This window comes from Heterodontus francisci, unplaced genomic scaffold (genome assembly GCF_036365525.1).
Source record: "Heterodontus francisci isolate sHetFra1 unplaced genomic scaffold, sHetFra1.hap1 HAP1_SCAFFOLD_58, whole genome shotgun sequence".
In the NCBI taxonomy this organism is placed as follows: domain Eukaryota; kingdom Metazoa; phylum Chordata; class Chondrichthyes; order Heterodontiformes; family Heterodontidae; genus Heterodontus; species Heterodontus francisci.
The window spans coordinates 1,903,387-2,047,565 of NW_027142006.1; the positions used below are offsets into that span (position 1 = coordinate 1,903,387).

The 144,179-nt window shown below is 45.6% G+C and overlaps 2 protein-coding genes and 1 non-coding gene across 3 annotated transcripts; 2 read left to right on the forward strand and 1 right to left on the reverse strand.

Moving 5' to 3' along the window:
* The first annotated feature begins 16,494 nt into the window (after nucleotides 1–16,494).
* Nucleotides 16,495–86,964, forward strand: LOC137365864 (histone H2B 1/2-like). The gene is made up of 2 exons (XM_068028107.1): nucleotides 16,495–16,641; nucleotides 86,620–86,964. Exons 1-2 carry the CDS (start codon nucleotides 16,495–16,497, stop codon nucleotides 86,962–86,964), a joined length of 492 nt encoding a protein of 163 aa, XP_067884208.1.
* Nucleotides 57,944–58,026, forward strand: trnal-uag (transfer RNA leucine (anticodon UAG)). The gene has a single exon. It is a non-coding gene; the product is annotated as a tRNA-Leu (tRNA).
* Nucleotides 86,965–87,827: 863 nt separating the features above from the next.
* LOC137365865 (histone H2B 5-like) lies at nucleotides 87,828–100,192 on the reverse strand. The gene is made up of 2 exons (XM_068028108.1): nucleotides 100,172–100,192; nucleotides 87,828–88,166 (listed from the first exon to the last, which is right to left on the reverse strand). Exons 1-2 carry the CDS (start codon nucleotides 100,190–100,192, stop codon nucleotides 87,828–87,830), a joined length of 360 nt encoding a protein of 119 aa, XP_067884209.1.
* Between the last annotated feature and the right edge of the window lie 43,987 nt (nucleotides 100,193–144,179).

The following is a 144,179-nucleotide window of genomic DNA, read 5'->3' on the forward strand; positions in this document are numbered from 1 at the left end:
TCTCGTAGAGATAGGGAATAAGCTAAATATAGAAGATATAAATATTTCCCATCCTTGGGTGAGGTGGAATTTTTTTATGCTGTGAGTGGTAATGTCCTGACCCACGAGTCTGGTGGAAGTAGAGACAATCAATGATTTGAAAAGGAAATTGGATGGATACTTCAAGCAAAGGAACTTGCAGGAGGAAAGGGATCGAGCAGGTGAGTGGAACTGAGTAGCTGGCTCCGATAATTGCTGCAGTCACTGCGATCCCCCTTAATTTTGTACAAGGTGACAATGTTTGCATCACGCATGTTTTGAGCCCTTGTTGAGCTCGACTATGGTGGGCTCACTATCCAGTTCCTCCATGACAGGGAAGTCTGGAATGGCACTGAGAGCTACTTCAATCACAATGTTCTCCGTTATGTAGAGTTCAAGGTAATGCTGCACTCAACTTTCCATTCGCTTGTTAGTTTCAGTGATGATCGTCCCTGTCTTTGTCTTCAAAAGGTGCTGATTTAGTTACTACTGGACCCATTGCTTTCTTAATTCCTTCATACATCCCTCTAGCAAACCCGGATTCAGCAGCAGAGTTTTAACCAGTATTAATTGGTGCAGTGCTGAGCAGTTTGCAGAGACTTGTTTCTGGCTGCTCTGAGAGCATCAAGATGTTGTTTGCTGCAGACTCGTTTGTAGTTCATGAGGGCTCTCCTCTTAGTTGCAGTAACTGACTCCATTTCAGTCCAATAAGCCTCAAACCAGTCAGCATTCCTCCCATCTCTTTTCCTATACACAGTGAGTGCAGAGTTATAGATGGTGGTGTGCAGATGATTCCACTTTGACACCGCACTGAGGCCTTGAGCATTGTTGTCTGAAAGAGCCTGATCGAGGATTTTGAGGAACTCCTGGGTCCTTTCTGGGTTAGTGGTTTGGCAACTGTTGATCAGAAGACGACCTTTCTTCATGGATGGATGAAGCTTCCTTGGCTGAAGCCTGACCTTGTTACACACCAGGGAGTGGTCAGTGTCACAGTCAGTGCTGTGATAGCTGTGAGTGATGAGGACACTGCTGAGGGTGGTATGTCTGGTGATAAGGTCTAGCTGGTGCCAATGGCATGATCTCGGATATCTCCAGGACACCTTGTGGCACAGCTTGACCTGGAAGTAGCCGTTCATCACACAGAATCCATGGTGACAGCATAGCTCCAGCAACCTCTGTCCATTTTCGTTCATCTTGCCAATCCCCTGGTACTCTATGCACATTTGCAAAGCTGTAGTCAGTCCCCAAGCTTGTGTTGAAGTCTCCGAGAATGTACAGTCCCTCAGTGCTGGGAATTCTACTGATGGCAGTGTCAAGTGTCACATAGAATTGATCCTTGACATCTGGGGTGGAGGTGAGTGTTGGGACATAGATGCACATGAGATTAACTGGGCCCGCGCTTGTTGACAAGTGAAGAGTAAGAAGTCTCTCTGAGCCTACTATGGGTGGTTCACTCATCTCAAGTGGCGTGTATTTTACTGTGAAACCCACTCCATGCTCACGAGTTGCCTCTTGGGCTTTCCCCTGCCAGAAGAAGGTGTCGTGTTTCTCTTTGAGGGATCCACTTTGAACGAGTATAGTTTCTTGTAGCACAGCAATGTCGACATTGAGCCTTGTGAGTTCCTTTTCCATCACAGCTGTCTTGTGTGTGTCATCAACCTGCAGAAGGGTGTCAGTAAGGCCAGGACACATGGTCCTCACATTCCAGCTTGCGATGTAAAGGACTGGTGTCTTCTTTGTTGAGCTTGTTTTTCTTGGTGCATTGATTATCGATCCGCCTGTTGAGAGATGACTCTCTAAGCTCCAAGCACCCATTGAAGCAAGCAGGTTGTGGCAGGACAGCACCTAACTGATTGGGGGCTGCCCAGCTTGGAGTGGGTGGCAGCTATCCAATGAGATGCGATGATCTCTTCAACTGTCAGAAGTAACCACTGGTGCTCATACTCTGCACCAATTGAGTGAGAGCTTATAATCGGTAACCGTTTCTTCCCGTGTTTTGCTCATGTTTAAGCACAAATAGTGTCCTCCACACGGCACATTAGTACTGAACACAAAATGGCTCCTTTGGTCATGTGTTAATTAGAAAATGGCTCTCTTGACCTTGTTAGTTATTACAATGGATACATTGTAAAAATGGTCAAATTAAACTAAGATCGAACTACCCAAGCTTACCTGCATCCTCCAGTCCTCTGGCATCATTCCCATATTCAAGGAGGATTGAAAGATTGTGGTTCGAGTCTCTGATATTTCCACCCTTACTTCCCTCAGCAACGCAGGATGCAGCCCATTCAAACTGGGTGACTTTTCTACTGTGAGTGCTGCCAACCTTGTAATTGTCTCCTCTTTATCTATTTTCATCCTGTCCAATTTCTTCACTTCCTCCTCCTTTACTGTGACATTTGCAGCATCCGCTTATTTTGTGATACTTAATTAGTGCCTCAGCAACACCCTCTGTCTCCACAGGATCTCTAATTGACCCACCCTTTCATTGACTGTCCATATGTTGGTAAAAGACTTCAGTGTTCCCAGTTATGTGACCCGCTAATGTTTTCTCATACACTCTCTTGCTGATCTCATTTCCTTTTTCAGCTCTCCTCTGTACTTTCTGTATTCTGCTTGTTTCTCTACTGCATATGAAACCTCACATGATTTCGATATTAATGGTTTTTGAACTATTTTGTAGAAGGATTTAGTTTTGTAAATTTCTCCCTAGCTCCCCTCATGGTCAGGCAGAAAGTTTAACTGCTGTGTTTTCAAACAGCAACAGCTTTATTTGAAAAGCCATTGGGACAGGATTCCGGGTTTTAATCCAGTCCCAAATCTGGTTCTGATGTCTTGTGGCTCCAGCTGTCACATGACCTGTCAGAGGATGACCTCATAATTGGCCCAGTCGTGGAGATGTGGGTTGATGTTTAAATTGTTGCAAAATAATTTTCCAGAAGGACAATTAAAATGAATCGATATATAAAAGGTAGATTTTGTGAATTTGTGCTCCCAGTGGAAATTCCTGCAGAGTCTGCTGGTTTTCATATCCCCAATTCCCCACAGGAAGCTCTGTGTCGGAATCTGTATTAATTATATCAATATTATACAGAATCATTTCATGGGAGACCCTAGTGTGAATTGTAGACAGGTGGTTCAGTTTTAACTTTCAAATTAACACAGAAGCAAAATACTGGAGATGCTGGAAATCTGAAATAAAAACAGAAAATGCTGGAAATACTCAGCACCTCTGGCAGCATCTGTGGACAGAGAAACAGAGTTAACGTTTGTTGTCTGTGACCTTTCATCAGAACTGGGCTGAAATTGTCTGAGGGCCAAGTGGCCTCTATCTGTGCCTTAAACTTTCTTTGAGTCTACGATTCTATGAGATTCTGGAATCAATTTCAGGGTCGATGACATTGCACTCTGTAAGGAGAGGAAGATGGAGATTATTAAGTACAGTGCAAGAATATAGATGCTTTTACATTATTTTTATCAAAATTGATTTAAACTTTGTGTTCACGCATCCGATCTTTTGATCACAATGACACTGATAACAAAGGAAAAAGCCAGACTTGCATTTCACGACCACAGGACGTTGCAAAGCCTTTTACAGCCAATGAAGGACTTTCCAAGTGTAGTCACTGTAGTCATGTAGGAAACATGGTGGCCAATGTGCGCACAGCAAGCTCCCAGAAACAACAATGTGATAAAAACGAGATAATCTGTTTTTAAGTGATGTTGATTCAGGGTTAAACAATGACCAGCATCCCAGAAATAATTCCCCTTCTATTCTCTGAAATAGTGCCATGGTACCTTTAACATCCACCTGAGAGGGCAGAGGGATCCTCAGTTTTCTGTCTCACCTGAAAAACAGCATTTCTGATAGTGCAGCAATGCCTTAGTACTGGACTGGAGTGTCAGCCATTTTTAAAGGGCTGTTAGTCCTACTGGAAAATATTTAAAGGAAGATTAAATGAAATGAAATAAATACATTGCTTTTGCCTCTCTCCCATCCCCCCAATAACAGTTAAATTAATTATTTGCCCTTTCCCTCCCAAAACCTACCTTTACCATCTGACCTTCCGCCCAAAACTGCACAAACTGTAAACTATAACCCTTCCCACCATCCCCTACACCCATGACATTGATTTGACTCCGTCCACCCTCCCCCACACTGAGAAACTTACCTTCTCCCCCCTCCCCACCAGTGTTGCACCTCATTTCCCCGGATGGGGCTCTGAAGGCACGGCAGTGCCGGTCACTGGGCTGAAGATCGCAGCGGGATATCAGAAAGTGATGGGATAATAATTAATGCAGGTTTGTGGTCCCGTTGCCGAGCGGTGGGGGTACCCCACAAGGCCTCGCTGTCGCCGGCAATATCGAGCCAGGCCCTGCCGGCATTGAGGTCCATGGCGCGCCTCATCCGGGGCCATATTCAGGCGGCCCCCACCCCACCCCCACCACAGATCTCGACGTTGAGGGCTCTATATAATCCAGCCCATTGTTTCTGTCAATCTCAACTCCACAAGGATTTGTCTGTTAATTGCAGAAAAATTAAAGCTCTATAATGTTTTGATAAAAGGGGGTTCAAATCCATTTCCAAACAAATGATAGTTCTCATTGTATCTAGAACATGTTTTCTTACATACAAACATACCAGTTAGGAGCAGGAGTAGACCACTCGGCCCCTCGAGTCTGCTCCACCATTCAATAAGATCATGGCTGATCTGATTTTAACCTCAACTCCACATTCCCACCTGCCCCCAATAACCTTTCACCCCCTTGTTTATCAAGAATCTATCTCCCTCTATCTTAAAATATTTAAGAATTTCTGTCGTTCAGCAACTCTCACCTGCTTTCTGGATTTCACCTAAAAAATGTATTTCCACACTTTGGATATCTTGTACTTCATTAATGTTTTTGCTCTCTGGGAATTTCCCTTTAATTATATTCAGTGCTGGTATTTTACTGCCACACACTGACTGAAAGTATCCCATCTTTCTGCAGGAAAAACACTCAGCTTCTTTGGCGGGACAGTTTTCCCACTTGTTTCTCTCTCGGCCACACCTACTGCAATTGGTTGCAGCTACCACTAGATGCTCTTCCCATCTTTCTTGTCTTTTCCCACTAATTTTTCCTTTTGTTTTCTTAACGAATTCAATTGAGTCTGATACTCTCGAGATCAGACTCTCCCTGTCCCCTCGAACAACGGATTGGTTAAACTTTCTAACCTCTGCTTGTCTGCTCAATTGAATCACTTTCGTTCATGTGAGATCAGCCCTGGACTGTAGATGATCTGAAAGGGTGTTGTCTAATACCCTGAACACAATCCTGTCTCCATTCAGCTCTTCTCTTAAGTTGCCGTATTCACAAACCTCCGTGAGTTTGTACAAGTCATTGATAAATGAGTGAATACTCTCCCCTTTCTGTTTTGGACGCTTATTAAATTCAAAGTGATTCCTGACAATGCAGCGGCCAGCCGACGTCATCAGAGCGCTCCAAGCTCGCACATGCACAAACAGTCTCCTGCGCTCTGAGATGCTGCGCATGCTCAGCCTACGTCTTCCAGGATTAACTGGCGCATGCGCGAGAAAACGCTCTCCCCCCTCGGCCACTCACTCCAGGCCACTCGCTGCCCGCTCCTTGCTACCCCGCTCCCCCGCCCTCCGGCCGCTCGCTACCCACATCCCCACACTGCCCTCTCTCCGTCCACTCATGCCGTACTTCTCCCCACGTCCCTCCAGACACTAGCTCTAGGCCATGCCGCTTCCCTCCTCTCGGCCACTCGCTCCAACATTTGATCATTCATCACCGCACCACCCGCAGAAGCAAAGCGAGCCTCGAAGGGTGATGGGGTAATGTTGGAGCGAGTGGCCGAGAGGAGGGAAGCGGCAGAGCCCATGGCCTTGAGTGTGAGCGGCCAGAGAGCAGGATGGGGGGAAGCGGGGAATGATCGTCCAGAGAATGGGATGGCACTGTTTAGAGGGGATTTGAGGAAAAAATGTTTCACCTTGAGGGTGGTTGGAATCTGGAACACATTGCCTGAAGGAGTGGTAGAGGCAGGAACCCTCACAACATTTAAGAAGTATCTGGATGAGCACTCAAAACGCCACAGAATACAAGGCTACGGCCATGTGCTGGAAAATGGAATTAGAATAGATAGGTACTTGATGGCCGGCAGGGACATGATGGTCGAAGGGCCTGTTTCTGTGCTGTCTAACTCTATGACTCTATGAAACTTCACTGAATTACAGAGGGTGTGCAGCACTGTCAGGGGTGCTGTCCTTCTGATGAGACTTCAAACAGCACAACGTTCTCCGAGTATCAACCAAAACATGTCCATTGTGTAGATATGTGCCATATTTGTTTCTGAAACGACTGTGACTGCTCCGAAAGTAATTCACTTTAGGTGAATTAAGATGACTTGGTACTATATAACTGGCGAATGCTCAGGAGGGAGCAGGGGATTGTTGGGGGTGGGATGGAGGCGGCGACGGCAACCTTTGAAAGTCTTTTTGGGTCGAAGTTGTTTTCTATGACACATTGAATTGCACCATCTTTAATCCTGGCAGCTGCCTGAATGTCACAGACAGTGATGTTTCAGTGGAAGAGGCTGCATTTGCGCATGTACAGCACCACCTGGTGGTTGCGTTGTCAGCAAATGCAGCGTTTTAAATTTGGCTCCACGATGACATTTTATTCCTGAATTAAACTAGGTCTTGAGTGCCTTAATAATTTCTTCACACGTAACCTTCTGTTCTTCATGAGGATGTTGCATCCACACTCCCTCCATTGCATACAATAGCGTACTGACCTGCTCCATGTCTGGCTTCTGCACGAGACCCGATGCAGTACGATCCCTTGCAAACCTCTGGAACCATCTCGGCCACTCCTCGGCTTGGTTCAGTCCAGTGACCTTTTCAAAGTTCTCCGGTAGAGGCAAAGATTTCTCCATCTTCACTTTGGTTTACTGTGGCCTCCATATAATATTCTGATATCTGTCAAGTCTGAGTACAGAATTTATAAGAGTCTGATGGTTAAAATAACCTGAGTTTACTCTACATTTCTTGCATGGAAGGTTTCATCGACAACTCTCCATGAGGTGCCGTACAGATTATATTACATCACTTCCTGTGATGATGTACACAGTCTATTTACATAATCTGCCCAGTAACAACCCAATGTCCACTCAATTATATTATTGTTCAGATGTGAGAAAAGCTGAGGATGGAAATGGAACGTCTGAATGAAGATTTCATGATGCTGATGATGTAAATGAGGATCTGTTACCCATTCCACAATCCCTCTTTATTTCTGTGCATGTTTCTCGTTGCTGTTTCAACCAAATTGAAAAAGAATCACAAATCCTGCTCTGGAGCCTCAGGTACTAATTACCCAGAGGCATGGTTGCCAATTGGTCAGGCGTCAGTTTCGTAAAGTGAAGATCACGGGTTCAATCTTCCTCCATGCCTTGTGATTAGTTTCTCATCTTCAATGTGATGTTTTCCTGAAGGATGCCCATTGCATTTGTTTTCCGCTGATTGTTTCAACCATCTGGAAATCAGTGTCCTGTTGCACTTCAACCTGGACACTGGGAAGAACATGAGGAGTAGCCACATGGTCCCTCGAGCCTTCTCTGCCATTAAAAGAGTGAAAATATCTGAGGTCCAAGCACTGAACCTTATTACTGTGCATATGCTGGATATTTAACAGAGCTATTCTATTAATCCCACATCCCGCACTCCTGTCCTTTCCCTCATTGCCCTGTTATATTTTCCATGTCAGGTATTTATCCAATTCCATTTAGAGTTTCCATTGAATCTGCTTCCACTGACCTTTCAGGATTGCATTCCAGACCAGAACAACACACTGCTGAAAAAAAATCTCCTCATCACAACACAGTGGTGCACAGAGGTGCAGTGCTTAGCACCGCAGCTTCACAGCTCTGGGGACCAGGGTTTGATTCTGGGTACTGTCTGTGCGCAGTTTGCAAGTTCTTCCTATGACCTTGTGGGTTTTCGCCGGGTGCTCTGGTTTCCTCCCACTGCCAAAAACTTGCAGGTGGTAGGTAAATTGGCTGTTGTAAATTGCCCCTAGTGTAGGTAGGTGGTAGGGAATATGGGATTACTGTAGGGTTATTATAAATGGGTGGTTGTTGGTCGGCACAGACTAGGTGGGCCGAAGGGCCTGTTCCAGTGCTGTATTTCTAAATAAATAAACTCTCATTATTTTGCCAATTACTTTAAATGTGTTTCCTCTGGTTACTGACCCTTCTGACACTGGCAACACTTTCTCCTTCTTCACTCTATCAAAACTCTTCAGGATTTGCATTTCCTGCTGCCTTTGCTGATATAACAAGGCTGCGCATACATCACCAAAAGGAATATGATTGGCTATGAATCACATTTATCCTTCCTGTCAATCTGATGTGGATCGTGTATTTTCCCGGAACCAAACAACCTGAGCAGCAAGTGTGGGTTCCAATGATTCCCACCGCTCTGAGAGAGAGAGGATGCGTTAATGAACCAGATGGAAGAAAGGAGTGAGATAGAGAGTAAAATAGCCCTGGTCTGTTCCTACTAACCCCCCAACACCCGACTTAAAATGGCATCATTTTCTCCTGCTTCTGCACATTCTAATCCATTGATGTTTGCAAACCTTTCATCTGTCCCTTCAATTCCTGTTTCCTAATCCATTGATGTTTCACAATATCCCAATCCATTGATATAACTCAGTCCATAGAATTTCCCAATCCAGATATTTTCCAGTCCATTGACTTTCCCAATCCATTAATGGTTCCTGTCCATTGACATTCCCAATCCATTTATATTGCCTGTGATTTCAAAGCAACTGTGGAATACAAATAGTATCAGCATTATCAGATACATCGAGACGAGGTGCAATAGCCAAGTGGACAGATGTTGGGTTTATAAAGAAAAAAGCACTGGCTCGATATTTGTCCAGTCTATCACTGGATCTGAACTCTCAATCTACTGTATCTCTGTGGGTCTGCTGACTTGTATATGTGAAGATCCATTGGATGTTTCTCAATCCTCTGACTTTTCTCATTCTTGTGCCATATTTGTTCCTTTGGGTTCACCAGTGAAGAAAATTATTTCCCATTACATTTGGTGAAGACTTTAATAACCTCACGTTCTTGTGTCTCACCATCTCAGGTCAAACTCCCTACAGAAACTTTAAACATTTAACTATTCTGCTGGAAACATTTTCAAGGGCGCAGCCATTCCGTCATTATGTTTCCTTCTTTGACATGTGATTCATAAATATGTGTGTAATGGAGAGAGAGAGTGAAAAAAAGAGAGGGAGAGAGAGTGCAATAGAAAGTTAGAGGACCAGCTAAAGACAGACAGAGAGAGAGAGGCAGAGAGAGGTAAAGCGTTGGACAGAGACAGAGAGAGAGAGAGAGAAGCAGAGAGAGTCATTGAGTCATGGAGTCATTTTGCCCATCAAGCCCATGTAAATCAATCCATTCAGTCCCATTCCCCCGCTCTATCCCCATAGCCCTGTAAGTTATCTAAATCTGTCATATTTATTATAATCTTGTACATGTCTATCAAATCTCCCCTCAATCTCCTTTGCTGCAAGGAGAACAAACCCAGCTTCTCCAACCTAACCTTACAACTAAAATCCCTCATGTCTGGAACCATTCTGGTAAATTTCCTCCACCCTCTCAAGGACACTCACATCGCTCCAAAAGTGTGGTGACTAGAACTGGATGCAATTCTCTGCTTGTGGCCAAACTAGAAATTTATACAGGTTCAGCATAACTTCCCTGCTTTTGTCCTCAATACCTCTATTTATGAAGCCCAAGATCCCATATGCTTTGCTAACTACTCTCTCAATGTGTCCTGCCACCTTCAAAGAACTATGCACATGAATTCCCAGGTTTTTATTCCTACAAATATACTTCATTCATATAAATCTGTAAAAAAATGCATTCTAAAACAGTTCAAAACAGCACAAGTTGACAGTCCAAAAAGTGCAAAGGTGCTATTGCACCTCGTCTCGATGCATCTGATAATACTGATACTATTTGTATTCCACAGTTGCTTTGAAATCACAGGCAATATAAATGGATTGGGAATGTCAATGGACAGGAACCATTAATGGATTGGGAAAGTCAATGGACTGGAAAATATCTGGATTGGGAAATTCTATGGACTGAGTTATATCAATGGATTGGGATATTGTGAAACATCAATGGATTAGGAAACAGGAATTAAAGGGACAGATGAAAGGTTTGCAAACATCAATGGATTAGAATGTGCAGAAGCAGGAGAAAATGATGCCATTTTAAGTCGGGTGTCGGGGGGTGAGGAGGAACAGACCAGGGCTATTTTACTCTCTATCTCACTCCTTTCTTCTATCTGGTTCATTAAGTTTTCTTCAATAGAGGGGTGAGTTGCCTCACAACCCTTCCATTCCATTTTACCTGCCATGTACATTTTACAGCAAAATCATATCTGGTGTATACAGCCCGAGGGGTTTCCCATGGGTCCAGTTCCTTAGTTCACTATGGCGGGAGGACCTTACACAGTGGTCTTTCCACATTGAGCCTTTGCAGTGGCTACCCCAAGCTTTAGTGTGTCCCTCAGCACGTAGTCCTGGACCTTGGAATGTGCCAGTCTGCAACACTCGGTCGTGAACAACTCTTTGCGCTGGAAGACCAGCAAGTTTAGGGCAGACCAAAGAGATTCTTTCACCAAATTGATGGTCCTCCAGCAGCAGTTGATGTTTATCTCGGTGTGCATCCCTGGGAACAGCCCGTAGAGCACAGACTCCTGTGTTACAGAGCTGCTTGGGATGAATCTCGACAAAAACCACTGCATCTCTTTCCACACCTGCTTTGCAAAGACACATTCCAGAAGGAGGTGGGCAACTGTTTCTTCCCCACCTACTCAGCAGAGATGACATCTGTTATTGAAGCAAAAAGCAGAACCGACCTGATGCACAACATGAAACCAGCAGCCAGAACATTATATGACTTGAAATTAGCCAAGGCAGTTGTGCAAAAGACAGTGAGACACTGCGCAAATAAACACTGGACAAAATCACAAATGTAACAATGCTTTCAAAAGCAAATCTCCCGAGTATGCTCACACTCGTCAAGCAGAGGTGACTTTGCTGGCTCAGGCACGTTCGCAGGATGGAAGATGACACATTCCCAAGGGTATTCTGTATGGGGAGGTCGCCGGAGACAGAAGACCAGTTGGATGCCCAAAGCCCCACTTCAAGGATGCCTGCAAGCAGGACATGAAGGCCCGAAACATCGATTTTCACACATGGGAGACACTGGCCAACAACAGAGGGAAATGGTGATATTACCCATGGACTGGTGTGTGCGTCACCATGACGATCAGTGACTACAGCAGCTTGACAGCAGGTGCCAAAATGGAAAGCAGCGACACCTGATAATCCCACCTCATATGTGTCACTTGTGGAAGAACCTGCCTCTCACAGATTGACCTCTTCAGCTATCGGACAAAGTGCACCATGGGAAACTATCCCATCGCCAATGGATTTGCTGCACGTCCATCATCTCATGTCGAAGGAAGGATGACGACGACATCTACAACCATGGCGGCCCATCGTGCCTGTGGCAGCTCTTTCATTTCCTTTCAACGATTTATCGAAATTCCCTTTTCAACCTTACGATTGAGTCTCCTTCCACCATCCTCTCAGGCAATACGTTCCAGACCAAAATCAACAACAACTTGTGTGTACATTTCTAGAGCACCTTTAACTTACGGGAGTGTCGGAAAGCGAAATTTGACCCCGAACCACATAAGACCATATTAGAGCAGATGGCCAAAAGCTTGGTCACAGAAGTAGCTTCCATGAGTGTTTTAAAGGAGGGAAGAGAGGTGGAGAGGCGGAGAGTTCAGGGAGGGAAATATCAGGCTTCGGGCCTGGACAGCTGATGGCACAGCCGCCAGCGGTGGAGCGATTAAAATCAGCGATGCTCAAAAGACCAGAATTGGAGCAGTGCAGGAATGTCGGGGGGAGTGAACCAAATAAAATCCGGCCCTTTGTATCCCCCTCACAGCTGACATTCCCACCTAGCTATTTATTATCAATCAATTTCGCTCTTGCAGTTCTATTTCACACCTCGAGATGTCAGTCTCATGCCATTTCACAGCAAGCTGCATACAAGCTTACTTGACTGCCAGTCGAATACTGTGTTGAGTGGACAAGGATCTTCTTCTCTTGCAGTTTCTCCAAATGATAGGTGTTCATTCTTGCCCCTGCACTTCAAAGAAACTGGGAAAAAAACATTCTTAACATTTTCTCACATTCACACACCCATTTACCCCAGTGATAATTCACAACATTTTCTTTGTACCATCGCCATCTACATAACTTAACATAGTTAAATTAAATTCGTGACAAAGCGCTGGCGATAACATTGTTCTTCCCCAAAATATGTACAATTTTCAAATGATCAGGCTGCAGCAACAAACTCCATCTAAATATTCTAGTATTTTGGTTTTTAAACTTATCCACAAACGTTAATGGGTTATTGTCAGTTTATATTAGTGTTTCTTTATAGTCCTGGCGGACATATACTTTGAAATGTTTGAGAGGCAGCAAAAGTCCGAAGGTTTCTTTTTCCACAGTGGAATACTTTTTTGATGCCAATTTAGTTTTCTTGAAAAGTACCCTACTGGCTTCTCTATGCCCGATTTGTCATCCTGCAATTGGACTGCACCAACCCCCAGGTCGCTAGAATCGATCGCTATTTTAAAGGGTTTCGCAAAAGTTGGAGCAGCCAACACTGGTTCATTAGGTAAGATTGCCTTTAGCGGCGAGAGGGAGAGCGAGGTGACAGCTGGGTAAGTGAGTTTACAACTTATATGAACTTATCTTTTTGTTTCGGAAGTTTCTTTTTGCAGCGGCGACAGGGAGAGCGAGGTGGCAGCTGGGTAAGTAAATCCTATATATTTGGGCAGCGGCTGAACCCGAGACCCTACACCTGTAGTGTCTCCCACCCGCCCTCCTCCTCTGACCAAAAAAAACGACTCGGTGGTGTGCAGATAAGGTAAGGCTTTTTCTATTTATTTTTTTTTCGTGTGATTGGTAAAAACTTTTCGTTCCTTTTTCATTTATCTAAGTTAAGACTAAGTTAAGCTTAAGATTAAAAATGGCAGGAGGTCTCAGACCCGTGTTATGCTCCTCTTGCTCAATGTGGGAGCTCAGGGACACGGCTGATGTCCCTGACTCCTTCACGTGTTGGAATTGTGTCCAGCTGCAGCTCTTGTTAGACCGCATGACGGCTCTGGAGCTGCGGATGGACTCACTTTGGAGCATCCGCGATGCTGAGGAGGTCGTGGATAGCACGTTTAGCGAATTGGTCACACCGCAGATTAGGATTGCTGAGGGAGAAAGGAAATGGGTGACCAAAAGGCAGAGAAAGAGCAGGAAGGCAGTGCAGGTGTCCCCTGCGGTCATCTCCCTCCAAAACAGGTATACTGTTTTGGATACTGTTGAGGGAGATGGCTCACCAGGGGAAGGCAGCAGTAGCCAGGTTCATGGCACCGTGGCTGGCTCTGCTGTTCAGAAGGGCGGGATAAAGAGTGGAAGGGCTATAGTCATAGGGGATTCAATTGTAAGGGGAGTAGATAGGCGGTTCTGTGGTCGAAAACGAGACTCCCGAATGGTATGTTGCCTCCCAGGTGCACGGGTCAGGGATATCTCAGATCGGCTGCAGAACATTCTGAAGGGGGAGGGTGAACAGCCAGTTGTCATTGTGCACATAGGAACCAATGATAGAGGTAAAAAACAGGATGAGGTCCTACAAGCAGAATTTAGGGAGATAGGAGCCAAGTTAAAAAGTAGGACCTCAGGGGTAGTAATCTCAGGATTGCTACCAGTGCCACATGCTAGTAAGAGTAGAAATGAAAGAATAGTCAGGATGAATGCGTGGCTTGAGAGATGGTGCAGGAGGGAGGGGTTCAGATTTTTGGGACATTGGGACCGGTTCTGGGGGAGGTGGGACTATTACAAATTGGACGGTCTACACCTGGGCTGGACTGGAACCAATGTTCTTGGGGGTGCTTTTGCTAACACTGTTGGGGAGGGTTTAAACTAATGTGGCAGGGGGATGGGAACCAAATGAGGAGGTCAGTGGACAGAAAGGAGGTAGTAACTAAAGCCTGTAAGGAACTAGATAATGAAGTCAGTGTGACTAAGGGAAAGAGTAGACAGGGAGCAGATGATGAACGCAAAGGGACTGGTGCATTTGTTTTAATGCAAGAAGTGTAGTAGGTAAGGCAGATGAACTTAGGGCTTGGATTAGTACCTGGGAGTATGATGTTATTGCTATTACTGAGACTTGGTTGAGGGAAGGGCATGATTGGCAACTAAATATCCCAGGATATCGGTGCTTCTGGCGGGATAGAGAGGGAGGTAAAAGGGGTGGAGGAGTTGCATTACTGGTCAAAGAGGATATCACAGCTGTGCTGAAGGAGGGCACTATGGAGGACTCGAGCAGTGAGGCAAGATGGGCAGAACTCAGAAATAGGAAGGGTGCGGTAACAATGTTGGGGCTGCACTACAGGCCTCCCAACAGCAAGCGTGAGATAGAGGTACAAATATGTAAACAGATTATGGAAAGATGTAGGAGCAACAGGGTGGTGGTGATAGGAGATTTTAATTTTCCCAACATTGACTGGGATTCACATAGTGTTAGAGGTCTAGATGGAACAGAATTTGTAAGGAGCATCCAGGAGGGTTTTCTAGAGCAGTATGTAAATAGTCCAACTCGGGAAGGGGCCATACTGGACCTGGTGTTGGGGAATGAGCCCGGCCAGGTGGTTGAAGTTTCAGTTGGGGACTACTTTGGGAATGGTGATCACAATTCCGTAAGATTTAGAATACTCATGGACAAAGACGAGAGTGGTCCTAAAGGAAGAGTGCTAAATTGGGGGAAGGCCAACTATACCAAAATTCGGCAGGAGCTGGGGAATGTAGATTGGGAGCAGCTGTTTGAAGGTAAATCCACATTTGATATGTGGGAGGCTTTTAAAGAGAGGTTGATTAGCGTGCAGGAGAGACATGTTCCTGTGAAAATGAGGGATAGAAATGGCAAGATTAGAGAACCACCGATGACAGGTGAAATTGTGAAACTAGCTAAGAGGAAAAAGGAAGCATACATAAGGTCTAGGAGGCTGAAGAAAGGCGAAGCTTTGAAAGAATATCGGGAATGTAGGACCAATCTGAAACGAGGAATTAAGAGGGCTAAAAGGGGTCATGAAATATCTTTAGCAAACAGGGTTAAGGAAAATCCCAAAGCCTTTTATTCATATATAAGGAGCAAGAGAAAGGATTGGCCCACTCAAGGACAAAGGAGGAAAGTTATGCGTGGAGTCAGAGAAAATGGGTGAGATTCTAAACGAGTACTTTGCATCGGTATTCACCGAGGAGAGGGACATGACGGATGTTGAGGTTAGGGACAGATGTTTGATTACTCTAGGTCAAGTCGGCATAAGGAGGGAGGAAGTGTTGGATATTCTAAAAGGCATTAAGGTGGACAAGTCCCCAGGTCCGGATGGGATCTATCCCAGGTTTCTGAGGGAAGCGAGAGAGGAAATAGCTGAGGCCTTAACAGATATCTTTGCAGCATCCTTAAACACGGGTGAGGTCCCGGAGGACTGGAGAATTGCTAATGTTGTCCCCTTGTTTAAGAAGGGTAGCAGGGAAAATCCAGGTAATTATAGACCGGTGAGCCTGACGTCAGTGGTAGGGAAGCTGCTGGAGAAGATACTGAGGGATAGGATCTATTCCCATTTGGAAGAAAATGGGCTTATCAGTGATAGGCAACATGGTTTTGTGCAGGGAAGGTCATGTCTTACCAACTTAATAGAATTCTTTGAGGAAGTGACAAAGTTGATTGATGTGGGAAGGGCTGCAGATGTCATATACATGGACTTCAGTAAGGCGTTTGATAAGGTTCCCCATGGTAGGCTGATGGAGAACGTGAAGTCGCATGGGGTCCAGGGTGTACTAGTTAGATGGATAAAGAACTGGCTGGGCAACAGGAGACAGAGAATAGCAGTAGAAGGGAGTTTCTCAAAATGGAGACGTGTGACCAGTGGTGTTCCACAGGGATCCATGCTGGGACCACTGTTGTTTGTGATATACATAAATGATTTGGAGGAAAGTATAGGTGGTCTGATCAGCAAGTTTGCAGACGACACTAAGATTGGTGGAGCTGCAGATAGTGAAGGGGACAGTCAGAGAATACAGCAGAATATAGATAGATTGGAGAGTTGGGCAGAGAAATGGCAGATGGAGTTCAATCAGGGCAAATGCGAGGTGATGCATTTTGGAAGATCCAATTCAAGAGTGAACTATGCAGTAAATGGAAAAGTCCTGGGGAAAATTGATGTACAGTGAGATTTGGGTGTTCAGGTCCATTGTTCCCTGAAGGTGGCAACGCAGGTCAATAGAGTGGTCAAGAATGCATACGGCATGCTTTCCTTCATCGGACGGGGTATTGAGTACAAGGGTTGGCAGGTCATGTTGCAGTTGTATAAGACTTTGTTTCGCCCACATTTGCAATACTGCGTGCAGTTCAGGTCGCCACATTACCAAAAGGATGTAGATGCTTTGGAGAGGGTGCAGAGGAGGTTCACCCAGGATGTTGCCTGGTATGGAGGGCGCTAGCTATGAAGAGAGGTTGAGTAGATTAGGATTATTTTCATTAGAAAGACGGAGGTTGAGGGGGGACCTGATTGAGGTGTACAAAATCATGAGAGGTATAGACAGGGTGGATAGCAAGAAGCTTTTTCCCAGAGTGGGGGATTCAATTACTAGTTGTCACGAGTTCAAAGTGAGAGGGGAAAAGTTTAGGGGGGATATGCATGGAAAGTTCTTTACGCAGAGGGTGGTGGGTGCCTGGAACGCATTGCCAGCGGAGGTGGTTGACGCGGGCATGATAGCGTCTTTTAAGATTTATCTGGACAGATTCATGAATGGGCAGGAAGCAAAGAGATACAGACCCTTAGAAAATAGGCGACATGTTTAGATAGAGGATCTGGATTGGCGCAGGCTTGGAGGGCCGAAGGGCCTGTTCCTGTGCTGTAATTTTCTTTGTTCTTTGTTCTTTGAGTGAACCTTTCAAAGTACAGAAGTGATGACGAGGTTAAAAAGGTCTGAACAGTTGAGGTGACTGAGCGGTTTCAGCTTCTCTGTTCAGGTTGCAACTTTCACTGGAGGCATGTGTTTAAATCCCACTTCTGACAACTTGATTTTCAGTTACTTTGCAGAGCTTCCTTGAAGGTTTGAGGCAGAGTAAATACTGAGGAACTGTTTCTAACTGCTGAACGGTCACTAACCGAAGGTTACAGATTTAATGTGACTCACAAAACTGGAAAGAACTTGAGGAAAAATTCCTTTCTGCAACGTGTGGTTAGGATTTCAGTTATGTGGATAGATTGGAGAAGCTGGGGTTGTTCTCCTTAGAGAGGAGATTTGATAGAGGTGTTCACAATCATGAGGGGTCGTGACAGACCCGATAGAGAGAAACTGTTGGTAGAAGGATTGAGACTCAGGTAAAAGCTGTGGCTCAGTTGGTCACACTCACCTCGAAATCACAAGCTTCTGGGTTCAGATTTCACAGCTGACACTCCAGTGCAGCACTGAGGGTGTTAAAGGTGCTGCCTTTCAGGTGTGATGTTAAACCAAGACCTGGTCTGCATGTTTGGGTGAATGTAAAAGATCCCATGCTGCAATTTCAAACAAGTGAAGAGCAATTCTCCCTGGTGTTGTGATCAATATTTGCCCCTCAATCAGATCAGTTGGTCATTATCACATTGCTGTTTGTGAATATCAGCTGCTGCATTTCTGACATTACAACAGTGATTACACTTCAAAAGTATTTCATTGTCTACAAAGTGCTTTGATATGTTCAGTGGTCTTGAAAGGTGCTATATAAATGCAAGTCTTTTCTTTCTTTATCACAACACATTGCTGTGTAAAAAATGGTTCTTCATGTCACCTCTGGTTCTTCTGCCAATCACCTGTTATCTGTGTCCTCTGCTTACTGACCCTTTTACCACTGGAAACAGTTTCTCCTTATTTAAACTATTGAAGAACTTCATGATTTTGAACAAATGTGTCAAATCTTTTCTGAATTTTCTCTGCCGCAAGGAGAACAACCCCAGCTTCTCCAATCTCTCCACATCACTGAAGTCCCTCACCCTGCTACCATTGTGGCAAATCTCTTTTTTATTCTTTCACGGAATGTGGGCATCGCTGGCAACGCCAGCATTTATTGCCCATTCCTAACTTCCCTTGAGAAGGTTGTGGTGAGCTGCCTTTTTGAGCTGTTGCAGTCCATGTGGTGTAGGTAAATCCACAGTGCTGTTCGGAAGGGAGTTCCAGGATTTTGATCCAGTAACAGTGAAGGAACGGTGATATAGTTCCCAGTCAGGATGGTGTGTAGCTTGGACGGGAACTGGCAGATGGTGGTGTTCCTATGCATCCAATGTCCTTCTAGGTGGTCGAGGTCATGGGTTTGGAAGGTGCTGTCGAAGGAGGCTTGGTAAGTTATTGCAGTGCATCTTCTAGATGGTACGCACTGCCACCACTGTTCACTGGTGGTGGAGGGAGTGAATATTTAAGGTGGTGGATGGGGTGCTGATCAAGCGAGCTGCTTTGTCCTGGATGATGTTGAGCTTCTTGAGTGTTGTTGGAGCTGCACTCATCCAGGCAAATGGGGAGTATTCCATCACGCTCCTGACTTGTGCCTTGTAGATGGTGGACAGGAGGTGAATGATTCACAGCAGAATTCCCAGCCTCTGACCTGCTCTTGTAGCTGCGGTATTTATATGGCTGATCCAATTCAGTTCCTGCTCAATGGTAACCCCCAGAATGTTGATAGTGAGGGATTCAGCAATGGTAATGCCATTGAATGTCAAGGGGAGATGGTTAGATTCTCTCTTGTTGGAGATATTCATTGCCTGGCACTTTTGTGGGTTGAATGTTCCTTGTCACTTATCAGCCCAAGCCCAATGTTGTCCAGGTCTCTCTACATGTGGACACGGACTGCTTCAGTAGCTGAGGAGTTGCTAATGCTACTGAACATTTTGGAATCATCAGCGAACATCCCCACTTCTGACCTTATGATAGAGGGAAGGTCATTGATGAAGCAACGGAAGATGGTTGGGGCCTAGGACACTACCCTGAGGAACTCCTGAGTGCTGTTCTGGGACTGAGATGATTGGCCACCCACAACTATCACCATATTCCTTTGCGCTAGGTATGACTCCAACTAAAGAACAAAGAACAAAAATTACAGCACAGGAACAGGCCCTTCGGCCCTCCAAGCCTGTGCCGATCCAGATCCTCTACCTAAACATGTCGCCTATTTTCTAAGGGTCTGCATCTCTTTGCTTCCTGCCCATTCATGGATCTGTCTAGATACATCTTAAAAGACGCTATCGTGCCCGCGTCTACCACCTCCGCTGGCAACGCGTTCCAGGCACCCACCACCCTCTGCGTAAAGATCTTTCCACGCATATCCCCCTAAACGTTTCCCCTCTCACTTTGAACTCGTGACCCCTAGTATTTGAATCCCCCACTCTGGGAAAAAGCTTCTTGCTATCCACCCTGTCTATAACTCTCATGATTTTGTACACCTCAATCAGGTCCCCCCTCAACCTCCGCCTTTCTAATGAAAATAACCCTAATCTACTCAACCTCTCTTCATAGCTAGCACCCTCCATACCAGGCAACATCCTGGTGAACCTCCTCTGCACCCTCTCCAAAGCATCCACATCCTCTTGGTAATGTGGCGACCAGAACTGCATGCAGTATTCCAAATGTAGCCGAACCAAAGTCCCATACAACTGTAACATGACCTGCCAACTCTTGTACTCAATACCCCGTCCGATGAAGGAAAGCATGCTGTATGCCTTCTTGACCACTCTATTGACCTGCGTTGCCACCTTCAGGGGACAATGGACCTGAACACCCAAATCTCTCTGCACATCAATTTTCCCCAGGACTTTTCCATTTACTGTATAGTTCAATCTTGAATTGGATCTTCCAAAATGCATCACCTCGCATTTACCCTGATTGAACTCCATCTGCCATTTCTCTGCCCAACTCTCCAATCTATCTATATTCTGCTGTATTCTCTGACAGTCCCCTTCACGATCTGCTACTCCACCAATCTTAGTGTCGTCTGCAAACTTGCTAATCAGACCACCTATACTTTCCTCCAAATCATTTATGAATATCACAAACAACAGTGGTCCCAGCACGGATCCCTGTGGAACACGTCTCCATTTTGAGAAACTCCCTTCCACTGCTATTCTCTGTCTCCTGTTGTCCAGCCAGTTCTTTATCCATCTAGCTAGTACACCCTGGACCCAATGCGACTTCACTTTCTCCATCAGCCTACCATGGGGAACCTTATCAAACGCCTTACTGAAGTCCATGTATATGACATCTACAGCCCTTCCCTCATCAATCAACTTTGTCACTTCCTCAAAGAATTCTAGTGGAGAGTTTTCTCCCTGGTGGCCATTGACTTCAATTTTGCAAGGGCTCCTTGATGTCCTTGGCAAGAGCAGTCACTGTCTCCTCACCTCACCTCTTGAGTTCAGCTCTTTTGTCCAAATTTGGGTCAAGGTTGCAACGAGGTCAGGAACCAAGTGGCTCTGGCAGAACCCAAAATGAGCATTGATGAGCAGGTTACTGCTGTGTAAGTGCTGCTTGATAGCACTGTCAATGACACCTTCCATCACTTTACTGATGATCAAGAGGAGGCTGATGGGGCAGTAATTGACAGGGTTGGATTTGTCCTGCTTTTTGTTTGCAGGACATACCTGGGTAATTTTCCACGTTGCTGGGTAGATGCCAGTGTTGTAGCTGGACTGGAACAGCGTGGCTAGTGGCGCGGCTAGTTCTGGAGCATAAGTCATGCTGGGGACCTCAGGAGGAGGTCGAGATGCATCATTTAGTTAATACCTCTGTCTGAAGATGGTTGCAAATTATTCAACCTTGTATTTTGCACTGATATGCTGGTCTCCCCTATCATGCAGGATGGGGATGTTTGTGGAACCTCCTGTTGATTGTTTAATTATCCACCACCATTCAGGACTGGATATGGCAAGACTGCAGAGCTTTGATGTGATCTGTTGGTTGTGAGATCACTCAGCTCTGTCTATTGCATGCTGCTTCCGCTATATGACATGCAAGTAGTCCTGTGTTGTAGCTTCACCAGGTTGACACCTCATTTTTAGGTCTGCTTGGTGCTGCTCCTGACATGCCCTCCTGCACACTTCATTGAACCACTATTGCTCCCTTGGCTTGATGGTAATGGTAGAGTGAGGGATATGTCAGGCTATGAGGTCACATATTGTGTTTAAATACAATTCTGCTGCTGCAGATGGCCCACAGTGCCTCATGGATGCCCAGTTTTGAGTTGCCAGATCTGTTCATTTCTTCCCTCAGATATAATTGGAAAAAATTCCAAAGGAATGCATGAACTAAATAAAAAGGAGAGAGAAATAAATACTGACAAAATAGATGGCAGCATTTGCAAGGTAAAAAGATTTATAAGTTTTATTATCGATGAGTGAGAGGAATATATCACACTTTGGGGCTTCTGTAAGTGGATTTACTGTTAATTTTGGGAATTGATAGGAAGCTGCTTCATAGTTGGTGGAACAAACTCCCGCCCTTGGGGTGGAGCCAACAGCTGCATCCGTCCAATAACAGACAATGTAGAAGTACTGTATCAGGCCTTGTTAGCTCAGTTGGTAGAGCATGAGACTTTTAATCTCAGGGTCTTGGATTTGAGACCCTTGTTGTGTGGTTGTTCTTCCCTTTTTCAGACTTCATCGGCAGAGAGTTCAAGGGGTGTTTGAAATTAAATTCAACAACATCACCAGATTTCCAACTCCCCCCCCCCAGCCCCCCTCCCAGTGTAGTTGAATAGACCCTCAACCTCTGCCCTCCCCCTTCCCTTCCCTCACAGAACTGCAACAGGGATCCCCTTGTCCTCACTTTCCACCCCACCTGCCTCAACAGCAGCACCGTGGCGCAGTGGTTAGCACTGCAGCCTCACAGTTCCAGCAACCCGCGTTCAATTCTGGGTACTGTCTGTGTGGAGTTAGCAAGTTCTCCCTGTGTCTGTGCGGGTTTCCTCCGGGTGCTCCAGTTTCCTCCCACAAGCCAAAAGACTTGCAGGTTGGTAGGTAAATTGGCCATTATAAATTGCCCCAAGTATAGGTAGGTCGTAGGGAAATATAGGGACAGGTGTGGATGTGGTAGGAGTATACAATTAGTATAAATGGGTGGTTGATCGTCGGCACAGACCATGTGGGCCGAAGGGCCTGTTTCAGTGCTGTATCTCTAAACATAAACACATCCAAAGGATCATCCTCCACCATTTCCGCCACCTCCAGCGTGATGCCACCACCAAACGCAACTTCCCCTCCCTTGTCAGCATTCCAAAGGGATTGTTCCTTCCACGACACCCTGGACCACTCCTCCATTACCCCAACACCTCTTCCCCTTCCCATGCAATCGCAGGAGATATAATACCTGCCCTTTTCCCTCCTCTCTGCTCATTATCTAAAGCCCCAAACACTCCTTTTAGGTGAAGCAGCGATTTACTTGTACTTCTTTCAATTATGTATACTGTATTCACTGCTCACAATGCGGGCTCCTCTAAACTGGGGAGACCAAAAGCAGATGAGGTGGAACACCTCTGCTCAGGCCGAAAGCATGATCCTGAGCTTCTGGTTGCTTGCCATTTCAACACTCCCCCCTGCTCTCATGTCAACATTTCTGTCTTTGGCCTGCTCCAGTGTTCCAGTGAAAATCAACCCAAGCTCGAGGTGCAGCACCCGACCTTTTGATTCGGCACTCTACAGCCTTGTGGATTGAACATTGTGTTCAGTAACATCACAGCATGACTGGTGTCAGGCAACCACAAGCATTAACACACTTTGTCCCAGGATAGCTTTGTTATTTAATCTCTCCTGCCCTCTGCACTATCAAACACCGTCCCCTTTGTTCTCTCCCACATGCCCCTCCCCTTCACTTGTTTAAAACCTAATTCTTTTCTAACCTGTGTCAGTTCTGATGAAAGGTCACAGACCAGAAATGTTAACTCCGTTTCTCTCACCACAGATGCTGCCAGAGCTATTGAGTATTTCCAGCACTTTTTGTTTATATTTCAGATTTCCAGCACCTGCAGTATTTTGCTTTTATTGTGTCAGAAAGTCTTTCCTTCATTCAGGACTCTGACCTCTCTCCAGAATCTCTCTGCTAAAGATTGAACTTTATCTCATTTCACTCACAGCTCAGGGTCAGTGTGGCACAGTGGGACTTCTGGCTGTGTCCCCCTTCACAATCCATCAGTACTGAGAAAACAATGGGGAATATTACTCACATGTTGTGTTCTGCAACTTTTTACAAACACTTCAATGTATATATTGTCTTCCAAAGCAGTGACAGAATGGTGGCTTTAGTGTGTTGTTGAAATAGCTTTGTTGAGTTCGTGCTGTACTAATAGTTTAACAGTTCTTGGTTCAATCCCAGGTTTTGGCACTTTCAACCTCTCCTGTGTCTTTTTCTTTGTCTCCAATTGTCAAGCTGCATGATTTACTCTGAAATTAGCACCAGAGAACCAAGGCACCAGCGAGCATGAGGAGCTGAAATTAGCACAGATCAAATCCACTTAATATTTCTGACTGAAGATGGTTGCAAATGCTTCAGCTTCATCTTTTGCACTGACGTGCTCAGCACCACCATCATTGAGGATGTGAATGTTTTTGGAGCCTCCTCATCTTGTTAGTTATTTAATTATCCACCACCATTCACGACTGGATGTGGCAGGACTGTGGAGCTGTGATATGATCCCGAAGGAGATATCCGTGCGCGGAGTGGCGGGATGTATGGAGAGTGATCCTGAAGAGGGTGTCCGAGCCTGGAGTGGAAGCTTTCCGTGGAGGTGCAGGAGTAGGCCATTCAGCCCCAGTGTTTTATAAAGGTTTAGCATAACTTATTTGCTTTTACTCTATGCCTCTATTAATAAAGCCAAGTGTCCTGTTTGCTCTTAGCAACCTTTTCAAACCTTGATCAAAAACACACCAATCTTCCTCCCAAACTGTATCACTTCACAATTCTCTGTGTAAAATTTTAACTGTTGTGTGAAAGCCCATTTTACCAGTGTGTTTAAGTTCCTCTGAAGTGTGTTACTGTCACTGGCATAGGACCAGATTCTCGAGCATTCTTTGATGCTATCTCCGTGGAAAGAGAAATCTTACATACGAGCTCAAATTGGGATTTTGTGTGTTTATTATCTTTCCTCATCCACCAGTATAAGCACAAATCTGTCTCATAATGTACAGTCTAAGAATGTGCCAATGTTGCAATGTGGTGATAAATTCTTCAGTGTCACAATGTACTCACCAACTGTTTCACTACTTTTCTGATTTCTGGATCCAAGTTTGTAGCTTTCTGCGATCTCTAGTGGCTTAGGGTTGAGCCTCACTTCAACGAAGAAACGGAAAATTATGATTTAAAGATTACACTGTCAATCATTCACATCTCTGTCTTCTCCTGAACTTCGAGTTCAAATTTGTTTGTGAAGTTGATTCACACGTTAAGACAGCACAGTCTTTGCCTTTGTGAAGGAAGTGATTTGGGAATGGTTGTTTGAAACTGTCCCTTCTTGCACAGAAATTCAGTGCAAATACTTGATCACTCAATTTCCTTGAGAGAAATTTGTTCACAATCGCATTCGACACGGAAACTGCCTCAGCATTAATCTCACTGAAGCAGAATGTGACCGTGTTATATGTTTCAGAATGTTGGTGCCGTTATTTGTCGCTTTTAACCGAGACTGGGACACAGGGCAAGTTTGATCCGCGGTTGGAATATATTATCATTCAGGAGCAAGAAAAATCAAAAGGAACAAAATAAGAAAACCCAGTCTCTGGATTTGAGAATCTGTAGATCCGCTTTGGGAAAGTGAATCAGAGCAGAATGAAGGGTGAACTGTCCAGAAGAGATGAAGACACAGCTCAGTCAACACGTTCCCCTGGTTTATGATTCGTAATCTCTGACCTGCGCTTATAGCCACAGCATAGATGTGACTGGTCCAGTTACGTTTCTGGTCAAGATGTTGATGGTGGGGGATTTAACGATGATAATGCTTCTGAATATCAAAAGGTAGATTTTTTTCTCTCTCATTGGAGATGTTCACTGCTTGGCACTTGTGTGGACAGAAGGTTGCTTGTCACTTATCAGCTCAAGCCTGAATGTTGTTCAGGTCTTGCTGCTTGCAGGCACAGACTGCTTCAGTATCTGAAGAGTTGTGAGTCATCATCTAACATTCCCACTTTTGACTTACGTTGAAGAGAAAGTCATTAATGAAACAGCTGAGGATGTTTGGGTCTAGGACACTACCCTGAGAAACTCCTGAGGCAATGTCCTGGGCTGAGATGATTGGCCTCCAAGAACCACAACATCTTGCTTTGTGCGAGGTATGACTTCAGCAAGTAGAGAGTTTTCCCCCTGATTCCCATTGACTTCAATTTTGCTGGGGATCCTTGATGCCACACTCACTCAAGGGCAATCACACTCACCTCTCCTCTGGAATTCCACTCTTTCGTCTCTGTTTGGACCAAGCTGCAATGAGATCATACGAACATAAGATCAGAAGAACGAGTAGCAGGAGTAGGCCATTTGGCCCCTGGAGCTTGCTCCGCCATTCAGTAGGATTATGGCTGACCTGATCATGACCTCAACCCCACTTTCTTGCCTGCCCACATAACCCTTGGCTCTCTTGTAGATAAAAATCTTGAAGACATTCAATGACCCAGCCTCCACTTTTCTCTGCGGTAAAGAATTCCAAAGATTAATGACCCTCTGAGAGAAGAAATTCCTTCTTAAATGAAAAACCCCTAAATCTGAATCTATGTCCCCTTGTTCTAGATTCCACCACGAGAGGAAACATCCTCTCAGCATCTACCCTGTCAAGCACCCTCAGAACCTTATATGTCTCAATACGTTCTCCTTTCATTTTTCTCAACTCCAATGAGTATCGGTCCAACCTGCTCAACTTTCCTCATAAGACAACACCTTCATCACAGGAATCAATCCAATGAACCTTCTCTGAACTGCCTCCAATGCAAGTATATCCCTCCTTAAATAAGGAGACCAATACTGTACACAGTACTCAAGGTGTGGTTTCACCAGCACCATGTACATTTGTCGCAAGACTTCTCTACTTTTATACCCCATCCCCCTTGCAATAAAGGGTAACATTCCATTTGCCTTCCTAATTATTTGCTGTACCTGCATGGTAACTTTTTGTGATTCATGCACGAGGACACCCAGATCCTTCTACACTGCAGCATTCTGCAATCTCTCACAATTTAAATAATATTTTCCTTTTCTATTCTTCCTACCAAAGTCGATAACCTCACATTTTCCCACATTCTCCTCTATCTGCCAAATTATTTCCTGGAGCTGAGAGACCCTGGCAGAACCTAAATTGAGCATCGATGATCAGATTATTGCTAAGTGTGTGGTGCTTGATCGCACTGTTGGTGACATCTTCCATCGCTTTGCTGATGATTGATAGTAGACTGATGGGGCAGCAAGTAGATGACTGTGTTGTCGCTCTACTGGAACAGCTTGGCTGAGGGCGCAGCGAGTTCTGGAGCACAAGTCTTCAGTACTAGAGCCGGAATGATGTTCGGGCCCATAGTCTTTGCTGTATCGAGTGCCTGCAGCTGTTTCTTGCCATTATGTGGAGTGAAGCAAATTGGCTGAAAACTGGAAGCTGTGATGCTGGGGAACTCAAGAGGCCAAGTTGAATCATCCACTGAGCAATTTCTGACTGAAGATGGTTTCAAATGCTTCAGCTTTATCTTTTGCACTGACGTGCTCGGCTCCACCAACATTGAGGATAGGGATGTTTTTGGAGCCTCCTCATCTGGTTCGTTATTTAATTGTCGACCACCATTCATGACTGGATACCTAGTTTCTCAGGGCAGTGTCCTAGGCCCAAACATCCTCAGCTGTTTCATTGATGGCTTTCTCTTCAACATAAGTGAGAAGTGGGAATGTTCGCTGATGATTCCAACTCCTCAGATACTGAAGCAGTCTGTGCCTGCAAGCAGCAAGACCTGAACAACATTCAGGCTTGAGCTGATAAGTGACAAGCAACATTCTTTGATCTGATCCTGAGGGAGATATCCGTGCGTGGATCGGCGGGATGTATGGAGAGTGATTCTGAAGAGGGTGTCTGAGCCTGGAGGGCAGAATCTGTGGAGAGTGGTCCTCAAAGGATGTCCGTGTCTGGAGATTTAGGATCTCTGAAGAGGGTCTCCAAGCCCCTAGTGCTGGGATCTTTGGAGAGTGATCCTGAAGTGGGTGTCCGAACCTGGAATGGCGGGATCTGTGGAGAGTGATCCTGAAGTGGGTGTCCGAGCCTGGAGCGGCGGGATCTGTGGAGAGTGATCCTGAAGTGGGTGTCCGAGCCTGGAGTGGCAGGATCTGTGTAGAGTGATCCTGACGAGTGTGTGTAAACCTGGAATGGAAGCTTTCTGTGGAGGTACAGTCAGAGGCCATTCATTCCCAGTATTTTATAAAGGTTTAGCATAACTTACATGTTTTTACTCTGTGCCTCTATTAATAAAGCCAAGTGTCCTGTTTGCTCTAAGCAACCTTTTCAATCCTTCTAACATTGGTGTACATTGTCTCTCTGCTCCTGCACCCAGTTTAGAATTGTAACCTTTCATTTATATGGCATTCTTCCTTCCAAATTGTATCACTTCACACTTCTCTGTGTAAAATTTCATCTGTTATGTGAAAGCCCATTTTACCATTTTTTTTTAAGTTCCCCTGAATTGTGTTACGGTCACTGGCATTGGACAAAATTCCTGAGCATTCTTTGATGCTATCTCCATAGACAGAGCAATCTTTTACGCGAGCTCAAATGTAGGATTTTGTGTGTTTTCTATCTTATTTCACCCACCAATATAAGCACAAATATGTCATGTAAATCTTGTTCACTGCAGTCCCTGCTGCTGTTTTCTGCCTATATTTACAGACTTTAATCTCAACCTCGTCACCATGTTCTCGAATATATTCAGGGGGCATCAGCAGAGAAAATGTTCAACAAGCGTGGCAAGTGCAAGGAAATGTTTATTTATGTCATTATGTCATGAACATAATATACAAATTTTTACATGTGTGAATCATCAAGATGTGTCTTCATAAATGGAACCCCGTCACAATAAACACTGTCACCTTTCAATGTTTAGCGGACAGGTTTGACGGCCTGATGTGTGTGATTCCCATATTAATGTGTTTGTACAAAGTTCGGGGAAAGATGGAGATATGAATAATTTACAGGGAAATCTTTTAAACATATTACCACATCTCTCACTCACAAAGATCTGCAAACACATGGATTCCAAAAGAACCTGAGTACAAAATCACCTAAAATAAACACTGCCAGAGAGACTTGCGATAACCTGTAGCTCAGGGAAAGTACATGATGTTATGGAAGGGATTCTGTTTCTTTTGTTAAAATATTTTTTGAAGAAGTCATAATCAAACTGAATAAGTGTAGGACCAGTTCTTTTTCAAGAGGGCACCAAAAGAACCAATTTGGCAACTATGTTTACTGGTTGTCACATGATTCAAGTTAAGTATAGAACAGAAACCCTGGTAACAGGGAGAAATGTGGACAGAGAAGTCAGTCATGCCCCTTGATTGGACAAGCTTGGCAGCAGCAGCGCAAACCTAAGACGGCAGAAAACTCACAACCTTTGGTTGTAGCAGTCAGTGTGTTTTACCTGCTGGAGTGAACAGCTGATAAAGTTAGCCTGAAGAATCGTCAAGGAAGGAGAGAAGACCACAACCCAGTTTGTTTTCCAGAAAATCCTTAAAAGACCCTGAGAAGTCCACTGAGTTAATTCATCTTGTCGCATGTCTTTGAAGAAGGCCTGCTAAAATTAATTCTCAATGCCTTCTGAAAAGAACTGTTCTAAAATACCCTAGTGACCTGTCTACGTATACTCGGAAGTTAGACTGCATTCCAGTTTTGGAGCAACATATCTCATCTGATGATTTCTTCAAAAATGAGCAAATAAACAGCCCAAGAGGTTGTTTTTGTCTGTAACGGAGTGCTGAATTTTTAAAAAAATCCCTTTTATTTTTTCAGCTATCCGGTGTGTGTGTGTGTGCATGTGGCTCGAAGATAAAAAAAAAGGACTTTAAAAGTTGGTAAAGGTGAAAAAGGAACTTTTAAAATTTCCACCTGTGTGGTTATGCTTTACTTCATGACTAGTTAAAACTTGTTTGACAATAAATGGATAATTTTGTTGTTCATTAAAGAAACCTGGTCAGTGTCTTCTATTCTGGGAAAAATAGAGTACATGATTGACTGTATCAGTATGTGGGAAAAGCTCACATAGATGTTGTGACCTGTGGAGAAGTGGGATGAGAATAAAGAGTGCCTTCCTCTGCCCTTAGTTGTCACAGCACTTGTGATCTGGCTCGGTAGCTTAATTGGTTCGAGTGTTTGTCTTAGAATCAGAAAATCTTGGATTCATATCATTGCTTCAAAAGTTTAGCTATCAATCATTTGCATCCATTTTCTTGTGAACTTTAACTTTTCTTATGAATTTCATTCACAAAAGAAAACAGCTCAGTGGTTGCCTTTGTGAAGGATGTGAGTTTGAAATGGCTGTTCCTGCTCGTACAGATGTCCAGTGCTAATATGACAACGGCAACTCAATCCCCTACAATTTCTTTGAGAGCAATGTGTTTGCAGTTGCATTTAACCTGGAAAACAGCTCAACATTAATCTCACTGAAGGTAAGTGTGACCGTGTTGTATGTTTCAGAGTGTTTGTGCCATTTTGTGTCTCTTTTCACCAAGACTATAACACGACGCAAAGGGGAGGGTTGATCCGAGGTTTAGAATATATTATCATTCAGGAGCAAGAAAATCAAAAGGAACAAAATAAGAAAACCCCGTCTCCAGATTTGAGAATCTGTAGATCCGCTTTGGGAAAGTGAATCAGAGCAGAATGAAGGGTGAACTGTCCGACTGCCCAGAAGAGATGACGACACAGCTCAGTCAGCACGTTCCCCTGGTTTATGATGCTGGAACATTCCTCACACAGAAATTATTCAATCAATATTCATCTGCCAAGTCGGTCTGAGGCTGTCCCTCTCTGATCATGTGGAGTTAAAGCAATTCTTCCAGTCAGTTAGTTCAGTTGTCATTTCATGAGAAATTCGAAGTAATCATGACTTCGTCAGTGACCTCATGGTTCAGGTGTCTGAGTGATGTTAATCATGATGTGATCAAATGATTGTATGTTCCACTCTTTCCGTGGTGGGTTTTCACACTGAGTAGAAACGTGTTGGACATGGTCTGGAAATGTTTCACACCACTCCATTCCCAACAGGCCATGACCTGATGTGATGGAAATGTCATTTACTAAAAGAAGCTACATTTCCATCATTGCACATCTGGATGCACAGTCAGGATCTGAGCTGAAGGTGACCATCCTGCCCAAATTTCCATAGAGGCAAAAAAGACATGTGATGGGTTGCTGGCACAAAGCTGGGTGATGAAGTGTTTGAGAGGTTAAGATGATGGATTGTTAATTCCTTCTGTTTTACATGTATGAATTTGAATCCCATCTGCATCAACAGTTTATAAAATGCTCAATACATTGTTTCTTTGTAATTCACCAGCTTTTGCAGAAAGTAGGACTGAAGCTGTTGCAGTACCTGTTAGAAAGATAGTCTAAGTTATTCTGAAGCCATCTTCCAATGTCATCTACATGTAAGCAGGATTTTAAAGGATAAGATGTAGTTTTTAAAAGTCATTTCAATCTTACTCGAGTCTTTACAAAGAAGCCAGGTAAATCTCGATAAAAAGTCATATATATTTAGAGATCTTTTAAAAGCACTTCAATCCTGTTAATAAAAAGTCAGATGTAAATTTAAGAACTCTGATAAGGCCTTGCTAAAAAGTGACATACAATTAAGAAACAAAATACAACATTTAAAATGTCTGAACTCCCTCTGAAAGTTGACCCCTGCTGCTGCCGGTGTCTTCCTGGAATAGTGGAGCTGTTGTGTCAACAGAAAAGTCCTTCCCGAGCACCCCTGAGCCTGTTGGTACCGGCTCTAATCCAACCCAGGTAAAAATCAGGGTACGTTGTGGGCAATGAGCCCAAATTGCTGAACTACAGGTCCCTGTCACTTTAAAGAGTGGGCTGGTGCGATTATGATCAGAGGCTCCTTCTAAGCACATTTCTCACCACCACAACTTCCAGATGCTGGTGTTAGTGTGTGCATGTACTGGCAGTTGCAGTGCTGTTCAGACCCTCAATAGCAGTGAAAGTCTCAGAGTTCACCACTATTGGGCTGCAAAATCCAGGCCAATATCTCACAGTCCTGTTAGATTTGCTCTCCCTCTGTACAAAATCAAACTCCACACATTGTCTTTCACTCACTCCTGTTTCCAGCCCTGACGGTGCTGAAATCCCCTCTCAAAGGTGCACAATCCAGTTGATTTCTGATCAAATACCTCCTTCCTCATTCAATAGAGGAAACAGAGACATGAACAGGAGTCAGGTGCAAGAAAGTTTCACCAACAGAGCAAAGAAAGGCACCAACAAAAGTCACACCTACTTTCCAAATCATTTCACTGGAATATTCTTTCACTTGTTTTGTAAGTGACTGCAAAAAATCTGAAAATGAGCACCATGAGGTTTGTGTTCACTAGTCACTTGTTCTCCTGTGTTTGTCTGTCAGGTTTGTAATTCAATTTGTATTGGATATTGAAGAGAATCTCTTTTCAGATGATTGCACATTGTACTGTGTTTAAAGCAACCAACTTGTAAAATGGCAGATAATGAATGTTTCAATACCTGTATGACCAGATTCTTCCAATGCTTTTCAACAGCTAGATTGATGATGCTTGCAATCTGTATCCTGTGGAGAATGGGAGAGGAGAATAAAAACATGGTGCATGAACAGGACAGACTGTGTAAAATGGGAGCACAGAAATACTGCCACCTCATTGAAAGTTAATGAGATTTATTCGAAGTCAGACACCTGTCCACAATGAACAAGTAAAAACATTAATTGTCCACTTTCAATCTAAATGGGACTGAGGTTCCAACAGAGAAGTTTTCTGGAAAATACCTGCTGCAGTTTTAAAATTGATGAACTGGAACATCTTATACTAACTTTCAAATAACTGGAGTGATTGTATAGTTCCCATAGTGGAGAGAAGGAGTTGTTGAAAAATATAAGCAGAAAGACATATTTGTGGATTGGTGAATGAGCTTTCACTTTCTGAAATGTATTTGTCCATTGGTTGCAGGTCACTGGAAATTCTTTTTTACATTTCAATTGTAGCAGCAGCAGTTAGCAGCAAAATGTCTGATTAATCAGAGTAGTGGGTCTGGGAAACACTTAAACAGCCGAGACCCTGTAAAACAGAACTCCAAGTAATAGTTTAAATAAGGCACTGAACTGACAGAGCGGTAAAGGCCTGCTCAGGTCAGGAAAAAATACCCGACCCGAACCCGACAGAACCACATTGGACCCAAGCCCGACCCGGCCCGAGTATCTCCATTTATTCCCATGCCCAAACCCACCCGAGCCTTACCCGACCACCGGAATGTTAACTTTACTTACCTCCCGATTTCGAATCTACAGGAAGCTGCAGCATGAGCGCAATGACGTCATAGAGATGCTCACTTGCTCACTGAGCAGACTCAGAGTTTCCCTCCTTAATGACCCGGACTCCCAGCTTTGGTTGGCTTTTCAACTTCCCAGCAGAGTTAAATGTAATACTTACTGTGTGTGTCACACACGGACTCAGTCCAACCTGGACCCAGCCTGACCTGAACCTGGCCTGACCCTACCCGAGTCCAAAAGCCAGACCCGTAAGAGCGACCCGACATGACCCGAACCCGGCACAGGTCGTCGGGTCCCGTCGGATTCAGGTCGGGTCGCAGGCCTTCACAGAGTGGAGGTCAGATGAGGATTGAATTAATTTCAATCACTGAATCTAAACAAGAAGTAAATCTGCCAGGAATGGACAACTTTGCTTTATCTGTGAGCTTGTGGCACAACGGTAGTGCGTCTGTCTCCAGATCAGAAGGTTGTGTGTTCAAATCGCATCAGGCTCAGTTATGTTTTCCAGCAGCTCAAGTTCTTGGATTTTATATCAGAAGAGAGTTCGATCTGTTGGAATGTTCAGTGAATGGTTGAATTTCAAGATCAACTTTAATAGATTAAAGTCCTGATTTCTGGTTCCGTTCCATTTCCATGCTCAGTTCTTATTTCACACTGTTTTATATCAGAACAATGTTTCAGGGATGTGATGTGTCCATTGTTTGCACAATTGCTCTGTCACCCAGTGTGAGAAATAAAACACAAACCGCCCAGCGTGCGGCTCAAACCCATACCTGGCTCTGTCGATAGGCCGCTTAGTTCAGTTGGTTAGGACGCAGTGTTGATAACAACAAGGCTGTGGATTTGATCCCCATGTGCACTGTCACATGGTCAGTCATTAATTTGACACATTTTTGTAACACTTAAAATCCAACTTTTAGATGCAAACAAGTTTACATAAAATGTCAGAGGGAACTTATTTTGAATAACATCCATTATATCTTTGTCACTGGTCTGGAGTAACACAGAATTCTTTCCAATTATCTTCCATTTGCTGATAAACGTTGAACTCGTGGCCTGTTCTCGTTAATGGTCATGAGCAACAAAAACAGACAGAGCGAGTCTGACCGCCCAGAGATGTGGAAAAGGCTTCAGTTTGGGAAAAATGCAGCAAATCAAATGTTCACCCTGCCCCGAGAGAGTCAAAAACTGGGGGAAATGACACAGGGAGATAGAGAATAAGCTACAGCAGACAATGTAAATATTTCCCATCCTTGATATCTCTCTATTCCAATCCAACCTTCAGAGTTGGGTAAATAATTTCAGTGTAAATTGTGCAGCTCAAGAGTCAAAACCAAATGGCGATGCAGAATAAAGGAGAACTGCCAAAACCCCAGATTGAACCAGGGATCTTCAGTCTAGCACTCTCCCAACTGAGTTATTTCAGTCACACAGGCTTGGGATGATAAGTGGCAAGTAACATTCGCGCCACACAAGTGCCAGGCAATGAATATCTCCAACAAGAGAGAATCTAACCATCTCCCCTTGACATTCAATAGCATTACAATCACTGAATCCAGCACTATCAACATTATGGGGGTTACCATGGGGTGCCATACAAATAACGTAGCTACAAGAGCAGGTCAGAGGCTTGGAATCCTGAGGCGAGTAATTACAGTGCAGCTGTTGGCTCCACCCCAGGGGCTGAATTTGTTCTGTAAACCATGAAGCAGCTTCCTCTCAAATCCCAGGTTTATCAATAAATCCTCTTACAAAAGCCCCAAAGTGTGATATATTCCTCTCACTCATCCATGACTCTTGACTCCCCAAAGCCTGTCCACCATCCACAGGGCACAAGTCAAGAGTGTGATGGAATATTCTCCACTTGCCTGGATGGGTGCAATTCCAACTCAAGAATCTCAACACCGCCAGGCCAAAGCAGCTCGCATGATTGGCACCCCATCTGCAAACATTCACTCCCTCCACCATCGACGCACAGTTGCAGAGTGTGTACCGTCTACAAGATGCACTGCAGCAATGCACCACGACTCCTTAGACAGCACCTTCCAAACCAGTGACCTTTACCACCTCGAAGGGCAAGGGCAGCAAATGCAGGGGATACCACCACATGCAAGTTCCCGTCCAAGCCACACACCATCCTGACTTGGAACTATATCGCCGTACCTTCACTGTCGCTGGGTCAAAATCCTGGAACTCCCTTTCTCACAGCACTGTGGGTGTACCTACCCCACATGGACTGTAATGGTTCAAGAAGGCAGCTCACCCCCACCTTCTCATGGTCAATAAATGCTGGCCTAGCCAGCGATGCCCACATCGCATGAATGAATGAACAAAAAAGTGAAGTATCCCTTGTGTCATTGTTTTGGTAGAAAATATAACCCTGGTGGAATTGTCCCTCCCAATCACACCTCACTTCATAGAACATAGAAAATGGAGAAAATTTATGGCACAGAATGAGACCATTTAGCAATCGTGTCTGTGCCAGCTGAAAAAGAGCGATCCAGCCCAATCCCACTTTCCAGGTCTTGGGAATGGGATCTGAACAGATCTCAGAGCTCACATTATGTGAATGTTCTGTTGAAGTATTGGTGAGCTGATATACCAGGGGAGATTCACACTGTTAGACACAGTGTGAAATACATTCAAGTATTTATAAAACATTGTAACATGTGAGTAATATTCCCCATTGATTTCTCAGCACTGATGGATTGTGAAGTGGGAGACAGCCAGAAGTCTCACTGATTCACACTGACCATGAGCTGAAAATGAAATGAGATAAAGTTCAATCTTCAGCACCGAGTTGCTGCAGAGAGGTAAGTGTCCTGAATCAAGGAGAGACTTTCTCATACTGCTGTTGAATCTCATTTCAAACACTCCTTGAACTCTCTGCCGAGGAATTCAGAGCTGGAGAATGCCTGTAAAATCAGCCTAAAAAGGAAATAAAAAACACCCATCGTGGGGCTCAAACTCAAAAACTTGAGATTCAGAGTTTCATGCTTTCATCGACTGAGCTCACCAGGCCTGAGACAGTGTCCCCGTCCTGTCTGTTATTGGACGGTGCAGCTGTTGCCTCCACCCCAGGGACTGAATTTGTTCTGTATACCATGAACCAGCTTCCTCTCAAATCCCAGGTTTATCAGTAAATCCTCTTAAAAAGCCCCAAAGTGTGATATATTCCTCTCACTCAACCAGAATAAAAGTTGCATCTTTTGCTCTTTTTACCTTCCAAACATTGACTTCTATTTTTCTCAGCATTTATTTCTCTCTCTTTTTTATATTGTGCATTTCCTAATAAACATTTCATTTCAATTATTTATGAGGGATGAAATGAACAGAAGAGATTTTCTGCAATGGTACCAGGGGTGTGGGACAGAGTGAGTGGTTCGGATCTGGAATACACTGCCTGACAGTGTGCTGGAGGCAGATTCAATCGTGGTTTTCAAAAGGGAATTGGATAAACACCTGAATAGAGAAAATTTGCAGGGTTACAATGAAAGGGCAGAGGAGTGGAATTAGCTGATTTGCTCTTGCAAAGAGCTGTCATGGACATGAAGGACTGAATGGTCTCCTTCTGTACTGTAACCATTTGATTCCTTGATTCTAACTCTGTCAAAGTTGTTCTGAACTTGCTCTGCTCCAAGGAGAACAACCCCAGCTTTTCCAGTCTGAAGTTATGAGGAACCATGGGGAACCCACTGTAAACCTTCCTCCAGACAGAAATACAAATGTTCACCACTACACTGTGACCCAGCTGTTCACAATATACATCAATGATTCGGATGTGGGGACCAAATGTAGTATTTCCAAGTTCGCAGATGACACAAAACTAGGTGGGAATGTGTGTTGTGAGGAAGATGCAAAGCGGCTTCAAGGGGATTTGGACAGACTGAGTGAGTGGACAAGAAAGTGGCACATGGAATATAATGTGTAAAAATGTGAGGTTATCCACTTTGGTAGGAGGAACAGATGTGCAGATTATTTCTTAAATGGTAAGAGATTAGAAAGAGTAGATGTACAAAGGGGCCTGGGTGTCCTTGTCAATAAGTGACTGAAAGCTAACATGCAGGTGCAGCAAGCAATTAGGAAGGCTAATGATATGTTAGACTCCATCACAAGAGGATTTGAGTACAGGAGTAGTGAAATCTTGCTTCAATTGTGTATAACCTTGGTTGGTCTGCAGTTTGGAATACTGTGTGCAGTTTTTGTCCCCTTACCTTAGGAAGGAGTGCAATGAAGGTTCACCAGACTTGTTCCCGGGATGGCAGGACTGTCCTATGAAGAGAGATTGGGGAAACTGGGCCTGTATTCTCTGGAGTTTCAAAGAATGAGAGGTGATCTCATTGAAACTTACCATATATTTAAAGGGATAGACAGGGTAGAAGAAGCTATTTCCTCCGGTTGAGGAATCTAGAACCAGGGGGCACAATTTCAACGGAAGGGGAAAGTCACTTCGGACAGCGATGAGGAGAAATTTCTTTACTCAGAGGGTTGTGAATCTTTGGAATTCTCTACCCCAGAGAGCTGTGGAAGCTCAGTCATTGAGTATGTTTAAAGCAGAGATTGACAGATTTCTAAATACAAATGACATAGGGGATATGGAGATAGTGTGGGAAAAAGGCATTGAAGTGGACGATCAGTCATCATCATATTGAATGGCGGGGTCGGCTCAATGGGCTGAATGGCCTACTCCTGCTTCTATGTTCCTATCAGTCTGCTAACTTCATATGCATGCTGTCATTGTCCCTTTTATTACATGGGCTTCAGTTTTACTGGCAGTCTAGTATGTGACATCATCAAGAAGGTTTTCAATAAGTTAAATAAGGAGAAATTGTTTCCAGTGGCAAAAGGGTCAGTCACCAGAGGATGTATTTATCAGGTGATTGAGAAAAGAACCAGAGGCGAAATGAGGAATGATTTTTTATGCAGTGATGTGTTGTGATCTGAAATGCACTGTCTGATCAGGACTTGAAAGCAGATTCAGTATTAACTTTGAAAAGCAATAGGGATAAATTCTTTTGGGCCTCCTTATCTCGAGAGACACTGGATCCGCGCCTGGAGGTGGTCAGTGGTTTGTGAAGCAGCGCCTGGAGTGGCTATAAAGGCCAATTCTGGAGTGACAGGCTCTTCCACAGGTGCTGCAGAGAAATTTGTTTGTTGGGGCTGTTGCACAGTTGGCTCTCCCCTTGCGCCTCTGTCTTTTTTCCTGCCAACTACTAAGTCTCTTCGACTCGCCACAATTTAGCCCTGTCTTTATGGCTGCCCGCCAGCTCTGGCGAATGCTGGCAACTGACTCCCACGACTTGTGATCAATGTCACACGATTTCATGTCGCGTTTGCAGACGTCTTTATAACGGAGACATGGACGGCCGGTGGGTCTGATACCAGTGGCGAGCTCACTGTACAATGTGTCTTTGGGGATCCTGCCATCTTCCATGCGGCTCACATGGCCGAGCCATCTCAAGCGCCGCTGACTCAGTAGTGTGTATAAGCTGGGGATGTTGGCCGCTTCAAGGACTTCTGTGTTGGAGATATAGTCCTGCCACCTGATGCCAAGTATTCTCCGAAGGCAGCGAAGATGGAATGAATTGAGACGTCGCTCTTGGCTGGCATACGTTGTCCAGGCCTCGCTGCCGTAGAGCAAGGTACTGAGGACACAGGCCTGATACACTCGGACTTTTGTGTTCCGTGTCAGTGCGCCATTTTCCCACACTCTCTTGGCCAGTCTGAACATAGCAGTGGAAGCCTTACCCATGCGCTTGTTGATTTCTGCATCTAGAGACAGGTTACTGGTGATAGTTGAGCCTAGGTAGGTGAACTCTTGAACCACTTCCAGAGCGTGGTCGCCAATATTGATGGATGGAGCATTTCTGACATCCTGCCCCATGATGTTTGTTTTCTTGAGGCTGATGGTTAGGCCAAATTCATTGCAGGCAGACGCAAACCTGTCGATGAGACTCTGCAGGCATTCTTCAGTGTGAGATGTTAAAGCAGCATCGTCAGCAAAGAGGAGTTCTCTGATGAGGACTTTCCGTACTTTGGACTTCGCTCTTAGACGGGCAAGGTTGAACAACCTGCCCCCTGATCTTGTGTGGAGGAAAATTCCTTCTTCAGAGGATTTGAACGCATGTGAAAGCAGCAGGGAGAAGAAAATCCCAAAAAGTGTGGGTGCGAGAACACAGCCCTGTTTCACACCACTCAGGATAGGAAAGGGCTCTGATGAGGAGCCACCATGTTGAATTGTGCCTTTCATATTGTCATGGAATGAGGTGATGATACTTAGTAGCTTTGGTGGACATCCAATCTTTTCTAGTAGTCTGAAGAGACCACGTCTGCTGACGAGGTCAAAGGCTTTGGTGAGATCAATGAAAGCAATGTAGAGGGGCATCTGTTGTTCACGGCATTTCTCCTGTATCTGACGAAGGGAGAACAGCATGTCAATAGTCGATCTCTCTGCACGAAAGCCACACTGTGCCTCAGGGTAGACGCGCTCGGCCAGCTTCTGGAGCCTGTTCAGAGCGACTCGAGCAAAGACTTTCCCCACTATGCTGAGCAGGGAGATTCCACGGTAGTTGTTGCAGTCACCGCGGTCACCTTTGTTTTTATAGAGGGTGATGATGTTGGCATCGCGCATGTCCTGGGGTACTGCTCCCTCGTCCCAGCACAGGCATAGCAGTTCATGTAGTGCTGAGAGTATAGCAGGCCTGGCACTCTTGATTATTTCAGGGGTAATGCTGTCCTTCCCAGGGGCTTTTCCGCTGGCTAGGGAATCAATGGCATCACTGAGTTCCGATTTGGTTGGCTGTATGTCCAGCTCATCCATGACTGGTAGAGGCTGGGCTGCATTGAGGGCAGTCTCAGTGACAGCATTCTCCCTGGAGTACAGTTCTAGGTAGATACACTTCAAGATGGCTCCTGGGCTGGAAGCTCCCTAGGAAGCTCCCTTGCTGTTCAACTCTATCCATGGCCATCTGCTCCCATCCCTAACGTTTTCTCCCCCAATCTGCCCTCTTAAACTGTTTAAATTCCCCTGGCTCTTTAAATCAGTTCATTTTAGCCCTATCTAAAAGTTAACAGTTAGTTTAGTGTATGTTACCTGGGCCCACTGCCCTCCCCCAGACACACCTGCTCTTTGTTTTCTCAATGAAATTGATCCGGATGAAACTGACGAGCACAGCTGCCGATACTTTAATCTCCGATCCTGCTGTCTTCACAGTCCAGAGTGTCTGCAGCCACGGCATGCGGTAAGTCCATTGAGGTGAAGAAGGAGCTGCGGGACCCGAGAGAAGTCCTGTGAAAAGGTGCCCCGAACACCCAAAACATCCATGAACGGCCCCCCCGGCCGCAACTTCAAAGCGCCCGCGGGAGATGGCTCGGAGAGCATCTGCAGCGCACTGTCGGCAATGCTGCATGCCTTTATTTAAACCACTGCAAAAAAAAAACCCTTAGCAAATGTAATCACCTCTAAGTCTGCCAAATGATGCTTCACCTCCCGAAGGACGTGGATGAGCTTTCCGGACGTCGATGGTGGGCACTGAGGAAATGGCTTATTACCTGCACCAGATTCCACCCCCCCTCCCCCCCTTTACCCCCCTTCCACCCCCCCCACCCCCGTCCCCTTCCCTGCTCCACCCTCTCAGCTCACCCCCTCACAACCCCGTCCCAGCCCGCCCCCCCTCGCACCATCTTCACCCCGCACCCCCTTCCCCTGCACCCCCCCACCCCCTCCCTCTACCCCTCCCCCTTGCATCCCCTCCTCCCACCGGCACCATCCTACACCTGTGTAGGGGCCCCAACAACCCCACTGCCTTGTGGGCGTCTCGGGAGAGACCAAGGCTAAGGGAGTAAACCCTAACAGAAAATCCGGAGCGGAACCCCGTAGGCGGTCATGTGTCACCTTTGGCATGTTTCCGGCATTTCCTGCAGCCATACTGGTGCCAAACGTCGTGTCCTGCACTCCTTTGGACCCCACCAGAAAGGCCGAGAGGGGGGTTTTGACGACTGGGCAACTCTCAACCTCCATAAATTTGCCCAGGCATGCGCCATGGAGAGGTCACTCCATAGTTGCCTCACAGCGACTGAAACAACACGGAAGGCAGCAGTTACGGGTTATGAGTCCAGATAAATTGGCGTAGAAACTGGGCGCCACGGGTTGCCTTTGTCGGTGGGAGAGGTCATTGCACCTCACTGGACAGCTACCGCCCGCCTCAAACCGGGCAGCCCCCGGTCAATAAGGTTCTGTCCCGCCACAGTCTGCCTGCTTCAATGGGTGCTTGGAGCTCAGGGTCATTGCCCGAAAGGTGGACTGACACACCGCACCAAACAACATGAAAAAAGGAAAGAAGGTACCAGCCCTTCGCTTTGCAAGCTGGAACGTCAGAACTATGTGTCCTGGCCTGTCGGAAGACCTTACACAAATCAACGATTCTCGGAAGACCGCCATCATTAACAACGAGCTCAGTAGACTCAATGTGGACATTGCAGCACTTCAGGAGACTCGCCTCCCCGCGAGTGGCTCTCTAGCAGAGCAAGACTACACCTTCTTCTGGCAGGGCAGGGATCCTGAAGAACCAAGACAGCATGGAGTGGGCTTCGCCATCAGAAACTCCTTGCTCAGCATGATAGAGCCTCCCTCAAATGGCTCGGAACGCATACTGTCCATCCGACTGCTCACCACCTCTGGTCCAGTACACCTACTCAGCATCTATGCTCCAACACTCTGTTCCGCACCTGAAGCTAAAGACCAGTTCTATGAACAACTCCATAACATCATTAGCAGCATCCCCAACACCGAACACCTATTCCTGCTGGGGGACTTTAATGCCAGGGTTGGGGCCGACCATGACTCATGGCCCTCCTGCCTTGGGCGCTATGGCGTTGGAAGGATGAATGAGAACGGGCAGAGACTGCTTGAGTTGTGTACCTATCATAACCTCTGCATCACCAACTCGTTCTTTCACACTAAACCCTGTCACCAGGTTTCATGGAGGCACCCAAGATCACGTCGTTGGCACCAGCTAGACCTCATTGTCACAAGGCGAGCCGCCTTAAACAGTGTTCAAATCACACGCAGCTTCCACAGTGCGGACTGCGACACCGACCACTCCCTGGTGTGCAGCAAGGTTAGACTCAGACCAAAGAAGTTGCATCATTCCAAGCAGAAGGGCCACCCGTGCATCAACACGAGCAGAATATCTCACCCACAGCTGTTACAAAAATTTCTAAATTCACTTGTAACAGCCCATCAAAACACTCCCACAGGGGATGCTGAGACCAAGTGGGCCCACATCAGAGACGCCATCTATGAGTCAGCTTTGACCACCTACGGCAAAAGTGCGAAGAGAAATGCAGACTGGTTTCAATCTCATAATGAAGAGCTGGAACCTGTCATAGCCGCTAAGCGCATTGCACTTTTGAACTACAAGAAAGCCCCCAGCGATTTAACATCCGCAGCACTTAAAGCAGCCAGAAGTACTGCACAAAGAACAGCTAGGCGTTGCGAAAACGACTACTGGCAACACCTATGCAGTCATATTCAGCTGGTCTCAGACACCGGAAACATCAGAGGAATGTATGATGGCATGAAGAGAGCTCTTGGGCCAACCATCAAGAAGATCACCCCCCTCAAATCTAAATCGGGGGACATAATCACTGACCAACGCAAACAGATGGACCGCTGAGGGATAAATACTGGAAGGAAAAATGTACGGATTCCAGGAAAAAGCTGAGCAGCAGGACTAATTGGATAGCACAACCAAAGAGACAGCACAGACACAATGGACCAAATGGTCTCCTTCTTTGGGTATCAGTCTATGGTTTTATGAACATAATGTTGAAACAATTCGCTGAGTTGGAAGGGAGGTGAACCCAGATTCCGGGTATTCTAAACACCAGACCCAAACCAACTGAACAAGCCTGTTGTTTAATCTCTGTTTTTCACACCAGCTTCTCCTCGCTCTTTCTGTGTTTCCAGCCTGGTCTGTTCCTCTGACCTTCATTCCTGACACTTTATTGAGAATGGCCAATTGGAATGGAATACATTGGAATGGATTTTTCTGTCGGCGGCTGACATGGAGGGCAGACTTCGCACATCCACACGGCAAGAAGGCATTTCAAGTATTTATGAGTCCAATTGTCAGCAATTTTATTCACTGGATCCAATTGAACTAACAGCACACGGGAACCATGGGGCTTCAGAGCCTTGCCTGGTTTAAGGAGGTGACTGGGAGGTGGGAGCTGAGTGTTGGCTTCACTGGGAAGCTGTCGGGTGAGGTAGCGTAACTTGGCAGCAAGGGTGGAGGGGGAAAGGGCATCCGGAATCACTGTAGGAGTGGGGGCCAATGTGCCAGCTCTGCAGGGAGAGCTACACCAGGGTGCCATTGAGGCAGTGCCACCTCAATGAGGGTAAATGTGAGTGGGTAAAGAGTGAAGTAAATGTGGCTGGGTGTTGTCTACTGTGAAGGCCTTGCACTCAGGGAGGGGCAACCTGTCATGGGCCTCATTCACCCTGGATTCGAGGCTCCCGTTGAGGAGGAGTAGAGAGGGAGGGAGGGAAGGGCAGGCACCAGCAGGGACACCACAGCAGCTTGGGTGCCCACAGGAAGGCCAGCCTCGAACAGGAGGCTGGAGAAGGAGGCAGAGGAACACGTCAGCCAAGGTTCAACTACCTGCAGATGTCTGAGTGATAGTGTCTCCACAGACTGCACCTCTCCACGGAGGTTGTCACTGATCTCTCTGCCATGATGCAGCTGTGCCCCATGGGACTTGGTGGGCACCTGATGCCGGTGTCACTGAAGGTCACTGTGCCACTGAACTTCTGGATGACCAGATCATTGCGGGGATCCACTGGAGATATGTGTGGAATCTCACAGTCTGTGGTGAATCAGTGCATCAAGGAGGTCACCAATGTCCTCTTCAGGAGGGCCGGTGACTATGTGCACATCGATCCAAACAGTCAAGCTGAGAGGGCTATAGGATTCAGGGCCATTGCTGGATTTCCCCAGGTGTAGGGTGTCATTGACTGCACCCATGTGACCATCAAGGCTCCTGCAGACCAGCCAGCAGCCTTCAACAGGAAGGGCTTCCATTTGCTCAGTGTGTAACTGGTCTGTGACCATCACAAATGGATCCTACAGGTGTGTGCACAAATCCCGGGAAGCAGCCACAACGCCTGCATACCAAGGCAGTCGCAGGTGCCAGAATATTTCCGTGGCCCCATGCGCTTTCTGAGATGGATCCTTGGAGACAAGGGCAACCCAGTGAGGACATGAGTACTGACGCCTGTGAGGAATCCACACAAGGATGCAGAGGAGAGGTACAACACCTGCTGCGGGTCAACCCGAGTGATCATCAAGGAGGCCATTGGTCTCCTGAAGATGAGATTGAAGCGCCTGGATTGTTCCAGTGGAGTCCTTCAGTACGTCCCGGTGAGGGTCTCGTATATCGTGGTGGTTTGCTGTGAACTGCACAATCTGGCATGACAGAGGGGTGAGGTGTTGACTCGTGAGGAGATCATGGAGTGTGATGTCTCCTCTGATGATGAGGATGTGGAGGAGGATAATGCCCAAGCAGTGCCAGATGAAGGACCTCAGGCACAGCAGGAAAGCCACCATGAGATCCACACAAGGCAGACACGAGACACCCTTATACATTCACGTTTCCTTTGAGCCTTACCACCTTCTGGAACCAAGTCAATAAAGTCTTAGCTTTAATCAGCCCTGTTGTCACCTCCTTCCTTCTGCACTACAGCGCCCAGGTACACATCGCACAGTGGCAAGTCCGAAGCTTTGTGAACTCAGGGCTTGGTCCCTCACTTCCAGCCCCTTTGGAGGAAGGGTTTAAATGAAGTCCCAAAGGGCATCAACAATTAGAAGGAGACAGAGTGAGAGAACATCATTTCTTTATTCTGTGTGACACCAAACACAACCCTATCCATCTGGAATGTACATTCACCCGTGAACCCCTCAGTGAATCTAGGTGCTCTTCTTAAATCTTTTCCGGGTGCTCCTACGTGGTGCTCCCCCTGCTCTGTCAGCTGAGGTGGAGACAGGCTGCTGACCTTGCTGCCCCATGGCTTGGGATGACATTGGTGGCCGTCCTCTGGCTGCCTGAGGCCTGGAGGGCCCCGGCACACTAAGGGCCTCCTGCACAGGTACAGGGACCACCCTCTGTCATCGAGGATGATGGAGGCACTGGCATCACTGGTGTCACTGGCAGAGGGACTTTCGAGCTACTGTCCACACCAGGAGCACCCTGAGAGGAGACCCCAGATGTAGCAGCCAGCTGCTCTTCCCCCTTATAAGACACACTTGTACCTCGCGGCTGACCTGAGAGGGACGTGGACCTGGTGGAGAATTCAGGTGCCTCGTCCCCCCTCTCACCTTGTCACCGCTGGATGGAGCTCATGGACAAAGTGATGGAGTGCAGGTCTGCGAACATCTCTGGCAGCCACTGATTGATCGACTGGATCTGGCTCTCCATGAGAGTCACCAATCTCTCAATGGAGGAAGCCAGACACACCCCCATCAGAGACAGTGCAGCACCCAAGGCCTGGATGGACTCCTCCACCATCCTTGTTTGGGTACACATAGCCTCTGGCAACTCTGCCAGATGTTACCTGACCTCTCGCTGCAGCTGCGGTATTTCCCGTGTTGCTGGTGACACCAGAGGCATGTCATCAGCCTGGGGCTCAGTGTGGGCCTGGCCTCCCACAGACCACCAACTGTCAGTGGCCTCGGCTGTCACAGCCTCCGTCAGCTGCCCGGGCCTGTCTGTGATGTGCTCACCAGTTTGCGTGAGCGTTTCTGTTCTGGTGGAGGGTGCAGGGGAATGATGTGATGGTGCACCATCTGAGGCTCCCTCCTCCTCCTCAGACGTGTCCGGCTGTCTCCCAGTCTCTCCAGCTCTTTGCTTTTGTCGTTCATCCGGGCCTTCATGAGAAAACAGGGACATTGAAGGGTTAGAGTCTGCCCATCGTGACATTCCAACCACCCCTACTGTGCAGCTCCATTGATGCAGTGGTGAACAGATGAGCAGTGTGGCTCCTTTGCAGCGGATGCTCCCTTGTGCCCCAGGAGATGTTCACTCACTCTCTTGGGTAAATGCCCCTGTCTCTCCATCAGCTATGGAGCAGCTGCTTTGCTGCCCGGCCTGTTCAATGGCCTCCTCCTCCATCGGGATGAGGACACGGAGATAAGGCACTCCACCGCCAGTCTTGACACGCTCTTTCCAATTGTGGGATGTCTTCTCCTGCAGACACAATGATGAACAAAGTTAGTCTCCCAGCGGGGACAAGCCCAACATCTCTCATGGTGATAGTCCAGCAGTCCATGATGTGGACACACATATGCCTCCTGCATGCGGCCCCTCTCGAGGGACTGTGTGAGGTTATATAATGACTGACGTGTGCCTCTCCTGCTGCCCTTCCCCAATACACATGACTGGGTGGTCACTCCCTTTCCACTAAACATTCCCTCTCACTCTGCCACATGCAATGTCCAAAGGGTCCAAAGTGCTTTGAGTTGTCGCCTGAGCAACCTGGATCAGATCATTGACCCACTTCCTGCACTGGATCCATTTCCTGGGGGTGAACCCATGGCTGCTGACCTCACCTACTATCTCCAGCCAGCTTTGCTTGGTCAGGTGGACAGGTCTCCACCTCCCATCCCTGGGGAAGAGGATTTTGCACCTTTCTCTTGTCACCTGGAGGAGAACCTGCAGGGTGGCATCGCTAAACCGTGGCACCATGGTCACTGCAGGCTCGCATTCAGCTCCTTACCCATCAGGCAACAGAGGCAGCAGAATGGGTCCTGGGGCATCAGAGGCAGCAGAACTGGTCCTGGGACAGCAGAGGGCTCTCAGGAAGACACTCCTTTAAACCAGGCAGCAGTGAATGCAGGGCTGGCAGCCCTTTAAATATGGTGCCAGCACCTGCCGTTGTGTCAGATGTCGGTGCCATCGGCACCTCGTTCCCTGCCTCTGGTCCTTGTTTACATGGGCCCCACGCCTCCCCTTCATTAATTTGTCGGCTGCTCCGTGATCGGGGTCGGTCGGCCACATTTCACTCGTGTGGTGACGACACCCGCTTCCGGAGCCTCTGCCGAGAGCCGCACCGTTCGTTTAAAATTCAGCCCATGGGGTCAAGAGTGGAAAATCTCTCCTCTGATTCTCTCTACTTAAAATGAAGGAGACACCAAATTAAAACTGATGAAACCAGGGATTGTATCCTGGTTCTTCAATCTAGTGTTCTCCCAACTGAGCTATTCCATCCTCACTGTGAGCTCATCTTCATTGGAGACAAATATAACTCCAGGTGGAATTTTCCCACCCGTTCATTCCTCACTTCAGGGGAATGGGACCCGACCAGATCGCGGAACTCAGATTATGTTAATGTTCTGCTCTTGATATCTTCATATTATTTTGCGTTTGAGCCACTTTTAATCAGGTTCACGGACAAATTCTTCTATCATCCCTTCTGCCACATTCTCTCTCTCTCATTCATTCTTTATTCCTCACAATCCAGAAAGGGTTAGGAATCAGAGCTCACCCCCAAACCCTCTGCACACAGACTTCTGTCTGTCACCCTGTTTGCTCCAAGATCCAAGAGACCAGTCAATAAATTACACTCTTTATAAACACAGAAAGCTGCCTCACAGTGTTGGACACAGAGTTAAATACACTGAAGTCTTTTGAAAAAAGTTCATCTTACGGGCTGTGTTACTGAGCCCACAGAGCAGGACAGGCCCAGGCTCCAGCCCCAGCCCCACCTGGGCTGTGTTAGCTGATGTCACCTGGTGTGATACTGAGCCACATGGAGCAGGAAAGGGCCTGGTTGTATTCATGGCCTGTGTTGAGTTAACTGAACCCACCCAATGTTGTAGGAGCCACACAGAACAGAATGGGCCCAGGCTCCTTCCTCAGCCTGAGGGATGATAGTTCATCTCACACGGTGTTGTACAGAGCCCCACACAGAACAGGAAAATCCCAGGCTCCATCCCCGGCCTGTGGTATGTTACTTCATCACACCTGGTATGGTACGGAGCCCCCAGAGCAGGAAAGATCCAGCTTCCATCTCCAGCCTGTGCTGAATTAGCTGATCTGACCTGGTTGGCACTGAACCACAATCAGGGGAGGATGGGCCGAGGCTCCCTGGCCTGTGGTGTGTTAGTTATTCTCATTTGGTGAGGTACTGAGCACTATATAGAGCAGGAAGGGCCTGTGCTCAGTGAGCTGATCTCACCTTGTGCCTTCCTGAGACCCACACACAGAGCAGGACAGGCCTAGGCCTCATCCCCGGCCTGTGCTCAGTTAGCGGATCTCAGCCAAAAGATTTTGATAAGGTTCCACACAAGAGGCTTCTCTATAAGATTAAAGTCCCTGGTATCAGTGGTAATATATTGATCTGGATTGGGAACTGACTGGCACGATGTAGGCAGAAAGTAGTTACAGATGGATCTGGATCTGTTTGGAGACCAGTTACCAGTGGTGTTCCACAGGGATCGGTGTTGGGTCTGTTGCTCTTTATTATTTTTATTAATGATCTGGATGGAGGTGTAGGGGGCACCATCTGTAAATTTACAGATGATTTGAAGATCTGTGCGAGTGTTCAGACTGTAGACGATGCTCGACTGTTTCAGGCTGATCTTAATGTGTTGGGAGATTGGGTTCATGACTGGTAAATGATGTTTAATTTGGGTAAGTGCAGTGTTATTCATGTGGACAGGGCGAATGCTCAACATTCATACACCCTTCAGGGAAAAACATTAAAGCAGGTGGAGAAAGAAAATAATTTTGAGCAGAGATCTGGATGTTCTAGTGCACAGATCTCGAAAGGTACAGCAGCATTGCTGTGAAGTGATAGCTGGAGCAAATAGGGCGTTGGGCTGCATTCAGAGGATAATTGCATATAAGGTGGGGCATATTCTTTCATGGGATGTGAGCGACACTGGCAAGGCCAGAATTTGTTACCCATCCCTAATTGTCCTTGACAAGATGGCGGTGAGCTGCCTTCTTGAATTGCTGCACTCCATGTGGTGTAGGTACACCCACAGTGCTGTTAGGAAGGGAGATCCAGGATTTTGACCCAACATCAGTGAATGAACAGCGATATTGTTGCAGATCAGATGGTGTGTGACTTGAAGGGGAACTTGCAGATGGTGGTGTTTCCATGCATCTGCAGCCCTTGTCCTTCAAGGTGGTGGAGGTCTTCGGTTTGGAAGGTGTTTTTGAAGGAGCCTTGGTGAGTTGCAGCAGTGCATCTGGTAGATGGTACACACTACTGCCACTGTGCGTCAGTGGTGAAAGGAGTGAATGTTTAAGGTGGTGAATGGGGTGACAATCAAGGCAGCTGCTTTGTCCTGAACAGTGTCAAGTTTCTAGAGTATTGTTGGAGCTGCACTCATCCTGGCTTGTGCCTTGTAGATGGTGGACAAGTTTTGGAGAGTCAAAAATCACAAAATTATTACAGTGCAGAAGGAGGCTATTCGGCCCATTGTCTCTGCATAGAATCATTGAACATAGAAAGTTTAGAGCACAGGAAGGCCAAAAGTCGGGCAACCCAGCGGAATCCCATTGTCCAGCATTTGGACCGTAGCCCTGCAGGTTCAGGCACTTGAGGTGCACATCCAGACTCCTCTTAAATGAGTTGAGGGTTTCTGCCTCAACTACCCTTATCGGCAGTGAGTTTCAGACCCCTCGCACCCTCTGGGTGAAAAAAGTTTCCTCATCTCCCCTCTAATCGTTCAACGAATCACTTTAAATCTATGCCCCTTAGTCATTGACCTCCCTGCTAAGGTAAATAGTCCCTTCCCATCCACTCTATCCCGACCCCTCACAATTTTATGCATTTCAATCAAATCTCCCCTCAGCCTCCTCTATTCAACCCCAGCCGATCCAATCTTTCCTCATCGTTGCATTTTTCCAGAGTTGGCAACATCCTCCTAAATCTCCTCTGTAACCTCTCTAGTGCAATTACATCCTTTCTGGAATGAGGTGACCAGAACTGCACACAGAACTCAAGTTGTGGCCTAACTAATGATTGATACAGTTCCAGCATAACCTCCCTGCTCTGATATTCTATACCTCGGCTAATAAAGGAAAGGATTCCATAAGCCTTCTCAACCAACTTATCAACCTGTCCTGCTACTTTCAGGGATCTGTGGACATTCACTTCAAGGTCCCTCACTTCCTCTAGACCTCTCAGTATTCACCCATTAATTGTGTATTCCTTTGCCGTGTTTGACCTCACCAAAGGCATCACCTCACACTTCTCCACGTTGAATTCCATTTGCCACTTTTCTGCACACCTGACCAGTCCATTTTTCCAGCTCTCCTAATGAGCATTTCACCTCGTACCGAGAGCTGAATTATTCATTGCAGAATTCTCACTGTCTGTTTTACCTTTGGTGCCACAGTATTTATATGAATGGTCCAGTTAAGCTTGTGTCTATGGTTACCCCCAGGATGTTGATGGTGGGGGGGATTCAGCGATGGTAATGCTGTTGAACGTCAAAGGGAGATGGTTACATTCTCTCTTGTTGGAGATGGTCATTGCCTGGTACTTATGTGGTGTGAATGTTACTTGCCACTTAGCAGGCCAAGCCTGAATGTTGTCCAGGTCTTGCTGCTTCTGGACACGGACTCCTTCAGTATCTGAGATGTCCCGAATTTGTCCTTCTATGAAACCTTGGTCAGGCCTCACTTGGAATATTGTATCCAGTCTTGGTCTCCTCACATGATGGGTGCTATTGAGGCTTTTGACAGGGTACAGAGGAGAGACATTAAACTAATTCCCAGTGTAAGACATCTTCGTTATCAAGTTAGACTAAAAGAGTTGGAACCCTACACCTTAGAGAAACCTAGACTGAGGGGTGATCCAATTGAGGTTCATAAGTAATGAAGGGTCCAATTTAGCATGGGAGAGGAGTCATAATTGTATATTGTAAAAGGCCAGATGTCACCCGGATCACATTAAATTTCATTTTCAGCAACGGGTTAATGAATCAGGAGGGCTGAGTGGGTAAGGTGTTGGACTTGAAATCCAATGAATATATGTCTGTGTGTGTTCAAACCCCACTCCTGGTATCTGTGCCGGCCAAATGTTACTTGTTGTTTCCCTGATTTTTGCCTTGCACCATCATCTCTTCTGTCATTTAATCACTCCTGCCTTCCAACTGATCACAGCTTCCTATTATTTGCCCCAGCACCATTCCTTGTCTCTGCACTTGCTTATAAGCTGGGAAACCTTGAACTTAATCTCCTCTGTCCCCTCATAATGACTTTCTCATCTTTCCTGAACTGTGGTTCCTCACAGGATCCGCTGCCTCTCCGACTCCCCTCCAGGGGAAACTGAAGGCCCTGAGCCTGGGTCTTGCTTTCTACGCTTGCTGGTAGTTGAGTCCTTGCATGTCTAGACTCCTCCAGGAAGGGCTTGCCATAATCTTCCAATCTTCCCTGGATAAGGGGATTGGAGAGTGGCAAGTGACACCCTTATTCAAGAAAGGGTGTAAGGACAGTCCAAGCAACTCCATGCCAGTTAATTTAACATCAATGCTGGGTAAGGTTTCAGAAATGATAATCAGGGAAAATATCAATGGACATTTAGAGAGGTTTGAGTTAATTAAGGATATCCAGCATGGATTTGTAAAAGGCAGATCATGCTTCACTAATCTAATTGCATTTTTTGATGAAGGAGCAGAGAAGTTTGATGAAGGAAATGCAGTGGATGTTGTTTCTATGGATTTTACGAAAGCATTTGATAAGGTATCACATAAAAGGCTGGTTAACAAAATTGAGGCTCATGGAATAGGAGGGTCAGTGTCCAATTGGTTAAAAAATTGGATTAAGGGCAGAAACAAGCAAGTTGTAGTAAATGGTTTCTTTTCAGACTAGGGGATGGTCGACAGTGGTGTTCCCCGAGGGTCAGTGCTGGGATCACTGCTTTTCTTGCTATGTATAAAATATGTGGATCTTGGAATACGGAACAGAATCTCAAAATTTGCTGACAATACCAAACTTGGAGGTGAGGCAAACAGTGAGGATGATATGAACCGCCTGCAATAGGACATAGATAGGCTAGCAGAATGAGCAGAGAGGTGACGGATGGAATTTAATACTGTTAAGTGTGAGGTGATGCATTTTGACAGAAGGAATAGGGAGAGGCAATGTATCCTTAATGGCACAGTTCTAAAGAGTGTTCAGGGACAGAGGGACCTGGGGATGCATGTGCATCGATCTTTGCAGGTAGCAGGGCATATTGAGAGAGTAGTAGTAAAATATATGGCATCTTGGGCTTTATACAAACATACAAGCATACGAACATATGAATTAGGAGCAGGAGTAGGCCACTCGGCCCTTCCAGCCTGCTCCGCCATTCAATAATTTCATAGCTGAACTGATGACCCACATTTCCAGCTACCCCTGACCACCCCCTTGCTTATCAAGAATCTATCTACATCTGCCTTAAAAATATTCAAAGACACTGCTTCCACTGCGTTTTGAGGAAGAGAACTGCAAAGACTCACAACCCTCTAAGACAAAAAAATTCTCCTCATCTCTGTCTTAAATGGGCGACCCCATATTTTTAAACAGTGACCCCTAATTTTAGATTCTCCCACAAGAGGAAACATCCTTTGTACATCCACCCTGTCAAGACCCTCAGGATCTTATGTGTTTCAATCAAGTTGCCTCTTACTCTTCTAAAATCTGGTGGATACAAGCCAAGCCTGTCCAATTTTTCCTTGTAAGACAGCCCACCATTCCAGGTATTTGTCCAGTAAACCTTCTCTGAACTGCCTCCAATGCATTCACATCCTTCCTTAAATAAGGAGACCAGTTCTGTAGACAGTACTCCAGATGTGGTCTTACCAATGCCCTGTATAGCTGAAGCATAACCTCCCTACTTTTGCATTCAATTCCCCTCGCGATAAACACGAGCATTCAATTAGCTTTCCTAATTACGTGCTGTACCTGCATACTAACCTTGTGCGATTCATACACGAGGACACCCAGATCCCTCTGCATCTCAGGGCTCTGCAATCTCTCACCATTTAGATAATATGCTTCTTTTTTATTCTTCCCACCAAAGTGGACAATTTCACACTTTCCCACATTTTACTCCATTTGCCAGGTTGTTGCCCACTCACTTAACCGATCTACATCTCTTTGTAGCCCCCTTATAAGAACATAAGAAATAGGAGCAGGAGTAGGCCATTCAGTCCCCAAAGCCTGCCCCACCATTTAACAAGATCAGGGATGATTTGCCCCGGACCTCAACTCCTCTTTCGTGCCAGCTCCTCATAGCCCTCAACTCCCCAATATTTCAAAAATCTATCTACCACCTCTTTAAATGCTTTCAGTGATTTAGCCTCCACAACTCTCTGGTTAGAGAATTCCAGACATTCACTACCCTCTGAGAGAAGAAATTCCTTTGCATCTCAGTTTTAAATGACTGTCCCCTTATTCTGTAACTATGTCACCTAGTTTGAGATTCCCCCACTAGTGGAAACATCTACCCTGTCAAGCCCCCTCAGAATCTTATACATTTCAATAAGATCACCCTTATTCTTCTAAACTTTAATGTATAAAGGCCTAACTTGTTAGCCATTCTTGATAAGTCAACCCCTTTCTCCCAGGAATCAGCCGAGTGAATCTCTTTTGACTGTATCCAATGCCAATATATCCTTTCTTAAATACGGGGACCAAAACTGTACACAGCACTCCAGGTGTGGCCTCACCAACACCCTGTACAGCTTTAACAAGACTTCCCTATTTTTAAACTCCAGCCCCCTAGCAATAAAGGCCAAAATTCCATTTGCCCTCTTAATTACTTGCTGCACCTGCATGCTAACTTTTTGTGTTTCAATCACAAGAACATCCAGATCCCTCTTTTTTGGAGTCTCTGTCTATTTATATAATAGTCTGCATTTTGATTCTTCCTACCAAAGTGTATGACCTCACACTTTCCTACATTAAACTCCATCTGCCAAGTTTTTGCCCACTCACTCAACCTATCTATATCCCCTTGGAGATTCCTTATGTCTTCATGACAACATGCCCTACCTATTTTTGTATCATCAGCAAATTTGGATATATTACACTCTGCCCCCTCCTCCATGTCATTAATATAGATAGTAAATAATTGAACCCCAAGCACTGATCCTTGTGGCACTCCACCAGTCACATCCTTCCAATGAGAAAATGGCCCATTTATGCCTACTCTTTGTTTCAAGGAATTGGTAACTCGTGTGTGCATCATCACTTCAGGAAGTGATGTCATACAGTATGTGACAGAGTAGGAGATGGGATGATCCCCGGTAAGATGTGCCTGTAATACTCTCCTGTAAATTGTATATAGTATTGTCAGTCTTCAATAAAAAAGTCAAATTATTTGTTGGCGTTGATCAGTGTGTGATTGGTAAGTCTGTGTGAAGAACAGGGGTTGGCAACATGTCTGTACATGGACACCAGTGTCCACGTTAAAACAGTTCGGTCCGTGACTGATAATTTCAGGGATGAGAAATTTCCCATTGGCTTCTTCTTCCAGACCAGTCTGACTTTCAATCAAATCGCAGCCGTCAGTTTCACAGCTGACAGGTCCTGAGAGCAGAGAGAACGTTTCAGAACCTCGGACAAGTTCGGAGCTTTCCGGCAGTTCTGATTTCATTTAAAAGCCCTCCAGAAAAACCCGAGCTTGTCCGAGTTTCGGAAGTGCTGTCTCTGCTCAAAGCACCTGTCAGCTGTGAAACTGACGGCTGCGATTTTTTTAAAAAGACTAACCATAAAGCTGAGAGTTCTCGCTCTCTGCAACTGTCAGAGAGAGGGAGAGAGAGAGAGGAGAGTAAGAGGGAGAGAGGAGACCGGGGGTGGGTGTCGGCAGAGAGAGAAAGGACAACCTGAAAGGTTTACCCCGTATCCTTAGATTATGACCCCTGGTTCTGGACTCACACCCAAATCCGATGAACGAATAAAAAAAGTCACAACTGTGATTGGCTCTTGTAGCGGACTCTGGTTCACAGACAATATTCGGAGCGCCGGCCCCAGACTGTTTAACACTGACTGAGCTGAGAAAATACAACTCACCCCCGAGAATCCGCAGCACAGACCGAGCGGAGGGGAAAACCTGTCCTGGGAACTCTACATTCAGGGAACAGTTTGTCCTGTGAATATGCAGATGTGAATATTGTGGAAGAGAGATTGTATTAAAGGGGAGGGCGGGTTAGTCTGAAGCCACTGTGTTTGTGGGTCCGCTCTCATCGCCGGATTTCAGAGTCATTCTTGTGTAAAATCAAATGATTTTCCAGTCAAAGAACCGCCCTCCTCCCTACTCAGCCCCAAAGTGGGAATTCGGGATCATTTTTTTTAATTTCAAGATTTCAGTTGAAAAGTAGAGAACATGTCAGCGAAGGGTGAGAGAGGGCGGTCAGTGCAGCAATAAAGCCAGGTTAAATGGAAAATGGAGTCCTCAATCCTAGTGAAAGCTTTTCAACAGCAAACATACTGGAGTGAGAGACAGGAAAGATCTAGTCTGGAAGTCTGGAGTCTCTGAATTTCAATGGAATTGGAGAGTTTGTGAGGAGAGAGAAACACAGAGAGACAGCAGGAGCCGAGAGCTGACAGCAGCTTGTCTCCGCCCCATCCTCTCTCTTCCTTGAAGTTGCTCTGTGCCACCATCACCGGCTTCATTTCTAACCCAGTTCACACTGACAGTGAGAATTTGTGCAGAGTCCCGGACATGTCCGATAGTGCAGCAGCCCAAACGGCTCCTCCAGCCGCCGCCGCCGCCCAAGTCAAGACCCCCAAGAAGAAGAAGGCGGCTCCCCGGAACAAGCCAGCCGGTCTCCCGTTGGGCGAACAGATCCTCAAGATTTTGCCGGCTTTCAGCGATCGCAAGGGGATGTCCCTGGCCGCCATAAAGAAGGCTCTGGGTAGCAGCGGTGTCGATGTGGAGAAGCTCAGGACCCAGATCAAGCAAAGTATCAAGAGGAATGTGAACAAAGGCTCCCTGGTGCAGAGCAAGGGACAGGGAGCCTCCGGCTCCTTCAAAATCAGCAAGAAGGAAAACCCAGGGAAAAGTGGGAAAGAAGGTGAAGAAACTAGCAGACAAGAAATCTTTAGTGAAGAAACCAGCAGACAAGAAATCTTTAGCGAAGACACCAGCAGCCAAGAAATCTTTATTGAAGAAACCAGCAGATAAGAAATCTTTAGTGAAGAAACCAGCAGACAAGAAATCTTTCATGAAGAAACTAGCAGACAAGAAATCTTTCATGAAGAAACCAGCAGCCAATAAATCTTTAGTGAAGAAACCAGCAGACAAGAAATCTTTAGTGAAGAAACCAGCAGCTAAGAAATCTTTAGTGAAGACACCAGTAGACAATAAATCTTTAGTGAAGAAATCAGCAGCCAAGAAATCTTTAGTGAAGAAACCAGCAGACAATAACTCCTTCGTTAGAAACCAGCAGACAAGAAATCATTGGTGAAGAAACCAGCAGCCAAGAAAGTGACAACAAAGAAAGTAACAGCCAAGAAAACGAGCAGCAAGGCGGCGGCAACGCCAAATAAGGCGGTGAAGAAAGCAGTGCTTCAGAAAAAGTCTCCTGCGAAGAATGTCAAAAAAGGCAAGAGTGCGGTGGGCGGAAAGGCGCTGAAGAAAGTGCAGACATGGAAGAGCAAGGTCAAGCCGAAAGCAGCGAAGGCTCAGAAAGCAGGGTCTGGAAAGAAGTGAAAGAGCGCGGGAAACTTGTAAACATCTGAACACAAAGGCTCTTCTCAGAGCCACCCACATCTCTCAGGTAAGAGCTGATCCCCTGATCAAATGATCCCTGTCCCGGCCCCGCCTGCAGATTCCACATGGAAATGATTTGGAGCAAATCCAGGATCCCTGGTGACTCCCCTCCACCCAGCCCTTTCCCCACTCTCTGTAATAAAACAGAAGGATGTCCGGCCCTCACTCTAACTGGGGATGTGTTCGGTGTAGTCTCAGTTCACAAATTCAGGGGGAGAGTCCTGTAAGGTAGCTCGGTCACTCTGACTGAAACAGCCAGTTCTCCGGGGCTGCAGCCACTGACACTGCGGGGAGAGAATCCCCGACTCTACCCCGCCGCCGAGGGAACAAACAACGTTGTGTCCGGAGAATAGGGAGGGCCGGGGAGAAGGCACATATTAAAGCGCTGCAGTGGACTCAGCTCCTGTGTGTGCACAACTCTCACTGATTCCGTCCTCTGGGAACAGTGCGGTCTAAACAGATCAGGTTGGGAGAGAAACACACAGCCCGAGAATGGCTTCTTTCTTCCTGCATTTACTCTGTTCTGGGAGCAGATTCTCATTGAGAAGCGGCGCTCAGATCACCGGAGAGAAAAAAAAAACACAATTCAAACTGTCCAAATGAAAAACAGAGAATTAACCCGGACACTTCCATTATTAAATTAATTCATCAGCTCCGAACCAGTTCCCGTTAATGTACCGGGATAATCTCGGGATTTATCAAATCGAAGGCAGCGGGATTTATTAAATTGTTGATTCTGACACCCTGTAGTTCACTTCTTCACTTAACGAGAGGGGGAGATGTGTGAGCAGAGAAACAGAGCGAAATCCAGAGAGGGAACTGAAAACACACCTGGACAGATGTGAAACAGGTCAATCCACTGTTACAATAACTCCATCACTGACTCCCTCCTGACAGTAACCAGCCCTTTCACAGAGACTGTGGGTGGCTCTGAAAAGAGCCTTTGGTTTATTAGATGACATTTTGGCCGCTTTACCTTTTCTGGGAGCTCTGAGCGCTGGTTTTCTTGGGCAGCAGCACGGCCTGGATATTCGGCAGCACCCCGCCCTGAGCGATAGTCACCCCTCCCAGCAGCTTGTTGAGCTCCTCGTCGTTGCGGACGGCCAGCTGCAGGTGTCTGGGGATGATGCGGGTCTTCTTGTTGTCCCGGGCCGCGTTCCCGGCCAGCTCGAGGATTTCAGCGGTCAGATACTCGAGCACAGCAGCCAGACAGACCGGGGCTCCAGCACCCACACGCTCAGCATAGTTACCCTTTCTCAGGAGCCTGTGAACACGGCCCACCGGGAACTGCAGTCCAGTCCGGGAGGAGCGAGAAATGGCCTTGGCCCGAGCTTTCCCGCTGGTCTTTCCTCTTCCAGACATTTCCACAATCTCACAAATACTTTCACAAAGAATGAATAATTTCCTTAGCATTAATGATAGCTAGTAGGCGGTCAGGATGGCCGAGCGGTCTAAGGTGCTGCGTTTAGGTCGCAGTCTCCATTGGAGACGTGGGTTCAAATCCCACTTCTGACACCTTGTGTTTTGACTGCTCTGGAGGCGTTTGGGAGCAGAGGTGAAGAGCAAAGAGAGAACAGGAAAGAACATGGCAAAGCAAAATAACAATGGACCCAAAGATGTTGCATCAAAACATTAGAGTAAGAGGCAACTGAGCAAACAGCAGGGCACAGAAAACATCAAAAATGTAACCTTTGTATCGGGGTGGAAGATGTTGCCAATATCCTTAATGAATACATTACTGTCTTCTCAAATGAGGGGGTGATGCAGATATTGTTATGAAGGAGGAGGAGTGTGAAGTATTGGACATGATAAGTTAAGGAGAGAGGAAGTCTTAATGGGATGAGCATCCTTGAATGTGGATAAATCACCAGGACCAGATGAAATGTACCCCAGGCTGTTGAATGAAGCCAGGGAAGAAATAGTGGAAGGTCTGACCATCGTTTTCCAGAGGATTGGAGGTCTTGTAACGTTGCAATAAAAGCAAAATACCACGCAGATCAAGCATGGCTGAGCCTTTAGAGTAGAGAAACAGGGCTGAATTCCCTGAACCAGTGCTACAGCTTTCAGAATAGAAGGAGCCTATACAAACCTGATGGGTTCCACTTAAACCAAAGAGCTGGAGGTGCTGACAGTCAGAACAGATAAAATGTGGAGGAGTGTTTGAAGCAGTTTCTGTGTGGTTACTGTAGTTGTACTATGGAGTTATTTCAAGGAGGTGATTCTGAATGTAATGGATCAACGTGGACCCACCCAAGGCAAAGGTCACTGAAAGTGGCAACGCAGGTGGATAAGGTAGTCAAGAAGGCATACCGCATGCTTGCCTTCATCAGTCGGGGTATAGAGTATAAAAATTGGCAAGTCATGTTGCAGCTGTACAGAACCTTAGTTAGGCCACACTTAGAATATTGCGTGCAATTCTGGTCGCCACACTAGCAGAAGGACGTGGAGGCTTTGGAGAGGGTACAGAGGAGGTTTACCAGGATGTTGCCTGGTCTGGAGGGCATTAGGTATGAGGAGAGGTTGGAAAAACTCAGATTGTTTTCACTGGAACGACGGAGGTGGAGGGGCGACATGATAGAGGTTTACAAAGTTATGAGCGGCATGGACAGAGTGGATAGTCAGAAGCTTTTTCCCAGGGTGGAAGAGTCAGTTACTAGGGGACATGGGTTTAAGGTGCGAGGGGCAAAGTTTAGAGGGGATGTGCGAGGCAAGTTTTTTACACAGAGGGTGGTGAGTGCCTGGAACTTGCTGCCAGGGGAGGTGGTGGAAGCAGATACGATAACGACGTTTAAGAGACATCTTGACAAATACATGAATAGGAAGGGAATAGAGGGATATAGGCCACGGAAGTGCAGAAGGTGTTAGTTTAGGCAGGCATCAAGATCGGCGCAGGCTTGGAGGGCCGAATGGCCTGTTCCTGTGCTGTACTGTTCTTTGTTCTTTGTTCTAAGCTTCCCTGTGGTCCAGCCTGGTTGAATGGAACTGAAGCAAACAAATCATCCAGAAGTGCAAAAGAAATATAAGGCCATGAAAGCACAGAATTTAGATGGATGCAATACCAGATGGTATGGCAAGAGTGTAAAACAGCAACAGACTGGTGAATAAAACTTTCCTATTGAATAAGACAAGAGAAGAGAAGGGTAATAATAGTGTCAGAGGTGAGTTGTGACACTATTCACATTCCACCTTGATCTGAATAGGACTGTTGAAGGGAGTGATTGAGAAGAATAGAGGAGAAATGAAAAGAAAGGAGAAATAAACAAAAGGTCTTTTGATTTTAGAATGCTTGTTTTTGGAAATGACAGACTGTAAAGTGTGTGTGTCAGAAGAGAAAGAGCGAAGTTGGGTGTGACAAGATCACAGGAAAGTTGTGCCCTGAGACAAGGTGTGTGTTGACAGGAAAGCTGCTTTCTTTTGCACAATATGTATTTTATTCATATAATTTGTGCAATTACATTGCAAAGCAGTTCAAATTTAATATTACATAAGGTACAATACAGATCAGTTTCCTTCAATAATGTACATGAGGTATCTCACTATCCCTGCCTGCACAGGTTATATTTACAGTATTTACATTACACATCAAACATTCTCTGGTGCAAACAGCCCGAGCGGTTTTACACAGGTTCCAGCCTCTCGCTGGACGAGGGCCTTAGTCTGTCGCCTTTCTATTGAGACTCCATGGTGGCTTCCCCAAGCTTTAATGCCGTCCCACAGCACATAGTCTTGAATGTTGGAATGTGCCAGTCTGCAACACTCGGTCATAGACAGCTCTTTGCACTGGAATACCTGTCCCACGGCCGGGCTCGTTCTCAATAGAGATCATTTCAAATGAACATTTCCAAAATCCGTGCTTTCTCTCTCGCAATAAAGAGAACAGGATGTCTGGCAGATTCAGTGTGAGACGATAACACTGCCGGGTAAAGGCCGCTTTCCAACTCCAATCTGAACACAGGAGATTCCCCAAACAGCTGCAATAGGGTGTTTGTAAACTGTTGGAAGCGGATGTGTGTGGAAATGGTGATGTTACTGAGGAGGTTCCTTGTTATAGAATGGATTGTGTTTTGGTGGGAATATTACTGAGTGTTAATTGTAGCAGGATCATATTTAAAAGCTCCGGCTTTCTGGAAAGCCTTGACTGTGAAGGTCGATTCTGGAAGAGTTTGCGTGGAGAGCTGGGTTTCGGTTCTACTGTTAATAAAGGGTTTGAAATTGGCAGCCCGGAGGAAACTGGAGGTGGAGATGAAAGATAAGGTGCCGTTCTCTCTCTGTCTGTCACTCTGGGTGTCTCCTTCATTCTTGCTCTCTGTTTAATCTTCACTCTTGTCTCCTCCCCTCCCTGCTCTCAATCTGCCTTTCTCAGGCAGGTCCGGGCGGCCTGTAAAAAAAAGGAAGCTGACGGAATCAGTCTCTTTTATTGTGCACTGATTTGAGGCAAGAACTATCATGGTGGCTGTGGTGGGGAAGAGACGGTCGCCCACCTCCTCCTGGAATGTGTCTTTGCAAAGCAGGTGTGGAAAGGGATGCAGTGGTTTTTGTCGAGGTTCATCCCAAGCAGCTCGATAACACAGGAGTCTGTGCTCTCCGGGCTGTTCCCAGTGACGCACACCGAGACAAACATCAACTGCTGCTGGAGGACTATCAATTCGGTGAAAGACGCCCTTTAGTCTGCCCGAAACTTGCTGGTCTTCCAGCGCAAAGAGTTGTCCACCACCGAATGTCGCAGACTGGCACATTCCAAGGACCAGGACAACGTGGGCAGGGACGCACTAAAGCTTGGGGCAGCCGCAGCAAAGGCTCAATGGGGAAAGACCATGATGTAAGGTCCCCCCACCAAGCTGAGCGGAGGGGCTGGATCCATGGGAAACCCTTCGAACCGTATAGGGAAAATTTTGTGTGCTGTAAATGTAGAAATGTATATGGCATGACAATGAAATGGAAGAGTTGTGAGGCAACTCGTGATTGTATAGAAGGAAACTGATCACCTTTGCACTGTTTGTATTTTTTGACTTGACGATGTTTTAAACTGTTTGGGAATGTAATTTTTACAGATTTTTATGAATAAAGTACATTTTGGAAATTTAAAAAAAAAGCCTGGCAGTATACCAGAGTATGGTCCTGGCCGACAGCATATTAGAATCCATGAGGAAAGGCATCATCACCCTCATCTACAAGCGGAAGGGGGAGGGGGCAGAAATCAGAAATTGGCGGCTCATCTCACTGCTTAACATCGACTACAAGATTCTGTCAAAAGTCATCGCCAGTCGAGTCAAGTCTGCTCTGGAGTTGCTGATTGACCCTGATCAGACCTGTACTATACCAGGCAGGAAGATCTCTGATAGCCTCGCGCCACTCAGGGATACGATCACCTATGTACGGGACAGGAGGGTGGACACCTGCCTCATCAGCCTGGACCAGGAGAAGGCTTTTGACAGGATATCGCACACCGACATGATGGACGTACTTTCCAAAATGGGGTTTGGGGAGGGAATCTGCAATTGGATTAAGCTGGTCTACACAAACATCAGTAGCGCAGTCTCAATCAATGGGTGGGAAACAGAAAGTTTCTCAATCCAATCTGGAGTCAGGCAGGGCTGTCCTCTCTCCCCAGTCTTGTTTGTTTGCTTTATTGGACCCTTTTCTGAGTCTATTAGGAAGAATGCGATTATCAGAAGGGTAACAATCCCAGGCAGTGGAGGCACTCAGGTTAAAACCTCCCTGTACATGGATGACATCGCCGTTTTCTGCTTGAACCCGCTGCCTGTGCGCAGACTGATGAGCATCTGTGACCAGTTCGAACTGGCATCGGGAGCCAATGTTAAACACGGCAATAGCGAGGCCATGTTCTGTGGGAACTCAGCTGACCGATCCTTTGTCCCCTTCACCATTAGGTCAGCCGACCTGAAGGTGCTGGGGGATGGTTCGGAAGGGCCGGGGCGTGCACCAAAACCTGGGAGGAACGAGTAGCCAGGGTACAACATAAGCTGAACATGTGGGAGCAGCGATCTCTCTCCATTGTGTCAGGTTACTGTACGTGGTGCAGGTCTGGCACATACTGCACTCCTGCACTGTGGTGATCACCTGAGCCATTTTCCGCTTCATCTGGGGATCCAAAATGGACCAGGTCCCGAGGGACACGCTGTTCAAACCTCTGGAGAAAGGCGGGAAAAATGTACCCAACATCGCCCTCATCCTGATGGCTACCTTTGTGTGTGGCTGTATCAAGCTGTGTGTAGACCTCCAGTACGCAAACTCCAAGTGTCACTCCTTGCTGAGGTTCTATCTGTCCCCGGTGTTGCGAAGGATGGGCCTGGTCATATTGCCGTGGAACGCTCCATCCAGTTGGACTGTGCTGTAACACCTATCCTTCATGGAAAAGTTTCTGTGGAAAAACACCTTTGACCACCAATCCATCAGGCACTGGTCTGCACGGAATGTTCTCAAGGCCCTACGGGAAAAGAAGACGGTGGATCCTGTCGGATGGTTCCCCGAGCAGACTTCCAAAGTAATTTGGCGGAATGCCCCATCACCAGAACTTTCAAACAAGCACCAAGATGTAGCTTGGCTGATGGTGAGAAGAGTCCTCCTCGTCAGATCCTTCCTGCATGCCCGAAGTCTCACCCCCTCTGCACAATGCCCTCGAGGTGGCTGTGGTGGGGAAGAGACAGTTGCCCACCTCTTTCTGGAATGTGTCTTTGCAAAGCAGGTGTGGAAAGAGATGCAATGGTTTTTGTCGAGGTTCATCCCAAGCAGCTCTGTAGCACAGGAGTCTGTGCTCTCCGGGCTGTTCCCAGGGACGCACACCGAGATAAACATCAACTGCTGCTGGAAGACTATCAATTCGTTGAAAGATGCTCTTTGCTCTGCCCGAAACTTGCTGGTCTTCCAGCGCAAAGAGTTGTCCACCACCGAATGTTGCAGACTGGCACATTCCAAGTTCCAGGACTACGTGCTGAGGGACGCACTAAAGCTTGGGGCAGCTGCAGCAAAGGCTCAATGGGGAAAGACCACAGTGTAAGGTCCCCCCACCATAGTGAACTGAGGGGCTGGATCCATGGGAAACCCCTCGAACTGTAGCCAGAAATTATTTGTTTGCTGTCAAATGTACATGGCATGAGAAATGAAATGGAAGGGTTGTGAGGCAACTCACTCCTGTATTGAAGGAAACTGATCTCCTTTCCACTCTTTGTATTGTTTGACTTGGTGCTTTTTGGAACTGTTTTGTAATGTATTTTTTTTACAGATTTTTATGAATAAAGTATATTTTGGAAGTTAATAACAGAAAGTCTGGCAGAGGTAAAGGAGGGAAAGGACTAGGCAAAGGCGGAGCAAAGCGGCACCGCAAAGTGCTTCCTGACAATATCCAGAGCATCACCAAACCAGCAATCCGCCGCCTGGCACGCCGTGGCGGGGTCAAGCGGATCTCGGGTTTGATCTATGAGGAGACTCGTGGGGTGTTGAAAGGTTTCCTGGAGAATGTGATCAGAGATGCGGTCACCTACACTGAGCACGCCAAGCGCAAGACGGTCACTGCCATGGATGCGGTGTCTGCTCTGAAACGGCAGGGCCGCACAACTCGACCCTTTCCAGCAAACACACACTCTTCGAAGAGCCACCCACCGTCTCACAGAGAGAGCAGTGAGCTGGAAACGGGAGCTGGGATAGGCTGTTCAGAACTGTCTGGAATAAATCTGTGCTGTATTCGGGTAGAAAACTGGAATCCCCGAAATTGACATTTCAGTTGCAGCAAGGATGTGCAATGGATTTGATTTTCTAAACGGGCTGTGTGAACAGTGCCCGAGGCTCTACACTTAGTTATTTCCCCAGTCGACACATACCCTCAGTGAAAAGCCACATCACTCCTCCAGAATCACTCATTGTTTTCATAGAATTTCAAAATGATTTCGCTGCAATGAGGGAATCCGGGAATTTTGGAGCAGCCGTTGAATCGGTCACTGGAACCAGACCCACTTGTGATGTTATTTCTTCCGAGACGGTGTTTCCTGCACTGAAACTGACAGGGTTTGTGAAACTGATCAGTTTCAGCTCAATCGTTCAGGGACCTGGAATTCCCACAGCTTGAGCCCGCGCTCACTTCTGATTGGTCACCCTCTTCCCATTCGCATTTCTTAACCAATCGCAGAGCCTCGAATTGGGGAAAATGCAGCAAATCATTGGCTTAAATTGTCGAAATTGGCAGAACGTTTGAATTCGAAAAAGGCGCCAATTTCAGTGTCGGCAAAAAGCGAATTACTGGAAAATCTATTTAAAGTTGTTCGTAAAATATTTTCCACCAACCTTTAAAAACCTTTCTTTATTCCGCTATTATCGCCACAAATTCCTGGCGCTATTTTACGCACAGCTTTAACCTGTCATTTCCCCCCCCACTTCTTATCTGTAACCGGCGGTGGAAGACTCCATTCAGCAATCCTTAAGGGACCAATAACTCAAACTCGGTGTGGAAAGGAATAAATTAGACTATTGGTAATTCCCCTTCACACAGGGATCAGGGGGACAGTGAGAAGCCACTGAAATAGTTGCTCATAAACATTTTAAATAGTTCCTATTCTGTTCTGTTACTGACATGCTTGAATCAGACAGTAATCAGCCCTTTCAGAGACTGTGGGTGGCTCTGAAAAGAGTCTTTGGTTGATTAGATGACATTTTGTCTGCTTTACATTTTCTGGGAGCTCTGAGCGCTGGTTTTCTTGGGTAGCACCCCGCCCTGAGCGATGGTCACCCCTCCCAGCAGCTTGTTGAGCTCCTCCTCGTTGCGGACGGCGAGCTGCAGGTGTCTGGGGATGATGCGGGTCTTCTTGCTGTCCCGGGCCGCGTTACCGGCCAGCTCGAGGATTTCAGCGGTCAGATACTCAAGCACAGCAGCCAGATCGACCGGGGCTCCAGCACCCACACGCTCAGCATAGTTGCCCTTTCTCAGGAGCCTGTGAACACGGCCCACCGGCAACTGCAGTCCAGCCCGGGAGGAGCGAGACTTGGCTTTGGCCCGAGCTTTCCCGCCGGTCTTTCCTCCAGACGTTTCCACAATCTCACAAATACTTTCACAAATGGATAATTTCCGCAGCATTTACTTTCCTTTAAGACTGAGAACTCTCCTCAATGGTCGGTACTTAATTCTATTTGCCTATATTCTTCACCAATCAGGTCACTGACCAACACAAGAGGGCGGGATTTACCCGCCACGACATCAGAAGCACAGAATTTGTCAATTTCAAAAAGCCCGCCAATTTCATTGTCGGAAAGGAGCGGATTAAAATAAATGTCATCCTTAGTCAAAGATTTAAAGTCCCATCTCTTGATTTTGTTTTATTCAACTTGTAAAATGCTATTTAAATTGTGACTCATTCGACAATCGCTTTCAAACTGTCCCGGGTGGGGCCTGCATTGGCCTGAAGTGAAATACTCAGTTTAGTTTTCAATCAGAACCCTTCTCTGAAAAGAGGGAGCCGGATCAAGTCCTCAAACGGCCCTTAACTTGCTCTGTAATAATCCCATCCCAGGCTGTTACACTGCGGAGAGTTGCTGTTAATAAAATGATTAATCAGTGAAGGGATTAAGGTCTAATCCTTACCGCTGAAATCAGCTGTTAATGCGGTTATACAGGGGCTGTGAAAAACCAGAATCAGAGCAGCTTTAAGCAAAAAAAGTGAAGGCGGGTGATCAGATTATGGGTTCGTGTTCAGTTAATAACAGGAGATACAAACACAGCAGTGGGATCGTTATTATATTATACATCGTCTTAAAGTGATTTCATAAAGATGTCGGATGCAGCTTTTTCAGAGATTGTTGGTGGCTCTTCAAAGAGCCGTTGTGTTTGGGATGTTTTTCAGTCCATTGTGCAGTTTTACTTGGAGCTGGTGTACTTGGTCACCGCCTTTGTCCCTTCCGACACGGCGTGCTTGGCCAGCTCCCCGGGCAGCAGCAGGTGCACGGCGGTCTGGATCACCCAAAGCTGATGGTTGTTGTAATGGGCCAGGCGGGCAGCCTCACCCGCGATGGGCTCGAAAACATCGTTCACAAACGAGTTCATAATGCTCATGGCCTTGGAGGAGATGCCGGTGTCGGGATGAACCTGCTTCATCACTTTGTAGATGTAGATGGAGTTACTCTCCTTCCTCCGCTTCTTGCCGCCCTTTGTTGACGGTTTATTTAAGGTTTTCTTGGCGCCTTTCTTAGGAGCTGCTTTCTTCTCTTTTTTATTTCCAAAATATACTTTATTCATAAAAATCTGTTAAAAATACATTGCCAAACAGTTTCAAACAGCACCAAAAAATACAAACATTGCAAGGGAGATCAGTTTCCTTCAATACAATCATGAGTTGCTTCACAACCCTTCCATTTCACATTTGTCATGCCAATTGCATTTTTACATTTACAGCAAATGAAAATTTTCGCGATACAGTTCGAGGGGTTTCCCAGGGGTCCAGCCCCTCAGTTCAGCTTGGTTTTTTTTTTATTTCCAAAATATACTTTATTCATAAAAATCTGTAAACATTACATTGCCAAACAGTTTCCAAACAGCACCAAAAAATACAAACATTGCAAGGGAGATCAGTTTCCTTCAATACTCTCATGAGTTTCTTCCCAACCCTTCCGTTTCACAATTGTCATGTCAATTACAGTTTTACATTTCCAGCAATTGAGAATATTAACGATACAGTTCGAGGGGTTTCCCATGGTTCCAGCCCCTCAGTCCAGCTTGGTGGGGGAACCTTACACTGTGGTCTTTCCCCATTGAGCCTTTGCTGCGGCTGCCCCAAGCTTTAGTGCGTCCCTCAGCACGTAGTCCTGGACCTTGGAATGTGCCAGTCTGCAACATTCGGTGGTGGACAACTCTTTGCGCTGGAAGACCAGCAAGTTTCGGGCAGACCAAAGGGCGTCTTTCACCGAATTGATAGTCCTCCAGCAGCAGTTGATGTTTGTCTCGGTGTGCGTCCCTGGGAACAGCCCGCAGAGCACAGACTCCTGTGTTACAGAGCTGCTTGGGATGAACCTTGACAAAAACCACTGCATCTCTTTCCACACCTGCTTTGCAAAGGCACATTCCAAGAGGAGGTGGGCGACCGTCTCTTCCCCACCACAGCCAACGCGGGGGCACTGTGCGGAGGGGGCGAGACTTCGGGTGTGCATGAAGGATCTGACGGGGAGGGCCCTTCTCACCACCAGCCAAGCTACGTCTTGGTGCTTGTTTGAAAGTTCTGGTGATGAGGCATTCCGCCAAATGACTTTGACGGTCTGCTCGGGGAACCATCCGACAGGATCCACCGTTTCCTTTTCCCGTAGGGCCTTGAGGACATTCCGTGCAGACCACTGCCTGATGGACCGGTCGTCAAAGGTGTTTTTCCGCAGAAACTGCTCCACGAAGGATAGGTGGTACGGCGCCGCCCAACTGCACGGAGCGTTCCGCGGCAATGTGACCAGGCCCATCCTTCGCAACACCGGGGACAGACAGAACCTCAGCACGTAGTGACACTTGGGGTTTGCGTACTGGGGATCTACACATAGCTTGATGCAGCCGCACACGAAGGTGGTCATCAGGATGAGGGCCACGTTGGGTACATTTTTCCCGCCCATGTCCAGAGATTTGAACATCGTGTCCCTCCGGACCCGGTCCATTTTCGATCCCCAGGCGAAGCGGAAAATGGCTCGGGTGACTGCCACGGCGCAGGAGTAGGGTATGGGCCAGACCTGCGCCACGTAGAGCAACAACGTGAGCGCCTCGCACCTGATGACCAGGTTCTTACCCACAATGGAGAGAGATCGCTGCCCCCACATGCCCAACTTTTGTCGTACCTTGGCTACTCGCTCCTCCCATGTTTTGGTGCAAGCCCCGGCCCTTCCGAACCATATCCCCAGCACCTTCAGGTAATCTGACCTGACGGTGAAGGGGACAAAGGATCGGTCAGCCCAGTTCCCAAAGAACATGGCCTCGCTCTTGCCGTGGTTAACTTTGGCTCCCGAGGCCAGTTCGAACTGTTTGCAGATGCTCATCAGTCTGCGCACGGACAGCGGATCCGAGCAGAAGACGGCGACGTCATCCATGTACAGGGAGGTTTTGACCTGAGTGCCTCCGCTGCCTTGGATTGTCACCCCTCTTATGCACGCATCCTTCCTAATCGACTCAGCAAAGGGTTCAATACAGCAAATAAACAAGACAGGGGAGAGAGGGCAACCCTGTCTGACTCCAGATTTGATCGGGAAACTTTCAGATTCCCACCCGTTGATTGACACTGCGCTACTGATGTTTGTGTAGAGCAGTTGGATCCAATTGCAGATTCCCTCCCCAAACCCCATTTTGGAAAGCACGTCCATCATGTCGGTGTGCGATATCCTGTCAAAAGCCTTCTCCTGGTCCAGGCTGATGAGGCAGGTGTCCACCCTCCTGTCCCGTATGTCGGCGATCGTATCTCTGAGTAGCGCGAGGCTATCAGAGATCTTCCTGCCGGGTACAGTACAGGTCTGATCGGGGTGAATCACCAACTGCAGAGCAGATTTGACTCGACTGGCTATGACTTTTGACAGAATCTTGTAATCAACATTAAGCTGTGAGATGGGCCGCCAATTTCTGATTTCTGCCCTCTCCTCCTTCTGCTTGTAAATGAGGGTGATGATGCCTTTTCTCATGGTCTCTGACATGCTGCCGGCCAGGAGCATACTCTCGTATACTTCCAGCAGGTCCGGGCCGACCCAGTCCCACAGGGCCGAGTACAACTCGACCGGTAAGCCGTCGCTCCCGGGGTTTTTACTCGTCTCGAAAGACTCGACGGCCTTTGTCAGCTCGTCCAGAGTTAGCGGCTTGTCCAGTCTCTCCCTCCTGCTGTCATCTAGGACCTCTGTGATAGATGACAGGAAGGACTGGGAGGCTCTGCTGTCTGTGGGCTTCGCGCCATACAGCCCAGCATAAAAGGATTTGCTGATCCTTAGTATGTCGGACTGCGAAGACGTTACCGAGCCATCTTCTTCCTTCAGGCTGCTGATAACAGAGCTCTCTCTGTGTACCTTTTGGAAGAGGTAACGCGAGCACGTCTCATCCTGCTCGATGGAGCGGACTCTGGACCGTAAGATGATCTTGGAGGCCTCCTTGGCAAAGAGCGAGGCCTGCTGGCTCTTCACCTCTTGGAGGTCCTCCTTGACCTCGACCCCCATTGACTGCAACCGGAGTAGATTTTGCATAATTTTCTGGAGTCGGGACAGTTCCCTCTGTCTCTCTCTCGCCTTCTGAACACCTTTGTGGATGAAGAACCTCTTGATGTTCTCCTTAATCGCTTCCCACCACTGAACTGGAGACTCAAAGAGGGGTTTCACGGTCCTCCAACCATTGTAATCCCTTTTGAGTTCCTCAACGTTCTCTGGGGTCAGCAGTGTCGCATTGAGCTTCCACGTCCCTCTGCCAACCCGCTGGTCGTCCTGTAAGTGACAGTCGGCCAGTAAGAGGCAGTGGTCGGAGAGGAACACCGGCTTGACGTCGGTGGATCCGACCGTGACAGCACGGGACACAAACAGGAAGTCAATCCTGGAACGGGCAGACCCGTCCGATCTTAACCATGTGTATCTGCGCTGCGCTCCGTCTGCAAGTTTGCTGAAGACGTCGTGCAGTTTGGCATCCTTAACTGTTTCTACTAGGAATCTGGACGTAGCGTCCAGTTTGCTGTCGTCACTGCCGGATCGTCCAGCCGCATCGATGATGCAGTTGAAGTCACCGCCGAGGATGACCGGCCTGGACGTCGCCAGCAGCAGTGGGAGCTGCTGGAAGACGGTCAGCCGCTCACTACGTTGTACCGGGGCGTACACGTTGATCAACCGGAGCGGAGCGTTGTTGTACATCACGTCTGCTACGAGGAGGCATCCGCCCACCACCTCCTTAACTTCGGAGATGGTGAAGTTACCTCCCCACAGCAGAATACCCAGGCCAGAGGAGCGGCAGTCATTACCCCCCGACCAGATCGATGGCCCGTGGGACCACCATCGCGACCACTGCCTGTCGGTGCTGAGGTGTGGCATTCCACACTCCTGCAGAAACAGTAGGTCAGCTTTGACCTTGGCAAGGTAATCCAAGGTTGAAACACATCGCGTAGTAGATTTAATGCTACGCACATTAATGGAAGCAATTCTTACACCCATTTTTTACTAAAAATTAGTTGTTGCTTCCCATACCATTTGTCCTCGCTGGTCCCAGTCCTTCGGGATGTTCCTGCATACCCATCGTATGCGCAAGCAGTTTCACGTTGGTTGGGCTCAGAAACCCCTCCTGATTTTTCATGCAGGGTTTGTGCCGCTCGGGTGACATCGGGGGGCTCTTGTAGGCAGAGAGCATTGGGTTTTCCTCAGCTGCTTCCATCTGTTCCTCCTCGAAAACATCACAGCTCCCGGTCTCCCGGAGCTCAGGTGCGCCAGACGTGTCTTTGCTCCCGCTGTCCCGGAGCTGAGATGCGTTGGCCACGTCGTTACGTGTGAGGTTTTGGGGTTGGGGCACGCCGGGCCCATCACAGCTTCCAGTGCCCGGGGGCTGGGATGCCTTATCATCCATCTCGGAATTCTGCCGCCTCTTTTGAAGGGGCTGTCGTTCCAGCATTTCCCCGTCCAGTGAAGAGGAGTTGTTGCAGTCTGATTCAGAAGAGAGCCTCCTCTTGCCATTGGTTTGGGTGGTGGCTTTGGGATGTTTTTTCTTTGTGGTTTTCCTCTGGACCACTTGCCACTGACCTGTTTGTCCATCTGCTGCCTCCTCCTCCATTGATTCTGTCTGTGGAGGAGGGGTTTCCGGGCGCTGGGTAGGTGCTGTGTCGTTGGTTTCAGCTGCCTCCTCTTCCTTCTCAGGTTGAAGTTCCTCACTGCGAAGAAGGTTGCTGGTCTCCTTTCGAACAGCGGACGCCTTCGTCGAACCTTCTCCCGGCCTTTCCTTGGACCTTGCCGCCTGAGCATAGCTGAGGCAACGTTTGGGGCAGGTCTTGTACAGATGGCCTGCCGCACCGCACAAGTTGCAACACTTAGTCTGCTTACAGTCCTTGGTCTGATGGCCTTCCTCCTTGCAGTTCTTGCAAACAACCGTGCTGCAGTTGGCTGCCATGTGACCAGATTTGCCACAGGTGCGGCAAACTCTGGGCTGCCCAGCGTAGACCAAGAAGCCTCGACTTCCTCCGATAGCGAAGCTGGAGGGAGGGTGGATGATGGCTCCACTGGGAGCCTGATGGGGGGACCTTATCATTTTCAGTTTCAGATACAGAAATAAACCAAACCCCTTCCGAGTGCGGATTAAATAGACAATCCCACAGCTCTATGCTAATGAGGGATGGGAGAAAGTAAAGATTGTGATTGGGTGATTGGCAGTGATGTCACAATAGTTTTATATCTGCAACCAATCACAAACTCTCTCACTGCATTCAGGAATTACATTTCCCAAAGACTCTCTCCAGCCCCAGTTTCTATTGAAAAATCCACCGGGAAATGACGCCTGGCTGCGAGGGTCTCTTATTCTCAGCAGCGTCTCACATTCCGGCCTTTAACTTGAGCGCTTTGTTGGGCTGAAATATTTATTCAGGCAGTTTCAACAGCTCAGAGCCGACACTGGGTTAGAAACCAGAAATAGGAATACGGGTCACAAACAAGGAGTTTATGCTGAACCTTTATAAATCTCACTGGTTATCGGCCTCAGCTGGAGCATTGTGTCTAATTCTAGGTTCCACATTTTAGCAGGGATATCAAGGCCTGAGAGAGAGTGCAGAGGAGATTGACTAGAATGGCACTAGAGATGCGTGAACGGATAGCAAAGCTACCTCGACTACACTTCTTCACACCCTACCTCCTGTAAGGACTCCATTCCATTCTCCCAGTTTCTCCGTCTCCGACGCATCTGCTCTGATGATGCTACCTTCCATGACGGTGCTTCTGATATGACCTCCTTTTTCCTCAACCGAGGATTTCCCCCCACTGTGGATGACAGGGCCCTCAACCGTGTCCGACCGATTCCCCGCACCTCTACCCTCACCCCTTCCCCTCCCTCCCAGAACCGTGACAGGGTTCCCCTTGTCCTCACTTTTCATCCCACCAGCCTCCATATCCAAAGGATCACCCTCCGCCATTTTCGCCACCTCCAGCGTGATGCCACTGCCAGTCGCATCTTCCCCTCCCTTCCCCTGTCAGCATTCCGAAGGGATCGTTCCCTCCGCGACACCCTGGTCCACTCCTCCATTACCTCCACCACCTCGTCCCCGTCCCAGGGCACCTTCACCTGCAATCGCAGGAGGTGTAATACCTGCTCATTTACCTCCCCTCTCATCACTATCCCAGGCCCCAAACACTCCTTTCAGGTGAAGCAGCGATTTACTTGTACTTCTTTCAATGTAGTATACTGTATTCGCTGTTCACAGTGTGGTCTCCTCCACATTGGGGAGACCAAGCGCAGACTGGGTGACCGCTTTGCGGAACATCTCCGCTCAGTCCGCAAGCAGGACTCTGAGCTTCCGGTTGCTTGCCATTTCAACACTCCCCCCTGCCCTCATGCTCACATCTCTGTCCTGGGATTGCTGCAGTGTTCCAGTGAACATCAACGCAAGCTCGAGGAACAGCATCTCATCTACCGATTCGGCACACTACAGCCTGCCGGACTGAACATTGAGTTCAATAATTTCAGAGCATGACAGCCCCCCATTTTACTTTCATTTTTAGTTATTTTTTCTTCCTTTTTTATACATTCTTTTTTACATTTTTTACTATCTTTTTTTGCATTTATTTCATTTCATCTTAGTTTGTTCAGTTTGCTTACCCACTGTTTTTTTCAGGTTTTTTTTCAGGTTTGCACTTGCTGCTGTTCAATATTCAGTATATTCACACCTAATCTGTACTAATGCTTTGTCTTTCAACACACCATTAACATATTGTTTGCCCTTGCTCCGTGACCTTTTGGTCAGCTATGTGGCCTGGTCCAATCTGCACCTTCTCCTTTGTTATCTCTTACCCGACCCCCACCTCACTTGCTTATAATCTGTGACTTTTCTAATATTTGTCAGTTCCGAAGAAGGGTCACTGACCCGAAACGTTAACTCTGCTTCTCTTTCCGCAGATGCTGCCAGACCTGCTGAGTGATTCCAGCTTTTCTTGTTTTTGTAGCAAATCTAGGGTCGTTCTTCTTGGTGCAGAGATGTTAATGTAATATTTAATAGTTGTGTTCTACATTCTAATGGGTTGAAGAGGAACTGTTCCCACTGGCAGAAGGGTCTGTAACCAATGGACGCAGAATTGTTAAAAGAATCAGGGGAAGGTGAGGTGATATTTTAACACGCGTTCTGATGATCAGAAATGTACTGCTTGAAAAGGGAGGTGAAAACAGATTCAATAATAACTTTCCTGAGGGAATTGGATCATTATTTGATGGGGAAATTACAGGGCAATGTGAAAATGACAGGGAGGTGGGACTGATTGGATAGATCGTTCAAAGAGCAGCACAATTGTTCAAATGAACTCTTTCTGTGTTGCAAAATTGTGATTATTGCTGTTCAGAAACATCCTGACACATCATGTCGCCTTTCAGTTCACCAGTTTTAAACACCTGGAACTGAGCTGAGTATTTTATTGGCTGTGATTATAGCATCAGAGACCAAAAGACAGCGGCCCAGTCCCAAAATCCACAGAAAGACTCAATGTATTGCTCCATGTGAGCGATGCTGTTAGAGCAATGAGCATAGCTGCCTTCCAAACAGCTGGAATAAAAACAGAAAATGCTGGAAATTCTCAGCAGGTCAGGCAGCATCTGTGGAGAGAGAACAGAGTTAATGTTTCAGGTCAATGACCTTCCAAGCAGCTGTGCCCGGGTTTGATTCCCAGCCATTACAGTTTGGCGTTCCTTAAATTCCTCAGATGAGAAACTGAAAGATAGGAACTGAGTTGGGTGCTGTCCCGAAGGAATTTTGTTTCCCAAAGCAAGAAGTGTATAATTTGAATAAACATATTTCCAACGCTGATTTCCTTCAAATTAAAGTTCAATTGAACTCTGATTTTACTCCTTTTTATTGATAATTATTATTTGACCTGAATCATACAGTGGACTCAGAATAGAATTACTCAGATTCATTTTCCCACAGCTATTCCCGTTCCTTATAAGAAACAATTCCTGGATTCTGGAAGCTGTGAATTGGAGGGTAACAAACATATCCACACTATTCGAGAAAGGAAGGAGAGAGAAAGCAAAGAACTAGAGGCCAGTTTGCCTGACATCAGCAATGGGGAATATGCTACAATCTAATATTACAGACATGGTAAAGGGTGATGTGGAATATCAGAATATGGTTGGGCAGAGTCAACATGGATTTATTAAAAGGAAATTGTCAATGATAAATTATTAGAAAATGTTGATGTTGTAACTGCCAGGGTAGACAAGGGGAACCAGTGGATGTAGTCTGTTTGGATTTTCAAAAAGCATTCAATAAGTTATCAAACAAGTGGTGAGAACACCAATGTAGGTCCCATGCAATTTGGGGATTATATATTAGTATAGATTGAGTTGTAGTTAACAGACAAAAAACAGAGAGTAGGAATAACCGAGTCATTTTCGGCAGGAAAGCTGTAAGTAGTTGGATACTGCAAGGATTGGTGCTCGGGACTCAGTTATTTCCATTCTGTATCAATGACTTAGATGAGGTGACTGAATGTCATGTTATCCATGTTTGCCGATGATATAAAGTGAGGTGGCAAAGTAAACAGTGAGGAGGATGCAAAGGGGGAGAAAAGGGATTTAGACAGACTAAGTATGTGGGCAAGAATGTGAGAGATGGAATATAATGGGGAGAAGTGTACAGTTACACACTTTGGCAGGGCGGCGCAGTGGTGAGCACCGCAGCCTCACAGCTCCAAGGACCCGGTTTCGATTCCGGGTACTGCCTGTGTGGAGTTTGCAAGTTCTCCCTGTGTCTGTGTGGGTTTTCTCCGGGTGCTCCGGTTTCCTCCCACAAGCCAAAAGACTTGCAGGTTGATTGGTAAATTGGCCATTATAAATTGTCACTAGTATCGGCAGGTGGGAGGGAAATATAGGGACAGGTGGGGATGTTTGGTAGGAATATGGGATTAGTGCAGGATTAGTATAAATGGGTGGTTGATGTTCGGCACAGACTCCGTGGGCCGAAGGGCCTGTTTCAGTGCTGTATCTCTAATCTAAAACAGCAATACAGATCATTTTTGAAATTAGTGAGAGAATGGGAAATGTTTTAATTCAGAGGGACCCGAGTGTCCTTGTCCAGGGATCACAGAAAGTTAACGTGCAGGTACTCAACCAATTATGAAAGCAAATGATATGTTTGTCTTTATTGCAAAGAGATTAGAGTATGAGTATTTATTGCAATTATACAGCGTGAGATCACACTTGGAGTGCTGTGCAGTTTTGGTCCCCTTATCTAAGGAAGGATATACTTTCCTTAGAGGGAGTACAGAGACGTGCCACTAGGCTGCTTCCTAGGATGAGGGGATTGTCCTATGAGAAGAGATTGAATAGACTAGGCCTCTATTCCCCAGAACTCAGTAGAGTGAGAGGTAATCTCACTGGCAGATAAAATGCTCAGTGGCTTGACATGGTAAATGCTGGGAGGATGTTTCCTCTAGCTGGGCAATCTAGAATGAAGGGTTACAGTCTCAGTATAAAGGGCTTGGTCATATTTGACTGAGAAGAGGAGATTTTCTTTTCAGTCAAAGGGTTATGAATCTTTGGAATTCTCTATCCCAGAGAGCTCTGGATCCTCAATCATTGTGTATATTCAAGAGAAATCGATAGGTTTTTGGATATTAAGGGAATCAAGGGGGCTGTGCCAGTGTGGTAAGATGGAGTTGAGGTAGGAGAACAGCTGTTATATTATTGAATGGTGGAACTATTTCGATGGGCAGAGTGGCCACTCCTGCTCTTATTTCTTATGTAAACTTTCATTCCCTCCCAGGGATTGTTTTATTCTTCAAAAAGAGAAATACTGCAGCCGCTCGAAATCTGAATAACAGAAGATTCTGGAAACACTCAGCAGTTCCAGCAGTATCTGTGGAGAGAGGAAGGGAGGAGCAATGTTTCAGGTCTATAGAAGGGTCACAGAACTGGACCATTAACCCGAGCTTCTCTTCTCCACAGTTGTTTCCGGACTGGCTGAGTGTTTTCAGTATTTTAGCTTTTTTTCTTTCTATATGTTATCTCTTTCCCTTTTGACTGTTTGCTGTGAAACTTTCAGCATTGTGCTCAGTTCTTTGTGTCGTTATGTTTTCTTTATTTGAAGTAATGCAAATAGTATCCTGAAAAATCAGACAGAAATACTGCTCAATGTAGTGTAATATATAACAGGGCACATTTACAAATATCAGATCAATGTAGTAAACATTTTTATTAAGAATTGATTACTTTTATTTTCAGTATAAAAATGTGAAGCAATATGAGTTTATTACAAAGTTTATTACCTCACATTACCTGTTTATTAACCCTGACAGGCTGTGCCAATTTCTGCTTCTATTTTGCAGTTCTCACTTTCAGCTAGCAAATGTCAGCAATCTGTGATCCAGTGCAGTTTACAGATCAGACAGTCAACACGACATGCAATAATTGTTCAGATTATGGAGGACAGGTGGGATTTAGAAATGCTGGGAATGGAGATGAGTTGTTATTACACTGAGTTTGCCCAAAGATTAGAGACACCATTGTGGCAAATCAGTCTGTTGTCCTGTACATGAGAATGAGAATCATTCTTTATTTGTGGCTATCTGTCAGTCTCTATTACTGAGTGGGAGTGTGGGATTCATGCTGCATTGGTCAGTCTCTGGTACAAAGTGTCATATTCACTCTGAATGTATAAGGCTCTGGAACTGTTTGTGTGTGTGGAATTCATTCTGTATCTGTCAATCTCTGGTACTATATATGAATGTGGCATATATGTTATAGCTCTCAGTGTCACTGTATGTGTGTGTGGGTTTCATTTGATATCTGTCAGCCTCTGTTTCTGTACACGACTGTCAGATTCATACTGTGCCAAAATGTCCCTGTTGCTGTATGTGACTGTGTGATTCATTCTGTATCTGTCATTCCCTGGTATTATGTGTCAGTATAGACTCATTCTGTATCCCAGTCACATGCACTATATTTGAGAGTGCGATTAATTCTGTACCTTTAAGTCACTGGTATTATATGTAAGTGTTGGATTTCTGTTGGATCTCTCAGTTATTTTTTCTGTTGTGAATTTGGGATGGACATAACATCTGTCAGTCTCTGGTACTGCCTGTGAGTGTGTATTTTGTTCAGTATCTGTCAGTCTCAGGTACTGTCCGCATGTGTACTTTTTGTTCAATATTTTCAGTTTCTGGTACTGCCTGTGAGTGTAGGTTATGTTCAATGTCTGTCAGTCTCTGGCACTGCCTGTGAGTGTAGGTTATGTTCAGTATCTGTCAGTCTCTGGTACTGCCTGTGAGTGTGGGTTTTGTTCAGTATATGTCAGTCTCTGGTACTTCCTGTGAGTGTGGGTTTTGTTCAGTATCTGTCAGTCTCTGGTACTTCCTGTGAGTGTAGGTTATGTTCAGTATCTGTCAGTCTCTGGTACTGCCTGTGAGTGTAGGTTATGTTCAATGTCTGTCAGTCTCTGGCACTGCCTGTGAGTGTAGGTTATGTTCAGTATCTGTCAGTCTCTGGTACTGCCTGTGAGTGTGGGTTTTGTTCAGTATCTGTCATTCTCTGGTACTTCCTGTGAGTGTGGGTTTTGTTCAGTATCTGTCAGTCTCTGGTACTGCCTGTGAGTGTGGGTTTTGTTCAGTATCTGTCAGTCTCTGGTACTGCCTGTGTGTGGGATGCATTCAGTACCCAATAATCTCTGGGTTATTTTGTCATTCTGGATTCACTCTACACAAAATTACATAGTATTTACAGCACAGAGACAGGCTTTTCTGCCCAAGTGCTGGTAGTTCCAATGAGGTTACTCCAACCCTACTTCATCTAATCCTATCAGCAAATCTCTCAAATTGTTTCTGCCTCATTTAATCATTTAGCTTGATGTTAAATGTAACAATGTTCAGCAGCTCAAGTGCTGTCAAAGCAGGGTAAAGAAGATTCCCCTGAGTTATTTATTTAATTTATTACTGACTATTTCATATCGACAGCTTTGGACTCCACCACAAGTGGGAAACATCTCTACCTCTACCCTAACGAAACCCTTCATATTATGCAATGCTTCTATTAGGTGACCACTCAGAGAAAAGAGCCCAGGCTTGTTCAATAGTATGAACTCCTGTGGAACATATAGCTCATTTTGCATTTATGGAATAAATACTGTATCTCAGTCTGAAACTGTATGTGATTTTAGATTGGCATATAATGTGTAGCTCAGGCTGCAATAAATAACTGAGACAATATCTTTCACTCTAACACTATAGTTTTGTGGAGTGCTATGTTATTTGTCATTCAGTCTGTTCTGATAGAATATATAATGTTACCTTTAAGTCTGAGGCAATGGGGGTCAGGTACAGGGTCCGGGGGTGCCCAATGGGGGCGGTTGGAGCTTTGAGGGTGGCCCTCCATGGGGAACAGGGTGCCTAATCAGGAGGACCCCCCCGCAGCCCGCAAGAAAGATGCCTGGTTTTATCAGGCAGGGTTCTTGGTGCCTTTGCAACACTGCCTCCCCGCCCCCAACCCAACCGAGGATAAAATACCTGCAGCAGAGAGAGGAGGCCCATAAGTGGCTGTTCATTGGCCAATTAAGGGCGTTGATTGGCCTGGGGCAGACAGGCTGTTTCTCCTCACCCCCGTTCCCTGTAATATTGCAGTGGGTGTGGGAGGGGGTCAGAAAATTTCCATCAGATTGGAAGTTGGCAAATGTTACACTGCCTTTCAGGAAAGGAGGGAGAGAGAAAACTGTGAACTACAGGCCAGTTAGCCTAATATCAGTCCTTGGGAAAATGCAGGAAGTCTGAACAATGCATTGAGAAAAGCATTCAAACAAGTCAACATGATTTTCCTGAAGGGAAATCTTGTTTGACAAATTTATGAGAGTTTTTTGAGGATGTAACTAGCAGGGTAAAGGGAAACTAGTCATATTCCTGGATTTCCAAAAGGCATCCAATAAGGTGCTACATAAAAGGTTAATAGAGAAGATAAGGGACTCATGGAATTGTGGGTAATATATTAGCATGGATAGAGGATTGGTTAATGGACAGGAAGCAAAGAGTGGGTATAAACAGATTGGCAGGCAGTGAATAATGGAGTGTTGCAAGGATAAGTGCTGGGGTCTCAGCTATTTACAATCTAAATTAATGACTTAGATGAAGAGACAGAGAGTAATGTATCTAAGTTTGCTGATGATACAAAGGTAGGTGGAAAGGGAAGCTGTGGGAGGACATAGAGAGGCTGCAAAGAGATATAGACAAGTTCAGTGAGTGGGCAAGAAGATGGTAGATGGAGTATAATGTAGGGAAGTGTGAAGTTCTTCACTTTGGTCATAAGAATAGAAAAGTAGAATATTTGATAAAAGGTGTGAAACTTGTAACTGTTGGTGTTCAAAGAGACTTGAGTGTTCTTGTACAAGGAATACAGAAAGTTAGCATGCAGGTACAACAAGCAATTAGTAAGGCAAATGGCGTGTTGGCCTTTATTGCGAGGGGATTAGAATACAGGAATAAAGAAGTTTGCTACAATTGTACAGGATTTCGGTGAGACCACATCTGGAATACAGTGTGAAGTTTTGGTCTGCACACTTAAGAAAGGATATATGTGCATTGGAGGCGGTGCAGCAAATGTTCACTAAATTAGTCCCTGGGATGAGGGGATCGTCCTATGATGAGAGGCTGACTAAATTGGGCCTATACTCTGGAGTTTCGAAGAATGAGAGTTGATCTCATTGAAACATACAAAATTCCAAAGGGGCTGGATAGGGGAGACACTGAGAGATTGTTTCTGCTGGTCAGACAATCTAAAACATGGGGACACAGTCCCACGATAAGGGGCTGATCATTTAGGACTGAGATGAGGAGAAATTACTTCACTCAAAGGGTTGTGAATCTTTGGAATTTTCTACTCCAGAGGATTGTGGATGCTCCATCATTGAATACATGTAAAGCTGCGATAGACAGATTTTTGATCTCTCAGAGAATCAGGGGATAAGGCGAGCAGGCGGGAAAGTGGAATTGAAGCCTAAGATCATCCACGATGGTACTGAATGGCGGAGCAGGCTCCACGGGCCACATGATCTACTCCTGCTCCTATTTTGTGTGTTTTTGTGTTCTGACTACTTCTGCTGTCGGTGATTGTGGAACTGATGTCTCTGCTCTCTGTGAGTGATACTGTACTTACTGTGTGTGAGGAGCTGGCTGCACTTCCCCTTGTGTCGAGGAATCACTACATTTATTCAGCTTCCTCAAGTATTGCCTGTAGAAAGAAAAAGTATTTATTATAATTCAGGAAGAGATGTGGTGGAAGTTACAAGAGAGACCAAAACAATTTTTCAATGAATAATCATTGTGAACAATCACAAAGGAAAGCCAGCAACACAAACAGAGTCAGTGTCTGATTCCACTGCAGTCCTGCAGCCCCCAGCTACTGCATACCAGGGGCTTTGGCCATTTTACAACAATTAAATAACATCCGGAAACAATCCACTGGGCCATGAACGGGACTGACCGACGGAACAGGGACTTTTACACAGGTCAGATTTCCTGTTCCCGCTCCCATGGTCTAACCGTTCAAATGAAACCAAATAGCCGCTGTTCAAAATGTGTCCTTCACACTTCTCACCTGGTGCCTATAATAGATTCTCTTTGTGTAACTCCCCACATCCTGACTGTCCGCTTCTGTTTCCACACTTCACTGTCCAATAACAACAAACTGTGGGAACAGGCTATATCCCTCTCATTCCGCTAGCGCGGACATGATGGGCCGAATGGACTCATTCTATGCCGGAAGTTTTCCACGTTTCTGGCTGAAGTGCTGCAGAAATCTGGGCCTGCGCTCCCCTCCCCCAGCACTGCCTGTGAGCGGAAGAAGATGGTTTAAAACAGCCGCGAATGGAGACATCCCGGTCCCGGGGGAAGGGAGCAAACAGCAGCCTCCTTCCAGCAGGACATCGCTTTGGGAGCATGTCCGCAGATAGACTCAGAGATCAGCATCGAGTCCGGGGCAAGTTCAGGGGCAGGCGGGGGCTGTTTGTAGGAGGCGGAGTGGATCTGAAACTGGTCTCAGAACATGGAGTGAGTGGAGAGGCCATTCTCCGGTTGTGTGTGGACAAGGGGATGGAGACAGAATGGGAAGAAACTTATTGTAGTGGAGTGAAACACTGACAATATTTGTGTTGCGGTGGTTCTTTTGCGGGTATCCATAATGATTATTATTTGAGAGATTAAATTCATTAAAACTCTATATCTTTGATCTCACCTGTATTTTAGTTACAAACATACTTTTGTTCAAACAGGCAAATGATTGAATGAACCAGAATAAATGGGCTATTTCCTCCACCCAAGTTACAAGGAAGAGTGCCACCAGATCCTTCTCACACACAATACGTACATTATCACTCACAGAGCGCAGAGACACAGACAGGTCATCAGTTCCACAGTCTCAGACAGCAGAAATAGTTCCAGAGATACATTTTCAATCCATCAATCAAATAGAGCAGGAAAGACAGACGTTGTTTCTATGTCACCCCAACTCATTACCACTGACAGGTAGATACATAAATCCCAGTCCAACATCTCACCCACAATCAAATTATCAGTGTGTCAATCCCACAATAGTGCAACCTCAGCTACAAATTAAACACACAGAGAACTGACACGTGGTTCCTGTTTCAAAGTTACAGAATTAACCTCAATAATGTACTCTGAGATTCAAGTTAAATACCAGCCCAATATTTACACAGGTTATGAGTTTATTATCAGTATTAATTCCCATCATGTTTCCAGACATATACATTAGACTCAAGTCCATAATCAGATTGAGAGATTCTGAAATATAGTATAACCTGAGATCCAAACTCAGATTCCAGTTTAAAACTCATCCGGATTGTGAAACTAAAAGATACATTATAAATTTGATCAGTATAGTCTGAGCTATAAATTACATACCAGTACTAAAACCTCATAGTGTCAGATGGAAGATACTGTACAATTCCAGACTGAGCTCATTTTACATGCAAGTCCAAGATACTCACTCAGACTGAATGGCACTGATCAAATTGATTAGTACAGCCTGAGTTACACTTGCACACCAATCCTGTATCAGATTGTAGGATACATTATCTTTCACTATTGTGTTCACAGTGACAGATATTTAATACTGAGCAAAACCTCAAATATATTGTCTGCTTAAAACCTACCACATCAGTGGCCTGTTGCTGTGCTGACATTTTATGTAGAATAAATCCAGACTTGCCATCAGTCCCAGGGACGGAGGATTATATAATGAATCCCACACTCACACAGAGTACCAGATACTGACAGATAGATAGTGATGCTGAAACACATGCTCAGTGCCAGATGCTGAAAGATATAGGTTGATTACTGCACTCACTCACAGTACTTCAGCCTGAGTCATCTAAAGCAACCTAACACACAAAAACTAGCAGTGAGAGAGTAAGAAAGAGTCCAAAACTCACATAGAGTACCATACACTGATAGATACAAACTGAAAACTACACACACATGGATATAAGATTGGCTAACTCACAGGAAACAGAGAGTGGGGACAAATGGGGCATTTTCAGATTGGAAAACTGTAACTAATGGAATGTCACAGGGATCAGTGCTGGTGCCTCAACTATTTATGGTCTATATTAATAATTGCATGAAGGCACTGAGTGTACCGTTGCCAAATTTATGGGTGGTACAAAGATAGGTAGGAAAGAAAGTTGTGAGGAGAACATAAAGTGTCTGCAAAGAGATATAGATAGGTTAAGTCAGTGGGCAAAAGTTTGGCAGATGGAGTATAATAAAGGAAAATGTGAGATTGTCTACTTTGGCAGGAAGAATAGAAAAACAGAATATTACTTACATAGAGAGACTGCAGAATGCTGCTGTACTGAGGGATCTGGGTGCCAGGTACATGAATTACAGAAAAGTTAGCATGAAGGTACAGCAAGTAATTAGGAATGCAAATGGAATGTTGGAATTTTTCGCAAGGGGAATGGAGTATAAAAGTAGGGAAGTTTTGCTGTAACTGTACAGGGCATTAGTGGCATCCCAACTAAAGTACTCCATACAGTTTTGGTCTCCTTACTTAAGGAGGGATATACTTGTATTGGAATCAGTTCAAAGAATGTTCACTAGGCTGATTCCTGGGATGAAGGGTTGACTTGTGAGAATAAGTTGAGCAGATTGGGCCTCTACTCACTGGAGTTTAGAAGATTGAGAGGTGATCTTATTGAAACCTATAAGATTCTCAGTGGGCTGGACAGGTAGATGCTGGGAAGATGTTTCTCCTTGTGGGGGAATGTAGAATTATGGGCCACAGTTTCAAGATAAGTGGTCTCCCATTCAAGAAAGAGATGAGGAGGAATTTCTTCTGTCAGAGGGTTGCTCATCTTTGGAATTCTGTTCTCCAGAGGACTGTGGAGGCTGGGTCATTGAATATGTTCAAGGCTGTGATAGACAGATTTTTTGATGTACAAGGGAGTCATTGGTCAATGGGCACAGGCAGGAAAGTGGAATTAAGGCCTAAATCAGAACAGGCATGATCTTATTGAATGGCAGAGCAGGATTTATGGGCCACATGGCCTTCTGGAAGCGATCCTGAGTGTCATTGTCGATATCTTCCCTTGTTGACAGGAGGTTCCCAAGGTATGAGCAGTGATCCACATTGTCCAGTGATTCGACGTGGATCTTAATAATCGGGGGCAGTGTCGGGGAGCAGGCTGGCAGAGGACCTTAGCTTTCCGGATGTTTTGCTTCAAGCCAATTCTTTCATGCGCCTCCATGAATGCATCGATGAGGGTTTGAAGCTTGGCCTCTGAGTGTGCGCATATGCAAGCATTGTCAGCATACTGCAGCCCGATGACAGATGTTGGAGTGGCCTTGCTTCAGGACTGCAGGCAATGTAGTTTCAATAGTTTCCCTCTCGTCCTGTAGAGTAGATCTGCTTACACAAACTAAAGAACAGCTGATGGGCTGAAAGAGTGCAGGAAATACAGCAACTTGCTGACAGCCACGACATGTGTGGATTCTTCAGCACCATCAAGACCATTTATGGCCCAAATTACCAAGGACCTACCCTACTGAGAGTAAAGAATGGAGTGACACTGATCAAGGTCAGAGAGGCAGTCAGCACTCGTTGGAAGTAGCACTTTGAAGATCTTCTCAATCGCATCTCAGTCCTTGATGCAAGTTCCACATTCCACAGCATGATACCCACCATGACGTCAGCACAATCCCAGCCCAACAGAAATTGAAAAGGCAATCTAACAGGTAAAAAAAATAAATGAAGGCCACCGGCAGAGATGGAATTCCCTCTGAAAATCTAAAATACGACAGAGAAGAACACTTAACACAAATACATGGTCTCATTTCCCTCAGCTGGAAGGACAAGAGCATGCCAGGGATCTCTGAGATGCTGTCATTGTGATCATCACCAAAAATGGTGACAAGACCGACTGTGGTAATGACAGAGGGGTATCCCAGCTGTTCACTACAGGGAAGGTCATCACAAGAGTCCTTCTCAACTGTCTCCACCTCGTGGCTGAAGATCTCCCACTGGAATCACAATGTGGATTCTGTCCATCAAGAGACACAGTGGACATGATCTTCACAGCAAGACAATGCCAAGAAAATGTAGGGAGCAGCAGCAACCTTTCTACCTGGTCTTCTCTGACCTGACAAAGGCCTTCGACTCTACCAACCAGGAGGGATTATGGAACGTCTTCCTCAAATTTGGCTGCCGGAAAAATTCGTCACCAACCTCCAACGACTGCATGATGACATGCAAGCTGAAATCCTTCCCAACGGACCTACCACTGACCCAATCCCAATGCAAACTGGGGTCAACTAAGTCTGTGTCATCGCACCAACGCTCTTTTCCATCTTCCTCGCCGCAACACTCCGCCTCAACTCCTCACACTCAAACACAGCAACAGAGACTGACAGATACAGAATGGATGTCATACTCAAACACAGTATCAGAATCTGAAAGATACAGTGGTGCGGTGGTTAGCACTGCAGCCTCACAGCTCCAGGGACCCGGGTTCGATTCTGGGTACTGCCTGTGCGGAGTTTGCAAGTTCTCCCTGTGACCGCGTGGGTTTTCGCCGGGTGCTCCGGTTTCCTCCCAGCGCCAAAGTCTTGCAGGTTGATAGGTAAATTGGTCATTGTAAATTGCCCCTAGTGTAGGTTGGGATTACTGCAGGGTTGGTATAAATGGGTGGTTGTTGGTCGGCACAGACTCGGTGGGCCAAAGGGCCTGTTTCAGTGCTATTTGTTTTAGTTTAGTTTAGAGATACAGCAATGAAACAGGCCCTTCGGCCCACCGAGTCTGTGCCGACCAGCAACCACCCATTTTATACTAATCCTACACTAATCCCATATTCCTACCGCATCCCCACCTGTCCCTGTGTTTCCCTACCACCTACCTATACTAGGGACAATTTATAATATATCTCGAAATAAATAAATACGGAATAAATCCATACAGCACCAGAGACTGAGAACTGCTGAATGACAGAACGCAATCAAACACAGGAGCAGAGAATAAAAGAAATGGAATTAATTGCACACTCACATGCAATAGCAACGACACAGAATCATCAATAAGCGTCCTTTCAACAACATGCAGAACATTTCCAGAGAGCTTGACACAGCGAGCGGCTCTTTCAATGTAAACTGGAGCTGGAGAGAGTCTTTGTGAAACATACTTCCTGATTGCAGTACGAATGTTTGTGATTGGCTGCAAAGTTTGAATGTGATTGGATGGTGAAGGACACCAATTATAGTATGACAATATTAACCCATTGTGACATCACTCCCAATCACCCAATCACAATCTTTACTTTCCCCCATCCCTTATTAGCATAGAGCTGTGGGATTGTCTATTTAATCCGCACTCGGAAGGGGTTTGGTTTATTTCTGTGTCTGAAATTGAAACTGAAGTTGGTTGAGGAGAAGAAGAAAGCAGCTGCGAAGAAGGGCGCCAAGAAAACTGTGAGTAAACCATCAGCAAAGGGCGGTAAGAGGCGGAGAAAGTCGAGGAAGGAGAGTTACTCCATCTACATCTACAAAGTGATGAAGCAGGTTCACCCCGACACCGGCATCTCCTCCAAGGCCATGAGCATCATGAACTCGTTTGTGAACGATATTTTCGGGCGCATCGCGGGTGAGGCTTCCCGCCTGGCCCATTACAACAAGCGCAGCACCATCAGCTCCCGGGAGATCCAGACCGCCGTGCGCCTGCTGCTGCCCGGGGAGCTGGCCAAGCACGCCGTGTCGGAAGGGACAAAGGCGGTGACCAAGTACACCAGCTCCAAGTAAAACTGCACAATGGACTGAAAAACATCCCAAACACAACGGCTCTTTTAAGAGCCACCCACAATCTCTCTGAAAAAGCTACAACATCATCTCTCTGGTTTTGATTTGTTTTGTTTTTTTATTCGAAGAGTCTGGAACTTTCTAATTGCCTTTCTGATCTCTTTTAACCCCATGGATTCTGGGTGATTTCGTCAGATCTTTCTGTCTCTGCTTAATAATGCGGCGTAAGTTAATTACTGATCACTGACCCCATGTACGCTTTGATCTCGGACTATTCTCCGTCCTTTTTGAAACAGTCTGTAAGCGGCGGCAGAAAGTCTCATTCACAGCATTCTGGAAGCGGACACATTTCAGGTCAATCTTTGTCAAGATACCGCATCACTGATTCTAGATTTAACCTATTTGTGGGAGACAAAAGTGGAGAGAAAGTGTTTTATTGTCAGGAGTTGAAATGTGAGACTGAGGTTTCCTACAACAGCGGGGTTTCTAGAAAATGTACTTATCAATTATTGAGGCCGAGCTTGAACAAGGGAAACAAGTGACTGAGAACTGATCTGTCAGCTGATTGACGAAATAGTACAATAGCGAAAATGAACGCGCGTCCGAGATCAAAGCGAACATGGGGTCAGTGATCAGTCATTAATTTACACGGAATTAAGTAGAGACACAAAGATCTCAACAGTGAAAGTAAATCACCCAGAATCCATGGGGTTATAACAGAGATCACAAAGGCAATTGGAAAGTTCCAGACTCTTCATGAAAAAAACAAATTGATACCATAGAGATGATGTAGCTTTTTCAGAGATTGTGGGTGGCTCTTAAAAGAGCCGTTGTGTTTGGGATGTTTTTCAGTCCATTGTGCAGTTTTACTTGGAGCTGGTGTACTTGGTCACCGCCTTTGTCCCTTCCGACACGGCGTGCTTGGCCAGCTCCGCGGGCAGCAGCAGGCACACGGCGGTCTGGATCTCCCGGGAGCTGATGGTGCTGCGCTTGTTGTAATGGGCCAGGCGGGAAGCCTCACCCGCGATGCGCTCGAAAATATCGTTCAGAAACGAGTTCATGATGCTCATGGCCTTGGAGGAGATGCCGGTGTCGTGGTGAACCTGCTTCATCACTATGCAGATGGAGTAACTCTCCTTCCTCGACTTTCTCCGCTTCTTGCCGCCCTTTGCTGACGGTTTTCTCACAGTTTTCTTGGCGCCCTTCTTAGCAGCTGCTTTCTTCTTCTCCTCAACCATCTTCAGATCCAATTGCAGACACAGAAATAAACCAAACCCCTTCCGAGTGCGGATTAAATAGACAATCCCACAGCTCTGTGCTAATGAGGGATGGGGGAAAGTAAAGATTGTGATTGGGTGATTGGGAGTGATGTCTAAACAGTTTTATATTGAAATTGCCTAATTGGTGTCTTCCGCCATCCAATCAGAATAAATATTTGCAACCAATCACAAACACCCTTACTGCAATCCGTAAGTATATTTCACAAAGACTCTCTCCAGTCCCAGTTGACAGTAAAACAGCCGATCCCTGTGTAAAGCTCCCTGGAAATGTCCTGGCTGTTGTTGGGAGGACACTTTTTGACTGATTCTGTGTCGTTGTGTCTCTGCTATTGCATGTGAGTGTGCAATTAATTCCGTTTATTTTACTCTCTGCTACTGTGTTTGAGTGTGTTATGTAATTTGGTAGCTCTCAGTGTCTGGTTCCGTGTCAGTGCGCCATTTTCCCACACTCTCTTGGCCAGTCTGGACATAGCATTGGAAGCCTTTCCCATGTGCTTGTTGACTTCTGCATCGGGAGACAGGTTACTGGTGATAGTTGAGCCTGGATAGGTGAACTCTTGAACCACTTCCAGAGCGTGTTCGCCCATATTGATGGATGGAGTATTTATAATGTCCTGTCCCATGATGTTCGTTTTCTTGAGGCTGATGGTTCGGCCAAATTCGTTGGAGGCAGCCGCAATGCTGTCAATGAGTCTCTGCAGACACTCTTCAGTGTGGGATGTTAATGCAGCATCGTCAGCAAAGAGGAGTTCCCTGATGTGGACTTTCTGTACTTTGGTCTTCGCTCTTAGACGGGCAAGGTTGAACAAACTGCCATCTGATCTTGGAGGAAAATTCCTTCTTCTGAAGACTTGAACGCATGTGAGAGCAGCAGGGAGAAGAAGATCCCAAACAGTGTAGGTGCGAGAACACTGCTATGTCCAGACTGGCCAAGTAAGTGTGGGGAAATGGCACACTGACACGGAACACAAAAGTCCAAGTGTATCAAGCCTGTGTTCTCAGTACTTTGCTCTACGGCAGCGAGGCCTGGACAACGTATGTCAGCCAAGAGCGACGTCTCAATACATTCCATCTTTGCTGCCTCTGGAGAATCCTTGGCATCAGGTGGCAGGACCGTATCTCCAACACAGAAGTCCTTGAGGCGGTCAACATCCCCAGCCTATACAGCCTACGGAGCCAGCGGCGCTTGAGATGGCTTGGCCATATGAGCCGCATGAAAGATGGTAGGATCCCCAAGGACACATTGTACAACAACCTCGTCACTGGTATCAGAACCACCGACCGTCCATGCCTCCACTTTAAAGTCGTTTGCAAACACGACATGAAGTCCTGTGACATTGATCACAAGTCGTGGGAGTCAGTTGCCAGTGATCACCAGAGCTGGCGGACAGCCAGAAATGCGGAGCTAAAGTGTGTTGAGTCGAAGAAACTTAGCAGTTGGCAGGAAAAAAGACAGAGGCTCAAGGGGAGAGACAACTGTGTAACAGCCCCGACAACCAATTTTACCTGCAGCACCTGTGGAAGAGTCTGTCGCTCTAGAATTTGCCTTTATAGCCACTCCAGGTGCTGCTTCACAAACCACTGACAAGCTCCAGGCGCTTACCCATTGTCTCTCGAGACAAGGATGCCAAAGAAGAAGAAAAGAAGTCTCCGGTGCTGTGTGGATTTATTCTGTATCTATCAGACTCTAGGACTGTGAGTGTGACATCCATTCTGTATCTGTTAGTCTCTGGTACTGTGAGTGTGACATCCATTCTGTATCTGTCAGTCTCTGGTACTGTGAGTGTGACATCCATTCTGTATATGTTCGTCTCTGGTACTGTGAGTGTGACATCCATTCTGTATCTGTCAGTCTCTGGTACTGTGAGTATGAGGAGATGAGGTGGAGTGTTGTGGCAAGGATGATGGAAAAGAGCATTGGTGCGATGACACAGCCTTGCTCGACCCCAGTTTGCATTGGGATTGGGTCAGTGGTAGGTCCGTTGGAAGGATTACAGCTTGCATGTCATCATGCAGTCGTCAGAGGATGATGATGAATTTCTCTGGGCAGCCAAATTTGAGGACGTTCCATAATCCCTCCTGGTTGGTGGGGTCGAAGGCCTTTGTCAGGTCAGAGAAAACCAGGTATAAAGGTTGCTGCTGCTCCCTACATTTTCTTGGAGTTGTCTTGCTGTGAAGATCATGTCCATTGTGCTACTTGATGGACAGAATCCACATTGTGATTCCAGGAGGAGCTCTTCAGCCACGGGGAGGAGGCAGTTGAGAAGGACTCTTGTGATGGCCTTCCTTGTGGTGGACAGCAGGGATACCCCTCTGTAGTTACCACAGTCAGTCTTGTCACCTTCTTCAAAGATGATCACTATTCCAATTTCTCGGAGATCCCCTGTCAAACTCTCCTCCTTCCAAATGAGGGAAATGAGACAGCGTATTTGTGTCAAGAGTGCTTCTCTGCCAGATTTTAGAATTTTGATGGGAATTCCATCTATGCCAGCGGCCTTATTGTTTTTTAGCTGTCAGATGTCCTTTTCAATCTCTGTCAGCCTGGGATTGTGCTGACAGCACGGTGGGTAGCATGCTGTGGAATGCGGTCAAGGGCACTTGCATCAAGGACTGAGTTGCGATTGAGGAGATCTTCAAAGTGCTACTTCCAACGAGTGCTGATTGCCTCTCTGACCTTGATCAGTGTCACTCCATTCTTTACTCTCAGTAGGGTAGGTCCTTGGTAATTTGGGCCATAAATGGTCTTGACTGTGCTGAAGAATCCTCACATGTCGTGGCTGTCAGCACGTTTTTGTTGTTCCAGTGTTCTTTCAGCCCATCAGCTGTTCTTTAGGTCGCATGTGTAGATCTACTCTACAGGACGAGAGGGAAACTATTTAACCGATGTTGCCTCCAGTCCAGATGTAAGGCCACTCCAACCTCTGTCATCAAGCTGCAGTATGCTGACGACGCCTGCGTATGCGCACACTCAGAGGCCAAGCGTCAAATCCTGATCAATGCAATTCCGGAGGTGTATGAAATAATTGGCCTTAAGCAAAACATCCAGAAGACAGAGGTCCTCTCCCAGCCTGCTCCCCGACACTGCCCCTCGACTATCAAGATCCACGGTAAACCAGTGGGCAATGTGGATCACTGCTCATACCTTGGGAACCTCCTGTCACCAAGGGCAGATATCGACAATGACACTCAGCATCACGTCTAGTGTGTCAGCATAGCCTTCAGTCCTCTGAGGAAAATAATGTTTGATGACAAAGAACTTAAATCAGACACCAAGCTCATGGTTGACATGGCTGCAGTGTTACCTGCCCTCCTGTATGTGTCAGAAACATGGATACTGTACAGCAGACATCTCAAAGCCCTGGAGAGATATCACCGGTGGTGATTCCGCAAGATCCTGCAAATTCAGTTGCAGGACAGGCGCTGCAATATCAGTGTCCTCTCTCAGGCCAACATCCCCAGTATCGAGACACTGGTCATGGCTAGTCAGTTATGTTGGACGGGCCACATCATCCCCATGCCTGACGCCAGAGTCCCAAAACAAGCTTTCTACTCTGAACTCCATCAGGGCAAGAAGCTACCAGGAGGGCAGAGGAAACATTACAAGAATTTCCTTCAAGACATGCTGAAAAGCCCTGACATCTGCACTGATTCATGGGCATCTCTTGCCTGAGACCACCCAAAATGGAGAAGAAGCATCCGCGAAGGTGCCAGCCAGTTTGAAATTCGTCGACATGCCCAGGAAGCAACCAAATGCAAAGAGTGGAAGGAGTATTTGGAAATTGGAGAATCCCATTCACCCACCTCACCAAGCACCATCTGCCCCACCTGTGGCCGAGTGTGTGGATCAAGAATTGGACTATTCACTTGCCTAATGAACCACAACCCTGGAGTGGAAGAAAGTCATCCTCATTCCTGAGGGAGTTCCGAAGAAGAAGTTTAGTGTGACATCCATTCTGCATCTGTCAGTCTCTGGTATTGAATATGAGTGTGGGATTCATTCAGTATCTGTCGGTCCCTTGCACTGTGTTTGAGTGCAGTTTTCAGGCTGTATCGATGAGTATCTTGTGTGTGAGTTTTGTATTCATCTGCATCTTTCAACCTCGAACACATTATTTGAGTTTTGCAGTCATTCTGAACTGACCCTTGGTAATGTATGTGTGTTTGAGGGTGATTGTTTACCTGTTAATCTGTTGTCCTGTACATGAGCGTGAGATTCATTCTGTATAACTCTATCTCTGTTCTTGTTGTGTGTGTGTGTGATTCATTCTGTATAACTCTATCTCTGTTCTTGTTGTGTGTGTGTGTGATTCATTCTTTATGCTCCATCTCTGGTATCACATTTATGTGTGGTATCAATTCCATTTCTGTCATTTCTGGTACTGTATGTGAGTGTTTACTTCATTCTGTAACTGTCAGTCTCTGGCACTGTCTGCATGTTCTGGATCCATTTTGTAACTATCAGTCTCTCGCAGAGTGTGAATGTGGAATTAATTCTCTCCATCTCTAGTGTCATGTGTAAATTTGGAGTTCATTCTGAATTGGTCATTGGTACTGGATCTGCCATTCTCTAGTACAGTTTGTGAATGTGGGATTCGTTCTGTACCTGTCACTCACTGGTACTTTGTGAAAGTGTGCAATACATTCTGTATCTGTCGGCCTCTGGTAGTGTGTGTGATTGTGGGATGAATTAATTAGCAGTCAGTGGTGCTCGATGTGAATGTGGAAATCATTCTGTAACTCAGTCTGATATTGTTCTGTGAGGGTGGGAATCACATGTATCTTTCAATCCCTGGTGCTGTGTGTGAGCATGGGATTCATTCTGTACCTGTCAGTCATACTGTATGTATCTGTGGGATTTATTCTGTACCTTTCAGTCTCTGGTATTTTGTACGAAAGTGGGATTAATTCTGGATCCACTGCCACACACTGGTTGAGTGTGTGTGTGTGTGTGTGTGTGTGTGTGTGTGTGTGTGTAAGAAGATAAAAAGATACAAAATAGGAGCAGGAGATGGCCATTTGGCCCATCGAGCCTGCTCCGCCATTCAGTAAGATCGGGGTTGTTCTGATTGTGGCCTTGACTCCACTTTCCTGCCTGCGCCCATGACCATTGACTCCCTTGGAGATCAAAAATCTGTCTATCACAGCCTTGAATATATTCAATGACCCAGCCTCCACAGTCCTCTGGAGAACAGAATTCCAAAGATGAACAACCCTCTGAGCGAAGAAATTCCTCCTCATCTCCTTCTTGAATGGGAGGCCACTTATCTTGAAACTGTGGTCCCTAATTCTACATTCCCCCACAAGGAGAAACATCCTCTCAGCATCTACCTGTCCAGCCCACTGAGAATCTTATAGGTTTCAATAAGATCACCTCTCAATCTTCTAAACTCCAGTGAGTATAGGCCCAACCTGCTCAACTTTTTCTCATAAGACAATCCAACTTCCCAAGTATCAGCCGAGTGAACCTTCTCTGAACTGATTCCAATGCAAGTATAGCCCTCCTTAAGTAAGGAGACCACAACTGTGTGGAGTACTTTAGTTGGGATGTCACTAATGCCCTGTACAGTTACAGCAAATCTTCCCTACTTTTAAACTCCATTCCCCTCTCTAAAAATGCCAACATTCCAGTTGCCTTCCTAATTACTTGCTATAGCTGCATGCTAACTTTTTTGTAATTCATGTACCTGGACACACAGATTCCTTGGTAATATTCTGTTTTTCTATTCTTCCTGCCAAAGTAGACAATCTTACATTTTCCCATATTATACTCCATCTGCTAAACTTTTGCCCACTGATTTAACCTATCTATATCTCATTGCAGACACTGTGTGTCCTTCTCACAACTTGCTTTCCTACCTATCGTTGTACCATCCATAAATTTGGATTTACACTCGGTCCCTTCATGCAAGTTATTAATAAAGACCATAAAGATTGAGGCACCAGCACTGATCTCTGTGGCACTCCATTAGTTACAGTTTGCCAATTTGACAATTCCCCAATTATCCCCACTCTGTTTCTTGTGAGTTAGCCAATACTATATCCATGTGCGTGCAGTTTTCAGATTGTGTCTATCAGTGTCTGTTACTCTGAGTTTTGGACTCTTTCTCAATCTCTCAGTGCTACTATTTCTGTGTTAGGTTGCTTTAGATGACTCAGGCTGAGGTACTGTCAGTGAGTGCAGAAATCAACCTATACCTTTCAGCATCTGGCACTGAGCATGTGTTTCAAAATCACTCTCTAACTGTCAGTGTCTGGTACTCTGTGTGATTGTGGGATTCATTATATAACCTTCCGTCACTGGGACTGGTGCAAGTCTGGATTTATTCTACATAACAATTCAGCACATCAACAGGCCATTGATGTGGTAGGTTTTAAGCAGACAGGCAGATACATAAATCCTGTTTGAGGTTTTGCCCAGTATTAAATAGTATCTGTCACTGTGAACACAATAGTGAAATATAATGTATCCTACAATCTGATACAGGATTGATGTGCAAGTGTAACTCAGGCTGCACTCATCAATTTGATCAGTGCCATTCAGTCTAACTCTGAGTGAGAATCTTGGAGTTGCATATAAAATGAGCTCAGTCTGGAATTGTACAGTATCTTCCATCTGACACTATATGAGGTTTTAGGACTGGTATGTAATTTATAGCTCAAACTATACTAATCAAATTTATATTGTATCTTTTAGTTTCACAATCCGGATGAGTTTTAAAGTGGAATCTGAGTTTGTACCTCTGCAATCTGATTATGCACTTGAGATTTGTATCTAATGTATATGTCTGGACACATTATGGGAATTAATACTGATAATAAAGTCAAAACCCGTGTAAATATTAGGCTGGTATTTAACTTGAATCTCGGAGCACTTCATTGAGGTTATTTCTGTAACTTTGAAACAGCAACCATGTGTCAGTTCTATGTGCATTTAATTTGTAACTGAGGTTGCTCTATTGTGGGATTGACACACTGATAATTTGATAGTGGGTGAGAATTTGGACTGGGATTTGTGAATCTAGCTGTCAGTGATACTGAGTTGGGGTGACATGAAAACAACGTGCGTCTCTCCTGCTCCATTTGATTGATGGATTGAAAATGTGTCTCTGGATCTGTTTCTGCTGTCGGAGACTGTGGAACTGATGACCTGTCTGTGTCTCTGCACTCTGTGAGTGATAATGTACGGACTGTGTGTGAGAAGGAGCTGGTGACACTCTTCCATGTAACTTGGTGGAGGAAACATCACATTTATTTTGGTTCATTCAATTATTTGTCTGTTTAAACAAAAGAATGTTTATAATTCAAATACTGGTGAGACAGAAGATACAGGATTTTAATGAATTTAATCTCTCATAATAATTATAAACGCCCACAAAGGAAGCCCAGCCATACAAATATTATCATTGTTTGACTGCACTGCAGTAACAGTTTCTTCCCATTCTGTCTCCATCCCCTTGTCCACACACAACCCGAGAATGGCCTCTCCCTTCCCCCACTCACTCCATGTTCCGGGACCAGTTCCTGCTCCACTCCGCCTCAAACAAACAGCCCCCGCCTGCCCCTGAACTTGCCCCGGACTCGATGCTGATCTCTGAGTCTATCTGCGGACACGCTCCCAAAGCGATGTGCTGCTGGAACGAGGCTGCTGTTTGCTCCCTTCCACCGGGACCGGGATCTCTCCATTGGCGGCTGTTTTAAACCATCTTCTTCCGCTCACAGGCAGTGCTGGGGGAGGGGAGCGCAGGCGCAGATTTCTGCAAACAATTCTGCAAACAGAAACATGGAAAAATTCCGGCACAGAATGAGGCCATTCGGCCAATCATGTCCGTGCCAGCGCAAAGAGAGCGCTCCAGCCTGTTCCCACAGTTTCTTGTTATTGGACAGTGAAGTGTGGGAACAGAAGCGGACAGTCAGGATGTGGGGAGTTATACAAAGAGAATCTATTATCGGCACCAGGTGAGAAGTGTGAAGGACACATTTTAAACAGTGGCTGTTTGGTTTCACTTGAACGGTTAGACCATGGGAGCGGGAACTGGAAATCTGACCTGTGTAAAAGTCCCTGTTCCGTCGGTCAGTCCCATTCATGGCCCAGTGGATTGTTTCTGGATGTCATTTAATTGTTGTAAAATGGCCAAAGCCCCTGGTATGCAGTAGCTGGGGGCTGCAGGACTGCAGTGGAATCAGACACTGACTCTGTTTGTATTGCTGGGTTTCCTTTGTGATTGTTCATAATGATTATTAATTGAAAAATTGTTTTGGTCACTTTTGTATCTTCTACCACATCTCTTCCTGAATTATAATCAATACATTTCCTTTCTGCAGGCAAATACTTGATGGAAGCAGAATAAATGTCGTGATTCCTCGACACGAGGAAGTGCAGCCAGCTCCTCACACACAGTAAGTACAGTATCACTCACAGAGAGCAGAGACATCAGTTCCACAATCACCACCAGCAGAAGTAGTCAGACCGGCACTGATCCCAAGTTCCAGAGACCAACAGTCAATGCAACAGTCAGACAGAGCAGGAAAGATTGAACTTGTTTCCATTTCACCACAACTCAGTCCCACTGACACGTAGGTACATCAATCCCAGTCCAAAATCACACCCACTATCAGATTGCAAGGCACTGTGTCACTCTCACAAGAGAGCAGCCTGAACTACAAATTCAATGTCAGATGGAACAGACAAACAGTACCTGATTGTAAAGTACAGAATTAATCTCAATAATGTACCCAGACTGCAGACTGAGCTCCATGTTACACACCACTCCACAAATCTCACAAATAGTCAGAGTGGAAGACACATTATTACTGCAAACTGAATGAACCTGACCATTGCATACCAGGACATAAAACATATTGTAAGATGAAAGGACACAGACCTGAAATGTTAATTCTGTTTCTCTCTCCACATATGCTGCCTGAACTGTTGAGTATTTTGAGCATTTTTGTTTTTTTAAATTTCATATTTCCAGAATCTGCAGAATTTTGCTTTTATTTTAGAGTTAAAGAAACATTGCATTGTGAGGTGAGAGTGACTGCCCTTGACATCAAGGCAACCTTTGACCATTAATGGCACCAAGGAGCCACAGCAAAACTAGTGTAAATGGGAATCATAGCAAAACCCTCTGCTGTTTGGAGTCATACCTAGCACTAAGGAAGATGGCTGTGGTTGTTCAGGTCAATCATCTCAGTCTCAGGACATTACAGCTGGAATTCCTTAGGCTCGTGTTCTAGGCCCAACCATCTTCAGCTGCTTCATCAATGACCTTCCCTCCATCACAAGGCCGAAAGTGGGGATGTTCACTGATGATTGCGCAATGTTCAGCACCATTCATGACTCCTCAGCGACTGAAGCAGCCCGTGCCCAGATGCAGCAAGACCTGGACAACATCCAGGCTTCGGCTGATAAGTGGCAAGTAACATTCGCGTCAGATAAGTGCCAGGCAATGACCATCTCAAACAAGAGAGAATCTAATCATCTCCTCTTGATGTTCAGTGGCATTACCATCACTGAATCCCCCACCATCAACATTTGGGGGCGGGGGGTGTGGGCGGGGGGGGGGGGGGGTTACCATTGACCATAAACTGAACTGGACCAGCCACATAAATGCCGTGGCTACAAGAGTAGGTCAGAAGCTAGGAACTCTGTGGTGAGTAACTTACCTCCTGTCTCCCCAAACCTATCCACCATTCACAAGACACAATGCAGGAGTATGATGGAATACTCTCCACTTGCCTGGATGAGTACAGCTCCAACAACACTCAAGTAGCCTGCTTGATTGCCCCCAAGCACCACCTTCAACAATCACCCCATTCACCACTGATGCACAGTGGCAGCAGCGCGTACCATCTACAAGGTGCACTGCAGCAACACACGAAAGCTCCTTTGACAGTACCTTCCAAACCTGGAACTTCGACTACTGAGGAGGACAAGGGCAGCAGTTGCAAGGGAACACTACCACTTGCAAATTCCCCTCCAATTCACAGATCATCCTGACTTGGAACGATATCGCCATTCCTTCATTGTCGCTGGGTAAAAATCCTGGAACTCCCTTCCAAACAGCACTGTTGGTGTTCCTACATCTCAAGAACTGCAGCGGCTCAAGAAGGCAGCTCACCACCAATTTGTCAAGGGCAATTTGGATTGGGCAACAAATGCTGGCATAGCCAGTGATGCCTACATCACACTAACAAATGAAAAAAGTGAGGAAATAGTGAAGGGCTTTTATAGAGTACATGGGGACATGCTTCCACTTGTGGTGGCATCTGAAACAAGAGCCAAAATATAAAATCGTCATTCATAAAACCAATGAGGAATTCATGAAAAATGTATTTACGCAGTGAATGGTTTGAATCTGGAATTTGTTATCACAGGGAGAGGTTGGGGTGAATAGTATCGATGCACTGAAGGGGAGGTGGAACAAATGAACAATTGTATGTGGAGATAGGAATAGAGGGATATACATATCGGGCTTCATTTAAAAAAATTTTTTGCATGTGAAGCAGGATGGCTGGAAATATATGTAGAGCATAGAGCAGTTGGGACGATCCCAGTGCAGTGTTTTGTCTGGATGGATCTGCCCAGAACACTTGCGATGCAGGAGCTGGGAGCTTCAGTACTTCAGTGGAGGCAGATAATGACACCGGTTTTTATTTGTGGATGTTCTTAATGATTATTGATTGAGAAATTAAATTGACCTCTTTGATATTATGCACCGCATCTGTTCTTGAGTTATCAGATATATTTTTTTCTTCATACAGGCAAATACTTGAAGATATTGTGATGCATGTGATGGTTGCTGCACTCGAGGCACAAGGAACAGAGCAGCCAGCTCCACTCACACACAGTAGGTACATTATCACTCAGACTGCAGAGGGACAGATAGTTCATCAGTTCCCTGGTCTCAGATTGCAGAAATAGTCAGGCTCACATTGATCCCAAGTTCCAGAAACACATTTTCAATCCAACAACCAAACAAAGCAGGAGAGAAAGAAGTGTTTTCCATTTCACCCCGATTGAGTCCCACTGACAGTCAGATACTTCAATCCCAGGTCAAAATCACACCCACTAGCAGATTGAAATGCAATGTGTCAATCTAACAAAGAACAGTACAGCACATGAACAGGCCATTCGGCCCTCCAAGCCTGCGCCGATCTTGATGCCTGCCTGAACTAAAACCTTCTGCACTTCCGGGGTCCGTATCCCTCTTTTCCCATCCTATTCATGTATTTGTCAAGATGCCTCTTAAACGTCGCTATCGTACCTGCTTCCACCACTTCCCCCGGCTGCAAGTTCCAGGCACTCACCACCCTCTGTGTAAAGAACTTGCCTCGCACATCCCTCTCAACTTTGCCCCTCGCACCTTAAACCTATGTCCCCGAGTAACTGACTCTTCCACCCAGGGAGAAAGATTCTGACTATCCACTCTGTCCATGCCGCTCATATCTTTGTCAACCTCTATCATGTCGCCAATCCACCTCCGTCGTTCCAGTGAAAACAATCCGAGTTTATCCAACCTCTCCTCATAGCTAATGCCCTCCAGACCAGGCAACATCCTGGTAAACCTCTTCTGTACCCTCTCCAGAGCCTCCACGTCCTTCTGGTTGTGTCGCGACCAGAATTGCATGCAATATTCTAAGTGTGGCCTAACTAAAGTTCTGTACAGCTGCAGCATGACTTGCCTATTTTTATACTCTATGCCCCGACCGATGAAGGAAAGCATGCCATATGTTCTTGACTACCTTATCCACCTGCGTTGCCACTTTCAGTGACATGTGGACCTGTACGCCCAGATCTCTCTGCCTGTCAAATTTAATGCAGACTGAGCTAGCAATTAAATATCAGATAGAATTGGCACACGCTACTGATTGAATGGCACAGAATCTAACCTAGTGATGTATCCTGAGATTTAAATTAAATATCATACCCAAAGCTCACACCCATTCATTATAAAGGATGTTTAAACATCCCCATAGTGTCCCCTGAAATACAAGTTGCATACAAGTACAACATTCATTGCAGTGAATGTTTCAAAGGTGCTGAAAGATATTGTAAGCTGAGACACAAATTTGATACCAGTTCAGACCTCGCACATACTGTGAAATTGAAAGAGACAGAATCAATTCCATCAGTGTAGATTGATATAAACATTACATACCATTCTAAAAAGTGATGCAATACGAAACTAAAATACAGTATCAATTCCACCAGACCCCCACCACCCTCTGGCTAAAAAGTATTTTCCTCATCTCCCCTGTGATCTTTCTGCCAATCACTTTGAATCTATTCCCTTAGTCACTGATCTCTTTGCTGAGGTAAACAGGCCCTTCACTTCAATTCTATCCAGACTCCACAAATTTTGTACATGCCAGTCAGATCTCCCCTCAGTCTTCTCTGTGCCAAGGAGAATAGCCCCAGCCTATCCAATCTTTCCTCAAAGCTGCATTTTTCCAGTCCCGGCAACATCCTCGTAAATCTCCTCTGTACCCTCTCTAGTGCAATTACATCCTTTCTGTAATGAGGTGATCAGAACTGCACACAGTACTCAAGTTGTGGCCTGACTAATGATTTATACAGTTCCAGCATAACCTCCCTGCTCTTATATTCTATACCTCAGCTAATAAAGGAAAGGATTCCATATTGTCTTCTTACCACCTTATCGACCTGTCCTGCGACCTTCAGGGATCTGTGGACATTTACTCCAAGGTACCTCACTTTCTCTACACCTCTCAGCATTTTCCTGTTAATCGTGTATTCCTTTGCCTTGTTTGACCTCCCCAAATGCATCACCTCACACTTCTCTGGATTGAATTCCATTTGTCATTTTTCTGTGCATCTGACCAGACCATGAAGATCTTCCTGCAGCCTGCAGCTATCCTCCTTGCTATTTATCAAACAGCCAATCTTTGTGTCATCTGCAAACTTCTTGATCATGCCCCCTACATTTACATCCATGTAGACTACATCAACTGCACTACCCTCATCTATTTTCCTTGTTAATTCTTCAAAATTTCAATCAAGTTGGGCAGACAAGATCTTCCCTTAACAAATCCATGCTGACTATCCTTGATTAATCTGTGCCTTTCTAAGTGACATTTTATCCTGTCACTCAGAATAGATTCCAATAATTTTCCCACTACTGAGGTTAGACTGACTGTCCTGTAATTATTCGGTCTATCCCTCACTCCCTTTTTAAACAGAGGTACAATGTTCGCAGTCTTCCAATCCTCCAGCATCACACCTGTATCCAGTGAGGTCTGGAAAACGATGGTCAAACCTTCCGCTGTTTCCTCTCTTGCTTCTTTTAACAGCGTGGGGTACATTGCATCCATCCCTAGTGATTTATCAACTTACAAATATGCTATTTGTATGTCCTGTCACTAATATGTCCTCTCTCCCTCTATTGATCACATCCAATACTTCATACCCTTCTTCCTTAACTCCAATATCTGCATCATCACCCTCTTTTGTGAAGACAGATGCAAAGTATTTATTAAGAACAGTGCCAACATCTTCTGCCCCTACACACAGGTTACCTTCATGATCTTTTATGGGCCATACTCTTTCCATAGTTATCCTTTTTCTGTTAATGTATTGATAAAACATCTTTGTGCGAACCTTGATTTTGATTGCCAATATTCTTTCATGCCCTCTCTTAGCTTTCCTAATTTCAATGTTGATTTCCCCCCTCCACATTCGATACACCTCTCGGCTTTCAGTAGTATTGAGTTCTCTGAGTCGGGCATAAGCTTTCCGTTACTGCCTTATAATACTACCTTCTAAGATCCATGGGGTTCTAGATTTGGCCTTCCCACCCTTTTTCTTTGTGGGAACATATTGACTCTGAACCCCTGGAATCTCCCCTTTGAGTGCTTCCCACTGCTCTGACATTGATTTACCTTCAAGTAGCTGTTTCCAGTCCACTTTTGCTAACTCACTGCTCAGCTTAGTAAAGTTGTCCTTGCCCCAACTGAGAACTTAAACACCAGTTCTATCCTTGTCCTTTACATAATTATGTTAAAACTGACTGAATTATGATCACTACCACCAAAATGCTCTCCCACTGCCACTCCTTCCACCTGCCTATCTTCATTTCCTAAAACTACATCTAAAACTGCACCCTCTCTTGTTGGACTTGCTGCATATTGGCTAAAATAAGTTCTCCTGAATGCACCTCAAGACTTCTGCTCCCTCAATTTCTTTCACACTAAAAGTATCCCAGTCAATGTTGGGGTGGTTAAAATCCCCTACTATTACTGCCCTATTGTTCTTGCACTTCTCAGAGATTTGCCTACATATCTGCTCTTCTATCTCCTGTTTGGGGGTCTATAGCACACTCTCAGCAGTGTGATTGCCCCTTTTTTGTTCCTCAGCTCAATCTATACGGCCTCATTTGATAAACCTTCCAACATATCATCCGTCTTCACAGCTGTAATAGTTACTTTGAGCAAAACTGCCACCCCCCCCCTCCTTTCTTATCCCCCTCCCTATCACATCTGAAAACCCTGTAACCAGGAATGTTGAGCTGCTATTCCTGTCCCTCTTTAAGCCATGTTTCTGTAATAGCTGTGATATCATACTGCCACATGTCTATTTGTGCCCTCAGCTCATCTGCTTTATTTTCTACACTCCTTGCATTGAAAAAGATATGCTTGAGCACTGCCAAACTCTTTTTAAATTTTCTAACCTTTGTTTCCTCTTTCTTCCAGACTCATCCATTAATTTTCTGCCTTCCATGCCTTCCGGTTCCCATCCCCCTGCTAAATGAGTTTAAACCCTCGCCAAGAGCACTTGCAAAATGTCCCGCAAGGAACTCTGTCCAGGCTCTGTTCAACTGCAATCCGTGTGACCTGTCCCAAGAATCTAAAGCCCTCCCTCCAGCACCATCTTTCCAGACACACGTTCATCTGTCTTATCCTTTTATTCCTGTACTCACTTGCACGTGGCACAGGGAATAAACCGGAGATTACTACCTTTGATGCCCTGCTTGCTAATTTCTTACCTAGCTTCATAAATTCTGACTGCAGCACAACATCCTTATTTCTACCGATGTTGGTGGTTCCGATGTGGACCACAAATGCTGGCTGTTCACCCTCCCCCTTCAGGATGCTCTGTAACTGCTCAATGACATCCTTGACCCTGGCACCAGGGAGGCAGCACACCATTCCTGGATTCACGTCTGTGGCCACAGAAATAGCTGATTGTTCCCTTCACTATTGAATCATCTATCACTATGGCTTTTCCAATCTTCCCTGTACCCACCTTTGCAGCTGAGTCACCCATGGTGCCATGGACTAGGATCTGGCTGCACTCCCCTGGTGAAGCATCACTGTCCTCCGTATTCAGAACTGAATACCTGTTGGAGAGTGAGATGCACTCGGGGTGTCCTGCACTTCCTGCCTGATTCTTTTTGACTGCCTTGTGGTCACCCATTCCCTCTCTCCCTGCGTACTCTTAACCTGTGGGGTAACCACTGTGGGCGGCACAGTGGCGCAGTGGTTAGCACCGCAGCCTAACAGCTCCAGGGACCCTGGTTCGATTCCGGGTACTGCCTGTGTGGAGTTTGCAAGTTCTCCCTCTGTCTGCGTGGGTTTTCTCCGGGTGCTCCGGTTTCCTCCCACAAGCCAAAAGACTTGCAGGTTGATTGGTAAATTGGCCATTATAAATTGTCACTAGTCTCGGTAGGTGGTAGGGAATGTAGGGAATGTAGGGACAGGTGGGGATGTTTGGTCGGAATGTGGGATTAGTGTAGGATTAGTATAAATGGGTGGTTGATGTTCGGCACAGACTCGGTGGGCCGAAGGGCCTGTTTCAGTGCTGTATCTCGAATCTCTCTCTCATCATGAACATGCTTTCCATGCAACTCTCCTCATGAATGCACAGCAGTGTCTCCAGCTGCTGCTCAAGTTCCAAACCCAGAGCTCAAGCAGCCGCAATTGACAACACTTACTTGCACAAATGTTTTTTTTTATTTCCAAAATATACTTTATTCATAAAGATCTGCAAAAAATACATTGCAAAACAGTTCCAAACAGCACCAAGTCACAAAATACAAACAGTGCAAAGGAGGTCAGTTTCCTTCAATGCAGGAGTGAGTTGCCTCACAACCCTTCCATTTCATTTTTCATGCAATATACATTTTATGGCAAACGAAAATTTTCCCGCTACAGTTTGTGGGGGTTTTCCATGGATCCAGCCCCTCAGTTCAACTTGGTGGGGGGAGCTTACATGGTGGTCTTTCCCCATTGAGCCTTTGCTGTGGCTGCCCCAAGCTTTAGTGCGTCCCTCAACACGTAGTCCTGGACCTTCGAGTGTGCCAGTCTGCAACATTCGGTGGTGGACAACTCTTTGCGCTGGAAGACCACCAAGTTTTGGGCAGACCAAAGAGTGTCTTTCACCGAATTGATAGTCCTGCAGCAGCAGTTGTGGTTATCTCGGTGTGTGTCCCTTGGGACAGCCCGGAGAGCACAGACTTCTGTGTTGCAGAGCTGCTTGGGATGAACCTCGACAAAAACCAATGCATCTCTTTCCACACCTGCTTTGCAAAGACACATTCCAGAAGAAGCTGGGCAACCATCTGATCCCCACCGCAGACACTTCGAGGGCATTGTGCGGAGGGGGTGAGACTTCGGGCGTGCAGGAAGGATCTGACGGGGAGGGCACTTCTCACCACCAGCCAAGCTACATCTTGGTGCTTGTTGGAAAGTTCTGGTGATGAGGCATTCCGCCAAATGATTTGGCAGTCTGCTCGGGTAACCATCCGACAGCATCCACCATCTCCTTTTCCCGTAGGGCCTTGAGGACATTCCGTGCAGACCACTGCCTGATGGATTGGTGGTCAAAGGTGTTTTCCGCAGAAACTGTTCCACGAATGATTGGTGGTACGGCACAGTCCAACTAGATGGAGCGTTCCACGGCAATGCGACCAGGTCCTTCCTTCACAACACTGCGGACAGAGAGAATCTCAGCACGTAGTGACACTTGGTGTTGGCGTATTGGGGATCTGCACACAGCTTGATGCAGCCGCACACGAAGGTAGTCATCAGGATGAGGGTGATATTGGGTACATTACGCCCACCCTTATCCAGAGGTTTGAACATCATGTCCCTTTGGACCCGGTCCATTTTGGATCCAGAGATGAAGCGGAAAATGACTCGGGTGATCGCCACAGCGCAGGAATGGGGTATGGGCCAGACCTGTGCCACTTACAGCAACAACGTGAGCGCCTCGCACCTGAGGACCAGGTTCTTACCCATAATGGAGAGAGTTGCTGCTCCCACATGCTCAGCTTGTGTTGTACCCTGGCTACTCGCTCCTTCCAGGTTTTGGTGCATGCCGCGGCCCTTCAGAACCATATCCCCAGCACCTTCAGGTAGTCTGACCTGACGGTGAAGGGGACAAAGGATCGGTCAGCCCAGTTCCCAAAGAACATGGCCTCTCTCTTGCCGTGGTTAACGTTGGCTCCCAAGGCTAGTGCGAACTGGTCGCAGATGCTCATCAGTCTGCGCACAGACAGCGGGTTCGAGCAGAAGGCTGCGACGTCATCCATGTCCAGGGAGGTTTTAACCTGAGTGCCTCCACTGTCTGGGATTGTCACCCCTCTTATGCTCGCATCCTTCCTAATAGACTCAGCAAAGGGTTCAATACAGCAAATAAACAAGACAGGGGAGAGAGGACAACCCTGTCTGACTCCAGATTGGATCGGGAAACTTTCTGATTCCCACCCATTGATTGAGACTGTGCTACTGATGTTTGTGTAGAGCAGTTTGATCCAATTGCAGATTCCCTCCCCAAACCCCATTTTCGAAAGTACGTCCATCATGTAGGTGTGCGATATCCTGTCAAAAGCCTTCTCCTGGCCCAGGTGGATGAGGCAGGTGTCCACCCTCCTGTCCCGAATGTGGGTGATCGTGTCCCTGAGTGGGTAAAGTACAGGTCTGATCAGGGTGGATCACCAACTCCAAAGCAGACTTGACTCGACTGGCTATGACTTTTGACAGTATCTTGTAGTCTACATTAAGCAGTGAGATGGGCCGCCAATTTCTGATTTCTGCCCTCTCCCCCTTCCCCTTGTAGATGAGGGTGATGATGCCTTTCCTCATGGATTCTGACATGCTGCCGGCTAGGAGCATACTGTCGTATACTTCCAGCAGGTCCGGGCCGACCCAGTCCCACAGGACCAAATACAACTCAACCGGTAAGCCGTCGCTTCCAGGAGTTTTACTTATCTCGAAGGATTTGATGGCCTTAGTCAGCTCATCCAGAATTAGCGGTTTGTCCAGTCTCTCCCTCCTGCTGTCATCTAAGACCTCTGTGATAGATGACAGGAAGGACTGGGAGGCTCTGCTGTCTGTGGGCTTCGCGTCATGCAGCCCAGCACAAAAGGATTTGCTGATCCTTAGTATGTCGGACTGCGAAGACATTACCGAGCCATCCTCTTCCTGCAGGCTGCTGATAACAGAGCTCTCTCTGTGTACCTTTTAGAAGAAGTAACACAAGCACATCTCATCCTGCTCAATGGAGCGGACTCTGGACTGGAAGATGATCTTGTAGGCCTCCGTGGCAAAGAGCGAGGCCTGCTGGCTCTTCACCTCATGAAGGTCCTCCTTGACCTTGACCCCCATCGACTGAAGCCAGAGCAGATTTTGCATACTTTTCTGGAGTCGTGACATTTTCATCTGTCTATCTCTCTCGCCTTCTGAACCCCTTTGAAGATAAAGAACCTCTTAATGTTCTCCTTGATCGCTTCCCACCACTAAACTGGAGACTCAAAGGTGGGGTTTCACGGTCCTCCAACCTTTGTAATCCCTTTTGAGTTCCTCAACATTCTCTGGGGTTAGCAGTGTAGCATTGAGCTTCCATGTCCCCCTGCCAACCCGCTGGTCATCCTGTAAGTGAAAGTCAGCCAGTAAAAGGCAATGCTTGGAGAAGAACACCGGCTTGACGTCGGTGGATCTGACCGTGAAAACACGGGACACAAATAGGAAGTCAATCCTGCAATGGGCAGACCCGTCCGTTCTTGACCATGTGTATCTATGCTGCGCTCTGTCTGCAGGTTTGCTGAAGACGTCGTGCAGTTTGGCATCTTTTACTGTTTCTATTAAGGATCTGGACATAGCATCCAGTTTGCTGTCGTCTCTGCCGGATCATCAAGGTGCATCGATGATGCCTTTGAAGTCACCGCCTAGGATGACAGGCCTGGATGTCGCCAGCAGCAGTGGGAGATGCTGGAAGACGGTCAGCTGCTCGCTGCATTGAACCGGGGCATAGACGTCAATCAACGAGAGCGGAGTTTTGTTGGACATTACATCTGCTACGAGGTGATGACCGCCAAATGGTTCTCCAGGACACGGGAAGCATCCAGGAGCTCCCACATAGCACAGGAGGTGGACTCTCGAGGTTGAAGCCCCCCTGCCATTCCTTTACGTTCACTGTTTTTCGGCTGCCGCATACGATGATGGGCCAAGTGGTCTCTTTCTCTGCCTTAAACCTTCTATGATTCTATGATTCTATCATGCTCACTAACATTATCCCCTTTTCATATACAGCACCACAGAGAGAGAGAGAATCAGTCCGACCATTCGTAACAGTGTGTCCATATCACACTGTATTACACATTCTTATGTATCATCAGAGACAGTATTAGTAACACAATAAAGTGCATACATATCATCCTAAATAATGGTATCCCAAACATATGTACAGCATTAGAGAGGGAGTGTCAATAGTGCATTTTCTATTAGTGTGTCCATATCGCACCCAATAACTGGATCCCACGTTTTTACGGAGCACAAGAGACAGAGCTGAAAGTGAATAAGTGAGTGAGAGAGAGAGAGAGAGATCCCCATCAGCAGTTACAGGCTGACCTGGAAGCCTCATTTTATCTTGAAAGGTCCGTGGGAGACAGACGGTGCAGTCTCATCTCTAACTGATATTGTATCAGAAACAGACACATTATTATTCCGAGACTCTGGGTAACAGTTAGAGAGTGAGGTGAACAATGTTCCAAATTTAACGCTCTTGGCCCTGTTGATCTCTGTCATCTCAGCTCACACCGTTCGATATGACTGTCAGTGAAGGACAGTTTCAATGTGATGACATTAATCTGGGACTGTTACTGTCAGATATTAACTCCTGCGCGATCGCAGCAAACACAGCGACTCCCTCGGAGAATTGCTTTGAGAAGACGGGTGAATGAAGAGCAAACACACTGCAGGGAATGATCTCAAACTGAGCTTCAGAAAGGGGGAATCCCCCAGCTTGAAACGTTTTCTGACCTTTCCCCACAGCCCCAGTTCCTTTGCTCAAACTCGGAGAAAACTGAACTGGGGAAAGTTCCAGTTTATTTTTGTCAGTTCCGATGAAGGGTCACTGACCCGAAACGTTAACTCTGCTTCACTTTTCACAGATACTGCCAGACCTGCTGAGTGGTTCCAGCATTTCTTGTTTTTATTTCAGATTTCCAGCATCCGCAGTATTTTGCTTTTATACCAATTTATTTTTTTTGTAAATGAGTGGGGAAAGAAGCGCATGCGCGATGCGCCTCCTCCAGCCGTGTCCTTCTGCGTCATTTAATTAGTGAGCGGAAGAAGTTTGTTTGAAACAGACGGGAATGGAGACTTAGAGCCCCGGGGTAAGTGAGTAAACAGCAGTCTCCTTCCAGCAGCACATTGCTTTGAGAGCCCGTCCGCAGAGGGGCTCAGAGATCAGCATTGACGACGGAGCAAGTTCAGGGGGAGTTGGGGGCTGTTTGTAAGAGGTGGTGTGGAGCAGGAACATGGAGTGAGCGTGGAAGGAGAAGCCTTTCTCAGGCTGTTTGTGGACAAGGTAACGGAGACAGAGCAGGAAGAAGCTGCTGTTGAAAATCATTGTTGTTTTCTCTCCTCAAACCTGTAATGCATGTTCATGGTTTAGCTCCAGTTTCACACTGTGTTGTTATTGAGCAGTGAATAGAGGGAACAGAGCCAGACAGTAGGGATGGGGACAGTTATGCAAACAACACCTATTGCTGGCGCCAGGTGAGTAGTGTCAAGGAAACATTTTAAACAGCAGCTGTCGGTTTCCGTTGAACGATTGATCCAAGAGAAGCAAGGAAATGGCAGATACTCTGAACAAGAATTTTTAATCTGTCTTCACAGAAGTAGACACAAAAAACATCCCAAGAATAGTAGAAAATCAAGGGGAGTAAGGAGGGGGGAACTTAAAACATCACCAACGCGAGAAAAACATGTTTTTGGAAAACTAATGGGACTAAAGGTTGACAAGTCCCCTGGATCTGATGGCCTACATTCTAAGGTTTAACAGAAGTGTCTGCATAGATAGTGGATGCATTGGTTGTAATCTTCTTAAATTCCCTAGATCCTGCAACAGTTCCAGTGGATATTAAACTGCAAATGTAATGTCCCTGTTCAAGAAAGCAGGAAAGAGAAAGCAGGCAACGATAGGCCTGTTAGCCTAATGTCTGCCATTGAGAAGATGCTGGAAGCAATGATTAAGTCAGTCATCTCAGAAAACATAGAAAAATTGGAGCAGGAGTAGGCCATTCGGCCCTGCTCTGCCATTCAAAAATGATCAAGTCTGATCGTATAATTCAGTACCCTCTTCCCGCTTTCTCCCCATATCCCTTGATCCCTTTTGTATTAAGAAATATATCTATCTCCTTCTTGAATATATTTAATGACTTGGCCTCCACTGCCTTCTGCAGTACAAAATCATGAGAGGTATAGACAGGGTGGATAGCAAGAAGCTTTTTCCCAGAGTGGGAGATTCAATTATTAGGGGTCATGAGTTCAAAGTGAGAGGGGAAAAGTTTAGGGGGATATGCGTGGAAAGTTCTTTACGCAGAGGGTGGTGGGTGCCTGGAACACGTTGCCAGTGGAGGTGGTAGACGTGGACACGATAGCGTCTTTTAAGATGTATCTAGACAGATACATGAATGGGCAGGAAGCAAAGAGATACAGACCCTTAGAAAATAGGCGACATGTTTAGATAGAGGATCTGGATCGGCGCAGGCTTGGAGGGCCGAAGGGCCTGTTCCTGTGCTGTAATTTTCTTTGTAGAGAATTCCACAAGTTCATCACCCTCTGAGTGAAGAAATTTCTCCTCATCTCGGTTCTAAATGGCATACCCATATCCTGAGACCGTGACCCCTGATTCTGGACTCCCCAGCCATCAGGAACATCCTCCCTGCATATAGCCTGACTAGTGCTGTTAGAATTTTATAGGTTTCTATGAGATTCCCTCTCATTGTTCTAAACTCTAGTGAGTATAGGCCTAGTCAACCCAATCTCTCCTCATTGTCAATCCTGCCATCCCAGGAATCAGCCTGGTAAATCTTCTTTGCACTCCCTCCATGGCAAGAACATCCTTCCTCAGATAAGGAGACCAAAACTGCACACAATACTCCAGATGTGCTCTCACCAAAGCCCTGTATAACTGTAGTAAGACTTCCTTGCTCCTGTACTCAAATCCGCTTGCAATGAAGGCCAACATACCATTTGCCTTCCTAACTGCTTGCTGCACCTGAATATTTGCTTTCAGCGACTGGTGTACAATGACACCCAGGTCTCTTTGCACCTCCCCCTTTCCCAATCTGTCACCATTCAGATAATAATTTGCCTTTCTGTTTTTACAACCGAAGTGAATAACCTCACATTTATCCAAGTTATACTGCATCTGCCATGCATTTTCCCACTCACCCAACTTGTCCAAATCACATTGGAGCCTCTTTGCATACTCCTCACAACTCAGTTTCCTCCCCAGCTTTGTGTCGTCTGCAAACCTGGAAATGTTCCCTCACCCAAGTCATTAATATATATTGTGAATAGCTGGGGCCCAGGCACTGATCCCTGTAGTACGCCACACTTCACTGCCTGCCACCTGGCAAAAGGCCCGTTTATTCCTACTCTCTGTTTCCTGTTTGTCAACCAATTCTCAATCAATGCCAATATATTACCCCCAATCCCATCTGCTTTAATTTTGCACACGAACCTCTTATGTGGGACCTTATTAAAAGCCTTCTTAAAATCCAGATACAACACATCCCCTGGTTCTCCTTTTTCTATTCTACTAGTTCCATCCTCAAAAAGCTCCAGTAGATTTGTTAAGCAAGATTTCCCTTTCGTTAACCCATGCTGTCTTTGTCCAAACACGTTTATGCTTTCCAGGTGTTCTGCTACCACATCCTTCATAATAGACTCTCGCACTTTCCCCACTACTGATGTAAGGCTAACTGGTCCGTAATTCCCTGTTTTTTCTCTCCCTCGTTTTTTAAATAGTGAGGTTACATTTGCCACCCTCCAATCTGTAGAACATTTAGAAAATTATAATACAATCATGCAGAGTCAACATGGATTTATGAAAAGGAAATCAAGTTTGCCAACATTACTAGCGTTCATTGAGGATGGAAGAAGCAGGGTAACTGAAGGGGAAGCAGTAGATGTAGTGTAGTTGTATTTTGAAAAGGCATTCGCCAAAGTGCCATGCAAAATGTTCCTACAAAAGGTAAGAGCTCGTGGTGTTAACGGGTAATATATTGTTTATTTTATTTATTTAGAGATACAGTACTGAAACAGACCCTTCAGCCACCGAGTCTGTGCTGACCATCAACCACCCATTTATACAAATCATACATTAATCCCATTACCCTCTCACATCCCCAACTTCCCTCAATTCCCCTACCACCTACCTATACTAGGGGCAATTTATAACGGCCAATTTACCTATCAACCTGCAAGTCTTTGGCTGTGGGAGGAAACCGGAGCACCCGGCGAAAACCCACGCGGTCACAGGGAAAACTTGCAAACTCTGCACAGGTAGTACGCAGAATCGAACCCAGGTCGCTGGTACATGCTTACTAACAAGAAACAGAGAATTAGGATAAATGTGTCATTTTCAGGTTTGCAAACTGGAACTCGTAGAGTGCCACAGGGATCAGTGTTGGGGCCTCAACTACTTCCAGTCTATATTAATGATTTGGATGAAGGGATCGAGTGTATTGTAACTAAATTTGCAGTTGATACAAAGAAAGGTGTGAAAGCAAGTTGTGTGGAGGGCACAATGAGTCTGCAAAGAGATAAAGACAAGTTAAGTGTGTGGGAAAAATTTGGCATTTTAAGTATAATGTGGGAAAATGTGAGGTTATCCACTTTGGTATGATGTAGAGAAAAGAAGAATATTATTTAAATAAGGAGAGACTGCAGAATGCTGTGGTATAGAGGGATCTGGGTGTCCTCTTATATGAATCACAAAAAGTTAGCATGGAAGTACAGCAAGTAATTAGGAAGGCTATTGGAATTTTGGCCTTTATTGCAATGGGGATGGAGCAGAAATGTAGGGAAGTCTTGCTACAACTGTACAGCATGTTGGTGAGACCACACCTTGAGTGTGTATACAGTTTTGGTCTCCTTATTTAAGGAGGAAAATACTTGCATTGGAGGTAGTTCAGGCAAACATCACTAGGTTGATTCCAGGGATGAAGATGTTGTCTTATGAGGAACGTTTGACCTGGTTGTGCTACACACATTGGAGTTTAGAAGAATGAGAGGTGATCTTATGAAACATATAAGATACTGAAGGGGCTTGACAGGGTATTTACTGAGATGATGTTTCCCCTCATGAGGGAATCAAGAACTAGGGGGAACAGTTTCAACATAAGGGGGCACCCATTTTCGATGGAATTGAAGAGGAATTTCTTCTCTCAAAGGGTTGTTGTTCTTTGGAATTCTCTACCCAAGAGGATGGTGGAAGCTGGTCATTGAATATATTCAAGGCTGAGTTAGACTGACTTTTGATTTACAAGGGAGTGAAGTGTTATTGGGACAGGCAGGATAGTGGAGTTGAGACTATGATCAGATCTGCCATGATCTTATTAAATGTTGGAACAGACTCGAGTGGCGGAATGGCCTAATCCTGCTCCTAGTTATTATGTTCTTGCATTATAATGCCAGGTGGAATTAAAAACTTGACTTGTGCAAATATCCCTGCTCCAGCAGGTATTCCCATTCATGGAGCAGTGCAGATGTTGGGTTGTTCCTGGCTGCCACTAAATTGTTATAAAACTACCAAAGAAAACCTAATCAGCAGAAGCTGAGTGCTGCAGTGGAATCAGACACTGACACTCTTTGTGTTACTGATCATCCTGTGTGGTTGGTCATAATGATTATTAATTGAAATATTACATTCATGTCTTTTCGAGCTTCCACCTCAATTGATCTTGAGTTACAAGAGATATTTTTCTTTCTTTCTGTCAGCAAATACTTGAAGGAACCAGAAGGATTGTGATGATTCCCCGGCACAAGGATATGTACAGTCCACTCCTTCTAACACAGAGTAGGTACATTATCACTCCCAGAGCTCAGAGACACAGACAGGCCATGAGTTCCACAGTCACAGAGAGCAGAAGCAGTCAGACTCACACTGATCCCAAGTTCCAGAGACACATTTTCAATCCAGCAGACAATCAAACAAAGCAGGAGAGGCAGAAGTTGTTTCCAATTCACCCCAACTCAGTACTGCTGAAAGCTAGGTACATCAATCTTAGTTCAAAATCACACCACTATCATATTGAAAAGCACCGGATCAATCCCACAAGAGTGCACCCTAAGCTACAAATTAAATATGAGGTAGAGCAGCTGATGGAAAGGTACAGAATGAATCCTAATAATGTCGCCCAGGCTGCAGACTGAGTGACAGATTACAATGTAGTACAAACATCTGATACAGTATCAAAAGGAAAGTTACAGTATTATGTCAATTAGTGCACACTGCACTACACATTACATACCAATCCAATAATCTCTCCAAGAGCTGTACTGAATGATATCTTATCAATTGAATGATTCTGATTATACTGAGCATGCCATGTGTGAGTTTGAAATATATGTTGTCATTCACAAATGTGTTCATACAGTTACAGACTAAATACTAGTCCAAAAAGCTCAAACTACAACTCAGTAATACACACAGTTAAAATGTGCAGTGATCTATATTTTAAAATACCAGTGAGACAAGAAAATAGTGATACATTATGGCATTAAACAAATAGTTCTCAATACCATCCCGTAGATACATATTAAGTACAGGTACAGAAGAATTCCACACTCATACAGCACCAGCGTCACATAGATACAGAATGTACACTTGCAGACATAACCAGCAGCTGAGAGGTACAAAATTAATCCCACTGTAATGGACTGGCCAAGAGACAGACACATAAAAAATGAATTGTAACGCATATTTCGTCCCAGCGACTGCCAAATGCAAAATGAACCGTGGATATGCGCACGCAGACTGTACCAGAAACTGACTGATACAGAATGAGACCCATACTCATACACGGTACCAGAGGCTAACAAGTAAAGAATAAATACAATATACACTTCCAGTACCAGAAAATAATATATGCATAACAGATATCACTCACGTACATTAGCAGAGATTGACAGACAACAGAATGAATCCCACAATCTCATTCAGTACCAGATACTGACAGGTACAGAATGAATCCCATACACACTGTACTAGGCACTGAAAGACATAGGAGGAATTGCACATTCACATACAATAGAAAACACTGACAGATACTGTAGGAGTCACATGCTCACAGTCAGTACCAGATACTGTTGAAAAGAGAGTTAATCCCACACTTGCATTCATTGCGAGAGACTGACAGATACATAAAGGATATCGACACTCACATGGAGTAACAGAGACTGACATGCAGAACTTGAACCACACATATGCATAGTACCAAAGTCTGAAAGGTATTGAGTCAATCCCATAATCAGATACAGTGGCAAAGACTGACAGGCACATTCGAGTTCACGTGGCTAGAATACCAGAGATTTTCACGTACAGAATGAACCTTATTTCTCATTCAGTCTGGATACTGATAGATGCACAATGAATCCTACAGTCATACTCGATACCAAGTTCAGACAGACACCATATATATTCCCCTCTTATTCACAGTATCAGAGACTGACAGGCACAGAGTGAGTCACAAAATCAATTAATTTCAGAGACCAACAGGTAGAGAATTAATCTCACTCTCACAGAAAGAACCAGAGATCGACAGATATACAGTGAGACCATAAAATGACTCACATACAATGACAGAAACATAACTAAAACCACTGGCACATATAGTACCTTAGACTGACACATAGAGAATGAACCATACAGTCACATTCTGACTGTAAGATTGATGCATACACAATGAATCTCACACTCACATTTAGTTCTGGACACTGACAGATACCGAATGATATCCACATTCACCCACAGTAGCAGATAGATACAGAAGCTGCCACACATTCACATACAATACTCATGATTGACATACAGAATGAATCAAACAATCACATTTAGTTTCATAGACTGACACTGAAATAATTTCACACTCAGACACAGTACCACAGACAGACAGATGTAGAATTAAACTCGCTGTCACATAATGTACCAGAAAGTGTGTCAAAATTAATCTCATACAGTACAAAAGATGGATTGAATTTGTCCCACACTCAATGTAATAGGTTTTAAGCAAGTGAAGCGGGGGTGGGGGGAGGTGGGGAAGAGAACAAAAGGGAAGGTGTGTAATAGGGCAGAGGGCAGGAGAGATTAACTGACAAGGAGGTCATGGGGCAAAGGGAGTGTGCTAATGGTGTAGTGAAAGACAAAATATTAGTGCAGAGAGAGTGTTAATGACAGAATAATCAATAAGTCTGTCCAAAAGCACATACTTGAAAAACCAAGTTTAAAAAAATGATAAAATAAAATAATAAAAAGGGTTGAGAGCCCTGTCAACCACAGTGAGGGGGAAATCGGAAACGAAGTTGATGAAATTTTCCAGTTCGGAGCGGGAGCAGGAAATGACACTGATCCAGTCATCATTGTACCGGAAAAAGAGCTGGGGGTGGGATCCTGAGTAGGACTGGAAAAAAGAATGTTTGACATTCCTGACAAAAAGACAGGCATAACCATTTACAGAGATAGGGCACAAAGAATCATCATGGAAAGAGGCATGAGCTTCAAATCCAAAGCTGAAGTGACAGGATCAGAGGAACAGCTGTTTGTTCTGCAGTGTGGACTTCGGTCAGATCTGTAAACAAGCAGTTCCACAACAAAGGGAGAGAACTCAAAAATTAGATTTCTGTCTTTCAGGAATATTGCCAGGAAGCACTTTTTCACACAAAGAGTAGTGGGAACCTGGAATTCTCTCCGAAAAATCAGATAAACCTGAGGGTCAAATGACAATTTCCAACCTGAGATTGAGAGATGTTTATCCAGTGATGGTCTGAGGGTTTATGAAATCACAGCAGGTAGCTGGAGTTAAGATACAGGTGAGCCAGGATCTAATTGAAAGGTGCAGCAGGCTCGAGGGGCTGAATGGCCTACCCCCATTTCTATGTTCCTATGGCTGCAACAGGGCAGAAACAGCTGCGAACATACGTTGCATTTCATACTTAACAGCAAAAATACCAGCAGTCAGGAGCTGAAAAGGGAAAGATGACCCCTCGATGACCTGAGAATAAGTACAGAATGGCCTCCTTCAGAACTGGTGATTTTATCAGGATAAGATGCCGAACATTAGAAATTAATCCAACGGGAATCGCCATCCTCCGCCTCCAGGAATTGGACAATATAATGCTGGGATGTGGGAGTTTGGTTTGGGCAGGGGGTTGGCTGTGACACCACGAACACTCCCTCTCCACCTCCTCACTCCATCACCCCACCCCCTTCCCCTCTCCATGGGACCCCGGCATCATCCGATCCACAGATACTTTCCAGCAGACATCGCTGGGGAGTGACCGGAGTCCTGGTTCTCTGTCTCCATTTTCCCTGTCCCACCCATGGCCACTGAGGCTCCTCTCCCCCCACCCACCCTGAGAGCAACTAACCCACCTTGTCCATAAATTTAAACTGGAAAAGTGTCTCGTCAAGAGCAGGAGCAGAGGGGAGGCTGTAACCTATCAGAGAGGATTGTGTTCCTGAATCCCCAACTCTTTTTGCCATGTTTCCATTCAATGTCCACACTCTCTCCTTGGTCTGTCCCTGGAGACCTGTCATATCACGATTCTCTCCAGGGAATTTCGAAAGATATTTCCCCCATCCCTCCAGGATTGGCATGGAGTCTCCAGCACTCCCTCCATTGCAGTACTTTCTGAAATACTACACGTGCCATGTAATAGTCAAGAGAGACAGAGGGGAACGAGACAGATCAACAGGATGTCTGGCAGATTCAGTGTGAGACGGTAACACTGCCGGGTAAAGGCCGCTTTCCAACTCCAATCTTAACACAGGAGATTCCCCAAACAGCTGCAATAAGGTGTTTGTAAACTGCTGGAAGAGGATGTGTGTGGAAATGGTGATGTTACTGAGTAGGTTATTTGTTATAGAATGGACTGTGTTTAGGTGGGAATATTACTGAGTGTTAATTGTAGCGGAACCATATTTAAAAGCTCCGGCTTTCTGGAAAGCCTTGACTATGAAGGCCGAGTCTGGAAGGGTTTGTGTGGAGAGCTGGGTTTCGGTTCCACTGTTAATAAAGGGTTTGAAATTGGCGAACCAGAGGAAACTGGAGGTGGAGCTGAAAGATGAGGGGCCGTTCTCTCTCTGTCTGTCACTCTGGATGTCTCCTCCCCATCTGCTCTCTGTTCAATCTTCACTCTGTCTCCTCCCCTTCCTGCTCTCTGCCATTCTCAGGCAGGTCCGGGCGGTCTGTGTAAAGTAGAGCCTGCAAGAGTCTGCTTCTTATATTGTGTAGTGATCTGAGTGAAGAATCATCATGTCTGGCAGAGGTAAAGGAGGCAAAGGACTGGGCAAAGGGGGAGCAAAGCGGCACCGCAAAGTGCTTCGTGATAATATCCAGGGCATCACCAAACCAGCAATCCGCCGCCTAGCTCGCCGTGGCGGTGTCAAGCGGATTTCGGGTTTGATCTATGAGGAGACTCGCGGGGTGTTGAAGGTTTTCCTGGAGAATGTGATCAGGGATGCGGTCACCTACACTGAGCACGCCAAGCGCAAGACGGTCACTGCCATGGATGTGGTGTACGCTCTGAAACGGCAGGGCCGCACTCTCTACGGATTCGGCGGTTGAACAATTTGACCCTTTCCAGCAAACACAAAACAAAGGCTCTCCTAAGAGCCACCCGCCGCCTCACAGAGAGAGCAGTGACCGAGAAATGGGAGCTGGGATAGGCTGTTTGGAACAGTTCAATCAATCTGAAATATTTCAGATTTTCAGCATTCGCAGTATTTTACTTTTAATTCTTTGTTCAATCAATCTGCTGTGTTCGGGATGAAAAAAACTGGAATCCCCGAATTTGACATTTCATTTGCAGCAAGGATGTGCAGTGGATTTGATTTTCTAAACGGGCTGTGTAAACAGTGCCTGAGGCTCGACAGTTAGTTATTTCCCCAGTCCACACATGCCCTCAGTGAAAAGCCACATCACTCCTCCAGAATCACTCATTGTTTTCATAGAATTTCAAAATGATTTCGCTGCAATGAGGGATTCCGAGAGTTTTGCAGCAGCCGTTAAATCGTTCACTGGAACCAAACCCACTTGTGATGTTATTTCTCCCGAGACGGTGTTTCCTGCACTGAAACTGACATGGTTTGTGAAACTGATCAGTTTCAGCTCAGTCATTCAGGGACCTGGAATTCTCGCAATTTGAGCCCGCGCCATCCAGAGCCCACTTCTGATTGGTCACCCTCTTCTCATTCACATGTCTTAACCAATCGCAGAGCTTCGAATTAGGAAATACAACAAATCACTGGCTTAAATTGGCAGAAAGTTTGAATTCGAAAAAGCCGTCAATTTCAGTGTCGGAAAGAAGCGAATTAATGGTAAATCTGGCGTTAGTTTAAAGCTGTTCGTAAAATCGGGCCAGGACTTTGTGCTGATAAAAGCGGAATAAAAAAAGCTTTTGATGGATTATATATATTACGAAGTTTTAATCTCTAATTTTTTTGTCTACTTATCTGTACACGGCGGTAAGACTCTGTTCAGCAATCTGTAACGGGACAAATAACTCACTCAGTGTGGAAGTAATAAATTAGACAGGCTTTGGGGTGACAGTGAGAAATCACTGAAACAGATGCTTAAACATTTGAAATAGTTCTCATTCGGTCCTGTTACTGGCATTCTGGAATCAGACAGTAACCAGCCCTTTCACAGAGACTGTGGGTGGCTCTGAAAAGAGCCTTTGGTTTATTAGGTGACATTTTGGCCGCTTTACTTTTTCTGGGAGCTCTGAGCGCTGGTTTTCTTAGGCAGCAGCACGGCTTGGATATTAGGCAGCACCCCACCCTGAGCGATAGTCACTCCCCCCAGCAACTTGTTGAGTTCCCCATCGTTGCGGACGGCCAACTGCAGGTGTCTGGGGATGATGCGGCTCTTCTTGTTGTCCCGGGCCGCGTTACCGGCCAGCTCGAGGATATCAGCGGTCAGATACTCAAGCACAGCAGCCAGATAGACCGGGGCTCCGGCACCCACACGCTCAGCATAGTTGCCCTTTCTCAGGAGCCTGTGAACACGGCCCACCGGGAACTGCAATCCAGCCCGGGAGGAGCGAGACTTGGCCTTGGCCCGAGCTTTGCCGCTGGTCTTTCCTCTTCCAGACATTTCCACAATCTCGCAAATACTTTCACAAAGAATGGATAATTTCCGCCGCATTTACTTTACTTATAGACTGAAAACTCTCCCCATTGGCCGGTACTTAATTCACCTCATTTGCCTATATTCATCACCAATCAGGTCACTGACAACAGAAGAGGGCGGGGTTTACCGCCAAAACATCAGAAGCAGAAAATTTATCAATTTCAAAAAGACCGCCAATTTCATTGTCAGAAAGGAGCGGATTAAAATAAATTTCATCCTTCGTCAAATATTTAAAATCCCTTCTCTTTATTTTGTTTTATTCAACTTTTTCCGTCACGAATTACAGACGCGGGTTTAAAATGTTATTTAAATTGTGGATCTTTCTACAATTGCTTTCAAACTGTCCCGGGAGGTACTAAATCCCTGTTCACAGCATTTCCCTGAAGGGAAACATTCAGTTTATCTTCAATCAGAGCCCAGTGTCCTTCTCTGAAAAGAGGAAGCAGGATCGAGTCCTCAAACTGCCCTTAGTCTGCTGTGTAATAATCCCATTCCGGGCTGTTACACTGCGGAGAGTTACTGTTAATAAAATGATGAATCAGTTCACATTTCAGGAATAGAGTGAAGGGACTGAGGTCTGACCCTTACCGCTGAAAGCAGCTGTTAATGCGGTCATTCAGGGGCTGTGCAAAACCACAATAACAGCTTTAAGCAAAAAAGTAAAGGCGGATGAGCGGATTATGGGTTTGCGTTCGGTTTATGGGACAGCAGACAAAAACACAGCAGTGGGACATTTATTATGTTACACATTGTCTGAAAATGATTTCACAGAGATGTTCGGATGCAGCTTTTTCAGAGAGATTGTGGGTGGCTCTGAAAAGAGCCGTTGTGTTTGGGATGTTATTCAGTCCATTGTGCAGTTTTACTTGGAGCTGGTGTACTTGGTCACCGCCTTTGTCCCTTCCGACACGGCGTGCTTGGCCAGCTCCCCGGGCAGCAGCAGGCGGTCTGGATCTCCCGGGAGCTGATGGTGCTGCGCTTGTTGTAATGGGCCAGGCGGGAAGCCTCACCCGCGATGCGCTCGAAAATATCGTTCACAAACGAGTTCATGATGCTCATGGCCTTGGAGGAGATGCCGGTGTCGGGGTGAACCTGCTTCATCACTTTGTAGATGTAGATGGAGTAACTCTCCTTCCTCGACTTTCTCCGCTTCTTGCCGCCCTTTGCTGACGGTTTATTTAAGGTTTTCTTGGCGCCCTTCTTAGCAGCTGCTTTCTTCTTCTCCTCAACCATCTTCAGTTTCAATTTCAGACTCAGAAATAAACCAAACCCCTTCCGAGTGCGGATTAAATAGACAATCCCACAGCTCTATGCTAAAGAGGGATGGTGAAAGGTAAAGATTGTGATTGGGTGATTTGGAAAGATGTCCCAACGATTTAATATTGTAATTCGACATTTGGTCTCTTTCGCCATCCAATCAGATTAAATATTTGCAACCAATCACAAATTCCCTTACTGCAATCAGGAAGTATATTTCACAAAGACTCTCTCCAGCCCCAGTTAAAATTGAAAGAGCTGCTCCCTGTGTGGAGCTTCCTGGAAATGTCCTGGCTGTTGTTGGGAGGACACTTATTGACTGATTCTGTGTCGTTGTGTCTCTGCTATTGCATGTGAGTGTGCAATTAATTTCATTTTTAGTCTCGGCTGCTGTGTTTGAGTGTTTTATGTAATTTGGTAACTCATTCTCTGGTGCTGTATGGATTCATTCTGTCTCTGTCAGGTACTGTGTTTGAGTGTGAGGAGATGAGGTGGAGTGTTGCGGCAAGGAAGATGGAAAAGAGCATTGGTGCGATGACAGCCTTACTTGACCCCAGTTTGCACTCGGATTGGGTCAGTGATAGATCCGGTGGCAAGGATTACAGCTTGCATGTCGTAGTGCAGTATGTTTGAGGAGGACATTCCATAATCCCTCTCGGTTGGTAGAGTCGAAGGCCTTTGTCAGGTCAGAGAAGGCCATGGATAAAGGTTGCTGCTGCTCCCTACATTTTCTTGAAGTTGTCTTGCTGTGAAGATTATGTTCACTGTGCCTGTTGATGGACAGAATCCACATTGTGATTCCAGTAGGAGCTCTTCAGCCACGGGGAGGAGGCAGTTGAGAAGGACTCTTGTGATGACCTTCCCTGTGGTGGACAGCAGGGATACCCCTCTATAGTTAACACAGTCGGTCATGTCAACTTTTTTAAAAGATGATCACAATTACCGCATCGCGGAGGTCCCCTGACATGCTCTCCTCCTTCTAGATGAGGGAAATGAGACATGTATTTGTGTCGAGTGTTTCTCTGCCATATTTTAGAATTTTGATGTGAATTCTATCTATTCTGGCAGTCTTATTGTTTTTTGGTTGTCCATCTCTAACGTCATGTGTGAATGTGGGATTCATTCTGTACCTGTCACTCACTGGTACTTTGTGTAAGTGTGAGATACATTCTGTATCTGGCAGTCTTCGGTATTGTATGTGAGTGTGGAATACATTCTGTCAGTGGCACTGTGTGTGAGTATTTGATTCATTCTGTCAGTCTCTGGAATGTTATGTGATTTGGGACTTAGTCTGAATCTGTCAGTGGTTCTGTATGTGTGGAATTCAAGCTATATCTGTCAGTATCTCAGTGTGTGTGTGAGTTCATTCTGTATCTGTCAGTCTCTGGTGATTTATGTGAGTTTGGCAGTCACTGAATCTGCCAGGTACTGTAGGAGTATTTGAGAATGATTTTGTTTGTGTCAGTCTTTGCTACTACATAGGAGTGTGGGATTAATTCTGTATCTGTCAGCCTTTGGTAGTGTGTGTGATTGTGGGATGAATTAATTCGCAGTCATTGGTGCCCAGTATGAATGTGGAAATCATTCTGTAACTCAGTCTGATATTGTTATGTGAGGGTGGGAATCACGTGTATCTTTCTATCCCGGGTGCTGACTGTGAGCATGGGATTCATTCTGTACCTGTCGGTGGTACTGTATCTATCTGTGGGATTAATTCTGTACCTTTCAGTCACTGGTATTGTGTATGAAAGTGGGATTAATTCTAGATCCTCCACACATTGGTTGTGTGTGTGTGTGTGTGTGTGTGTGTGTGTGTGTGTGTGTGTGTGTGTGTGTAAGAACATAAGAAGATACGAACTAGGACAGGAGTAGACCATTTGGACCATCAAGCCTGCTCTGCCACTCAATAAGATCATGGCTGTTCTGATTGTGGCCATAACTTCACTTTCCTGCCTGCCCCCATAACCATTGACTCTGTTGTCGATCAAAAACCTGTCTATCGCTGCGTTGAATATATTCAATGACACAGCCTCCACAGTCCTCTGGAGAGCAGAATTCCAAAGATTAACAACCCTCTCAGAGAAGAAATTCCTCCTCATCTCCTTCTTGAAAGAGAGACTGCTTATCTTGAACTCTGGCCCCTAATTCTATAATCCCCCACAAGGAGAAACATCCTCTCAGCATCTACCTGTCCAGCCCACTGAGAATCTTACAGGTTTCAATAAGATCACCACTCAATCTTCTAAACTCCAGTGAGTATAGGCACAACCTGCTCAACTTTTTCTCATAAGACAATCCAACATCCCAGCAATCAGTCGAGTGAACCTTCTTTGAACTGATTCCAATGCAAGTAGATTCCTCCTCATGTAAGGAGAACAAAACTGTATGGAATTGGGATGTCACTAATGCCCTGTAAAGTTATAGCAAAACTTCCTTACATTTAAACTCCATTCCCCTTGCTAAAAATGCCAACATTCCATTTGCCTTCCTAATTACTTGCTACACCTTCATGCTAACATTTTTGTAATTCATGTACCTGGACACCCAGATTCCTTGGTACAGCAGCATTCTGCAGTCTCTCTCTATGTAAATAATATTCTGTTTTTCTATTCTACCTGCCAAAGTAGACAATCTCACATTTCCCCATATTATACTCCATCTGCCAAATGTTTTCCCACTGACTTAACCTATCTATATCTCTTCGCAGACACATTGTGTCCTCCTCACAACTTGCTTTCCTACCTATCTTTGTACCATCTACAAATTTGGCAACAATATACGTGGTCCCTTCATGCAAGTTATTAATATAGACCATAAATAGTTGAGGCCCCAGCACTGTACCTGTGGCACTCCATTAGTTACAGTTTGCCAATCTGAAAATGCTCCATTTATCCCCACTCTCTGTTTTCTGTGAGTTAGCCAATCCCATATCCATGTGTGTGTAGTTTTCAGTTTGTATCTGTCAGTGCCTGGTACTCTATGTGTGTTTTGGACTCTTTCTCAATCTCTCAGTGCTACTATTTGTGTGTTAGGTTGCTTTAGATGACTCGGGCTGAGGTACTGTGAGTGAGTGCAATAATCAACCTATACTTTTCAGCATCTGGCACTGAGCCTGTGTATCAGCATCACTTTATCTGTCAGTATCTGGTACTCTGTGTGAGTGGGGGATTCATTATATAACCTTCCGTCCCTGGGACTGTTTGCAAGTCTGGATTCATTCTGCATAAAATGTCAGCACAGCAGCAGGCCACAGATGTGGTTGGTTTTAAGCAGACAATATGTTTGAAGTTTTGCCAAGTATTAAATATCTGTCACTGTGAACATAATAGCGAAAGATCATGTATCTTTCAATCTGATACAGGATTGATGTGCAAATGTAATTCAGGCTGTACTGATCAATTTGATCAATGCCATTCAGTCTGACTCGGAGGGAGAATCTTGGACCTGTGTGTAAAATGAGCTCAGTCTGGAATTGTACAGTATCTTCCATCTGACACTATGAGGTTTCAGGACTGGTATGTAATTTATAGCTCAGACTAAACTCATCAAATTTATAATGTATCTTTTAGTTTCACAATCCGGATGAGTTTTAAACTGGAATCTGAGTTTGTATCTCAGGTTATACTATATTTCAGAATCTCTCAATCTGATTATGCATTTGAGATTTGGACTAGTATCTAATGTATATGTCTGGACACATTATGGGAATTAATACTGATAATAAACTGATAACATGTGTAAATATTGGGCTGGTATTTAACTTGAATCTCAGATTATATTAGTTTAGTTTAGAGATACAGCATTGAAACAGGCCCTTCGGCCACCGAGTCTGTGCCGACCATCAACCACCCATTTATACTAATCCGACACTAATTCCATATTCCTACCACATCCCCACCTGTCCCGATATTTTCCTACCACCTACCTATACTAGGGGCAATTTATAATGGCCAATTTACCTATCAACCTGTAAATCTTTTGGTCATGTGGGAGGAAACCGGAGCACCTGGAGGAAACCCACGCAGACACAGGGAGAACTTGCAAACTCCACACAGGCAGTACCTAGAATTGAACCTGGGTCGCTGGAGCTGTGAGGCTGCGGTGAGAACCACTGCACCGCCCTTAATTCTGTAACTTTGAAACAGCAACCATGTGTCAGTTCTATGTGTAATTAATTTGTAGCTGAGGTTGCACTATTGTGGGATTGACACACTGATAATTTGATAGTGGGTGAGAATTTGGACTGGGATTTATGAATCTACCTGTCAGTGGTACTGAGTTGGGGTGACATGGAAACAACGTCCGTCTCTCCTGTTCTGTTTGATTGATGTATTGAAAATGTGTCTCTGGAACTATTTCTGCTGTCTGAGACTGTGGAACTGATGACCTGTCTGTGTCTCTGCGCTCTGTGAGTGATAATGTACGGACTGTGTGTGAGAAGGAGCTGGTGACACTCTTCCTTGTAACTTGGGTGGAGGAAACATCACATTTATTCTGGTTCATTCAATTATTTGTCTGTTTGAACAAAAGTATGTTTATAACTAAAATACAGGTGAGATAGAAGATACAGGATTTTAATGAATTTAATCTCTCGAATAATAATGAGCCCCCACAAAGGAAGCCCAGTCATACAAATATTATCATTGTTTGACTGCACTGCAGTAACAGGTTCTTCCCATTCTGTCTCCTTTCCCCGTCGACACACAGCCTGAGAATGGCCTCTCCCTTCCCCCACTCACTCCATGTTCCGGGACCAGTTGATTCTCCATTCCGCCTCTTACAAACAGCCCCCGCCTGCCCCTGAACTTGCCCCGGACTCGATGCTGATCTCTGTGTCTATCTGCGGACACGCTCCCAAAGCGATGTGCTGCTGGAAGGAGGCTGCTGTTTGCTTCCTTCCCCCGGGAACGGGATCTCTCCATTCGCGACTGTTTCAAACCATCTTCTTCCGCTCACAGGCAGTGCTGGGGGAGGGGAGCGCAGGCGCAGATTCAGGCAGCAATTCAGCAAACAGAAACATAGAAAATTTCCGGCGCAGAATGAGGCCATTCGGCCCAACATGTCCGTGCCAGCTCAAAGAGAGCGATCCAGCCTGGTCCCGCAGTTTATTGTTATTGGACAGTGAAGTGTGGAAATAGAAGCGGACAGTCAGAATGTGGGGAGTTACACAAAGAGAATCTATTATAGACACCAGGTGAGAAGTGTGAAGGATACATTTTGAACAGTGGCTGTTTGGTTTCGCTTGAACGGTTAGACCATGGGAGCGGGAACTGGAAATCTGACCTGTGTAAAAGTCCCTGTTCCGTCGGTCAGTCCCATTCATGGCCCAGTGGATTGTTTCTGGATGTCATTTAATTGTTGTAAAACGGCCAAAGCCCCTGGTATGCAGTAGCTGGGGGCTGAAGGACTGCAGTGGAATCAGACACTGACTCTGTTTGTATTGCTGGGTTTCCTTTGTGATTGTTCACAATGATTATTCATTCAAAGATTGTTTTGGTCTCTCTTGTAACATCCACCACACCTCTTCCTGAATTATAATAAATACTTTTTCTTTCTACAGGCAAATACTTGAAGGAAGCAGAATAATTAGAATGATGCCTCAGCACAAGGGGAAGTGCAGCCGGCTTCTCACACACAGTAAGTACAGTATCACTCAGAGAGAAAAGAGACATCAGTTCCACAATCACTGCCAGCAGTACTAGTCAGACTGGCACTGATCCCAAGTTCCAGAGACTAACAGTCAATCCAACAGTCACACAGAGCATGACAGACTGAAGTTGTTTCCATTTCACCCCAACTCCGTCCCACTGACAGGTAGATACATCAATCCCAGTCCAAAATCACACCCACTATCAGATTGCAAGGCACTGTGTCACTCTCACAAGACAGCAGCCTGAACTACAAATTCAATGTCAGATAGAACAGACAAACAGTACCTGATCGTAAAGTACAGAATTAATCTCAATAATGTAACCAGACTGCAGACTGCGCTACATGTTACACACCACTCCACAAATCTCACAAGTGGTCAGACTGGAGGATACAGTATTAATTCCATTACTGCAGACTGAATGCACTGTTATCTACCAGGACATAAAGCATATTGTAAAATGAAAGGACACAGACCTGAAATGTTAATTGTGTTTCTCCCTCCACAAATGCTGCCTGAACTGCTGAGTATTTCCAGCATTTTTGTTTATTTCATATTTCCAGCATCTACAGACTTTTGCTTTTATTTTCGAGTTAAAGAAACATTGCATTGTGAGGTGGGAGTGACTGCCCTTGACATCAAGGCAGCCTTTGACATGTATGGCAACAAGGCAGCCCTAGCAAAACCAATGTAAATAGAAATCGGGGCAAAATGCTCTGCTGTTTGCAGTCATACCTAGCACTAAGGAAGATGGCTGTGGTTGTTCAGGTCAATCATCTCAGTCTCCGGCCATTACAGCTGGAATTCCTTAGGCTCGTGTTCTAGGCCCAACCATCTTCAGCAGCTTCATCAACGACCTTCCCTCCATCACAAGGCCAGAAGTGTGGATGTTTTCTGATGATTGCCCAATGTTCAGCACCATTCATGACTCCTCAGATACTGAGGCAGCCCATGACCAGATGCAGCAAGACCTGCACAACATCCAGGCTTGGGCTGATAAGTGGCAAGTAACATTGGCATCAGATAAGTGCCAGGCAATGAGCATCTCAAACAAGAGAGAATCTAATCATCTCCCCTTGATGTTCAATGGCATTACCATCACTGAATCCCCCACCATTAACATTGACCATTGGTTACCATTGACCAGAAACTGAACTGGACCAGCCATATAAGTGCTGTGACTGCAAGAGCAGGTCAGAGGCTAGGAATTCTGTGGCGAGTAACTGACCTCCTGTTTCCCCACATCCGTCCACCATTCACAAGGCACAAGTCAGGAGTGTGATGGAATACTGCCCACTTGCCTGGATGAGTGCAGCTCCAACAACACTCAAGTAGCCTGTTTGATTGCCCACATCCACCACCTTCAATATTCACTCCATTCACCACTGATGCACAGTGGCAGCAGTGCGTACCAGCTAAAAGATGCACTGCAGCAACACACCAAGGCTTCTTCGACAGTACCTTCCAAACCTGGAACCTCTACCACCAACAAGGACAAGGGCAGCAGATGCATGGGAACACTACCACCTGCATGTTCCCCTCCAAGCCACACACCATCCTGACTTGGAACTATATCACCATTCCTGCACTGTCGCTGGGTCAAAATCTTGGAACTCCCTTCCAAACAGCACCGTTGGAATTCCTACATCTCAAGGACCGCAGCAGCTCAAGAATGCAGCTCACCACCATTTTGTCAAGGGCAATTTGGAATGGGCAATAAATGCTGGCATAGCCAGTGATGCCGACATCACACTAACAAATGAAAAAAGTGAGGAAATAGTGAAGGGCTTCTATAGAATACATGCAGATATGTTTCCTCTTGTGGTGTTGTCTGAAACAAGAGCCAAAAATATAAAATCGACATTCATAAAACCAATGAGGAATTCATGAAAAAGGTATCAATGTAGTGAGTGGTTAGAATCTGGAATTTGCAACCACAGGGAGAGGTCGAGGCGATAATATCGATGCATTTCAGGGGAGGTGGAACAACTGTATGGGAAGAAAGGAATTGAGGGATATACATATGGGGCTTTATTTTTCTTTATTTGTGCATATGAAGCAGGGTGGCTGGAAATATGTGTCGAGCATCGAGCAGTTGGGAAGATCCCAGTGCAGTGTTTTGTCTGGATGGATCTGCCCAGAATACTTGTGATGCAGGAGCTGGGAGCTTCAGTACTTCAGTGGAGACAGATACTGACACTGGTTTTCATTTGTGGGTGTTTTTAATGATTATTAATTGTGAAATTAAATTCACCTCTTTGATATTTTGCACCTCCCCTGTTCTTGAGTTAAGACATATTTTTTCTTCATACAGGCAAATACTTGAAGGAATCGTGATGAATGTGATGGTTGCTGCACTCGAGGCACAAGGAACAGTGCAGCCAGCTCCTCTCACACACAGTAGGTACATTATCACTCAGAGTACAGAGGGATAGACAGTTCATCAGTTCCCTGGTCTCAGACTGCAGAAGTAGTCAGGCCCACATTGATCCCGAGTTCCAGAGACACACTTTCAATCCAACAATCAAACAAAGCAGGAGAGAAATAAGTTGTTTCCATTTCACCCCAATTCAGTCCCATTGACAGTCAGATACCTCAATCCCAGATCAAAGTCACACTCATTAACAGATTGAAATACAATGTGTCAATCTAAATATAATGCTGACTTAGCTATCAATTAAATATCAGATAGAATTGGCACACAGTATTGATTGAATGGCACAGAATCTAACGTAATGCTGTACCCTGAGATTTAAATTAAATACCATACTCAAAGCTCACATCCATTCATGATAAAGGATGTTTAAACATCCCCATAGTGTACCCTGAGATACAAGTTACATACAAGTTCAACATTCATTACAGAGAAAGTTTCTAAGGTGCTGAAAGATATTGTAACCTGAGACACAAATTAGATACCAGTTCAGAACTCACCCACACTGTGAAATGGAAAGATACAGAATCAATTCCATTAGTGTAGATCACTTTAAATCTGTTTCCCCCAGTCACTGACCTCTCTGCTAAGGTAAATAGGCCCTTCACTTCAACTCCATCCAGGCACCTCAAAATTTTGTATGTTTCAATGAGATTTCCCCTCAGCCTTCTCTGTGCCAAGGAGAACAGCCCCAGCCTATCCAGTCTTTCCTCATAGCTGCATTTTTCCAATCCCGGCAACACCCTCGTGAATCTCCTCTGCACCCTCTCCAGTGCAATTACATCCTTTCTGTAATAAGGTGATCAGAACTGCATACAGTATTCGTTGTGGCCTGACTAATGATTTATACAGTTCCAGCATAACCTCCCTGCTCTTAAATCTATACCTCGGCTAATAAAGGAAAGAATTCCATATGCCTTCTTACCACCTTAACGACCTGTCCTGCTACCTTCAGGGATCTGTGGACATTTACTCCAAGGTCCCTCACTTCCTCTACACCTCTCAGTCTTCTCCAATTAATTGTGTATTCCTTTGCCTTGTTTAACCTCCCCAAGTGCATCAACTCACACTTCTGAATTGAATTCCATTTGCCATTTTTCTGTCCATCTGACCAGACCATGAAGATCTTCCTGCTGTCTACAGCTATCCTCCTTGCTATTTACCACACAGCCAATCTTTGTGCCATCTGCAAACTCATACCCCCTACATTTACATCCGTGAAGACTACATCAACTGCACTAACCTCATCTATCTTCCTTCTTAATTCTTCAAAATTTCGATCAAGTTGGTTAGACAAGATCTTCCCTTAACAAATCCATGCTGACTATCCTTGATTAATCTGTGCCTTTCGAAGTAACATTTTATCCTGTCTCTCAGAATAGATTCCAATAATTTGCCCACTACTGATGTTAGACTGACTGGCCTGTAATTATTTGGTCTCCCTCACTCCCTTTTTAAACAAAGGTACAACGTTAGCAGTCCTCCAATCCTCCATCACCACACCTGTATCCAGTGAGGTCTGGAAAATGATGATCAGCTCTTCTGCTATTTCCTCTCTTGCTTCTTTTTAACAGCCTGAGGTGCATTCCATCCGGCGCTCGTGATTTATCAACTTTCATATACACTAATCCCATTAATATGTCCTCTCTCCCTCTGTATGGATCACATCCATACTTCACACCCCTCTTCCTTATCTACAATATATGCATCTTCCCCCTCTTTTGTGAAGACAGATGCAAAGTATTTATTCCGAACAATGCCAGCATCTTCTGCCCTACACATAGGTTACCTTTTTGGTCTTTTCTGTGCCCTATTCTTTCCTTATTTATCCTTTTACTCTCAATGTATTGATAAAACATCTTTGGGTTCACCATAATTTTGATTGCCAATATTCTTTTATGCTCTCGCTTAACTTTCCTAATTTCAATGTTGATTTCCCCACTCCACATTCTATACTCCTCTTGGCTTTCTGTAGTATTCAGTTCTCTGTGTTGGGCATAAACTTTCCTTTACTGCCTTATTATACCTGTCAACTCCTTGACATCCATGGGGCTCTAGATTTGGCCTTCCCACCCTTTTTCTTTGTGGGAACATGTTGACTCTGAACCCCTGGAATCTCCCCTTTGAATTCTTCCCACTGCTCTGACACTGATTTACCTTCAACTACCTGTTTTCAGTCCACTTTCGGTAAATCAATCTTCACCTTAGTAAAGTTGGTCTTACCCCAATTGAGAACTCTAACTCCTGTTCTGTCCTTGTCCTTTCCATAATTATATTAAAACTGACTGAATTATGATCACTACCACCAAATTGCTGTCCCACTGCCGCTCCTTCCACCTGCCCCTCTTCATTTCCTAAAACTAAGTCTAAAACGTCACCCTCTCTTGTTGGACTTGCTACATATTGGCTAAAAAAGTACTCCTGAATGCACCTCAAGAATTCTGCTCCCTCAATTCCCTCTACAGAAAAAGTATCCCAGTTAATGTTTGGGTGGTACAAATTCCCCACTGTTACTGCCCTATTGTTCTTGCACTTCTCAGATATTTGCCTACATATCTGATCTTCCATCTCCCTCTGACTGTTTTGGGGTCTATAGTACACTCCCAGCAGTGTGATTGCCTCTTTTTTGTTCCTCAGCTCAATCTATACGGTCTCATTTGATAAACCTTCCAACATATCATCCCTCCTCACAGCTGTAATAGTTTCTTTGACCAAAATTGCCACTCCCCCTCCTTTTTTATCCCCTTCCCTCTCACGTCTGAAAACCCTGTAACCAGGAAGATTGAGCTGCCATGCCTGTCCCTCCTTTAGCCATGTTTGTGTAATAGGTATGATATCATACTGCCGTGTGTCTAACTGTGCCCTGAGCTCATCTGCTTCATTTGCTATACTCCTTGCATTGATTTAGATATCCTTGAGCACTGCCAACATTTTTTGTTTTGAATTTTCTAATCAGTGTTTCCTCTCTCTTCCAGACTCCATTAATTTTCTGCCTTCCATTTTCATTTCTGATCTGACTCTACCTTCCAGTCCCCATCTCCCTGCCAAACTAGTTTAAACCCTCCCCAACAGCACGAGCAAAACATCCTGCAAGGAACTCCGTCCTGGCTCGGTTCAGGTGCAACCCGTCCAACCTGTCCCAAAAATCGAAAGTCCTCCCTCCTGCACCATTTTTCCAGCCACACGTTCATCTGTCTTATCCATCTATTCCTGTACATTCATCTGTCTTATCCATCTATTCCTGTACTCACTTGCACGTGGCACTGGGAGTAATCCGGAGATTATTACTTTTGATGTCCTGCTTGCTAATTTCTTACCTTGCTCCCTCCGTTCTGACTGCAGCACAACATCCTTATATCTGCCGATGTTGTTGGTTCTGATGTGGACTACCACTGCTGGCTGTTCACCCTCCCGCTTCAGGGTGCTCTGTAACTGCTCAATGACATCCTTGACCCTGGCACCAGGGAGCCAACACTCCATTCCTGGATTCACGTCTGTGGCCATAGAAACACCTGATTGTTCCCTTGACGATTGAATCACCTATCACTATGGCCTTTCCAGTCTTCCCTGTACTCCCCTTTGCTGCTGAGTCACCCATGGTGTCATGGACTTGGCTCCGGCTGCACTCCCCAGGTGAAGCATCATTGTCCTCTATATTCAGAACTGAATACCTGCTGGAGAGTGAGACGCACTCGGGGTGTCCTGCACTACCTGCCTGATTCTTTTTGACTGCCTGGTGGTCACCCATTCCCTCTCTCCCTGAATACTCTTAAGCTGTGGGGTGACCACATCTATAAACGTGTTATCTATGTCCAAAGAACAAACAACAGTACAGCACAGGAAATGGCCATTCGGCCCTCCAAGCCCGCGCCGATCTTGATGCCTGTCTAAACTAAAACCTTCTGCACTTCAGGGGACCGTATCCCTCTCTTCCCATCCTATTCATGTATTTGTCAAGATGCCTCTTAAACGTCGCTATCTTCCCTGCTTCCACCACCTTCCCCGGCAGCAAGTTCCAGGCACTCACCACCCTCTGTGTAAAGAACTTGCCTCGCACATCCCCTCTAAACTTTGCCCCCCTCGCCTTAAACCTCTGTCCCCTCGTAACTGACTCTGTCACCCTGTGAAAAAGCTTCTGACTATCCACTCTGTCTCTGCCACTCATAACTTTGTCAACCTCTATCATGTCGCCCCTCCACCTCCATTCTCAGTTTTGGGAAAAATAGAGTATATGACTGTGTCAGTAAGTAGGAAAAGTTAAAATATGTTGTGACCAGTGGAGAAGTGTGATGAGAATAAACAGATCCTCCTCTGATTTCAACTACACAAGCATTTTTGATTTGACTCTGTAGCTTAGTTGGTTAAAGCACCTGACTAGTAAACCGAAGAGCCTGGGTTCAACTCCCAGCAGAGCCTTATTTCACATTTGTGATATGCTTTCGAAGTTTTCTTATCAATCATTTACATCTCTGTTTTGTGAACTTGAACTTGGAATTCAAATTACATGATGAATTTCAGTCACAGGAGAAAACAGCCTTTGTGAAGGATGTGAGTTGGGAATGGCTGTTCCTCCTTGTCCAGAAATTCAGTGCTGATCCGCCAAAGGCAACTTCTTTGATATAAATTTGTTCACGGTTACATTCAATCTGGAAAACAGCTCGACATTAATCTCACTGAAGGAAAGTGTGACTGCGTAGTCTGTTTCAGAATGTTGGTCTCGTTATGTGTTGCTTTTAACCGAGACTGGGGACATGACGCGAGTGGGAGGGTTGATCCGAGGTTTGGAATATTTGTCAATCAGGAACAAGAAAAATCAAAGGAAGCAAATAAGAAAACCTATGTCTCGTGGGAATTGAGAGACGGTGAGAAGATATTAAACTTTGTTCCATTCAATCCGGCTGCGATGAACTTTGAATTTTTCCTCCTTTTATAAACATTATTTGAAGGGTCTCTGTTACAATGTTCAGTGTTGATGAGAGTGGGGTCTGGGTGAGCAGCTGCTGAGTGTGACAGGGTCAGGACTGGATGCAGGAAGTTCTCTGACACTCTCTCTCCCTCTCTCTCTCTGATGGCTTTGAGTTGATTTTCAAGTGTTTGAATAAATGAAGGAAGTTCCCTCCACCCATTTGTTTGGACAGACAGTGTAGTATAAGGATGTAAAGGGTTAATGCTGAAGATAGTGGGATCAACCCCTCCCACTGTCAGAGTGATGATGCAACAGTCACATGAGATGAGGTTTGGGAGAAGAGAGAGCAGCACCAAGGATGCTAGCTTAAGAGGTTTGATGAATGTGTATATAGTATTGTGTAAATTAGAAAAGAGTTCTTAGTTCTTTCAGCAGGAAATGTGTCCAGAAAATATTCAGGAGTCGGAATGCAGATATTAACTCCAAGTGACAGTTCTGGGTTCATTTAACAAAAAAAAGGTAGCGAATAATATTGCTCACTGATTGAAATCCCCCAGTGAGGAGACAGTTAAACAGGTGATCTGTTGGGACATCCTTCGATCCAAGGTTTCGGCAGCATTTAATCTCCCTTTTTGGTGAAATTCTCTGTTATTTGCATCTTTTTTTAATCAGCTTTCATGGGTGAGTGAAAAACTCAAAAAAACTTAACAGTTCCATTCTTCCTTCTTCCCATCAGTTTCTCTTTTCAGTCTCAGATCAATATAATGATGAGAATCCCAATTTAATCTGCTGTTTCTGGTGTTTTATCCATTCCAATCAAAATTCAACATTCCAATCAAATCTATTTGTTATTCCACAGTGTCTCTCCATGTGTTTTATTCTGTTGTATTCTCTCACAGTCTGTTTGATGATCAATTTTACATCTCACTCTCTGTTCTGGTGAAGATCAGAAGCAGTGTTATCTGTTTGCACCACCCGACAAGTCGGCCTGAGGCTGTGTCTCATCGATAATGTGGAGTTAGGAACATCGAAACATAGGAGCAGGAGTCGGCCATTCAGCCCATCGAGACTGCCCCGCCATTCAATATGATGATGGCTGAACATCCACTTCAATGCCCTTTTTCCCACACTTTCCTCATATTCCCTTATGTCATTTGTATTTACAAATCTGTCAATCTCTGCTTTAAACATACTCACCGACTGAGCTTCCACAGCCCTCTGGGGTAGAGAATTCCAAAGATTCACAACCCTCTGAGTAACAACATTTCTCCTCATCTCTGTCCTAAGTGGCTTCCCCCTTATTTTGAAATTGTGTCCCCTGATTTTCGAGTCCCCAACCAGGAGAAACATCTTAGTTTTATCTACCCTGACTGTCCTTTAAGTATTTTGTGGGTTTCAATGGGATCACCTCTCATTCTTCAAAACTCTGGAGAAGACAGCCCCAGTTTACCCAATCTCTCTTCATTGGACAATCCCACCATCCCAGGAACAAGTCTGATGAACCTTCGTTGAACTCCCTCCATGGCAATAATATCCTGCCTAAGGTAAGGAGACCAAAACTGTACACAGTACTCCAAGTGCGGTCTAACCAGGGTTCTATACAATTGAAGCAAGAATTCACTACTCCTGTACACAAATCCTCTTGTGATAAAGGCTAACATACTATTAGCCTTCCTAATTGCTTGCTGCACCTGCATGTTAGCTGTCAGTGACTTATTGACATGGATACCAGGTCACCCTTATACTCTATACCTCAGTTAATAAAGGAAAGGATTCCATATACCTGCTGAACCAGCTTATTAACCTGTACTGCTACTTCAGGGATCTGTGGACATTCACTCCAACGTCCCTCACTTCCTCTACACCATTCAGTGTTTTCCCATTAATTGTGGATTCATTTGCCTTTTTTGACGCGTGCTCTCGCTGTTCCCTGCTCTCCGAGTGAACTCATGCTCCCTCTCTCTCCTGCGCTCTTTCTGCTCCACTCTGCTCTCACTGTTTCCCACTCTCTTAATGTATCAATATTTGTTTGCCTTGTGTTTAATTTAAAATATGGATTAACTGTATTTTACAGTTGTAGGTTTTATTTGGTAGTCCTGTACAAGTTGTGGATTGGTATTTAATATTTAGCTCTGTGAAAACGATTGTGAATGAAAATATAACTTTCAATCTTATACATGGGCTGGTCGGCAAGCTCCAAGTCCTTCATTTTGTAGTAATGGAATTGATACTGTATCTTTCCGTCTTAATCTCTGTGGGATTTTTGAACTGGTATGTAATGCATAACTTGGTCTAACGTTCCGATGTACATTATTGGGATTCAAAAGATGATAGGAAATAGGGGCATTAGGCCATTTAGCCCATCAAGCCTGCTCCAACATTCAAACAGATCGTGACTGATCATCTACCTCTTCGCTATTTTTCCTGCTATCTCCATATCCCTTGATCCTGTTAGTATTTAGAAATCTATCGATTTCTGTCTTTAATATGTTCAATGATTGATCTTCCACAGCCCACTGGGATAAAGAATTCCACAGATTTCCCACCCTCTGAGTAAAGAAATTCCTGCTCATCTCAGTCTCAAATGGCCTGCCCTTATTCTGAGTCTGTGTCCCCTTGTTCTAGACTCACCAGACAGAGGAAACATCCTATCCATATCTACCCTGTCACACCCTGTAAGAATTTTGTAAGTTTCAATGAGATCACCTTTCATTCTTCGAAACTCCAGAGAATTTCGGCCCTGTTTCTGCAGTCTCTCATCATAAGACAATCCCACCATCCCAGGGGATTAGTCCGGTGAATCTCTGTTGCACTCCCTCTGTGACAAGTCTATCCTTCCTTCAATATGGAAACCAAAATAGTACAGAATACTCCAGGTGCAGTCTCAGCCAGACTTTATACAATTGAAGCAATACACCTTTAACCATGTACTCAAATCCCCATTCAATTAAGCCAACATACCATTTGCCTTCCTAATTGCTTTCTGCACCTGCACACTAGCTTTTAGTGTCTCATGAACAAGGACACCCAGGTGCCTTTGGACATCGACACTTCCCAACCTCTCACTATTTAAGAAATACTCTGTCTTTCTGTTTATTCTCCCAAAGTGGAGAAATTCACACTTATTCACATTATATTCCATCTGCCATGTTCTTGCCCATTCACTTACCCTGTCCAAATCCCCTTGAAGCCTCCTTGCATTCATTCTGTACCTTTCAATCATGTAAATTTTGTCTGTTCTGTTTCAAGTTTTATATTTAAAATGTAACCATGGTGACAGAGTTTATTTAGATCTGATAGTGAGTTTGTTTTTGGACTGCGATTGATGTATCAACCTATCAGCTCTACTGAATTGGAGTGAAATAGAAACAACTTCTGTCTCTCCTGCTGTTGTTTGACTGTTGGATTGAAAATGTGTCTCTCGACTTTGGGATCAGTGTCTGTCTGACTACTTCTTTTGTTTGTTCCAGTGGAACTGATGAGCTGGCAGTATCTCTGTGCTTTGGGAGTGATCCTGTACCGACTGTGTGTTGGAACGAGATCACTGCACTTTTCCTTGTGTCAAGAATCACCACATCCATTCAGGTTCCTTCATGTATTTTCCTGCAGGAATGAAAGAAATGGTGAGGTAGAAGATACAAAAGCGATCAATGTAATCATCCCAATAATAATCATTATGAACAATCACAAAATGAAAACCAGGAACACAAACAGTGTCAGTGTCTGACTCCACTGCAGTACTGCAGTATTCAGCTTCTGTTTACCAGGTGTTTGCAGTGGTTTTACAACATGTTTGTGACATTCAGAAACAACACAAGCCATGCACTGCTCAATGACTGGGACTGTCCGATAGAGCAGTGACCTTTACACAGTCACATTTCTATTTCAACAGAAAACAAGCAGCCACTATTTAAAATGTGCCTTTCACACTTCTCACCTGGTGTCTGCAATAAACGCTCGTTATTTGGCGGCTATTTTTCCCCCACTGTTCACGATCCAACAAACAGTGAGATACTGGAACAAAAGCAGGAAAATTCCCTCTTCTTTGGGTGGTGAAATTGTCAGTGATTTTCAACAGTGATTTCTTCCCATTGTGTCTCCCTGAGCCTGTACAGACACTGTCCGAGAATGAACTCTCCCTTCCCCGTGTCCCCGGCTCACTCCATGTTCCGGGAGCAGCTCCTGCTCCACAGTGTCTGTTCCAAACACTCCCCGACTCCCCCTCAACTTCCCAATGCTAATCTCTGAGCACATCTGCGGACACGCTCCCAAAGCAGTGGCTGCTGGAAGCAGATGCTGTTTGTTCCCTTCCCCCGGGCCCGGGAAGTCTCCATTAGCAGCTGATTTGAAGTATCTTCCCCTGATTGAGTGAATGGCCTCACAGACTGGGTTGGGGAAAGGCTGCGCATGCGCTCCACTCCTCATTGTGACGTCCCACTGGGGGCGGGGCAACACCGCGCGTGCGCAGATCTTTGCAGCAATTCAGCATTCAAACATCAATGGGAACTTTCCCCATTTCACCCTCATCAAAGTCCCAAAGAAAGTGAAGAGGGGCTTGGACTGGAGGGAGGGAGGGGCGGGGTAGGGGGAACCTAGAACCCAGAAAGCTGCCCACTTGCCCCATTTAGATGCTCAATTTGCGGTCATTCCCTGCAGGGGGTTTGTTATTATTGTGCCCCTCCTGGTAAAACAATCCGATCGAAAGGGAGAAAGGAGGGAGCCGGTGTGTTTGCTGGGACCTTGCAGAATTCATTTCAGCAGCAAAAGTCCCGGGTTATATTAACCCGAGTGAAACACGATGTCAGTGAGAGGAAAACCGAACAGCCCTTTTCATCTTTTCATTGGAAACAAAGTAGAGCTGGAAGTGGAGCCTCACAGCTCCAGCGACCAGTGTTCAGTTCTGGGTAATGTCTGTGCGCAGTTTGAGTTCTCCCTGCAACTGCGTGTGTTTCCTCGCACAGCCAAAGACTGGAGGGAGGGAGGGAGGGAGGGAGGGGCGGGGTAGGGGGAACCTAGAACCCAGAAAGCTGCCCACTTGCCCCATTTAGATGCTCAATTTGTGGTCATTCCCTGCAGGGGGTTTGTTATTATTGAGCCCCTCCTGGTAAAACAATCCGATAGAAAGAGGGGAGAAAGGAGGGAGCCGGTGTGTTTTCTGGGACCTTGCAGAATTCATTTCAGCAGCAAAAGTCCCGGGTTATATTAACCCGAGTGAAACACACTGTCAGAGAGAGGAAAACCGAACGGCCCTTTTCATCTTTTCATTGGAAACAAAGTAGAGCCGGAAGTGCGGCGAGCAGAGCAGACACACAAGCTCAATGACAGGAGAGCTCGGCCGTCCCTGAGTTTCAGCTCCCAGCTCTTACATTTCCTCATCCACACTGTCTTTACTGTGGATGTTCAGTGGTTCCTTGTCGGATCTGAGGACTGTATCCATTAAACATTCTGAGCCAGGAGATCCACACACTCTCTGTTATCAAGATTTATGGGCAGGAATGTTTCAAAACTTTGTCTATTAAATCATTGTATTATTCACAGAACTAATGAGGCAATCGGTTCATTGTTCAGGCCTTGAACTTGGTTTGGGTAGACTGAAAACTGAGAGGTTCAGCACCTTTCCACTTCTTCACTACTGGCCGTGTTGCCTCATGGATAAAGCGTCTGACTTCGGTGTACTTAACGAGGTTATCAGAAGATTGTAGGTTCGATTCATACTACAGTCATTTTGGTCGATCAGTGTTCAGCACCGCAGCCTCACATCTCCAGCGACCCGTGTTCAGTTCTGGCTTATGTCTGTGCGCAGTTTGAGTTCTCCCTGTGACTGCGTGGGTTTCCTCGCACAGCCAAAGACTTGCAGATTGATTGGTAAATTGACCATTGTGAATTGCCCCTAGTGGAGGTAGGTGGTGGGGGATGTGGTCGGGAATATGGGAATAATGTTGGATTAGTCTAAATGGGTGGTTGTTGGTTGGCAGAGACTTGGTGGGCCGAAGGGCCTGTTTCAGTGCTGCATCTATTAATAAATAACTGATTTTTTTGATGAAATAACAGAAAAGGTTGATGAAGGGAAAGCAATGGATGTTGTCTGGATGGATTTTAAGAAAGCGTTTGACAAACTACCACATAAAAGGCTGGGTAACAAAACTGAGGCTCCTGGAATAGGAGGGTCAGTATCTGCTTAGATTAAAAAATGTATGAAATATCAAGAAAAGAGAGTTGTGGTATTTGGTTATTTTTCAGAATGGAAGATGGTGAACAGTGATGTCCACAAGTGTCAGTGTCAGGACCACCATATATATAAATGACTTGAATATTGGAATCACAGAATTGTTACTGCACAGAAGGAGGCCATTTGGCCCATCGTATCTGCACTGACTCTCCAAATGAGCAATTCACCTCATGTCACTTCCCCGTCTTCTCCCCATAATCCTGCACATTCTTCCTTTTCAGATAACAGTCTAATTCCCCTTTGAATTCTTCAATTAAACCTGCCTCCATCACATTATCAGGCAGTTCATACTTTAACCACTCGCTGTGTGAAAAAGTTTTTCCTCATGTCGCTTTTGCTTCTTTTACCAATTACTTTAAATCTGTGCCCTCTCATTCCCGATCCTTTCACAAGTGGGAACAGTTTCTCCCTATCCACTCTGTCCACACCCCTCATAATTTTGAATACCACTATGAAATCTCCTCTTAGCCTTCTTTTCTCTCAGGAAAACAGTCCTAACTTCTCCAATCTATCTTCATAACTGAAATTCCTCATCCCTGGAACCATTCTCATGAATCTTTTCCATAATCTCTCCAATGCCTTCACATCTTTCCTAAAGTGTGGCACCCAGAACTGGACTCAGTACTTCAGCTGAGGCTAGTGTCTTATACAAGTTCAACATGACCTCCTTGTTCTTGTACTCTATGCCTCTATTACTAAAGCCGCGGATACTGTATGCTTTATTAAACGCTCTCTCAAGCAATGACTTATACCCCCAGGTCCCTCTGCTCCTGCACCCCATTTAGAATTGTACCCTTTATTCTATATTGTCACTCCATGTTCTTCTGACCAAAATGAATCAATTCACATTTCTCTGCATTGAACTTCACCTGTCATCTGTCCTCCCATCCCACCAACTTGTCTGTGTCCTTTTGAAGTTCTACACTATCATCCTTACAGTTCACAATGCTTCCAATTTTCGTATCATCCATAAACTTTGAAATTCTGCCCTGTACACCAAGGTCTCGGTCATTAATATATATCAGGAAAGGCAAGGGTCCCAACACTGACTCCTGGGGAACTCCACTACAAACCTTCCTCCAGCCCGAAGAACATCCATTGCTCACTACTCTTTGTTTCCTGTCACTCAGCCAATTCCATATCCATGTTACTACTGTCCCTTTTATTCCATGAGTTATAACTTTGCTCACAAGTCTGTTGTGTTGCATTGTGTCAAACTCCTTTTGAAAGTCAATAAAAGCAAAATACTGCAGATGCTAGAAATCTGAAATATAAACAAAAAGTGCTGGAAAAACTCAGCAGGTCTGGCAGCATCTGTGGAGAGAGAAACAGAGTTAATGTTTCAGGTCAGTGACCATTCAGATGCTGCCAGACCTTTTGAAAGTCCATGTACACCACATCAACAGCATTGCCCTCATCAACCCTCTCTGTTACCTCATCAAACAACTCCAGCAGGACAGTTAAACATGATTTTCCCTTAAGAAATCCATGCTGGCTTTCCTGAATTAACCCACATTTGTCCATGGGACTATTAATTTTGTCCCGAATTATTCTTTCGAGAAGTTTTCCCACCACCGAAATAGAACTGACTGGGGAGTGAGACGAGGTGAGTTGCTTTAGCAGATAGCCAGCATGGGTTCGTCAGGCCGAATGGCCTCCTTCTGTGCTTTCGCCATTCTATGATTGTATGATTCCAGCAACAACTGTTGGTGGAGAGGCAGTGATGCAGGAATGGGTTGACAGAAAGGGGAAAGTCTGGGCTGGTCTGTGTTTGCAGCATTTGCAGCTTGTGTTCGGGTTTGTGAATAAAGGTAATTTGGAAGCTGTGTTCCAAATTGAAGTGTTTACTGGAAGGAAGAAATTGATGTAAACAAAGAGTAAAACGTGTTAAGATGAAGCGTGGTGTGATTGTGGATAGCAGTAAATATTGTGTTGGTGAATTATTTCTGTTAATAAACATCCACTGCACCCTCTGCTGCAGGCTGCTGTTTATATCCAGCTGTGTATTAGTGCTGTGTGTTAGCGAGATAAATGTTTGTTTCAACGCTGTTTATAAAGCAATAGCATTGCACTCAAACAGTCCCAGACACAGCAACACAAGTACAAAAGCAAAATACTGCGGATGCTGGAAATCTGAAACATAAACAGAAAATGCTTGAAATAGTCAGCAGGTCTGGCAGCATCTGTGGAGAGAGAACAAAGTTAATGTGAGCTAAGGAAACAGACCTGAACTCTTAACTGTTTCTCTCTGCACAGATGCTGCCAGACCTACTGAGCATTTCCAGCATTTTCTGTTTTTATTACAGCAACACCTTTGATCAGCAGTAGCGGTGATAGTGCGAGCCAGGGGGCAGCTGGGAAGGTACGTTTCACTATTAAGTACTTACCTGGCGATTCGGCGGACGCGGACACGGGGACTGCTGGGTAAGTGAACTTATATATTCGGGCAGTGGCTACACCCCAAACACTACACGTGTAGTGTCTCCCACCCATCCTCCTCCTCCAACCAAAAAAATGGACTCTTGTGTGGAGGGTTTGGTAAGGTAAGGTTTTCCTTTATATTTTTTTATTCTCTGTTGTCAATTTAGAGCAGAGGGGATGGAAGCTAGGGCAGTTGCATGCTCCTCTTGCAGGATGTGGGAGGTAAGTGTCACCACTTGTGTCCCTGCTGACTTCACCTGTGAGAAGTGCACCCAACTCCAGCTCCTCGCAGACCGCGTGAGGGAACTGGAGCTGGGGCTGGATGAACTTCGGATCATGCGGGAGGCAGAGGGGATGATAAAGAGCAGTTATAGGGAAGTACTGACACCGAAGTCGCAGGATAAAGGTAGCTGGGTGACCGTAAGGGGTGGGAAAGGGAATAGGCGCACAGTGCAGGGAGCCCCTGTGGTTGGCGGGGGGGGGGCCTACCAGGGGAAAGCCACAGTGGCCAGGTCTCTGGCACTGAGCCTGGCTCTGCGGCTCAGAAGGGAAGGGTGGAGAATAGGAGAGTGATAGTGATAGGAGATTCAATGGTTAGAGGAACAGACAGGAGATTCTGTGGTCGCGAACGAGACTCCCGGATGGTATGTTGCCTCCCGGGTGCCAGGGTTAGGGATATCTCGGATCGAGTCTACAGGATTCTTAAGGGGGAGGGGGAGCAGCCAGAAGTCGTGGTACATATCGGTACCAATGACATAGCTCAGAAATGGGATGAGGACCTGGAAAGCAAATATAGGAGTTCGGTTGGAAGGTAAAAGGCAGGATGAGCAGAGTAGTAATCTCAGGATTGATACCGGTGCCACGTGCTAGTGAGGCTAGAAACAGAGAGCGAGTGCAGCTGAACACGTGGCTACAGAGCTGGTGTAGGAGGGAGGGCTTCAGTTATGTGGATCATTGGGATACCTTCTGGGGAAGGTGGGACCTGTACAAGAAGGACTGGTTGCATCTGAACAGGAGGGGCAGCAATATCCTGGGCGGGAGGTTTGCTAGAGCTCTTTGGGAGGGTTTAAACTAGTTTGGCAGGGGGATGGGAACCGGAGCTATGGATCAGTGGATGGGGTAGCTGTTGATCAGGCAGATACTGAGTGCAGAGAGTCTGTGAGGAAGGTTAGACAGTTGGCAGGGCAAAGTTGCAGCCAGTATGATGGGTTGAAGTGTGTCTATTTTAATGCAAGAAGTGTCAGGAATAAGGGTGATGAACTTAGAGCAAGGATCAGTACTTCGAGCTGCGATGTTGTGGCCATTACGGACACTTGGAGATCACAGGGGCAGGAATGGATGTTGGATGTTCCCGGGTTTAGATGTTTCAAAAGG

Bases quoted from the DNA above. Each gene is read 5' to 3' on its own strand.
- LOC137365864 (XM_068028107.1), top strand. From the start codon at position 16,495: ATGCTTTCCTTCATCGGACGGGGTATTGAGTACAAGGGTTGGCAGGTC. The intron at 16,642-86,619 runs GTGCAGAGGAGG...GCAGCTGCGAAG, and splicing joins ATGTAGATGCTTTGGAGAGG to AAGGGCGCCAAGAAAACTGT.
- LOC137365865 (XM_068028108.1), bottom strand. From the start codon at position 100,192: ATGAATGGGTGTGAGCTTTGG. The intron at 88,167-100,171 runs GTATGATATTTA...GCAGCTGCTAAG, and splicing joins TGAATGGGTGTGAGCTTTGG to AAGGGCGCCAAGAAAACTGT.